General features: G+C 32.2%; 11 protein-coding genes, 1 long non-coding RNA gene and 1 pseudogene across 25 annotated transcripts; 8 read left to right on the forward strand and 5 right to left on the reverse strand.

Annotated features, from left to right (window-relative positions):
• Positions 1–10,485: 10,485 nt before the first annotated feature.
• Positions 10,486–11,578, reverse strand: LOC105774919 (uncharacterized). 3 transcript variants are annotated; one of them, XR_008190232.1, is made up of 4 exons: positions 11,327–11,578; positions 10,949–11,146; positions 10,771–10,833; positions 10,486–10,689 (listed from the first exon to the last, which is right to left on the reverse strand). XR_008190232.1 is itself a non-coding variant. In XM_012597487.2 (3 exons), exons 1-3 carry the CDS (start codon positions 11,120–11,122, stop codon positions 10,625–10,627), a joined length of 324 nt encoding a protein of 107 aa, XP_012452941.1. In that variant the 5' UTR covers positions 11,123–11,578; the 3' UTR covers positions 10,486–10,624. The 3 variants fall into 3 exon arrangements, 1 of the variants encoding a protein (XP_012452941.1); XR_008190231.1 differs by having other exon boundaries at positions 10,949–11,578; XM_012597487.2 differs by having other exon boundaries at positions 10,771–10,855; positions 10,949–11,578.
• Positions 11,579–28,863: 17,285 nt separating this feature from the next.
• On the forward strand, positions 28,864–33,680 carry LOC105777645 (glycosyltransferase BC10). Of its 5 annotated transcripts, none has more exons than XM_012601003.2 (2): positions 28,864–30,296; positions 32,036–33,680. In XM_012601003.2, exon 1 carries the CDS (start codon positions 29,198–29,200, stop codon positions 30,284–30,286), a length of 1,089 nt encoding a protein of 362 aa, XP_012456457.1. In that variant the 5' UTR covers positions 28,864–29,197; the 3' UTR covers positions 30,287–30,296; positions 32,036–33,680. The 5 variants fall into 5 exon arrangements, with proteins under 5 accessions (XP_012456457.1, XP_052478286.1, XP_052478285.1 ...); XM_052622326.1 differs by having other exon boundaries at positions 32,136–33,680; XM_052622325.1 differs by having other exon boundaries at positions 32,148–33,680.
• A 7,302-nt stretch (positions 33,681–40,982) lies between these two features.
• On the reverse strand, positions 40,983–43,517 carry LOC128034004 (putative disease resistance protein At3g14460; the record flags this gene model as incomplete). The annotated part of the gene is made up of 1 exon (XM_052622517.1): positions 40,983–43,517. A coding segment is annotated over one exon (2,364 nt), but the record flags the coding sequence as incomplete, so codon positions are not given.
• Positions 43,512–45,442, reverse strand: LOC105775042 (putative disease resistance RPP13-like protein 1). Its single transcript, XM_052621845.1, has one exon. The coding sequence runs from the start codon at positions 45,258–45,260 to the stop codon at positions 43,521–43,523; it is 1,740 nt and encodes a 579-aa protein (XP_052477805.1). The 5' UTR covers positions 45,261–45,442; the 3' UTR covers positions 43,512–43,520.
• A 1,298-nt stretch (positions 45,443–46,740) lies between these two features.
• On the forward strand, positions 46,741–53,374 carry LOC105776379 ((+)-neomenthol dehydrogenase-like; annotated as a pseudogene).
• A 3,935-nt stretch (positions 53,375–57,309) lies between these two features.
• LOC105775600 (uncharacterized) lies at positions 57,310–65,261 on the forward strand. The gene is made up of 10 exons (XM_052622518.1): positions 57,310–57,478; positions 61,580–61,826; positions 61,912–61,965; positions 62,217–62,393; positions 62,475–62,846; positions 63,466–63,524; positions 63,614–63,860; positions 63,944–64,012; positions 64,437–64,613; positions 64,683–65,261. Exons 1-10 carry the CDS (start codon positions 57,456–57,458, stop codon positions 65,058–65,060), a joined length of 1,803 nt encoding a protein of 600 aa, XP_052478478.1. The 5' UTR covers positions 57,310–57,455; the 3' UTR covers positions 65,061–65,261.
• A 111-nt stretch (positions 65,262–65,372) lies between these two features.
• LOC105776377 (bifunctional protein FolD 4, chloroplastic) lies at positions 65,373–81,783 on the reverse strand. 3 transcript variants are annotated; one of them, XM_012598994.2, is made up of 5 exons: positions 81,414–81,783; positions 66,853–67,178; positions 66,483–66,719; positions 66,224–66,391; positions 65,373–66,080 (listed from the first exon to the last, which is right to left on the reverse strand). In XM_012598994.2, the coding sequence occupies exons 1-5, from the start codon at positions 81,598–81,600 to the stop codon at positions 65,910–65,912; spliced, it is 1,089 nt and encodes a 362-aa protein (XP_012454448.1). In that variant the 5' UTR covers positions 81,601–81,783; the 3' UTR covers positions 65,373–65,909. The 3 variants fall into 3 exon arrangements, with proteins under 3 accessions (XP_012454448.1, XP_012454447.1, XP_012454446.1); XM_012598993.2 differs by lacking the exon at positions 81,414–81,783 and adding an exon at positions 67,380–67,729; XM_012598992.2 differs by lacking the exons at positions 65,373–66,080; positions 66,224–66,391; positions 66,483–66,719; positions 66,853–67,178 and adding exons at positions 79,729–80,110; positions 80,257–80,424; positions 80,517–80,753; positions 80,887–81,212 and having other exon boundaries at positions 81,414–81,777.
• On the forward strand, positions 74,863–77,199 carry LOC105775109 ((+)-neomenthol dehydrogenase-like). The gene is made up of 5 exons (XM_052622013.1): positions 74,863–74,947; positions 75,698–75,944; positions 76,030–76,083; positions 76,335–76,511; positions 76,593–77,199. Exons 1-5 carry the CDS (start codon positions 74,925–74,927, stop codon positions 76,965–76,967), a joined length of 876 nt encoding a protein of 291 aa, XP_052477973.1. The 5' UTR covers positions 74,863–74,924; the 3' UTR covers positions 76,968–77,199.
• Positions 77,521–79,317, forward strand: LOC128031985 ((+)-neomenthol dehydrogenase-like). The gene is given in 6 exon segments (XM_052622014.1): positions 77,521–77,555; positions 77,646–77,892; positions 77,976–78,044; positions 78,468–78,565; positions 78,567–78,638; positions 78,709–79,317. Coding segments are annotated over 6 exon segments (888 nt in total). The 5' UTR covers positions 77,521–77,535; the 3' UTR covers positions 79,091–79,317.
• A 6,273-nt stretch (positions 81,784–88,056) lies between the features above and the next one.
• LOC105776989 (uncharacterized) lies at positions 88,057–98,688 on the reverse strand. 3 transcript variants are annotated; one of them, XM_052621940.1, is made up of 19 exons: positions 98,508–98,688; positions 98,037–98,199; positions 97,794–97,940; positions 96,904–96,994; positions 96,676–96,794; positions 96,322–96,512; positions 95,994–96,204; positions 94,688–94,925; positions 94,162–94,595; positions 93,848–93,998; positions 93,176–93,378; positions 92,700–93,040; positions 92,290–92,386; positions 91,995–92,213; positions 90,564–90,803; positions 89,349–89,558; positions 88,793–89,062; positions 88,485–88,688; positions 88,057–88,390 (listed from the first exon to the last, which is right to left on the reverse strand). In XM_052621940.1, the coding sequence occupies exons 2-19, from the start codon at positions 98,169–98,171 to the stop codon at positions 88,226–88,228; spliced, it is 3,666 nt and encodes a 1,221-aa protein (XP_052477900.1). In that variant the 5' UTR covers positions 98,172–98,199; positions 98,508–98,688; the 3' UTR covers positions 88,057–88,225. The 3 variants fall into 3 exon arrangements, with proteins under 3 accessions (XP_052477900.1, XP_052477901.1, XP_052477899.1); XM_052621941.1 differs by having other exon boundaries at positions 93,176–93,375; positions 98,037–98,400; XM_052621939.1 differs by having other exon boundaries at positions 98,037–98,400.
• A 4,098-nt stretch (positions 98,689–102,786) lies between these two features.
• LOC128033790 (uncharacterized) lies at positions 102,787–104,667 on the forward strand. Of its 2 annotated transcripts, none has more exons than XR_008189833.1 (3): positions 102,787–103,014; positions 103,358–103,528; positions 104,144–104,667. It is a non-coding gene; the product is annotated as an uncharacterized LOC128033790 (long non-coding RNA). The 2 variants fall into 2 exon arrangements; XR_008189834.1 differs by having other exon boundaries at positions 102,787–102,969.
• A 6,698-nt stretch (positions 104,668–111,365) lies between these two features.
• Positions 111,366–119,395, forward strand: LOC105777248 (exocyst complex component EXO70A1). Its single transcript, XM_012600400.2, has 12 exons — positions 111,366–111,605; positions 111,711–111,806; positions 111,961–112,166; positions 112,885–113,142; positions 113,656–113,794; positions 113,876–114,088; positions 114,959–115,164; positions 115,762–115,962; positions 116,049–116,148; positions 117,486–117,592; positions 117,722–117,868; positions 119,016–119,395. Exons 1-12 carry the CDS (start codon positions 111,444–111,446, stop codon positions 119,131–119,133), a joined length of 1,953 nt encoding a protein of 650 aa, XP_012455854.1. The 5' UTR covers positions 111,366–111,443; the 3' UTR covers positions 119,134–119,395.
• A 5,743-nt stretch (positions 119,396–125,138) lies between these two features.
• On the forward strand, positions 125,139–134,104 carry LOC105777607 (cationic amino acid transporter 7, chloroplastic). 3 transcript variants are annotated; one of them, XR_008190048.1, is made up of 4 exons: positions 125,139–126,268; positions 126,358–126,583; positions 128,347–128,543; positions 131,321–134,104. XR_008190048.1 is itself a non-coding variant. In XM_052622631.1 (3 exons), the coding sequence occupies exons 1-3, from the start codon at positions 125,312–125,314 to the stop codon at positions 128,370–128,372; spliced, it is 1,209 nt and encodes a 402-aa protein (XP_052478591.1). In that variant the 5' UTR covers positions 125,139–125,311; the 3' UTR covers positions 128,373–128,635. The 3 variants fall into 3 exon arrangements, 2 of the variants coding, with proteins under 2 accessions (XP_052478591.1, XP_012456405.2); XM_052622631.1 differs by lacking the exon at positions 131,321–134,104 and having other exon boundaries at positions 128,347–128,635; XM_012600951.2 differs by lacking the exons at positions 128,347–128,543; positions 131,321–134,104 and adding an exon at positions 127,237–128,116.
• The last annotated feature ends 10,075 nt before the right edge of the window (positions 134,105–144,179 follow it).

The following is a 144,179-nucleotide window of genomic DNA, read 5'->3' on the forward strand; positions in this document are numbered from 1 at the left end:
AGATTCAGAAAAAAGTTCACTTAGTTCCAAAAGGATAAGATGGTAGAGTTTGCTGCAAAAATTGAGTTGAAAATCTAGAAAAGAGATGAAGACATTCAAGAGTTATACCATGAAGTCGAGGTTGATTTAAAAAAAAATCATTTTTAATATTTTTATAATTTTCATAAAAATATTTATTTTTATTAAAAATTATTTTTTGAGTATTTTTTAATGTTCTTTTGAATTTTTAAAATTATAACTTAAATTGATAAAATGTGTAAAGTTAAGGGCCAAATTGGTTGATTTTGTTCGAGTTAATTATGACCAAATTGATAGAATATTGTATAAACATTGGAGGGATAAATTTTTATTATGCCAATAAAAAGTCATAATAGCATTCCATTAATGATTTAATGGATGAGTGACCAAAATATCAAATATCAATAATATTAATAATTAAATCGAAAACTTTTGGAGTTGGGTGATCAAAGCAGAAAGATGCTAAAAGTCGGGTGATTATTGGTATAGTTTACCTTTTAAAAATTAAAATTTGTTTAATGAAAAGAAATTTTAAAAGTTATTAACATGGTTTTAATTATTTTAAATAACATGTTTTTTTTTAATATTAAAAAAATAAATCATAAGAAATAAAAAAAATTTGTCTTGCTTTTCTAGCATGCCTCTATCTACTATTTCTAGCAGGTTTTTGTTTTGTTTTTAGTGATTCTTTATTGGTGGTTTTGTTGACGCATTTGATTTTGGTTCAAAATTTTTCTTTTGTTTCTACATTCTGGTTGCTTTTGATTTTTTTTTATTTATGGAAAGAGAGTTGGCAGATCTATCGTTGGATGATGAGGAAGACAAAATATTGCAGGCACAGACGAATCTTGATTCTGTACCTGTGGAAATTTATCTTTTTATAGTTGGGTGTTTTCTAACAGCAAGTGTTATACATTTCTTGGCGATGAGAAGTACAATGGCAAATTTATGGCATCCGATAAAAGGGGTTAAATATCATATTTGGGGGAGAAAAGGTTTTTATTCAATTTTTTTCATAAGATGGATTTGGAGAGAGTAATAAAGGGATTTCCATGAGCTTTTAATAATAATTTTTCGATGATACATCGGTTGGAGAAGGATGAAGATACGCTAAAGCTGCCATTCATCTTTGCATATTTCTGGGTACAAATTCATTAAGCACTGCCAGGTTTTTATACTGATTTTAGCTCGCCAAATCTAGGGTTTTCTTGGGAATTTTTTAGAGTTCGACAGCGCCAATCTGGGAAACGGGTTGTGAACCTATTTGCGTATAAGGGTATAGCTCGATGTTAGGAGACCTGTGGAAAGGAAGAAGAAAGTTATGTTTTCGGCTGGGATTTGTTCCTATGTTAGTTTTAAATACGAACGCTTGACCCTATTTTGTTTTTTCTATGGACGATTTGGGCATAGTGATTTTTTCTCTCAGGCTAAAATGGCGCTAGGGTTTGATGTAGCTGAGATGGGTTGGGATCTTTCATTGTGAGTTCAATCTAGAAGAGCCCTCACAATGAGCAGCGTGTGGCTACGAGAAGATGAGGAAGGGGTAAAGAGGGGGAACAATTTTGTTGATCAGGGCTTGGGTAGGCACATTGATCCTATATTGGGAGTAAATCTAGAGGGGAATCTAAATCTCGTATCTAGTTTGGATGGAAGGTCATCAAAAATATATGAACAGAAGGATATAGAGCATGACTCGGAAAAAAGCGTGATTGAAAGGGGTGATGGGAAAAAAGGCTTAGAAGGGAAGGTGATAAATCTGTTGATGGGGAGGAACTGGAATATCTTCTTGTTAGGAGTAGTAGGGTGTTGGGAAGTAACCATATTACATTGACGACTACCAAGAGGCAAGCCGACCGGTCACAATAAAAATATTTTGTTGGAACATCTGCAGTTTGGGGAGGCCGCGGGCTGTCAGGAGACATTGACATATGCTAAAGGTGTATAATCCCCAAATTGTCTTTTTAATGGAGACTAAATTAAATTCTAGAAAGATGGAGAATGTTCACAGGAGGTGTGGTTTTTTGAACGGGATTGATGTTGTAGTTGATGGTTCTCGAGGGGGTTTGAATATACTTGGAAAGGAAATTTCAAGATCACTTTGAGAAGTTTATTGAAACACCATATTAATATAGAAGTTGAGGGAGAGGAGAGTAATAAGTGAAGATTTAAGAGTTTCTATGGGGCTCCAGATTCGCGATATAGGGATGACACATGGAACTTACTTAGGACTTTAGGTCAATCCCAACATCTCCCTTGGTTTGTGGGAGGTGGTTTTAATGAGATTTTGTATGCCTTTAAAAAGAAATGAGGGCTACCTAGAGAGGAATGACGAATGGAAGCTTTTAGAGAGGTTCTTAGTGATTATCAGTTGGTGGATGTAGGATATTTTAGACCATGGTTTACTTAGGAGGGGTAATCTCCCGGAAACAAATATTAGGGAGAGATTAGATAGGGGGAACAAATGAATGATGGATGGCTCTGTTTCCTAATGCAATGGTACGCCATCTCCCACGCTTTTCTAATCATTGTTCGCTTCTTATTCAATTAGAGCAAGTCGGATATAATTTTCGACCAAACTTTTTCGTTTTGAGGCATGGTGGGTGTTGGAGGAGACTTTTGAACAAGAGATTAGGAATTTATGGGAGGAGGGCGACGATTATATTCTTGTTAAGTTAGAGAGGGATTGGGCCGGCTGGGGAAATGGGCACTGAAAATTAGACAGAAAAAAGTAGGGATAAAAAAAGTTAACAAGAAAGCTTGGAGTTCTAATAGAAGGGGATAGAGATGATGATAACCTTGTGGAACTGATTGGTACTAAAGTTCAGTTAAATTTAGAGATTGATAAAGATGGATTTTCTTGGGAACAAAGGGCAAGGGTGAATTGGTTGAGGTTGGGGGATAAGAACACAACTTTTTTCCACAATTTTACCTCTCAAAGAAGGAGAGAAAATAGAATTGGTGGCTTATAAGAAGGGATGGACGATTAATGAGAGGGGAGACTGAGATGGAAGGCATTACTAGGAATTATTTTCAATCCCTTTTTGAGTCAAAGGGGATTGGTGATACGGGCCATAGTCTGTCTAGGGTAAGACAATGTATCTCTAATGAAGAAATGATTTGTTAACGAAGCAATACACAGCGAAAGAAGTCATGGAAGCATTGAATAGTATGCGTTCTACAAAGGCATCAGGGGCGGTGGCTTTCCGGCTCTCTTTTATCAAAGGTGTTGACATTTTGCTGGGAAAGATATTTCCTCTTATTGTCTGAAGGTACTAAATAAAGGAAAAATTTTAGTTCCTTTAAATGTTACAAATATTGTGTTGATTCCTAAAATTTCATGCCCAGTGAATTTAGCAAATTTTAGGCCTATTAGTTATGCACAGTTCTTTATAAAATGATTGCTAAGTGTTAGGAAATGTGTCCATATTGTAGTAAACATGTAACTATTTTTTATTTATTTAAACAATGAAGAAATAAATAAATTTAATTTCACATTTCACTATTATGTCTTTTGTATTTATATCTTTTATATTTTGCATGCATAGCAAAATTGTGACAAGCAAATTGATTGTCTAAGTTCAAACGAAAGATAAGTGGCATTGTAAGAATGTTTATATTGCGAGAAAGGCAACTTACTTCTGTAGATAATATAAATGAGTCTGTAATCACATAAAAGAATCAAAGTGAACATTTAATTCAAATACTGAGAAGGATTATTATGTCGTCTACAATTCTAATTGGGGAGATGACTAGTCTTGGCTATCGGAGCAGTTAACTCCACAAGTAGAGACATAGATGTATTCATTGGTAGAATGATACATTGGACTAGACCCAAGATGAATTAATTCTTATTCTGTTTGTGAATTAATTCACTTATGACGTTCATAGTGTGATTTGACATAAGTGGAGGCTTATGCTCTAAAGATGATCGAGCCCATAGCCGGTATGTTAGATACATGACTTGTGTATGACATGGCTTTACTAGCAATAGTGGAATTCACTGCTTAATTAAATAGTTAATGATATCCTCTCATTGGCATTGTGTAGATTGATAAATATGGAACGTGGCCATAGGTTGTTTGTTCTCAAACGAGTAATTTATCACAGTCATTTATTGACAGTGATCATAGTAATCATGAAGAAGACACAATGGTGACAATGAGATAAAATATGATTTTATTGAGTGAACGGATTTAACTTAAAGGAATCAAGGATATCATATGAGGGTAACACACACATGGTGAGGTCATTGGACAAAGTAGTTGGATGAATTGCTTTCGTAAAAAGTATATAATAAGGAGTTTTCAATCATAGTACTTCTCATGGACTGACTCCCTGATTAAGTAATTGCGAATTATCAGAACAATACTTTTAGACTTAATTGTAATCACTAGAGCCTAATTTTATATGTCCGATTGGTCCCTCTGCTAGCTTAACAAAAGCTCGACCAGACTGTAATTGAATCAGAAAAAAAATTCTACAACTTTAGGAACAATTTAATTGGGTCGATTTATTCGATGTGGAATTAAATTAGGTGGTCGTGAGAATTGTTCAACTAGAGAATTTGATTAAAAAATTTTCTTGAAAATTTAATTTGGAAAATCCAAGTGATTTTTGGAAAAATTTGTTTTAATCAAGTAAAATTAAATTAATCAAATCAATTAAAATTAATATAATATTTTTGGAAGTTAACTTTCAAGTCAGACAATTGGCCCAATGGGTAATTGAACTTGAAAATTGGACCTGAGACCGTAAATTGGGCCCAGGAGCCCAAAACTGATACCAAGATCCAAAAACTGGTCGAACCGAGCTTAGTATGTGAAACTGAGCCAACGGTCCAATCAATGGCTAGACTAGACCGATCAGGTAGTCATTGACCCAGACCGAACCGACAGTAGTCGAATCGGCTCGAGGTTCCATAAGGGTGTCGCACCTACATCACTGGATACGGCGGTGCCAGTGACTGCGATGACGGCGTCCCGGTGGCCGGCTACGATTGGTCATCAGCAGTTGAGCAGTGGAAGGGTTAAACTCATATTGAGACTCTACCAAAGAATTTGATTTTTAGATTAATTATTCCAAAAATAATATTATTTTAATAGTTTAATATTTAATTTAATTTAATGTTTATCTTGCAGATAAACATTATATTATTTTAATAAGATTTAAAATTAAATTTAATCTATTATTTATCTTGATAAATATTATATTAATTTAATATTAAAGTGATTAAGTTTAATCATAGTTGAACTCTCTAAATTCTCCCTAAATAAAAAGAGTCTTAGGTCATTATTTACATACACTTGAATTCAAGAGAAAGTTGTAAAGAGAAATTTTTTGAAGAGATTATTCCATAAAATTTCTAAAGATATTTTTCTGATTTACAACTTGACCCAAAAGTTTAGAGAATTTGTAAAATTACCAGTGGGGTAATTTTTGTGAATTTTTTTTTAATTTGAAGTAAGCCCACACTTGGTAGACGTGAGCTTGAGGATAGCAAAGAAAACTACTCAGTCGAAGCGCTCATCCTAGAATAATCGAAAAGGTACAATTTTGATTAAGTATTTATTACTTTAGATATCACAACCAATATCTTGTTTTGGGAAAGAAAATTAAACTCTATTTTCCCTAAATTTAATTGTCGCTTCATTTTTTAAACTCGTTTTTTCAACACTAAGATGGTAACCAATCGATTCCAAAAGGTGTTAGAGGATTGCATTGATAGGGCCAAGAGTGCTTTTGTGCCGGGTCATTTAATTTCTGATAATGTTTTATTGGCCTATGTGATATTACATATTTTTCGTCAAAAGAGGGTGGGGAAGAAGGGTCTTATGGCACTTAAACTCGACATGAGTAAAGCTTATAATCGAGTGGAATGAAATGTTTTGAAACAAATGATAGAACGTATAGGTTTTACTAGTAGATTGGTGGAAACCACTATGAGGTGTATCTCATCAGTCTCATACTCAGTGATTCTAAATAGGAAGGGAGAGGTTTGCACCGAGTAGGGGGCTTCGGCAAGGTGATCCTTTGAGTCCGTTTCTTTTTCTGATTTGTAGTGAAAGATTATCTACTCTTATGAGATTGACTTTTGATGAAAGACTAATTAAGGGTGCTAAGGCTAGTAGGAGGGGTCCACAAATAATGCACCCTTTATTTACGAATGATTGTGTTCTTTTTGGTAAAGCTACAAATAGAGGGGTTACTGCTATGAAACAGATTTTGAAGGAATATGAAGTTTACCCCAGTCAGTGCATTAATTATGAAAAATCCACTGTGTGTTTCAGTCCAAACGCTTCTGAAGGGGATCGGTTTCGGGTTTCATATTTGTTGGGGGTTCGTCAGTCTAATAATATAGAAAGGTACTTGGAGCTTCTAAATATGGTGGGCAGACTGAAGAGGATATTTTTCCAAGCTTTGAAGGACATGGTCAAACAAAGAATTGATAATTGGAGTACAAGGCTCTTGTCGCAAGGGGGTAAGGATGTATTTATCAAAGCAGTTTTACAAGCCATTCCAACATATACGATGTCTTATTTTTTGTTGCCTAAGTCATTATGTATTGAGTTGGAAAGAATAATAGCGCGATATTGGTGGCAGAAAGGTCATGGTAGAAAGGGTATTCATTGATGTTGTTGAGATAATGTGTTTAAGATTGCTGCCATTTAAATTTTTTCTGTTACTAATTTTGAATAATTCTCCTTGACTTTAGGAGATTAGTTTTTTTGATTTGTTTGGTATATTGTTACCATTTTTTAGCAGATTTTTAGAACCTCTTTTTTCTATTTTTAGTCTTGAATTTTCTGTATTTAAACTGTTGAGGTGCAAATCAATTAATATATTCCAGTCTTCAATTATTTTTCTACTTAAAAACTTCCCGTCTCTTCTTTTTGCTTCAAATCTCTCGATCAACCATCAAAGTTCGAGTTCTAAACACCAACAATTGGTATCAGAGCTATTTTCTTGAGGGATCTGTGAGGTTATTTGCGTGTTAAGATGGAAGGAAGATCCAATTTTTCAGTTGTTGCACCACCAGTCTTCGATGGAGACAATTACCAGATGTGGGCAATTCGCATGGAGACTTACTGGAGGCTTTGGATCTTTGGGAACCTGTAGAAGAGGATTATGAGGTTCCACCTCTTCTAGCAAATCCTACTGTGGCACAGATTAAAGCACAAAAAGAAAAGAAGATAAGGAAATCAAAGGCAAAAGCTTGCTTATTTGCAGCTGTGTCTCAAATGATTTTCACACGAATAATGTCTCTGAAATCAGCAAAGGAAATCTGGGATTACCTCAAGGCTGAATATGAAGGAGATGAGAGGATTCGTGGAATGAAAGTCCTGAATCTGATCAGAGATTTCGAGTTGCAGAAGATGAAAGAGTCTGAGTCAGTGAAAGAATATTCTGACAGACTTCTCAGCATTGCCAACAAGGTGAGATTGCTTGGTTTTGAGTTGAACGACTCTAGAATCGTGGAAAAGCTACTGGTCACTGTTCCAGAGAAGTTTGAAGCCACTATTACTACTCTGGAGAACACCAAGGACCTGTCAAAGATCTCTCTTGCAGAACTCTTGAATGCTTTACAAGCGCAAGAGCAAAGAAGATCCATGAGGCAAGAGGGAGTGATAGAAGGGGCTTTACCTGTCAAGCATCAAGACAACAACAGGTATAAAAAGAAGAAAAATTTTAAGAACCAATCGACGAGTGAAGAAAATTCATCAGACAATTATCAAAAGAGCAAAAGAGGAGGTGTCAAGAAATCCTACCCACCTTGTCACCATTGTGAGAAGAAAGGTCATCCACCATTCAAATATTGGAAAAGACCTAACACCAAATGCTCCAAATGCAATCAACTTGGACATGAAGCAGTGATTTGCAAGGTCAAAGGCCAGGTGCAAAAAGTAGATGCCTAGGTAGCTGATCAAGAAGAAGAAGATCAATTGTTCGTGGTTACTTGTTTCTCAGGCAGAGAATCAAGTGAGAGCTGATTGATTGATAGTGGGTGTACAAATCACATGACGTATGACAAGGAGCTCTTCGAGGAATTGAGAAACACTAAAGTCAAAGGAGTGAGGATTGGAAATGGTGAGTACTTGGAAGTCAAGGGAAAAGGCACAATAGCTATTACAAGCTATGAAGGTACAAAATTCATTTCAGATGTTTTATTTGTACCTAAAATTGATCAAAATCTCTTAAGTGTTGGCCAGTTGCTGGATAAAGGCTATAAAGTGCTATTTGAGAATAAGCAGTGCTTGATCAGAGATGCTAATGGCAGAGACTTGTTCAATGTCAAAATGAAGGGAAAAAGTTTTGTTCTTAATCCAATGGAAAAGGAGCAAATGGCTTTTAAATCCAGAGTTAGTGCTACTGAGACTTGGCACAAGAGACTTGGGCACTTTCACTATCAAGGATTACTTCAAATGCAGTCGAAGAAGCTAGTGGAAGGACTTACAGACATTGATGATGATCTACCTCATTGTCAAGCTTGTAAATTTGGGAAACAACATAGACAACCCTTTCCTAAACAAGCTTGGAGAGCCTCGAAGAAGTTACAGCTTGTTCATACTGATCTTTGTGGTCCTCAGAGAACGCCTTCGTTAAATGGTAACCTTTATTACATAGCCTTTATTGATGATCTAACAAGAATGTGTTGGATTTTTTTGCTGAAGCAAAAATCAGAAGTTGCTGGTGTGTTCTAGAAATTCAAAGCTAGAGTTGAGAATGAAAGTGGATGCATGATTCAGATTTTAAGATCTGATAATGGCAAGGAGTACACTTCAGAAACTTTTAATAGGTTTTGTGAAGAGGCTGGAATTGAGCATCAGCTGACGGCGCCATACACTCCACAACAAAATGGAGTTAGTGAAAGGAGGAACAGATTCATAATGGAGATGACTCGATGTATGCTTCATGAGAAAAGTCTTCCAAAAAGCTTTTGGGGAGAAGCTGCAAACACTGCTGTGTTCTTGCAAAATCGAATTTCAACAAAAGCTGTGAAGGATCAGACGCCATTTGAAGCTTGGAATGGTTACAAACCTTCTTTAAAGTTTCTTAGAGTGTTTGGCTGCCTATGTTTCACTTACATTCCACAGGTCAAGCGTGATAAGCTTGACAAAAAGGCAGAAGCTGGCATTTTTGTTGGGTATAGCACTGTATCTAAAGCTTACAGAGTCTTTCAACCACACACTGGACGTGTTATTGTGAGCAGAGATGTTTATTTTGTTGAAAATGAGCAATGGAATTGGGAAGACTCGATCAAGACGAACCAAAGGTCTAGTACACCAAATCGTTCTACAATTGGCAGCACGTTAGAAGAGCTTGAAGATGAAGGGCAAGATGTTTTGGCTGATGATACGCCTGTCAGAGGTACAAGGCTGCTCTCCGACATTTACCAAAGATGTAACATGGCTATTTGTAAGCCTGCAGGGTATCATGATGCAAAAAAAACAGTCAACATTGGATGGCTGCAATGAAGGAGGAGCTTGCGATGATCGAGAAAAACAAAACTTGGGAGTTGGTTGATCGACCTCCGGACAGAAATATAATTGGAGTTTGCAGCATCTAAACAAGGAGGAGTGTTGAGATAATGTGTTTAAGATTGCTGCCATTTAAATTTTTTCTGTTACTAATTTTGAATAATTCTCCTTGACTTTAGGAGATTAGTTTTTTGATTTGTTTGGTATATTGTTACCATTTTTTTAGCAGATTTTTAGAACCTCTTTTTTCTATTTTTAGTCTTGAATTTTCTGTATTTAAACTGTTGAGGTGCAAATCAATTAATATATTCCAGTCTTCAATTATTTTTCTACTTAAAAACTTCCCGTCTCTTCTTTTTGCTTCAAATCTCTCGATCAACCATCAAAGTTCGAGTTCTAAACACCAACAGATGTCAATGGGCAAAGTTGTGTGAGCTTAAAGAGAATGGAGGGTCGGGCTTCTGATGTTTATCTTCTTTTAATATCGCTTTGTTAGCTAAACAGGGTTAGCATCTTATTAGTAATCTGAATTCTTTATTGAGTCATGTTCTAAAAGCCAAATATTATCCGAGTTGTGATTTTTTGGAGGCAATGTTAAGGGGACTACCTTCTTTTACCTGGCTCAGTATATAGTCCACAAATAGTTTGCTTCGGGACGGCCTTGGTTGGTGAGTGGGAAGAGGAGATTGAATTTCAATCTAAGAAGATGCTTGGTTGGTTGGGGCTGAAAATTACAAAGTTTATGGGAATATTAGTGATAGTAGTTTAATTAAGATATATGATTTGATTGACCACTCTTGTAGGAATTGGAATATGGGTCTAATAAGGAGTACCCTTGAGGAGAGCATTGCTGATAAAATACTGAGAATTCCTTTGGGTTGGTTGGAACATGAGGATATAGTCGTGTGGAGAGGTGAACCTTCAGAAGCCTTCTCAATGAGGAGTGCTTATAAGCTTCTCCTTAATAGTAATTAGGATTCCCAATTTACAGTTCTTCAAAATGCCACAAAGGGCTTTTATAGGAAATTATGGAATTTAAGCTTAACTACAAAACATAAAATTACAACATGGAAAATTTCTTGGAATTTTTTGCCTACTCTAGTTAATCTTTACCACAGAAGAATCAAAGTTTAGTTAGCTTGCCCTAGATGTGGTAGGGGTCCAAAGACGATCGACCATGTGTTTCGGGACTGCCCTGTATCAAAGGAAATATGGAATAGGCTTAATATTTCATAGATTCTATCTCAATCCCAGTTTATATTAAGGAATGACTTACCTGGGTTTTTCAGAATGGTTCGAATGGCATGTGTAGGAAGACATGATGTGTGTTGTGGGTAACCTGAAATGAAAGAAACAAAGCCCTTCATGAGGGGTTTAAATTTCAGACGATGGGCAGCAGATGCCGTAGGCAAATACATTATGAAGCTGGATGGGTTAAGTAGTCATGTACTTACCAGGAAATATGCCATTTCAAAGTGGATTCCCCCCATAGATCCTTTTATACGAATAAATTTTAATGCTGCTTTTGATCCCAAAGAGTGTAGATCGGGATCGGGTGTAGTGATCAGAGATGACAGGGGGGATGTTATTATCTCAAAATCAACACTGCATGGGGGTAGTGTCCCCATTCGCCGTGGAAGCACTTGTGTGCTCTTAAGCGGCAAAATTGGGCAGGAGCATGGGAGTCAATATGGTTGAGATAGAAGGAGATTCGTTAACAGATATCAAAAAATGTATATCAGATGAAACAAGCAGATCCGAGATCGATAATGTAATTAGAGATATTCAACAAAACAAGAGTGGTTTCAAAGAAATCTGTTTTAAATATTTACCTAGATCAGCTAATCGATTGGCTTATACTATCGCATTTGAAAGTTTAAGAAGTGTAGAAGTGTAGCTAGTGGGTGCGTTGCCGAATTTCGTGGGGACTCATCGGGAAGGTGAACCAGATTGAACAAAAGCGTGATGTTCTTGAATCGGTGTAAAAGTACAAAAATGAAGATCATATGCATAAGGGGTCTGTGCTCAAGGAACTGATTCGTCTATGGAGAAAAAAAAGTGTTCTAGAAGCGAAGATGATTTGATAGGAGTTTAAATCAGGCTAGAATAATTTTTTTTCAAGGTTTCTATTTGTGTTTTCTATGCTACTTTTATTGTCGTTTGTTTTGCATGGCTTTGGGCCGTTTTTGGCTATTTTGGGCCTTTATGTTTTGTTTGTTTTATTTTTATTTTGTTAATAAAATTGTACATGAGGATCAGCTTAGTTTGATTTGGGCCAAACTTGAATTTAGTGTTTTAAATTTTAGATTGGTTACATTGGATTCTTTTTAGTATTTTAAATAATAAAGGGTAAACTATTAAAATAGCCAATTTTGTTTACTTTAGGTTATATTTTAGTCATTTATGTTTGAAATGTTACATTTGAGTCACTTACGTTAATGTGTTGTAACATTTTAGTCACTTAGCCATTAATTGTCGCTAATGGTGTAACGGTAAGTTGACGTGGCACGTTAAATTATCATTTCAAACAAAATTTTAGGCTAAATTATATAATTGGTCCCCATATTTTTTTATTTTGAGCAATTTAATTTTTTCTTTTATGTTCTTTTAACTTTTTTTTTCTTTATTTTCCATTCTCTTCTACTTCTCCTTTTGTTTTCCTCCCTTCTCCATCTCTTTTAACATAGTTTTTCTAGGTTCTCCATTTGTTAAAACTTTTTTATGTTTATGAAAAAATAAAAGGCAAAAGCTGAAACCAAAATCAAATTTGCTTTGCATAATCTCACCCCATAATTACTAATCGTAATTGTCCATCATCGCTTTAACAGACCAATTTGGATCTCTTAATGACCTACTCCACAAGCTCGCCTCACTCGAAGACCTCTTCAGCTGTGACTTATGACAGTCCACCCTCAACAAAGTTTCTCGAGATTAGGTTAGATCCAATTTTACTTTCAAAATTAGGTTATATTCAAATCGAGATTTGATTAAGAATGATTGATATTCGATTTTGAGTGAAATTCAATTTAGTAATCATGTGAAAGAAACAATGACTTGGTTTATTTGGTGGGCAAAGATTATATTTCTACACTGAAGAATATGAGAAAAGAGAAAATTAAAGGGGAAGAAGAAAAGGAAAATAAAGAAATAAAAAGAAAAAATTGAATTGTTCAAAAAAAAATAAAAGTATAGAGACTAGTTTTAACAAATGAAAAACTAGAAAAACTACGTTAAAAGAAATGGAGAAGGGATGAAAACAGAGGGAGAAGGAGAAGAGAATGAAAAAAAAGAGAAAAAAAGTGAGGAAAGTTCAAAGAACATAAAAGAAAAAATAAATTGCTCAAAACGGAAAAAATATAGAGATCAATTGTATAATTTAACCTAAAGTTTTCGTTTGAAATGATGATTTAATGTGCCACGTTAGCTTACCATTACACCGTTAACGACAATTAAAGCTTAGTGACTAAAATGTTACAACACGATAATATAAGTGACTAAAACGTAATATTTCAAATATAAGTGACTAAAATGTAACCTGAAAGAACAAAAATGACTATTTTAGTAGTTTGCCCATTAATATAATAATTTAAAATAAATTTATATTAAAATTAAAATATTTTTTATTTGTGAAATAAGTCATTTGGACAAACTTGGACAAACCGACTCAGAGTTCAAGCTTGGAATTTTTAAAATTGGGCTTTGAACACTTTTAATTTTGTCACATCCTCGTATATCTAGCTATTTTAAATAATAGTATCCTTAAAATACTTTAATTTTTAAAAATAAATTTTAGTCCTTAAGTTGAAATTTTATAATGATTGAGATATATGTGTATCTTTATTTTTCTCTAAATGCCAAGATCAGGCAAGGACTTTGGCTTCAAAATTGAAAATTTTATAATTTAGTCTCCTAAAAATGATAAAATATCAAGTCAATAAAATGTTACAATTATAGTTCAGATCCCTAATTTATATTTCAATTTTCCCTTAAATAATAAATTTATTGTTTAACCACCCTAGAAATTATAAAATTTGAAGTTATTATAATGATAAAATTACATTTTAATCCAATTATCATTTTATGCACTAGTTAAATTCAAATCGAGTTAAGTCGAATATACAATGATAGAATTGTATTTTAAATCCCTAATTTATAATTAAATTCTAATCCACAATAATAAATTTATTATTTAACCCCTCTAGAAAGGGTTTAGATTTCTTCCGGTTTTAAATCAAAGGATAAAAATTGTCTATATTTGAACCTAGTACCTTATGTTATCACAGAGTTTTCTCTATTAACTTTAGGGTAAACTACATCCAAAGTCACTAAACTATTAATAAGTTTATATTTTGGTCACACAACTTCAAATAGTTACAAAATGGTCACTAAACTAATCGAAAATTTTCATTTAAGTCATAGAGCTGTTAAAATCGTTCTTGTATGGCATTTTATGTTAGCACCACCTACACCAATCAAAAGCTCTCATTCTCGTTCTCTTCTACAGTCTAGTTTTTTTTTCATGAAACAACTTTGAATGTTATGAATATGCGAATCAAAATCCAAATAACTTTTCTTTTATCTCCAATGCCGACTATCAGATCGACTTAGACCTAAGGTATGTTCTTCTACTTGTCGATGGGTACTGACCTATTGTATCAATCGATGAATCACTGCTTGGAGCTCGCTATCTGGACTTCAAAAAGAAAAAAAACTTAATAGCCTAGTGACTTAAATAAAAACTTCTGAATTGTTCAGTGGCTTAAATGAAAACTTTTGAATAGTTCAGTGACCATTTTGTAACCTTTTGAAGTTGAGTGACTAAAACATAAACTTACTAATAGTTTAGTGATATTGGGTATAGTTTACCCTTAACTTTATTACTTTATACCACATTGTCAAGGGACTTTCTTGATGTCTAACCATATTGACCACTTTCATCCATTATGCTCTTATTGTTACGCGCAAATAATATTCCAACATGTTGTCCTTTACATTAAGGTAAACTAGATCGGTAGTCACCCAATTATTCAACTCATTCCTTTTTTGGTCACCAAATGTTAAATGGCTAACAGAAAGGTAGCTTTTAAAATTGACATAATAACAAATTTAGCCCTAAACATTTATACATTGTGCCAATTTTAGTATTGTGTTTTTAAGAATTTAGCCTTCAATATTTACACATTACATAATTTTTATCCTTTTTTACACGAAAACATTATTCAATATAGAACGTGTAAATTAGAAATAAAAACAAAAAATAAAATAAAATTTGATTATTATTAAACTAGATAATCCCCAAAGACATTGCTTTCCTTATACTTAAAATGGGTGAGAACTTGACATTTCTCAATGACAGTTGACTCATTTTTTGTTACCTTGAGCTAGTTGTCATTGATGAAGCAAATCCAAACCTAAAAAAGTAAAGTTGTTAGAATTAAAATGGTTAAAATATACCATAAGACCTTATGCTCTTCACAAATTTGAAATTTAGTCCATGTACTTTTATTTCTAGGAATTTAGTCCCTTTACTTTTCACATTTAAAAATTCAGGTCCAATTTTTAATACTACTAAAATTATTTTATTAAATTTAGGTTCATCACAACACCATTTTTTTTAGTTACATGGCTATCAAGTGAGTATTTTTTTAACAATGTTAACAATTGGACTTGAATTTTGATATCTGAAAAGTAAAGGGACTAAATTCTTGGAAATAAAAGTACAGGATCTAAGTTCCAAATCTGTGAAGAGTACATGAACTTATGTCACATGTTAACCAATTAAAATTGGGTTGAATTACAAAGTGGGTACTTCTTAATTTCGAGGAATTGAATTGGCTATTTTTCAAAATTTGGGTTGTTTTGTTTCTTCTTGTTGTTCTTCATTTCCATTGAGTCAAATGCAAGGACAATGTTGTAAAAGGACAAAGTGGCAACACTCTAATTGGTCTTATCTGCCTGTAAAAATTTTCTTTTGATGTCAGATCTAGTAATCAGTAATGCGAGTTCATCCATGTTTTTATTTGAACTCTCAAGTCCCCGAGACGTTCAACTTATCCATTCCCTGGACTCAACTAAGCTTATGGTGGCTCTGGTTCTAGAAGTTGATGATTTCAAAGGCACTTTCATATTCCTTTTAACAGTAGGTTAGTTGAACAAGTAACAAGGTTTTTTGTGTTCACAGAAGACGATAATAATGATGACAACAACAACAACAACAACAACAATAACAACAACAACAACAAGAGTTGCTCAGCTGAAACGAAATCAAACTGTTCAAGCGTGAATCTTATGAAATCTTTGAAGAGTGAATTAGTGAAAACCAAGTCATCTCAGCCATTAGTGTTCAATTCAATGATGGAGAATCGGAGTATCGAGAGAAAAGAATGAGAAAGGTGAAATTATGATCTTGGTTGTTTGAGTGTTTCTATGTTTTAGGCAAAAGGGTCACAAAGAAAGCAAAACTACAAGAAGGATCAAATTGCATAATATGTAAACATTAAGGGTTAGTTTTTCAGAATCAAGACTAAATTGACATAATTTATAATGTTGAGGGATAAAGTTGGTATTATACCACTTTTAAAAGCTACCATGTCATATTTCCATTAGCAATTTAACGACTAGTGAACAAAAAAAAAATCAAATAGTTGAAGAACTATTTTATAACTTTTTATAATTAAGCGATAAAAAAGAAATTTATTAATAGTTAAATAACTATTAATGTAAGTTACCCTTTAGCTTGTAGATGTGGTTGATAGAGAGTTAGGCCATTGTATAAGGATAAGTTTATGTTGAAAAGTGTGCACATATAAATCCACAACCAACCATGTAATTAACATCCTCCCCATGTTTTTCTTTCTTTCTTATTAAATTGTCCACCATGTCTACTGTATTTAATGGAGTTTGCCTAACTTGTATTATAGCTTCACCCACTTTGTTTAATTCCTTCAATCATATTGGTACTTAAATTTCAGTTTCAAAGTTTAATTTGATACTTGTATTTTATTTTCTAATTTAATGCTTGAGTTTTTTTGTCCTACTTAAACACCTGAATTTGATTTAATGTTCAATTTGGTAAATAGATTATCTTTTGTCTCAATGAAATGCTTATATTTTTACTAGAGCACGCGTTTCAAATATTAATTGGGTCACATGATACTATTGATCTAAATATCAAATTAAATATTGAAACCAAATCTAAGTACTGAAATTGAACATTAAAACTAAACTAAGGTATTGCTTGACAACAATATTTTATTTAATTATAACTTTTAAGTTATTTTAACTCTTAATTAAATGAAAATTTTTATTTTGACCCTTCCTACAAATAAACAATTTAATTTATAAAATTTTAAACATAAAATTTTAACTTTAAAGTGATTCACGTGGATATACTAATAGCCATTAAAGATAACTAAAAGTGGTTATGGGTCGGGTCGGATCGGTTTGGGCATGATATTAACATATTTATGTTTACCGAAGCTTGATTTGGCCCGAAATATGGGTTTAAAATTTTACCCAAACCCATTCATATTTGCAAAAAACTAACTCAAAGCCATCTTAGGTCTACCCATATTATTTTTAAAATTTTTTAAATACTTATATTATATTATATTATATTATTTTAATATTTAATATTTTTATATATTTTTTATTATTGAAAATTTTTATATAGTCATCTTAGCAATATTTTAATATTTACATTAGAATAGTATTATATATTTCGTATAGGTTTATTTTTTTAATGTGTTCTAAATTACATAATATATATAAAAATAACATAATATAAAGTATTATAAACGTAAAAATAAGTAGGGCTGGACTCGAGCCTTGAATGTTTAAACCTGAGTCTGACTTATATTTTAAATGGGCTTAATTTTTTTGCCCAAACTCATTTTTCGAACTTAATATTTTTACCAAAATCCTTCCAAATTTTAGATGGACCTTTGAGTCTCAACGTATATCTCGACCCATAAACAGGTCTAAAGATTTCTAATAACATAATTGTTGTTTTCATCGTTAGATGTTAAAAAGGGACAACTTTAATTTCTATGTTAAATAGCATTGACATTATCAAAATTTTATATGTTAAAATATAGTTGGAAATATTTATAAAAAGATAATCAGTAACTTGTATTAATGTAAATAATTATTTAAATAAATAATAAACAATAACTAACATCACTATATATTTTTTTAATTTCACAAAAAAATCAATTTCATCGTACGTACCATAGTATCCTTAGTTCGGTGCGATGAAATCCAAATGCATTTAACTTTATTACATTTAACCACATTGTCAACGGACTTCATGTCTAACCATATCCATCACTTTCATCCATCATGCTCTTATCGTTACAAGTGAATAATATTCTGACATGCTAGGATAAATAGTTAGGGTGGGTTTGGATGGGCGATTAGGTGCGGTGCGGTGCATTTAGTTTATTTTTTTGTCTCACGCTATAGTATCGCTACAGTATCTAATCTCAGCGCCACTGCTGTTTTTACACTAACCACAGGTAAATTGAAATAATAATAAATGTAACATTCAATATTTATATATTATATTAATTTTAGTCTTAATTTTTAAAAATTTAACCTACTTACGCATTACCTAAATTTTATCCTTTTACATAAAAATATTATTCAATACAGAACATGTAAATTAGAAATAAAACAAAGAAAATTCAAATTTTGTTTATTTTTAAATTATATATTCTCCAAAGATATTGCTTTCCTTATACTTCAAATAGTTGATAATTTGATATTTCTCAATGATAATTAACTCATTTTTTGTTAGCTTGAGCTAGTTACCATTGATGAAGCAAATCCAAACTTAAAAAGCTGAAGTTATTAGAATTAAAATGGTTAAAATATGCCATAAGTCTCTATACTCTTCATTTAATTTGAAATTTAGTCCATGTATTTTTATTTCCAAGAATTTAGTTTCTTTAATTTTCATATTTAAAATTCAAGTCCAATTGTTAATCTTGTTAGAATTATTTTATTAAATTTAGGTTCATTACAATATTTTTTAGTTATATGGCTACCAAGTGATTTTTTTTAGCAATATTACAATTGGACTTGAATTTTGAAATCTAAAACATAGAGGGACTAAATTCTTAGAAATAAAAGTACAAGGGCTAAATTCCAAATTTGTGAAGAGTACATGAACTTATAGCACATTTTAATTAATTAAAATTGGGTTGAATTGCAAAGTGGGTACTTCTTAATTTCAAGGAATTGAATTGGCTATTTTTCAAAATTTGGGTTGTTTTGTTTCTTCTAGTTGTTCTTCATTTCCATTGAGTCAAATGCAAAGGACAATGTTGCAAAAGGAAAAAAGTGGTAGTACTCTATTTGGTCCTATTTGCCTACACAAATTTTCTATTGATATCAGATCTAGCAATCGTAATGCGAGTTCATCCATGTTTTTATTTGAACTCTCGAGTCCCCAAGTTGTTCAACTTATCCACTCCCTGGATTCAATTAAGTTTATTGTGGCTCCGGTTCCGGAAGTTGATGACTTCAAAGGAACTTTCATCTTCCTTTTAACAACAGGTTGGTTGAACAAGTGACAAGGCTCTCTGTGTTCGCTGATGGTCACTAAACTAACTATAATTACGACAAAGGCAAGCGCACCTATTGAACAATAGTATAGCTATGGTGAGAAGGGAATATCGTATCCACGAGGAATAAAAGTACTAGTAATTACTGTTTTTCTATTATTTAGCGAATAAATTGAAGGAATTGTTTTAATCTAAATTTACTAATCTAAATTAACTAAGAACGCGACAGAGAGTGAATAGGGAAAAATAAACGAAGATAACCAATTAGATAGACAATACCCAAAAAAGAATCCACCTAGACTTCACTTATTAATCTTAATCTGAATTAAATGATTTATTCACTTGCACCTTGATCCGTAGAAATCCCTAAATTATGTTAATATCTCTTTCGAGAATAAGAATAATTGACTCTAGGTTGATTAATTGAAATATCTTTCTAATTAAAACTCCTATTGTCGCATTAACTCGATCTATGGATTCTCCTATTAGATTTGACTCTAATCTGCTAGATTTATGTCGTCCTATTTCTAAGATTGCATGCAACTCCACTCAATTATGTTAGATCTACTCTTAAACAGGGACTTTTGCTCCACTGAAATAAGCACATTAAACTTGAATCAATATCTCAGAAATATTAAAACAAGAAATAAGCATACATAATTGAGAATAAGAATCAAGTATTTATCATGTAATTCAGAAATCAAATAATAAGATCCACCATAGGTTTTATCTTCCCTAGGTATCTAGGGAATTTAGTTCATAATTTGGAATAAAACCATCTCAAAGTTAGGATAACAACAAGACATAAAGAAACCCAATAAAACTTCTAAGGAAATTGAATAGAGATCTTCAATCTTGAAGGAGATCCACTTCTGAGTTGAATCTGGTGGCTTTCTTCGAGTCTTTTCTTCTTTCTTCTCTGTGTGCCCCCTTAAGTCCTCTTCTATGTATTTATAAATTTTAGAAAGCTCAAAACCCTAAAAATTAGGTTTTTCCGCATAAAAGAGAAGCAGGGTGCGAAATCGACACGAGCTGGCACATGGGAGTGTGGCCAGCCCATGTGGCTCACACGAGCGTGTGCCCAGCCTGTGTGGAAATGCCTAGGCCATATGGATCCTAAAAATAACTTTTTTTGTCTGATTTTGGCCTGTTTTTTGCTCCTTTCACTTCTCTATGCTCGCATAAGTATAGAAACATTGATTTAAATGATTGGGAGCATCAAATTCACTAATTGACATGATAAATCATCTAAAAACGCATCATGAATGGGATTAAAAACATGTTACTTTTATGGCTTATCAAATATCCCCACACTTAAGTGTTTGCTTGTCCTCAAGCAAAATCCTCAACTCACAATTAAAAATTAATTTTTCTCAACTTATAATTGTCATCAATAATGTTTTGTCATAATTTACAAATAATCATACGTTGATAATTCAACTAAAAGAGCACTAAAGATTCAAACAATCCAAGTCGAACATTTTTAAAGCATAAAAACATAAGCATTTCCCCTTATTTAAGTAATTACCTTTTATTCAAAATTGACAAGAATCGATATCCTCACTAAAGATTCACTCAAATCACTCAAAGTGTTTAAGGTTCAAAAATAAGCACTCAATAGTCAAACATGAAAAGTCATTACAATAGGCTTGCATGAAAATCAAATCTCCACCACTATAAAATGAGATGATACACCAATCAAAAGGTCTTTAAGCAATTGTAATGTGGCTTAGGTTAAAGGTGTGGAGAAAAGCTGAAAAAGATGGTTAAAATCGAGATCGAATTGATAAATTACCAAACTAGAAAAGTAAACAAATGTTGAATTAAAAACAATTACATCAATAGAAAACTATTCAAGAAAAACATGAGCTTCTTCTCAAAATATGAATTTAACTGTTCAAGCTCAATTAACAAAGAATTAAATAATAATCAATAAATATGTATATATATTATATTTTTTTCAAATAATAAGAAATAATTCAGCAACTTAAACAAATGGCTTAATCAGGCAATTAACCAAATCAAATCTCGATAAAAATGGACAATGAAACGAGAAAAATTATCAATGAACAAAAAATGAGTTATGGTTTAACATTAATGGGTAAATTAATAAACGGTGTGTTAGGCTCAAAAGGGGTTCACTAAGGGTTACTTATGTAGGTAGGCTTTTTATGGGATAAATGGGTTAAAACCTAAGTGCCTTTATCATCTCAGTATATCAAATCAAAGGTGTGGTCTTGACATGTATCATCAAAGCAAGTTCTAGAGTAACAAATCAATAATAACACACTCATAACCAAAAATAAAAATGAGCAAGAAAAATGTATGCTCTAAAGGCTTAAAATCTCAGGAAAAAAATTATGGTTTTTGATGTCAATCTTGCAAATCTCAAACTTCAAGGTAATACCTCAATTCAGGGAAACAATCTAAAAATTTTAAATTCTAAAAATAGACTTATCATGCTTGATTCTCTCATGTCTTAAAGTTTAAAACAACCAATTTCAATACTAGGAACAATGAACAATAATAATAGACACAGTGAGCAAGTAATTCAAAATAATAAACTAAGAATGAAGCATAATAATATTGGCAATCAAAGACTAAACAGGAGCATAAAAAACAAAGAATGGATGAAATAAAATAAACAGAAGGGTAGTAAGAAGCCAAAGAAATAGATAATAAACAAGAAATAAATAAAAGAAAATAACTAATAATAAATAAATAGAGAAATAAATAAAGAAAGGAGGGCAAATGGTGGTAAGGGATGACTGGAGTAACGACGGTGGTGGTGGTGCAGTGCAGGGTAGGCTGTGGGCCGGCAAGCGATAGATGTGATCTTGGTGGTGTGCGTGGTGTGGTGTGGTGGGGGAAGAAAGTGTTGCGAGAAGAGAAAAAGAAGAGAAGTGAGAGAATGAATGGGAGGAAAGAAGGAAAGAAACGGGAGAGGAAAGGAGGGGAATGGTGGCTCGGTGGGGGCGTACGGCTGGTGGTCGTATGGTTACTCGAGGGGGTGGTTAGGAAGGGGCGGCGGCTAGGGATGTGGAGGTTTGGAGAAGAAGACAAAAGAGAAAAATAAGAGGCATTAGGGATCTAAAGGGGGACACGGTCGTGTAAGGCTCTCTGTGTTCGTAGAAGACAATTGTAACGCCCCAAAATTTTAATTTTGAGTATTGTGAATATGTGACACAAAATATCTGTCAGCTCTAGTGGTTATGTGTTCTAGGAGTATTTGGGAGGTCCCAAGTTCAAGCTTTCGCTTGGGCAAATTTTGGTATTTTGAATGAATTAGGCCTTACTCTTGTTCAGTAGGCTTTTATTTGATTGTTGGGTAAATTATATTAGAATGGGCTTGCTGGTCTGGTGATTAAATGGTGTGTTATTATGGTGGAGGTCTTGTGTTTGAATCCTTATGCAGACAAGGGTTTTTTTTTTTGCTCAGATTTCGGGATAAAATTGTGTAATAGGGAGATTTTGAGCAGTGGATGTGTAGTGGGAATTAGGGGAGAAGATTAAGGGATTTCGGGGGTTATCGAGATTTTTTTTCCCATAACCGAATTTTGATTCTCTTTTCAAAAAAAAAATTTCCGTCTATTCTTCTCCCTCTCCTCTTGTTGAAATTCTTTGAGTTTTTCCATCTTTCTCTTCTTTTTCTTTTTCTTGATTTTTCCCTAATCTATTTATTTTCCTTCGTTTTCGCACGTGGTTAGTGCTCGCTTAGTTTCAGTAAGTGTTTCTCTTCGTTTCTATCATGAATCTCTTAACGACTAAAGTGGTAATATTTTTTCTCTGCAATTTGGGTGTAAGGGGAGGCTCGGACTGGTGAATTCAGTGTTCTCGTCTTAACAATAGTTAAACGGAGGGTTATCGTTGGTGGTAAGTTGGGTTTCTATTCGTTCTTGGTTGTCAATTCACTTGTAACTCCATTAAATTGATGTTGGGTATCTTGATTATAGGCTTTGGAGTGCTCGGGGACTATTTTAACATCAAACAAAACCAGGTGTGTACCCGAAACGCAAAAAAAAAGGGATTCGACGAAAAGCTGAAATTGCTTGCTGTTTGGACAGCAGCAGTAGGATAACTGTGAAAAATCACCATAAATTGTGGAAATCGAATTAGAGGATTAAAAAATATGGAATTAAATATTATTGAGTCTAGTTTCTCATAAAAGAAACGGTGTAAGTAATGGAATTGTAAATCGTGAGGTATAATAAACTTTGTGAGACAAGGTCAGATTGAATTCGGGTTCCCCTGTTTTGACTTTGGGAAAATCATCAAAAATTGGAGAAAAATAATTAGGGGTTAAAATTTGCATGCTTAAATTATTAATGAGTCTATTTTTAATAGAAACAAATGGAAACATCATTCAAATTTTTCACTAAGAGATAATTAATTTTTAGCAAAGAAACGACGAAGCTATCAGACAGCAGAACAAGGGTAAGTTTGAAGATTTTACTGTACTTATTAGTTGAACCAAAAATTTTGAAAATTTTATGGTAGAAAGGTATTTGAGTCTAGTTTCAAAGATATCAAGCGGATCTTAATTCAGAATTCTGTAGCTCAAGATATAAATAATTTAGTAATAGTGACTCAAGTAGACAATTTTGAAGGAACATATAAGTAAATAATGAAAATATATATGAATAATTAACTAGCACGATTTACATTAAAAATGGATCACGTGGCCAAGGTCAATTTGGGCCGAGTGGGCCACATGGGCGTGTGAGCCCATTTTTTTGAAAAGTTCTATAAGGTTGCACGGGTCGCCCAAGTCGACTGTGGACCTACTATAGGGTCGGTAAGCTTTACTTAGACCCCTATATGTGTGATCTGTCTGTCTGATTTCTATACCGAGCATGACTTATGATATTTAAATGTATGTACTATTAATTGCATAATGGCATGACATATTTTGTATGTTGCATTGCATCAATGTGGGTTGATGATATTTGGAGGAAGTGTCTGAAAGGCTATTAAGCCTGTTATCTGGCAGCTCAGCTGCAACCTTCTGATTATGTGCCGCATTTCGGTACAGCATGGTGTGTAGGGATGAGTGGGTTGATTTAATCTCCACATAGTGTGTAGGGTTAGACGGAGATGATGTGTAGAGGCTGGTGGGTTGGATTCTGATTTACTGTATCTCCATTCTGTATCTGATATGGGACAAGGCCCTAATGTATTTCTGAGACTGTATCTGAATGGGCTAAGGCCCAAACTGATTTTGTAATGGGCATGGGCCCCAGATTGTATCTAACTGAATTTTGTTGATTATCTGTATGCATGTTTTCTGTGGGGATTACACACTGAGTTTGCGAAAACTCACCCTTTCTCTGTTTAATCTATACAGGTAATCCCCAAACTTGACGGGTAGGTGCAGTGGAGGACTCGACGGTGGCCACAAGTAAATTTTAGATTATTTTCCGTTAATGTCTAGAATTTATTACTTATTTGGGTTTTTGATGTATCTTCTGGATTATGGACTGGTTGGCTTTAAATTTGGGACTTTATACTATTTTTTATAGATTTTTTTTAAAACTGCAACTCCACAAAACACGGTTTTTTTCTAAAAACTAAGGTTTTTTGTAAATAAAAATGATTTTCCCTAAATTAATTGGTTTCTGCTAAGAGACAAGTTTTAAATAAAATCAACTAGTTTTTTTTCGATTTAAATAAAAGCTAACTTACTGTAACAGTTTTTAAACTCGACAATCTTGTCTTCAAATCCCTTTCCATGTGACATCGCCAAATTTGATCATAACGTCTAGGCCGGGTTTGGGGTGTTACAATAATAATAAAAATGACAATAATAATAAGAGCTGCTCAACTCAACCGAAATCGAACTGTTCAAGCATGAATCTTATGAAATCGTTGAAGAGTGAATCAGTGAAAACCAAGTCATCTCAACCATTAGTATTCAATCCAGTGATGGAAAATCGAAGTATTGAGAGAAAAGAGTGAGAAAAGGTGAAAAATATGATCTTGGTTGTTTGGGTGTTTCTATTTTTTAGGCAAAAGGGTCGCAGAAAGCAAAACTACAAAAATGATCAAATTACACAATATGTAAACATTAAGTGTTAGTTTTTTAGAATTAAGACTAAATTGACATAATTTATAGTGTTGAGGGTTAAAGTTGCTATTATAACACTTTTAAAAGCTGCCATGTTATATTTCCATTAGCTATTTAATGACTGGTGAACCAAAAAAATAGAGTTAAATAACCATTTTGTAACATTGTATATTTAAGTGACCAAAAAAGAAATTTACTAATAGTTGAATGGGTATTAATGTAATTTACCCTTTAACTTGTAGATGCAGTTGATAGAGTTAGACCGTTGTATAAAGATAAGCTTATGTTGAAAATTTGATACCTGAGTTTTCTTTTTGTCTCAATGAAGAGCCTATATTTTTTACTAGAGCACATGTTTCAAATATTAATTGGGTCTTGGGTCACATGACATTATTGGACTAGATATCAAATTAAATATTGAAACCAAACCCAAATACGAAATTGAACATTAAAACTAAACTAAGGTACTGAATGGTACATCAAAATGCTCGACAACAATATCAAGAGCAAGTAATATATTTGATTTCCTTGATTAAATGAAATTTTATTTAATTTTAGCTTTAAGTTATTTTAGCATTTAATTAAATGGAAATTTTTATTTTAACCCTTCCTATAAATTAACAATTTAATTTATGTAATTTTAACTTTAAACTTGTTGATATAAGATTTGGTGATGGACCTACATGTGATTAGAGGTGCTCATGGCTGGGTTGGGCCTAGGCATAATATTAATATACTTAATGTTTGTTCAAGCTCGATCCGACTCAAAATATGGGTCTAAAATTTTACCCAAATTCTAATGACTCAAAATACTAAGAGCCATTAGAGATATCTAATGACATAATTATCTTTTTTATCCTTAGATATTAATGGAACCAACGGTAGAGCCTAGTAGAGGCCCGAGGGGGCCATGGTCTCCCAAGGTTTAAATTTTTTTACAATTTAGCCCTTTGTAGATATACCATGACCCTCCCAAAAATATAAGTAGGCCCCTTAAGGTTTAAGATTTTTGCAATTTCCCCCTTTATAGATTGTCATGTTAGAATACTATTTTTAAAAAAAAATAGATTGTTTATATGTTTAATTCAATTGTTACGTTTGGAATACTGCTTCTTTTGAACCAATTGTTTATATATTTAAATCGATTGTTACGTAGCACATCTAATTTCAGCTTGTCCCCCTACAATTAACATCCTAGCTCCGCCACTGAAGGTAACAACTTTAATTTCTATGTTAAATACCATTGAGATTATCAAAATTTTATATGTTTATTAATGTAAATAATTATTTAAATAAATAATAAACAACAACTAATATCACTATATATAGTTTAAATTTCACAAAAAATCAAATTCACCGTCCGTATAAAAGAATCCTTAGTTGGGCGCGATGAAATCCAAATGCACTTTCTAAAGCATAGAGTTGTTGGAAAGGAATCCAGTGCTGGTTACAAATGAGGTTAGCCATCCATTTGCGAAAATTCCTGCACACATTTTTAAAATAATATTTATCTCTCAATAGTATTCACGTTTAACAAAATATTCTCCATTTATAAACTTGGGGTCAACAACAAGTGAGATTTAAATATTCAAGCAATTTCAGTCCAAATAACACAATTTGCCCCAAAGCTTAACAATCATAGTTCCCACTTGCTATTTTTAAAAAAAAAATTAATTTTCTTTTTCTTTTTTATGTAGTTATTATTTTAATTTCAGTTGTTATGTTTAATAATTTCATTACTTAAAAAAAGAATTATTCTCGTAATAGAGTAGAGATAAGATTGTTACCACGGGTTTGAGGAGAAATCATTTTATGAACCATTCACACCATATTATTTATGGTCCCTTTCCAATTATTCAATAACATTTCAACAAATTTTTTCATACCGTTGTTATATAATTTTGGTTATTTTTTACCATGAATCCCGAACCCCCAACCTTGAACTCTGAACTCTAAACCCAAACCTCAAACCTCAAACCTTACATCATGGTTTGGGTTTAGAGTTCAAGGTTCGATGTTCAAAATTTAGGGATCAAGATGCAAGGTTTTAAGTTTAGGGTTTAAGGTTTAAGATTTAAGATTTAGGGTTTGAGGTTTAATGTTCAATGTTCAATGTTTCAAGTTTAGGGTCTGGTGTTCGGGGTTCAGGTTAAAAAATTACTAAAATTATGTATCGATGACAAGGAAAAATTATTGAAATGTCATTAAATAATGGGAAAAAATTATGAATAATATGGTGAGAAGGGTCCATAAAATAATTTATCATATCCAAAGTAATGTATCATTATTGATTGGTATGCACAGTTTTATCTTAAAATTATAATGTATTTTAATTTTTAACGATTTTTAAACTAATATTTAATATTTGTTTATCTTAATATTTTGTACACCTACATTTAAAGTATATACATAATCATAACTAAATAAAACTTTAGAGATTGTAATTATATAATTAAATTACGTTTGTGTATATATATAATTGAAAAAGCTAAAAAGTTAAATATTATACTAAGACACTATATTGATTTTAATTATGCGGTGATTCAAATTATTATCGATATATGTTTGACATAAATTTAAACTATGTTACCTTTACTCTTAATATTGTATTAAAAATACTCAAATATAATGATGAAAATGATATAAAATGAGATGATTTTTTTGCTTACCCGACCCTAATTGAGTTTCATTTGTAAATACTCTAAACTTATAGTTTCGAATTTTATTTAATACATTAGCACCCATACCAAAATGATTTTTTTATCAACTTTGCCTCTACTCAATCTAATTTTTTATAAATCATGTAATTCTAGAATCATTTAAAAAAGAGGAAGAAGAAGGTGTACTAACAATGGGATGTTTGGCAAACATAGTTATGGATTTTTTTTCAACTGATTTGGACACAAATAGAAAATTGGGTAGTCAAACCCTCTAATTATAGTATTTGGTTAATGGAGATTTGCAAGAGTTTGTTAAGCTAAAACCTCCAAAACAAAATAACGCAGGAATGTGTAACTCTGTTCACAACTGATTGAGAATGAGATATGTGGAATGACATATCTAACTATGCTTGCTCTAAATTTTCTTGAATATTTATGTATTCTTAATTTATTTTCAATTTACTTGTGGAAAATGATTTGTTATGCAACTTGACAAATTTATTCAGAGTATGACATAATTATCACTAATTTACATACTAAGAACATTACATAATTATCACTAAGAGTATAGTTTACAATTATATCGATACACTATTAATATTCATCAATTTCCACAAGGTTAATATTTGCAAATTAAGGAACTTAAGAAATATGTTTTTTTAATTTTAAAATATTCACTAATTAATTTTCGTAATGGATGTTTTAATTTCTTGGTAATAGTATTTTATTTCAATAATTTCACCCATCAAGTATTATAAACAAATAAATACTTAATAATAGAAACGGCAATGCCTTTATTTATCATTTTACACATGTCAGCTTTCAATTATCACTAAATTTTATCAAAATTTTTAAATAAACAATTAAATAGAATCAGTTAATCAAATCAATTAATTAAATTAACTATCAGCGGATATATGTTACAAAATCTTTCAAAAATAAGAAATTAAAAAAATAAAAATAAAAATAAAAGGGGTACCGACAACCGTGGGTCATTGCTTTGAAGTTTAGAAAACAATGGTGATAGATAGATATGGCATATCCATCATATCGATATCCGCCCCAATTTCATCGTCGTCTTCATCCGTTCTTTAGAAAAATAAACACTAAAGTATTCATAGTTGATGAAAGCCCCTTAGCCGCTGACTGTGACACTGCCCCACCATCACCATCCCATCATTTTCACTTTTTTAATTATGCCCCTTAGCCTCTCTTTTTTTTAAATTCCTTCATCCTTTTCTTCTACCTCACTTCTTTTCATCTAAAGTTCACCAAGCTTGGTTTCCATCATTCACGTCATGAGCTTTAGTAACCAATCTTAGATCTTTGCTTTGCTTTCACTTGTTCTTCTTGTATATAAAAACCCATCACCTCATCACCTTACACTAGATTTGACTTGAAAATCCCAAAGCAATGGTTCCATCTTCATCGTCATTATCGTCTCCGATTGTTTACGCTTTGACCCTTTTCGTTTCTTTGTCCTTTCTTTTACTCTTTGCCCCTCAAATCCTTCCTCTCGGGAAACACCGGCAAGTTCCGATCTCTGCCCAGGATGAACTCGACGATCTCCATCTCTTCCGTGAAGCTATCACGGCGGCATCATCTCGTGGTGGCTCTTCCAAGGTTTCCCATCTGGGTACTATTAACCCCAAGCCCAAAATCGCTTTCCTTTTCCTCACAAACTCGGATCTCGTGTTCGCCCCTTTATGGGAACGTTTCTTTGAATCGAACGATGGTCTCTTCAATGTCTACATCCATGCCGATCCATCTACCAAGCTAAACCCCCTACAGTGGTCAATAAAAGCCAACTTCATCGCTTCCAGAAGAACAGCACGCGCCTCCCCGACGCTAATCTCCGCCGCCCGGAGACTCCTCGCCAACGCCATCATCGACGATCCGTTCAATTTGTACTTTGCACTGGTGTCCCAACACTGTATCCCTCTCCATTCCTTTAAATACGTTTACACTTCCCTCCTCGGCAACCCATCATCGGCAACCAAAGCCTTTTTGACTCCACGTTCGCACCAAAGCTACATCGAGATCTTATCCGATGCGCCGTATCTGCACAACCGGTACGTTGCTCGTGGCGACGGCATGATGGTACCCGAAATACCGTACGATGAATTCAGGGTCGGGTCCCAGTTCTTCGTGCTTGCCAAACGACATGCTTTGCTTGTGCTAAAAGAAAGGAAACTATGGAAAAAATTCAAGCTCCCTTGCTTAGATTTAGAATCTTGCTACCCTGAAGAACACTATTTCCCCACATTGTTATCAATGGAGGATCCTAAAGGAAGCAGCCATTACACATTGACGAGAGTGAATTGGACTGACAGTGTCGATGGTCATCCCCATACATACCATTCGCTGGAGATTTCGCCGGAGCTCATTCACACATTGAGGGAATCCAATTCGAGTTATTCATATTTTTTCGCTCGGAAATTCTCACCGGATTGCTTGAAACCATTGATGGGTATCGCCAAGGACGTCATTTTCAGAGATTGAACTGAATTTGGTAAGCTTCCTTAATCAATTTCAATACTTGCAAAAGATGGTTTTTCATTTGACTGAGTTAACTCGTTAGAGACTGAGTTGAATTTTGAGAGTCCAATTGATTTCCGTTTCTGGTCGTAGTGATATGGTTTGGTTGGTAAGTTAACAAGTCTCCACAATTTCAGGCTATAATTGCAAATGGGTGTTCATTAAAGTCAGTAAAATAACAGCTTACCATTTACTTTGATTCGGTTCGAATCGGATCAATTTCGAATATTAAGGATAATTTAAGGTTTTCTATTATTATAATTTTATCAGTCGAGTTATTAGTTTAATAAAATGAAATCTTGTAAATAGTTTTAGTGGTTCAGGCTTTATTTGTTGAAGTAACCTCAAAGTAGGTACAAGACAAAGACAATTTCAAAGGTGCAAATTTGTCTTGAACTCTGAATACAGAGTTTAATATATTTTTTTCAGGGGATGGAGGAGTGGATGGATAGTGTTTGTAATTAATTCTAATTTAAGCTATAATCTAAGTTTATCTTGGAATGATTGATGCCAACATTTTTGTGTATGGTTTAATAAAAAAGGTTGATGTTCACATGAATCAGTCAACAGCTAATGCAATTTGTTTGTTATTAAATAGATTGTGTTCCCTAAATCTGATTAAAAGAATAATATAAAAAAAAGGGGTACTGATGTCATGTGATTGGTTTCAGCAGGTGAGGTTGAAGAACATGGAAGGCTTTGGACTTTGAGAAACAAAGTTGGTGGTCTTTGTGTTCTTTTGTAAATAAATTGTTTTTTTATATATATAAAAAAATGGGTTTTTTGTTTTTGGTCTTAGGTTTAGTTTGAATAGATAATAGGTTTATTTTCAATAAAGTTAAAAATAGTGATGATAGTGAAATTAATTATTGTAATTGTGAGATAAAATATTTCACTATATTACAGCTATCGTCCATCTAAACAAAGTCTTAAATAGAATTTTATTGGAAAGATGGGAAGGTAAAGGGGGCCAAAGAGTGGAGTTAATGGAGGGAAGCAAAGAGTAAGGTTTAAGTAAACATTGCTTCTTGATTTTGTGGTGTGTGGGTGTAGTTATGAAGATCTCCCATTTGCCCTTTTCCTTTTCCATATAGGCAAAAGCCTCTTAAATTGTAATTATGTATGTATCTTATCCATGCTTGAGAGTTGAGAATGAAATTTCTCTTTCATTTTCTTTTCTTTTCCCTTTTCTTAAATAAAAAGTTATGAAAATTGAACACCCACTTATATAATAATAACTCTGAAATGTTTTGTTATATCAATAAATGATTAGAAGAAGTGGAAGTAAATTTTTTCTCCAATATTTAGAACAAGTTTAAAACTTGAATTCATTATTGATGGAGGAGTTTTACTTAAATACCACTTCGATCTAAAACGAATTAAGATATTGGTTATACCAAAAAGAAAATATTACATGGGTTTGGTCGGTTCTCTTGTTGGGGATTTTATGTATGATATTAATGGTATGAATGGTTGTCTAAACCAAATTAGGGCATTTCAAATTTTGCTTAAATATTTGTATTTTTATAAATGGTTAACTCAAATTTGTTTAAATCTCTTTATATATATAAATATTACTTTTATTTAATATTAAATAATTTTATATATAATCATTTCTTTTACTATTCTTATATATATTTTATTAAATATAAAAAGTTAACATTATTTTTTAAATATAAAAAAACTTAACATTATTTTATTTAAACACATTAGGAACTTAGCAGAATCTTGTACCCGATTCTAAACAAGGAACACATGTTGATAGAAGCTCTTATACATCAAGGTAATGATGTTCCTATTCCTGAATCACCAGTTATTGTTGAAGGTATTGCTGAAAAAGTTTTCTTTGAACAAATTCATGAGGGGAATCAAGAAGTTGAACCTGAGGTAGAGGGTACCTCAGTTGCAACTGGCCTTGCCGCTTGGAGAAGAACTAGGGCTGATGTTACTGAAGAAATAGAGTCTTCTTGTGCTTCAAAGAAGAATGTAGGAAAAAGGCAAGGAGCCACTATTTCTTGATGCTCCTAAAAAACAACATTGAAGAGGAAGTTGTCTGAATCAGAAGATGAGAAAGAAATCGACATTGAAGACTATGATCCAATTTTTGAAATTACTACTCAGATGCCGAGTGTTCACACTAAGAGGCCAAATGTACCTTCTTCTTCAAAGAAGAGTTCCTGAGATGCTTTAAAAGGCTGCCAGTGAAGCAAGGTTTGAGCTTATTCAACCAAAAAGGAAGTTTCTCAATCTTACATATGCCAAACGGATGAAGGTAATGACTAAAAAAGGGTTGGTTCCCTAGAGAAACCTTGAAGAAAAAGGCTTCTATGAGACAAACTACTTTTCTTTGTGAGGTACATAAAAACTTATATTAGGAATGTAGTTTAGTGTTCTATGCTAACCTGAAGAAATCTATTAAGGATTCATCTCACAAGCACCACATTAGGGTCTTTGTATGAGGTCACTTTTTCACCTTCAATCCTGGTATAATTAGTGACTTTCTCTATCATCAATGCATGGATGCTGTTCCATTGAAGGAACTGTACTATAATGAACTTACTGTATTGCTAACCAACAATGTAAGGACTGCATATCTTAAAGGACAAGATTTCAAGGCTTCTGAGCTTACTCCTACTTACACTGCTCTTCATGCCATTGCCACCAAAAATTGGCTTACAATTAGCCAACGAAATGTGGTCACTAAAATGATGGTCATGTTTTAGCATAAGATTGTCACATTCACCCCATTTGATTTTGGGTCAGATGATCTTTGATGAGATTACAAAGCATGCTAAAATGAAGAATGCAAGTCTTTCTCTACCTTTTTCCTTTTTTAATCTTCTAGATCCTTATGCAACAAAAGCCTTAGGTTATAACTAAGGCTGAAGATGAACCTATGCTATCCGAGTTGAAGTTTTCTTTCAAGTGGAAAATTGGACAAAAAATGCCACAGTAAATGCCGAGAAAGCTGTAAATGAGAATGAAGATGATGCTGAGTCTGCCACAGACCCAACTGCAATTGTCTCCACAATTGCCAAACCTTCCCAGGCTGCTCAGAACAGATTAATGCAACACCTGGATGAGGAGTTTGCCTGTCTGGATAAAAGCATCCAATGCCTAGAGAATCATTAGAGGGTGCTTCATCGCCAAATGACTAGAGCTCAACGCTATAAACTGGATCTCCTTGCCCAACAAAAATAATTACTTTGGTAGTTTTTGAATAAAAAAAATGGGGGAGAGGAGAGCAACAAGGGGAGTGAATTGATTTTTTTTCTACTGTTGATTGATATTATGATGTATGTTGGTGTTGCTTTTGATAATACAGAACCTGTGGAATTTGGAGGATGATTTTTCTTTATCTTGTTTTTTAATTATTAATGGTTTGATACTTATTTATAATCACAGTTAAATTGAATATCCTTGCTTGAATGACTACTAAAAGTTTTTGTTCAAAAATTACTAGAGAGGAAGATTATCAGTGATGAACTGACACTAACATAAAACTTGACCTGACCTGCACAGTTTGGACCTTTGTTTGATGGCTTGTTAGCATCCCCTTATTGAAGCAAACAACGGAACGATTGGATTGAAGATTTTTAATATAATCCAAGTTTCTTTGTATAAAACATCGGATCTCAAATGAGAGTTTGACATTTGAGACATTATAAGGATGATTATTGAAGAGTGGCTATTTTAGTGAAATATGTTATTGTAATTAATTGTAACATATTACTCTTATATAAGAATTGTTTTATTAAGAGCAAAATTTCAAGTAAACTAAATTGAGTAAATGAGATTATATCTAAGCTTTTGGATGAAAAATTTTAGAGTGAGAGTGATCATGTTTAGAGTATGGGGATGAGATTGGCATTTGGTAAGTGAATGAGGCTTAAATTATAACTTGTACTCGTTGATTAACTCTTTACGCAAAGCTTCATAGATGTAGGAGGTTTCTGAACTATATAAACAAACCTTTGGTATCCATATTTATTTTTCCTGTAAGAGTGACTTAGTCCGGTTGTAGCTTAACATATATCTAGACATAAATTTGATAGGACAAAATCAACAATCTAACCAAGTATTATCAACTGTTATTGATATGTCTTCTATAATTATTTGATAGGTGGAGTTTTTTTAACTCGATAAACAAGGTTAAAATATAATCATATTGTATTTGATTAATATTTAGAAAAATATAAATTGACGATTTCTTAATTCCGTTTGTGAAGTTAAAAGATTTGTCTTGTCAATATATCAAATAATAATATATTATAAACTTTATTGATACTTGAGAAGTGCATAAATTCCAATTTAATTGTGATAATTTTCCTTTTGAATTGTGCTATTTAAGTTCTTAATTCTTTTATATTGACTTCTATTTGATCTTAATGGAGTAGGAGAAAGAATCGGAGAAAAATAAGCTTAAAAATTAATTTTGATAAGTTTTACGATTTAAACTTTTAACTTGACACCACTTTAATATTTTGGCCTTGAGCTACAAAATTTCGATTTGAGCTCATAATATACTATTTCGTAGAGAATTGAAAGATCTAACTTGACTTATTTCAAGGCTTGAGGCAAAATCAAGAAAATGCCCAAACACGGCTTAGAAGTTCACAACACAAATCTACCAAAAACTTTAAAAATTGCTTTAATTTATTAAGGGCACTTTTATTTTTTCTTCATTATATGAATTTTGCCAGATAAATACATAGTTTTAGATTTAAAATTAGATATAGCTACATTTAGTATTTTTTTTACGTTTATTTTTCTCTGAGTTGTTAAATTCTTTTTAGTCAGAGAGATTTTGACGTTTTGTTTCTAAAAGCTTGTGAGATCTAATTTATTTTTAATATTTTTTATTATTCTGTATTTTCATTTCTTTTGATTTAATTACAAATATTTTGGTTTGTTGAATAATGGATCTGTATTTGATAACTTAGCATATTTGTCTTCTTAATTAGAATTGTTTAATTACTCTAATAGTTGTGTTGAATAGCATGATTGAGTATAAGCTACACATTTAATCAATGGTGTTAATATTGGTTATCGAGAAGGTAAGAAGAGATTGGTTGCTAGGCGTTTGTTAGTAACTATAACCAATTTATCATAAAATATTGAAATTTATCTTTACATTGATGATTAAACCCATGAATCAAAATTGGAATTTTGTCTTTAACTAGATTCTCATTATATTGATTTTATTAAATTTTATTTTCCGATCTTTACTTTACATAGTTTTAAACTAGTTTTGTATCCATGCGATGCACGAGTTGATTGTGTGTATTAATTAAAAAATATTATATTGAATTATTAAAAATTGTAAATTTTTTATAATATTTCATAAATATTATTATTGAAAAGTAAAAATAATATAGATATTAACTTTTATGATGATGATAGTTTAAATTATAAACAATATAAATTAAGATAAAAATTTTAATATTTAAAATAAACTTGAATAATTTGATATTACTCCCAATTATGATTTCAGTTGTACTCTTTAAAAAGAGTTAGAATATAATTTAAAATTAAAAGTGAAAAAAAACTGTGTAAATTAAATTATTAAACAAATATTATGTAATGAAAAATGTGTAGAAAAAATTAGGCTTCTTTAAAAGAAGAAGAAAACACAATTGATAAGTAAATTAATTAATTAATATGAATGATTTCAATAATATCTTTAATATCTTTCTCATTTATCTATTAAAGAAAAATATTTAATATATATTATATATGAAATTCAATTTTCAATAATTAAAAAAAGTGTACTAATGAAATAGTGAAATTTAAATTTTAGGAATTTGATGTATATATTTATATTTTTCAATAATGGATATTAAAATCATATATAATAACTTAATATTAAGAATAAATTAAAATTGGATTAAAGGTGAATGCATTTTTTTTTTGTGTGTGTAATCTATGATTAAATTCAAAATGAAGTTAAAAAAAATTTGGAGAGTCAAAATTAAGTTGTATATTTTTATGATAGTAAAATGTAATTTTATTATTTTAATAGCCTATTTTTTATATAAATTTTAAAGGATTAAATCAAATATTTATCATTTTAGGGGTCAATGTGCATTTTTGTCATTACTAGTTTAAAATTTTATAAATTATTGTAATACCCAATTTTAGCCCGGGCTCACACATGGAAACATAATTGTTGAGGATATGCAGTTTTAGATATGATATGCAATCTTAGATATGATATATGCAATCTTAGAAGATATGATTTTGTAATCTTAGAGATTTAATTTGTAGATACCCTTTAATCTTAGTCGTTGATGTAATTGATCTGTACCGTTGGATTTGGGGAGACTCAACTATAAATAGAAGCCTCTCACTTCATTGTAAGGGAGGAGGGAAAAAAAAAGCTATTATTTTTGCAACACAGAGAGTTCAAATAGAGGGAGATAAAAAATTTTTAATACAGAAGGTTATTTTTTTATTTGGTATTCTTCATTTGTAGTTTTGTTTTTTTTATTTTTATTTACTTATTCCGCTTAAAAATACGAAGAAAAGAAAGGAGGAAAGGGATTTTACCTTTTTTTCGGCAAAATCGTCGGATGGTTGCCATCTCCGTCGTGATCGGAGTGTTGGCATAGGCGAACGGCGGCACAAAATGGGTCAAGAAGAAACCCTAGTAGAGAGCATTTGTTTTTTTTTTTGCTTTTTTTATTTTTTTCCTTTCTACTGCGAATATTTTTTTTAAAGGGAGAAAATTGTTTTAAAACCTAAGGGCAAAACGACACCGTTCAGGTTTGGGGTGGGTCCACGCGTCGACCCGACCCGCAGGTTGGGTCCGCACGTTTTCACCCTAAATGGGTAATTTGCGCGATTGCCCCTCGGTGTGTTCACATTTTTCAAAAATGCTCAAATACATATATATTTTTAACACATATTTTAATCTATATATTTTTTTATATTTTTCTTTATTTTCATAAATGCATTATATTTATATAAATTTTATAATTCAAAATTTCACATGTAAATCTTGTGCTTGTTTTTTCTTCCTCATAACTTCAATAAATATATTTTGTACCATTTTTCTCTTTATATTTTTGTTTATTTCCTTCTTTTGTTTATCAATTTATGTTTTCATTTATATTTTAAAAGCATGTTCTTTTATTTCGCTCATTTATTTGATGCTTTGCATGTTATTGATTTATTTTTATTTATTTATTTATTTATTTATTTGTTTGTTTGTTTATATTATTTCTATGCCATTGTAATATTTATTATTGCATTGTATATTTAATGTAGCATCACATTATTTTTTTTACTCGATTTCAAACTTTTCAAAATTGAGATAATGCTTGTATTTAGGATTTTCAAGGAAATTGAGCCCTAACGTATTGGGTTCCGATTTTCTTCGTTAAATCTAACAATCGAGCATTTCTCTTTAATCAAAAAAATAAGAACTCATTATTGGGAATTCAACACGTTGTGTCCTAACGTATTGGATGTGACGTATTGATTTCTCAAAATGAAGATTTTTTCTAAAAAATAATAAAAGAAATATTCCGAGTTTGGGATTTTAGAGGAATTGTGCCCTAAAGTATTGGGCCGCGATTTCTTAAATCTTGAATAAATGGATATTCTTTTAAATTTTTATTACACGAGTATTCTGGCCTAATTCATTTTTGAAGAAATTAGAATGTCGTGCCCTAACGCATTGGGTGTGTCATTTTCTTTCTCTGAAATGATTAGGGTCTTAATACGTAACGTTTTTAAGTTTTTGCTAAGGATTATATTTTTTCAAATTTTCGACATTAAGACATTAATTAATTAACTAGATACCAATTTTTGGGCGTTATGAGGGTGCTAATCCTTCCTTATACGTAACCGACTCCCGGACCCATTTTTCTAAAATTCGTAGACCAAAGTCGTTTTTAGGTGACCCAATCACACCTTAATAAAAGATTGGTGGCAACTCCCAATTTTCATTTTTTAAAGTCGACAACCTAAAATTTTTTGTTTGAAAAAAATGGTTTCGACAGCTTGGCAACTCCACTGGGGACATTTTTTTTAAAAAAAAAAGGAGAGTCGAGCCACAAAGTTGATTAATTTTTGTCTTATGGTCGAGAAAAATATTTTTAAAAAAAACTCATGACATCCTTTCGCATTCATTATCTTATTACTTAAATATTGTTTGCATTATACATTTCATGAGTTGAACAATTTTACCCTTTTAAGAGGGAGTGAGAAGCTATGCCTTCGTGAGGTTTTCACCTCCGTGTAGGGTAGTGAATTGCTTCCGGGATATATCCGTACCTATGTCTTCGTGAGATTTTCATCTCCGTGCAGCCATAAGGAAATGTATTCCCCTGAACCAAACTCGATCCATATGAGCCTATAATGGGTGAGGATTGAGGAATCTGCTGGTTCGGGTACCTTTACTTTAGAACCAAACCGCATATAACGAGCCTTAGTTACAAATATTTTTAATATTTTTTTATTATTTTGTATTTTCATTTCTTTTGATTTAATTACAAATATTTTGGTTTGTTGAATAATGGATCTGTATTTGATAACTTAGCATATTTGTCTTCTTCATTAGAATTGTTTAATTACTCTAATAGTTGTGTTGAATAGCATGATTGAGTATAAGCTACACATTTAATCAATGGTGTTAATATTGGTTATCGAGAAGGTAGGAAGAGATTGGTTGCTAGGCGTTTGTTAGTAACTATAACCAATTTATCATAAAATATTGAAATTTATCTTTACATTGATGATTAAACCCATGAATCAAAATCAGAATTTTGTCTTTAACTAGATTCTCATTATATTGATTTTCTTAAATTTTATTTTATGATCTTTACTTTACATAGTTTTAAACTAGTTTTGTATCCGTATGATGCACGAGTTGATTGTGTGTATTAATTAAAAAATATTATATTGAATTATTAAAAACTGTAAATTTTTTATAATATGTCATAAATATTATTATTGAAAAAGTAAAAATAATATAGATATTAAATTTTTATGATGATGATAGTTTAAATTATAAACAATATAAATTAAGATAAAAATTTTAATATTTAAAATAAACTTGAATAATTTGATATTACTCCCAATTATGAGTTGTACTCTTTAAAAAGAGTTATAATATAATTTAAAAATTAAAAGTGAAAAAAAACTGTGTAAATTAAATTATTAAACAAATATTATGTAATGAAAAATGTATAGAAAAAATTAGGCTTCTTTAAAAGAAGAAGAAAACACAATTGATAAGTAAATTAATTAATTAATATGAATGATTTCAATAATATCTTTAATATCTTTCTCATTTATCTATTAAAGAAAAATATTTAATATATATTATATATGAAATTCAATTTTCAATAATTAAAAAAAGAGTGTACTAATGAAATAGTGAAATTTAAATTTTAGGAATTTGATGTATATATTTATATTTTTCAATAATGGATATTAAAATCATATACAATAACTTAATATTAAGAATAAATTAAAATTGGATTAAAGGTGAATGTATTTTTGTGTGTGTAATCTATGATTAAATTCAGCAATGAAGTTAAAAAAATTTTGGAGAGTCGAAATTAAGTTGTATATTTTATGATAGTAAAATGTAATTTTATTATTTTAATAGCTTATTTTTTTAATAAATTTTAAATGATTAAATCAAATATTTATCATTTTAGAGGGTAAAAGTGCATTTTATCATTACTAGTTTAAAATTTTATAAATTATAAAAGAACCAAAATAGAAATTTTCCATTTTAGGAGAGACTGGACCCCTGGTAGCCCTCTAACTCTGCCCCTACTAAATCAATTATAGCAAATATTATTGATATATTTGATCATTGTTATATGAATGGATATTCAATGTTGATATATTTTATAAGGAAATTAAATTAAAATAATATTCATTTTAAACTTTCATCAATAAAGACACATGACAAATAATCAGCTTGCCAAATGACAAATTCTTTGATGTGCCACATAAGAATTGTTTTCTTTTATTGTAACACCAAATTGTTGTAGTGTATATATATTAGATTTAGTTTTAATTTTAATTTCAAATCTCTTTGTTTTTATTTTACTTGTTTTATTAAATAAATAAAATTATCATCAGTTATTGTAGATTTCACTCTATTTATTATTATCTATAAAAATTATATTATTAAGAATTTAATTTTGTTGGTTTTGATGCTATATTATAATATATATATATATATATATAAACCACAAATTATTATCTATAAGAAAAGAAAATAGAGGGAGGGCCGATTGAGTCTTAACTCGATTGACATTTGTATTGTTGTCAGTATAGGAGGACATGAATTCGAATACATTGAAACGTATTATCCTCCTATTTAAGGGTTGGAGGGTCATAATACTTCCTCCTTTACATGCATTTTAACGTGAGATGCAATCATACATCTAAGTAATTTGTGATGCATGGAGTTCACTAACTAAATTATATTATGCAAAATACTTTTATATGATTTAGTCGCTACCAAAGAGGAACATTGACACAAAGTGCAAGTGTTCTAATTTGGGGCTGCAAAATTCCACTCTATAGCAGCTGTGATGGGCACCTTTTATTAGTCATAACTGATATGTTTCACTGCCTAAACTATATTATGAATAATGCTTTAATATACATGCTATATAACTACAAGCATCAATCACAAGAAACACATAGTTTTGCATCATTCTATTGGAAGGGCTGGTTTCTCATGTTTACATGTCTTAAGAACAAAAAATGATGGACCATAAGCTCTCAACTTTTACATGTTCAATCAACAATAGAAGAAACTAAAACATGTACTGAGTTTTAATACACATGGTATGATTCGTCATCTAATTTGAGCAAAAGGTACGTGGGATATTTTGGACCACTCGGGTCCTCTATCCCTTTTGCACCGTTCTTCTAGCAATGCACATCTCGAGCTCACTATGTGCAAAAGCGAAGCAAGCATGTCATTCCCCGGAAGAAATTTGAGGTTTGGGCAATTGTCGATGCTCAAGGACTCCAAAGAGGTGAGGTTACGAAAGCCATTGGAGGATAGGATTTCCAGCTTTGGGAAATTCACGATGTTGAGATGGGTGAGAGAGGAGGGTAGTGCCATTCCTATCTCATCTTCTGGAAACGATACTACATCTGGACACCCATTTGATATCCATAGGGAATTAAGAGAAGTGAGCCTATGCAATCCCCACTCAATCATCGGCTTACAGATATTGGATCCTTCAATATTAAGTGATTTGAGATTGGTAAGAATATTACCCCCTTCTGGGAAGGATATTGTTACATTTCGACAATATTTTATTACTAGTTCTTCTAGAGAGTTGAGGTTGTGTACGCCCTCAGGTAGACCTTGTAGTAGTTCACAATTTGCAAGGAGCAGCACTTTGAGGTTTGTGGGGAGCAAACCATTGTCTGGAAAGCAAATCAAATTTGAACAGCTCCATATGTTTACGCTCTGGAGATGCTTGAGCTGGTTCAATCCTTGCGGTAGATCCTTAATCATATGACAACTAATGATATCAATAGATTCCAGACAAGAGTTATCTTGAACTTCTCGAGCAATGGACTCTAGCTTTGAACACCATTTTAGTTTAAGTTGCTTAAGCGTGGAGGGCAGCGAATTCTTGTTTATTCTCTCCAGAGATTCACAACTGTAAATCTCTAACTCTTGAAGAACACATGCATTTCTGGAGTTGACATTCTGATCTTCATCCAACAACAAAAATTGCAAATTTTCGCAAAAATAAATACTTAGCACTTTCAAGTTCCAAGGCAAATTGCTCCTTTCAAGAGAAATCAATTTTGGGCAATCGTAAAGCTCTACCATCGTAAGTGATGCGAAGGAATGCAAGGTTGTTGACAGCTTTTCTAGCCTTTCAAACTTCTTTATCTTCATTTGCTCAATGTTGCAAGGGATCTTCAGCTGCATTAATTCTTCTACTTGCGGACATTTTCCAATACTCAAAACACCGACGGACATGGACTGAGTTAGCCATCCCCAATTGTTCTCTCGGAAAGAGCACAACTCCTCACAACAATCATCAATCTCAAGGGACTCCACTTTTATTGATCTTAACATCAAACATTCTGTTGCACAACTAAACTTGGAAATTCCTGAAAATGAGACTCTTTTTAATGAGCTATCTTCCGCAAAACCTTTGTACACTACCTTTTTGCATCTTTCAATTTTCAGCTCCGAAAGCTTTGGAAAGTTTTGAATTGGAATTATCAATTTCTCACAATCACTAACTGAAAGTTTCTCCAAAGAAGGAAGATGTTCCGGCATACTCCCCGACAACAAGGGACACTTTCGAATAAGGAGCTCACGAAGTCTAGGGAATTTCCTAGCTTCCTCGTCAACTTCGCTCAAGTTCCAATTCCCCCATATAGGCATGTCTTCAAACTGTAAAATCTCCAATGAAGAAAATGCATTCTTCGTGTTTGCCCCAAAGAACTCTACTCCCACATTAGTTACACTTTTCAATCCCTTAATATGTACCTCTTTCAACAATGGCAATTTCCCAATTGATGGCAATGATAATAAATTTGGACAATCTTCAAGGCATAAAGAGAGTAGATCATTGAAGGATGAATCTCCTACCCAGTTTGCCAACATTGCACCACAATAGAAGGTGATGCTAAGCTCCTTAAGGTTTTTGGAAGGTTGAAGCCCATCCAACACCTTTTTATCAACATCTTGTCTCTCGCTGTCAAAGTCCTTGCTCCACCTCAATTCTATCTTCTCGAGTCTTGACTTATCACATAATTTAGCCATCCAAGCATCTTGAGGCTCAAAGACATTCTGTAACCCTGAAATACTAAGTTTTCCCTTGAGATTTGACAAATCTTTTAACTCCCTTATTTGATATCCCTTATCTTCACCCAACACAAAATTGGATAGTGTTTGAAGATCAGCTAGCTTGCCAACATTACTTGGCATGCCTTCTAATTTATTTGAACCAGTGATATCAAGATGACATAGGTTGACTAAGTTTTCCATCTCCAAAGGTAGCTTCTCAAGGTTTATGCAATTCTTTAATAGAAGGGTTTCTAAATTATAGAGGTTACTTATTGACTCGGGCAAACTTTTAATACTTGTCTGAGAAAAATCTAAGTACCTTAAGTGTTTCAAATTTCCCACAAAATCTGGTAACTCTTCAATCTTATACCCTCTCAAAGAAAGCACCCTTAACCATCATAACTTCGGCAACAAACATTTGATAACATGATTGGTCACATAACCTCCTCTATCTTTTGACAACCTTAATGGCAAAAATGTTCGTAAATGTTGCGCTTCACAAATGCCCTCAAATTTTTTGATGCCATCAAAAAGATTTTGCATGTAAGATAAGTGGCGAGCGTGCTTCGAAACTTTCTGATTACCCTCCATCCTAAAGCATACTTCTCCAGCAATCGATTGAGCCAAGTCATTAATGAGATCATGCATAACATATCGAGAATTATCTCTGATGGACATTTGCAAAAGAGACCTTGACACTAGATCCCTGAAGTAATTTCGACCCAAATCGTCAATGCATTGTTTATCTTGTGCTTCTTGTAGTAATCCTTGTGCCCTCCATAGCAAGATTATTTCTTCCTCGCCGAACTCGTAGTCCTTGGGAAGAATGGAGCAATATGCAAAACATCGCTTCAAATGTGGAGGAAGATGATGGTAACTCAATTGTAGAGCTGGAATTATACCAGACTGATGTTCTGATAACTTCCATATATCACTTTGTAATATATCTTCCCATGCATCAAGGTCAACATTAGTGCGCAATAGGCCACCAAGAGTTTTAGCAGCCAAAGGCAAACCATTGCACTTTGTCACTATTTTCTCAGCAACTTCCTTTAGGCTTGGATGTCGCCCAAAATCCCTTGCTCCTAATGCATGTTGAGCAAATAAAGTCATACAGTCATCATCTGATAAAACCCCTAAAGAATGAGCATGGAAGGCACCCATTGTTGATGAAACACCATGGTTCCTTGTTGTCACAATGATTTTGCTTCCTCGAGTTCTTGTTAAAAAAGGAGATTGCAAGATGGTCCAGACATGATAATTTTCATTCCAGACATCATCTAAAACAATCAAGAACTTTTTCTCCGACAACACCTTCTTTAACTTTTCTTGAACTCTATTCAAATCATTATCATCGCATGGCTTGGAAGTGAGTGATTGCAAGATTTCTTTAGTTATTCTCATAACATCAAAATCATCAGAAACACAAACCCATGCTTTGAGGTTAAAATGATTTTGAATGGAAGCATCATTGTAAACAAGCTGGGCAAGGGTTGTCTTACCGATCCCGCCCATTCCAACGATGGGAATCACGAAATTTGCTTCATTGTCACTCTTCAAGAGCAAATCAAGCATTGTTTGTTTGTCTTTATCTCTACCATGAACATGACTTTCAATCTCCACAGAAGTAGGCTGCAATCTTTCTTCTAGTCTTTTGGGTCTCTTGCAATCAATAATTTTAAATTGCAACTGGTTTCTTTGAGGTTCCAAATCTTTCAATTTGGCGGTGATATCTTTTATCTTGGACATCATATCTCTATTAAACATAACAGCAGTGAATGAATCAGGAATGAGTTTGGGTCTCTTACTTGAGCAACCCCGACGTTCCATCATCAAGTTTCGCCTGCCAATTTCGGTTGCAAACTCGTCCAAAACGTCCTCCACATCATACGCCAAGTTTTGAAGGTTGGTCAACCAGTTTTTCACGGACTTCTCTTTCACCTGTCTCTCTTCAGCATCATCAAGCACTGCACGAATCTCCTTCAGCTCCATGTCCAACTTATGGATCGCCTCTTGAACCTCTTTTCCAGTAGCCAATTGCAGGAGCTCAGACGAGGCTAACTTGTCAAGGAGAAAGTCGAAGACCTTGGAGACTACAACTTCCCGTATGACGGACAGGGCCTCAAGCAATGACATGGTGGTTGTACTGAAAAACAAAGTAAAGGAATACACGAATCAATTGGTAATGACGACAGTTCTTCTATATTTTCTACCTTTGTCATATCCATGCGATAGCCTTCGCCCTACTCACACAATAAATTAATACTAATTGCGAAAACACAATCGGAGTTGATAAGGAACCCACAAAAGAACCTTTGGTAGAGGTGATGATGTTTACATTCTTTTAATATTTTATAAAGTTTAATTTATTAATAATTTATATGTTTTCCAATTTATAATATGTACATGTTTTCCTTGTTGTAATATTTTATCATGTTTTTAATTATTTTTAATACAGTTTCGTCTCTGTTTTACTCATTGATTTTGTGGATCTTTTATTTGAAACCAATTCCTAAAACTAATTGTAAATCTTGGTTGCATCTCCGCCCACGCTGAAGTTGGAAAAAAAGTTTTTTTATGTCGGAATTAAATTGTAATTTTTATAATAATAAAAATGTAATTTTATCATTTTAATAACTTATATTTTTATATATTTTTTTAAATATTAAATCAAAATTTTATCATTTTTAAGGATGCTAAAGTATAATTTTACCTTTACTAATTTAAAATTTTAAAAATTTTAAAGGACCTAAATGAAAATAACTTCATTTTATGGGGCCAGGGCCCCTGCCAACCTCCTTAACTACGCCCCTGGCAGAGCCAAAAAATCTTTTTTGGGGGGTCAGAATTAAATTGTATATTTTTACGATAGTAAAAATGCAATTTCATCATTATCTTTCAAAGATAGCTTGAGTTCGATGGTGCAAGTTTTTTTTTTAAAAAAAGAATGATATCAGTAATAAATTGTTAGAGGCAGAGAAGGGTAACATTGTTGGCAAAGGTCGAGGATTTGGTGGTAAAAATGATCTGAGTAAAAGTGGGAAAGTTCTTAATAAAGAACTTTGGCCGAGTCGATAAACTCAAGACCTCTGATAATTCTCAAATTTCACTCTCGGATTCCATGAATTTTATGGTTGAGCTTATTAATCTTCAAATTGATACTGTTAGTGATTTAGATGCTCCTAAAAGGAATGAGAAAGGTTTACAGGGATCCGCTCTTTCTGATTAATAAGGTTTTGAAAAAAATTTCCTTGTAGTTTCATATGGATTATCTATATTTTCATGGAATTGTCAAAGATGTGCCAATGTTAAATTTCTGCGTATTTTTCGCAAGTATAATTTAAAACATAAGCCAGATATTATCAGTCTTCTAGAAACAAGAGTTAGTGGCATAAAAGCTGATATTATTATTGCTAAATTAGGCTTTTGGTTTTCTCATCGTGTGGAAGCTGTTGGATTCACAGGAGGAATTTGGATAGGTTGGAAAGATTCAGTTTGGTTTGAGGTGGTTCATAACCATCCCAAATTTATTTTGGTCAAAGTCTTCGGCAACTCTCAACAATACTTTATCTTTATCACTTTTGTGTACGGCAACCCTAACAGATAGAAACGAAAAATGCTTAGGGAAGGTCTATATGCTACTATTCTTATTGGAGGGACTCTTTGGTTAGCTATTGGGGACTTTAATGCCATTTTATCTGACAGTGAAAAGAAAGATGGAAGGGTCAGAGAGGTAAGGTGATCACTATTTAGGGAATTTATGGATACTGCGGTTGTGTATGATTTGGTTTTCGAGACCCTTCCTTTACTTGGCATAAATGGGAGATTTTTGAAAGATTAGACATGGCTATTGGAAACATAGCTTGGCTTAACGAATTTCCTAGAACAATAATTACTCATCTTCCAAGGCTTAAATCTGATCACAGACCACTTCTTTCAATGAGACCAAAGCTTAGAATTCCCAATGAGCGTCCATCCTAACTAGATGGTTGGAGCATCCGAGGTTTTCAGATTTTGTTAAGGATCAATGGGGGTTTCATGGAAACTTGGCAAATTCACTTTTTAATCTTTTTGTAGGTCATTTAAACACTCATGAAGATAGTTGGTGAACAAAATCTTTAGTTTACAAAGAAAGTTGGAGGTTTCTAATTCTAGTTCACTCATTCATTCAGTGATGAAAATCCGTGAAGAGTTGGAACGGAGCTCAAACGCAGAAGATCAAGCTTGTGAGGGGTATTCGTTAGAGATGTCCACTTTCGCCTTACCTTTTTGTTCTATGTATGGAATGGTTGGGATATAGTTTTCATCAAGCCATAAAAGGTGGCCTTTGACGATCTATTAGATTATCGAAATTTGGCCCATCCCTTTCACATATTTTCTTTACAAACGATCTTGTTATTTTTGGTCATGCAGATGCTCAACAGACTCCGGTACTCAAAGACATTCTAGAAACGTTCTGTGGGTATTTTGGGCATTATATCAATGCTCGGAAGACTAAAGTTTATTTCTCCAAAGGAGTGACTGATGCCATGGGGCTATAGTTGAGTGAAACCCTTGGATTTCAGAGGGTTCACAATCTAGGTACATATCTGGGTGTTCCTCTCCTTCATGAAAGGATTTTGGAAAGTATTATGCGATTTTTTGTTGATAAGATTCGTAGAAAATTGAATAGATGGGACACTAAGAAGTTACTTATAGCTGGTATAGCTACCTTAGGGCAATTAGTTTTATTATCTGTTCCTAACTACTTCATGCAGTCCATGATGATTCCTAAATATTTGTGTGATGAGCTTGAACACGTTGTTAGATAGTTCATTTGGGGTTCATCTGAAGGTCATCAGAAGGTGTTGTTGGTTAACTCGCCAGAAATCTGTTTGTCAACCTTGATCTTGTGGAGGACTTGGTATTAGACATCTAAGAGACCGAAATACTTCGTTCATGATGAAGATAGGGCACAACTTAGTCTCCAAAAAGGATGTTTTATGTGTTCGAGTTCTTAGGTCCAAATATGGTATGAAAAAGGCTTTACCTGATAGGATTTGGCAAGGAAATTGTTCCACTCTTTGGAGAGTTGTCTCAAAGGTTTGACCCTTAATTCGAGAAAATTTGTGTTGGTCAGTTGGTAATGGCAACAACATAGATGTTGGAGAGATCCGTGGATTCCGGATGTGGGCCCTTTGATTGATCATATTTCGTACCATAGTAATATTAACTTAGATTACATGCTAAGTGAAGTGTTAAATGAGAAGAGCTCTTGGAATCTGAATCTTTTTCGTATATAGTTGCCAGAAGGAATTGTTAAGTGCATTGTGAGTATTCCCCCACCTCACCGATCTGCAGGCCCTGACAAGATTTTTTGGACTAAGAATTCAAATGGTATTTTCTTTTTAAAGAGAGCTTACTGGCATATTCAGGAAAGGAATTAGAGACCAAAGGATACACAGTGGAATCTTCCATGGAAATTTTAGGAATCCCAAAAAGTCAGATTCTTCTTATAGCTTGTTTTAAATCAGAAGCCGTTGACTAACGTGGAGCGTGTTAAGAGAGGGATAGGGTATGATAGCTCTTGTGGTATATGTGATTACCATTCTGAAGATATTTTGCATATTACTAGAGATTGTCCGACAGCTAAATAAATTTGGATGCTAGCTCTTCCAAATGGAATTAGTGGACGCTTCTTTGTTGGAAACCTTATCCAGTGGTTAAAGGCTAATTTGCAAAGTAATGCCTAATCAGTTGACAGTGAGGTAACTTGGTCATGTTTATTTGGCTTACTAACCTGGTGAATTTGGAAAAATCGAAATCTTTTTCTTTTATAGGGGGTTCATAGAATACAGGTGAGATAGTTAAAATTTCATATATATGGGCAAAAAAAATTTTCTTTTCACAAGGACAACGTATTTAGGCGGGAGGAACAAAATTCAGCACACTAGACACCAAATAGCTGGATCAGCCTTTGCACTGATGGGGCAGTTCAGTTTGCTTCTGAAAATGCTACAGCGGGGGGAGTCATAAGGAATGGAGACGGAGAGTAAATTATGGGGTACAACAGAAACTTAAGCAAGTGTTCACTTTTTTATGTTAAATTATGGGGTATACTTGATGGTTTAACCCTCATCCAAAACATGAGCTATGATAGTGTGAAAATTGAATTTGGTAGTACGGAGGCGGTCAAAGCCATTCAGGATTCATCTCCGACAAGTTCAAACTTTGCTCTCATTAGACGCATTCAGTACCTGTTGATGAACGTAAGATCTTGGGTCATTAATCATCTTCCTAGAGAATGTAACAAAACAATTTACTGCTTGGCCAAAACGGCTTTGGTAACAAACCAATGATTGAAGACTTTTGAAGAGATTCCAAGGGAGGTGCTAGCACTTTTTTCTACTGCCCTTTTGAGTGACAGTGTCATATAGAGAAGCATTTTGTAGTTAGTTTATTTATTTGCTTTACCTACAAAAAAAAGGTAAAAAAGCTCTTGAAATCTGATAAAAAAATCAATTAAGTCATTGAGCTTTCAAATTTTAGTAAAAATTTAAACACTTAAAAAAATATTTAAAACTTTTATGTTTGAGATGATCTTGGACAATCATTTATTTAGGTTCATTTTAGACTTAAAATTTTTAAATTATAAAATTTAAAAGATATTTTTAAAAGAATATTAAAATTTATAAATATATTGAGTAAAACTCAAAAGTTCAAAATAAAAATTATAAAAATCATTTAAAATTTAAGTCCATAATATGGACATTATGGTTGGCCAAATTCAATATGAATCTAGATAGCCATTTGTACAGATTTGTTTAGGATGATTTTTCTAAAATATATAAAATTTTAAGAAAATATTAAAATTATTGTTCTTTAAAAACTTAAGATGTGTATCAATGTTTTGATTGTACTGTACCTTTTAGGTTATATAAAAATAAAAAATGATTTAGAGAAAAATATATCTTTTTATTATTAAATTTAAAAAGTCTTAAATGTAAAAAAATAATCAAATAATTCGAAGAATGAATAATTTAAAATTTATTAAATTAATATAATTTTAATAAATTTCAAATTTTAATGAGCCAAAATTTGGAAAACTTTAAAAAAAAGCAAGAATAACATAAAAATTGAAGAAGCTTCAAAAGATCAAAAAAATGACTAAGGGTTGGGGAAAATTGGAAACTTCCAAATATGGAGATTGAATGTGTTGAGGAAGCTCATAAAAATCTAAAAGTTGAAGAAACTTTAAGAAATAAAAAATGAGGGTGTAATGTGTTGGTAAAGTTAAAGAAATCTAAAATTTGAAATGAGATATTTTGAGTTGAAACCAAAATGGAAAAAAAGTTAATAGTAAGAAATCTAAAAATAAAATGAGAAATATGAAATAAAAAATAATATGAGAAATTCTCAAAGGGAAATGAGAGAGGAAAATTAATTTTTAAGGATTTGAGCAATAAGTTTTTTTATCCATTCTCATATATCGTGCGAATTGTTGACATCGATTTATTTTTTGTTAAACTTGTAAAATGAAGTGAATTTAACTCACTAACAAGTGAATTAAGTTATGTGATGTGCGAACTACAAATATGGGTGAGTTAAGAGGTGTAAGAACTTGTGCTCCAATATGTTTTTTGATACTTAAGTCAATATTTTAACGGAGCGAAATGAAGTTAAAAGAGATGATAAGAGTAAAAATGTGTTTTTGTGTGTGGTATGAGAAAGAAATTGAAGCTTCACATTTATAATAGTTTTACGGGCTGTCAAGATCTAAATATTACTTTATGATTCGTTGATGCAATTTTTCCTATTCTTTAACGATGTTGGCAGTACATTTATCATTTGTTCTTGTTTTTATTGAAGAAAGATGAAATCATCATGTACCACTTGACACTGTTTATGTTTAAAAAAACAAACTATTATTTTTGGGGATTACATGGATCCAGGTCCATTTTATTTGGGTATTAGTTGTTTCCTCTTTAAACCAGTGGTTTGAAATGAATTTGCTTCTTTCAAGTATGCAGTTGTTACTGGGGCAAACAAGGGTGTTGGACTTGAAATATGTAAGCAATTGGCTCAAGATGGGATCATGGTGGTGTTAAGTGCTAGAGATGAGAAAAGAGGTCTTGAAGCTCTTGAAAGTCTAAAATACTCTGGACTCTCGGATTATCTAATTTTTCACTAGTTCGATGTAGCAGACCCTGAAAGCATTGCTTCTCTGACAGATTTTGTGAAGAAACAATTTGGGAAGCTGGATTTCTTGGTATCAATCATCCAACTTGCATGCCATAATTACCCGAACCCTAATTTTCTATGACAAGATTTTCTTAATACATTCATCTTTTGCAGCTTAACAATGCTGGGATATTAGGTGCAACCTTTTCGATTGCTCCGGTACTGAGGTTTGTTGGCTAAACTACCTTTATAAAAGAAAGCATGTGTCACGACCTAACCTATTGGGTTATGAATACTTAATTGTCTTATTATTTCTCTTTTAACTCAAAAGGAGATAGTAGTTAAGAACTCTGTGCTAGCATTAAAAGTTAATGATTCAAGTTTTGATTATAACACCCTTTTCTCAATTTCTAATGTACTAAAAAAAAAATTTATTATCTAAAGCACGTGATCTACTCCATTACTTTTTCATCTTTATGAAAAAATAAAGGAGTGTACTTCTCATATTCAAATCTAATGTATAGTGCACTATAGCTAGAGGTTCATCTGAGAGTGGTAAAACTTTGATAGATTTATAGGTACTCAAAGAAACAATAAAGACATATTCGGATGGGATTGTGTCATGATAGCATGTTACAAATGTAGGTAAACTCGCGTGATATATGGAGTAAAGTGGTTGATGGCAATTACGAGTTAGCCGAAGAATGCCTAAAAATAAACTACTATGGTGCTAAAAGAACTGCCGAAGCACTTATTCCATTGCTGCAACTATCCAACTTACCAAGGATCGTAAACGTTTCCTCCTCAATAGTCATGCTGAAGGTAGAATCCCTAGTTACTGTAAAATCCTAATTCAGATCATAAGCTTCAAAAATGGTTGATGGAAAAGTTTCTTTGTTACAGGTAAAGGTGAAAAGCTTAAAGGAGTGTTAACAGGTGTTACCACAGACGAGAAGCTGAATGACTTAATAACCGAGTATCTAAAAGATTTTAAGCAGGGCTTACATGGAAGTAAAGGATGGCCAACCTTAATCTCTGCCTATACTGTCTCAAAAGTAGCACTTAATGCCTACACTAGGATTTTGGCAAACAAGTGCCCAGATTCCTGCATAAATTGGTAGGGGTGTGCAAAATTTAGGTAAATTCGAAAAAATTCGTTTAACCGACCGAATTCAGTTAATCGATCGGTTAACCGAATTTTTTTGGTCAGGGGTTGGTTAATTATTTTTTGATTTTTTGGTTAACGGTTAATTTGGTTCGAAATCGGTCAGTTAACCGAATTTTTTCGATTTAACGAAAAAAATTAATAAATAAAATTATAATATATAAATAGGTCCATTATTCACCTAAACCCAATCTAAACCCAAGTATTCAACCCAACTCAATTACCCAACTCAACCCAATCATAAAAATTACAAATAATTTAAAAAATAAAAATAAAATTTTTATTCTTGTTAACTTATAATCTATTCATTTGTTTATATTATTTGATTTTTTTAAATGCGTATATTTCTATTATATGTTCAATTTTTGCATGTTTTTTTTTAGGTTTAATACAAATGGAAATCTTTTGGAGATAAGAAATAGATACAAATGCAGAATATTAAAACTTACATTTCAAATATATGTTAATTTCAAGAATTATGTAATGTTAGTAATTCAAAGACTTATGTAATGTTTTTAATTATGTAGTGATTCAATTCGGTTAATTCGAGTAATTCAGTTAATTCGGATAATTCGGTTAATTTTTAACCAAAAATAAAAACATATAATTTTCGGTTAATTCGGTTAACCGACCGAATTAACCGAAAAAATTTTAGTTCGGTTAATTTTTTTGAAAAAATTTCGGTTCGATTAACGGTTAAAAATTTTGAAAAATTGATTAATGTTATTTCGGGTCGGTTAACCGACTGAACACCCTTATCAATTCGGTTTGCCCAGGATACGCCAAAACTGATATAAACCTCAACACTGGTACAATAACTGCTAAAGATGGTGCTGTGAATCCTGGTAAGTTGGCACTATTGCCTAAAGGTGGCCCTTCTGGTCTCTTTTTTGTGAAGGGTGAGCCTGCAAGTCCGAAACCTTAATGATCGACACTAAGACGACAGTAAAATGAAAATGGACAACAAATCTGGTTGCGAAATGCAAATTTGTTCTGTAAATTCCCACTTTAAGTGTGGTTTAATTAGTTACTTGTTCAAGTTATATCTGAAATTTTCTGTTATAAGTTGCAATATATGGCAATTTTAGTTTTAGTTTATCCATCAAAATACCTAGTTTTACCACAAAGATGGTTGCTTTTGATGGGAGTTGATTTTTATGTACAAAAGAGAACTTTCTGCCTCGAAACTGACATTGTCGTCCACATATGACTGTTTCATGGGGGTGTTGGACATTTAAGAATAATAGTATCTTGTTATTGAAAATAACTTTTAATGTTACTGTAGTGACCAAAAAATTTGGCGATGGGCGTTAGTCGAACTAATTATTGCAAATTTAAAAATAGAATCTCGATTTTATTTGAAAAAAGAGTCGCCACCGATCTTTTTTCTAGGTGTGATTGAACACCTAATAAATTCTCTTTTTTAAAAGAAAATTTGTTTTTAAAATTTTCTAAAAAAAGAGTCGATTTTAGATCCACGTCAAAATCCAGAGAAAATTAGGGTTCGGGAGTTGGTTACGCGCGAGGAAGGTATTAGCACCCTCGCGACGCCCAAAATTGGTATCTCGTTAAACGCACATTGTCTTAATTTTCAAAAATACGAGTTCAATTTAATATTTAATCGTGATCCGATTGAAACTCGAGAAAAAAAATTGTTTTGAAAACACGAGAATTTTAAAACAATTTTTTTTGAAAACATGGAAAATTTTTAAAACACGAGAATTTTAGAAACACGAAAATTCTTAAAACACGAAATTTTTTGAAAACACGATAATTTTGAAACACGAGAAATTTTTTGAAAACACAATTTTTTTTTTGAAACACAAAAATGTTTGAAACACAAAAATTTTTGAAAACACGGAAATTTGTGAAACACGAGAATTTTTTTGAAAACACGAAAATTTTTTGAAAACACGGAAATTTTTGAAACACGAAGAATTTTTTTAAAAACACAAATTTTTGATGCACCGGAATTTTTGAAAGCACAAAGATTTTTTAACACGAAATTTAAAAAAAAAACAAAAAATTTGTGAAAACATGGAAAAAAACACGAAAATTTGTGAAAACATGGAAAAAATTTTAAACACGAATTTTTAAAAACATGAAAATTTTGAAAACATGGAAATTTTTGAAACAGGGGAATATTTTGAAAAAATGAATTTTTCGATTTTCTTTTTAAAGACGCATTGTATTTAACACGAACCAGTGATATTCACTCAACATAGCGATGAAATTATCGAATTAGTGTCAAACCGATTCAATTTAATATTTAATCGTGATCCTATTAAAACAGAAGAAATTTTTTTAAAAAAACACGACAATTTTTGAATATTTACAATTTTTAAAAGGGCGTATCGTGTTTAACATAAACCAGTGATATTCACCTAAAATAGTGACGAAATTAGCGATTTAATGTTAAATCGATTCGTTATCTTATTTATTGAAATTACTTAAAATAAAATAAAAATTAAATTAAATTAAAAATATAAATACAAAAATATAAAAATGCATAAAGTACCAACAATATTAAAACGAAATAGCATAAAAATACGGACATTAAATTAAAAGTGAAATAAACGAAATTATAAAAAAGATCCAAAACACGAGCTTGGTTAAACAGGTTACGCAAATTGAACCCTTTTTTTCTCTTTTTTCTTCTTTTTTTTTCTTTTTTCTTTTTCTTTTTTCTTTTTTTTCCTTCTATTTTTTTCCTCTCTTCTGGGCCGCCTGTTGGACTTGGGCTTACTTGGCCGCGCTGCAGGGCCTGAGGGGCTGCTGGAACAGGCCTGGCTTGCTGCTGCACTGCTGGGCCTGTGCTGGAATGGCCTGCTGCTTGGGCTTGGGTTGCTGGGCCTGGACAGGCCTGTTGCTGTTTTTTTTCTGCTGCTGTTTTCTTTTTTTCAGGGCCTGCTGTTTGGGCTTAGCCTGCTGCGGGTCGGGTCGGATCCGGGTCGGGTCGACCCGGCTGTTAAAAAAATTTCTTTCTTTTTGCTTTCTTTTTTCTTTTTTTCTTTCCCCTTTTTTTATTTCTTCTTCCTCTTCCTTCTTCTTCTTTTTTCTTCTTTTTTTCTTCTCCTTCGGCAGCAGCCCCTTGTGTTGCCGACGACGCTCCCCCCGCCTGCTGCGACGGCCGAAGGCGGCGTGCGGTGGAGCTCTCCTTTCTCCTTCTTTTCTTCTTTTTTCTTCTTTACTCTTTCTCTTTTTTTTCCTCTTTTGCTTGCTTGTTTTTTTTTTCTTTTTTGCCTCTTGGTTGTTTTGCTAGGTATCGGGACGGTGGTGTCGCGGTGGCGCTAGCACGACGGCGGCGGCGGGCCTTTTTTGCTGCTGATTTTTGCTTCTTTTTTTTGCTCAAAATTTGTTTTTTTTTTTCTTGGCTTTGCTTTTTTTTTGGGGTTCCTTGGCTGAAACTTTTGGGGGTTTAAACCCTTTTTATATTTTGGTTTTTCTTCTTTTTTGCAGGTAGCAGGTGGCTAGGGGAGAGGGATGCCATGCTTTAGGTCGGCTGCCGCAGTGCAGGTGCGCAACTTGCACTGTGGATGCCAGAAGGACCAAATTGCAAACACAGCAAAACTTTTGGGGTTAAAGTATAATTTTGAGAATATTTAAGGTCAAAATGTAATTTTAAAAAGTTAAGGGTTAAAATATAATTTTGGAAAAATTTAGGGGTTAAAAATATAATTTTGAAAAAAATTTTGACCCGGACAAAATTGATTACAATTATTTTAAAAGTTGAATTCCTAGTAGTAAATCTTTAATGGATATAAATAATAAAACTCATAAAGTAAATAATAAGCTTTTTCACCTAAATAATATAAAAAATAAAATTAATAACTAAAATATATGCCCATAACATTATTTACTAAAATGGTATGGTTTTATTGGTGCCTTTGTCAAATTGGTCGTACCAGATTGAAATGTAATGTTTTAAAGTATTCAGGGACTTGATATATAAATTTACCCTTTTGAGTGGCTATCGAAGAAAAAGTGAAAGGGTGCCGCCCGACAGTGTGGCGGCACCAAACCTTAAATGTGACTAATTGCCTTCTAAGTCCTCCTTATTTATTATTTTATTTTTATTCTTCTTCAACTCACTACAATGTGTTTAAACAAGCCCTCAACCTATTTTTGTAGTTAAATAAGCTCTTAACTTATGATTTTTACTCATAAAAGCCCTTTATTTTAATATTAAAGTAAATATATTTTGAATTTCAAGCTCTTATCTTAATTTTTATTGATGCAATAAAAATCATATACACTTTAACATCAACATAGAATCTAAAAGTAATCAAAAATTTCAAAAGAGTAACTAAGAATATCATGTATTTAAGCACTCTCAAGAAATTTTAAATTTTTTATTTAATAAACTATTCTCATCAAATTCACATGAATATAAAATGTGAATTAGGTTATTTTTTAAATAACTTTACTTTGGGTAAAATATATTTACTTTAATATTAAAATAAAGGATTTTTATGAATAAAAATCATAGGTTAAGAGCTTATTTAACCACAAAAATAGGTTGAGTGCTTGTTTAAACACAAAGTAGTGAGTTAAAGAGAAATAAAAGAAAATAATAAATAATGAGAGCTTAAAAGGTAATTAGCCACATTTAAAGTTTGATTCACTTTTTTCTAACAGCCACTCAAAATGATAAATTTTATACTGAATACTTTAAATCATTATATTTTAGTTCGGTTCCCCAATTTGACAAGCAGCACCAATAAAATCATATCATTTCAGTTATTAATTTTATTTTTTTATTATTAAAGTAAAAAAAAGTCTAAATAATACAAATTTACTTATCACAGACTTTTTGGACTTGACTAGTTAAAAGGCGGCTGGTGGTGGTGGTTAGGTGGGGATTTGGTTGATTTGAAATGTCTTGTTGACTGAGGAACCACAAACCAGGTTGAAGGGTAAGGAGCATTTTCTATATATGAATCTCTAAAACCCAGTGCTTTATCATAACATCATTTTCAAACTTCCGACTAGAGAGGGTCTTTTCAATGGCAGACGAAGTGACCAAGAGGTACTACTCTTTTCTTCACAGACCATGATATGTCTTTTCAATGTTTCTTCAAATTCCATGCTGTTGATGTCTTTCTTTTAGGCTTGGAAAATAGAGTGAGATAGGGTTTTGTAGTTGGTGAACTAGGCTCTGTGGCTATCTTTGCTGGAGGGGTGAGTTAAGACTGTTGGGATGCTTTCTTATGCTTAATTCGGGGGTTTTTTTATTAAAATGGGTTAAAAAAAATTTTATGTATTGAAATGGGTTGTCAGAAAATTTATTTATGAAAATGGGGTATTTTTTTATTGAAGTCTATTTCAGAGGAGCCAATGAATAAAAAATATTAATTTTTTTCTTTTTTAATGGCGCCTATTAGATAGGAGCCAATGAATATTTTATATTAAAAAAAATTTATAAAATATAATTAAATATTTTCCCAGGTCAGTCTATGACCCGTATAATACATAATATTGGAGCCTATCTCAGATGCGCCAATGGTGGTGCCTATCTGAGAGGCGCCAATGGTGGTGCCTATCTGATAGGCGCCAATGGTATTATTTTATGTAAAAATTTGTTTCAAAAAATTAATAAATACTGTTAAATAAATATTGTTAAATAAATACAAAATCAAATAAAAGTTACATTATATAAAAATTAAATGAGTTAACAACAACTATATGATTAAAAAAGCCACTTATAATTAAACTTTTAATAAAATGATTTTAATTTTTTATAAACTTTTATGTTAAACTCACCAAATACTAAACTAAACACAATAATTTATAACTTAATCCTAAATTACTAATAAATTAAATTTTAAATAATTACAAACACAAAATTTATAACATAATCCTAAATTACTAACAAATTAATTATAAAATAATTACAATATTCATACAAAAATATTACAATATTCATACAAACAATATTATAATATCCATACAAAATTACAATATTCATACAAACAATATTACAATATTCATACAAAATTACAATATTCATACAAAATACTAATCCAAAACTATAAATACAAAATTAATTATAAAATAATTACAATATTCATACAAAATTACAATATTCATACAAAATACTAATCAAAACTATAAATACAAAATTAATTATAAAATAATTACAATATTCATAAAAATTACAATATTCATACAAAAATTACACTATTCATACAAAATACTAATCCAAAACTATAAATACAAAATTAATTATAAAATAATTATAATATTCATACAAAATTATAATATTCATACAAAAAGTTACAATATACATACAAAATTACCCATTGGCGCCTCCCTATGAGGCATTTTTAATGGCACCTCCTTATGAGGCACTTTTGATGGTGCCTCCCTATGAGGCGCCACCCGACCCATTTTCCCCTTTGACCCGTTGATCGTATTTTGACCCGTATTTTTATTTAAATTTTTTTAAAAATAATATTTTATTCAAAAAAATTAATAGTTTTTTATTCATTGGCGCCTCTGAGATAGGCACCAATGAAAAAAGTAACCCATTTTCGTAAATAATTTTTCTGACACCCTATTTCAGTAAAAAAAAAAATTTAGCCTAGTTTAGTAAAAAACCCTTAATTCGGTATTTTAGTACAAAATAAGAGTAAAAATATATGTGGAAGATGTTAAAGCTTAGCATTTATAATCTATTTATGGGTTACTCGAATCTGAATTTTGTTATTTTATTGGCTAATTTAACTTTTCCTATTATCTTGCGATGTTAGTAATACATTTTTGGTCACCTAAATTAATTTTTTCAATTTAGTCACTCAACTTTTGAAATAAAATATTTTAGTCACTCTCTCGTTAGTTGTTATTAGATAAGTGACGGAAAACCGACATAAGACTTTTTTTATTGGTCTAATAACAAATTTAACTCTCCAATATTTACAAATTCTATTAATTTAATCTTAAATTTAAAAATTCTACAAATAGAATCAAATGCATAGTTGGATAGCTATTTTTGTAGTTTACCCAAATACGATTAAGTCCCTCGAAAAAAAAGCACACTCAATTAAACTCTCATATATTCAAATTGCTGTTCAACAAAATTTTTTGAAATAAATCAAAATTGAAAAATAGTTTAAAATGTTACAATAACAATGAATCTTTGAATCTAAAGAACCACTTATCTAAGTTGGTTCTAAATTTGAAATTTTTAAATCATATATATTTAAATTTTAAAAAGTTATAAATTTATAATAAAATAATAAAAATTTAAAAATAAAATTATAAAAAAATCATTTAAGAGTTTAAATCCAAAATGAATCTAGACATATGAATTGTCTAAATTCAATCTAAATCTAAACGGTAATATGTCCAAATTCGTTCAAGATAATTTTTTTGAATATTAAAATTTATTTTTCTTCGTGTAGAATTGACACCACAGAATAATGATCACTACATCATTGTCGCAGAATTGTTCTCCTTAATTGTGTAAAGTATTTTATTTGTTGAAGAAAATGAATTCATTACGTGGCACTTGACAATGTTTATGTTAAACAAATAAAGTATTATCTTTGGGGCTTACATATATCTAGGCCCATTTTATTTGAGTATTAACTGCCTCCTCTTTAAACTAATGGTTTGAACTAAATAAAATACGAGTGTGTTTTAAATAAAATGAATTGTAACTGGATTCAAAGTTGGGATATCTAAAATGAATTGGAGCACTTTATCTCCATCTGTTTAATCTGTTGTTCAAGACCATCACGTGAATTATCAAAATTGTCTTCCATTTCAGTAGGTGATGTCTTTTTCTCCAAATTAGTCCAAGTTGGCGTGTTTTCTATTGTACTGCTAGAAAACTATAGATAGTATTGTGACCATTCTTTTAGATTTGGTATGTTTGACTGGTAGTCTTCCAATGCTTTCTTCAACTGTTCGTGATAAGATGTCGGTGGTTCAATCTTTATATCCCATGGTGCTAATGTATCTTCTAGAGGCCATATATCTGCTGGAATAATTCTATTTACCTGGCCTCCAGAAGATACATTAGCACCATGGGATATAAAGATTGAACCACCGACACCTTATCAAAAATAGTTGAAGAAAGCATTGGAGACTACCATTCAAACATACCAGATCCAAAAGAATGGTCACAAGACTATCAATGGTTTTCAAGCAGTGCAATAGAAAACACGCCAGCTTGGACTAATTTGGAGAAAAAGACATCACCTATTGAAATGGAAGACAATTTTGACAATTCACGTGATGGTCTTGAACAACAGATTGAACAGATGGAGATAAAGTGCTACAGAGCTAAAGAAGAAAAAGCAAAGATGATAAAAGAACTAAACCTCGCTTCTGATATTAGCATAGACTATGAAAGTGATTAGATGTTTTACTATATTTGTTTGTTATATGAGTCATAAAAGTAGGCTTGTTTCTTATGTAAAAGTATAAGTAAAAAAAAGTAGGTTTGAAAGTCATAAAAGTATGAGTCAAAAAGGTTGTTTGTTTGTTATGAAACGGAGATTCCTCCTTATCATATTCGCCTGTAAAAATAGTCTTAGGGATAAATATGAGTCAAAAAGGTTGTTTGTTTGTTATGTAAAGGAGATTCCTCCTTTTCATATTCGTTTGTAAAAATAGTCTTAGGGATAAGTCAAAAAAAAAACCTCATTCTCCATGTTTTCCTATATAAGCCAAAACAGTTCTCAGTTGTAATCATCGAGGAATTTCTAAATAAAATACGAGTGTGTTTTAAAAACATGTTTTTCTTCTAAATATTTTATGTTCTCTTTCTGATCAACATAGCCCAATCTTTAAAAGAAAATCTCCCGTGAGTTTAATTGTATGATTTGTGCTTGCCATACAATGGATCCTGCACAACAGAAATTAAACTTAGACCAGGGGTACTAATTGATATTGGATTTAAGGAAGTATTCGGAATTAATGGTTTGACAACTAAAAGACAGTTCCTATTTTGTGGCCAAAGAGGAGAAAAGCCCTATTTTTGGCATAGCATACTTGTTAAATCCATTAATTTCAGATATCCCGGCCTTGAATCTGTTTTACATATTTTTTGAAGGATTACAACCAAGAAATGCTTCCAAAGATATCTGTTTTACATATTTCAAAAGAAATTTGATTATTTCAGGTATGCAGTTGTCACCGGGGCAAATAAGGGTATTGGACTTGAAATATGTAAGCAATTAGCTCAAAATGGGATCACGGTGGTATTAACTGCTAGAGATGAGAAAAGAGGTCTTGAAGCTCTTGAAAGTCTACAACACTCTGGTCTCTCAGATTATCTAATTTTTCACCAGCTCGATGTAACAGACCCTGAAAGCATTGCTTCTCTGGTAGATTTTGTGAAGAAACAATTTGGGAAGTTGGATATCTTGGTACCAATTATCCACCTTATATGCCATAATTAGCATAACAGATTTTCTATGACAAGATTTTCTTAAAACATTGATTTTTTTACAGGTTAACAATGCTGGGGTATTTGGTGCAACCTTTTTGGTTACTCCTAGTGCTGAGGTATTTTGGCTAAACTACCTTTATTACCGAATGCCTGTGTCACGAACTAACCTATTGGGTCATGAATACGATATTGTCTTAAAGTTTTACCATCTAACGCGTGTCTTCACATATTCGAATCAAACGTAAAGTGCACTATAGTAAAGGCACTGCTGAGGGTGGTAAAACTTTGATAGATTTATGGCTACTCAAACGAACAATAAAGATATAATCGGATGGGGTTGTGTCATGACAGCTTGTTACAAATGTAGGTAAATTTGAGTGATATACAGAGTAAAGTGACTGATGGCAATTACGACTTATCCGAAGAATGCCTAAAAATAAACTACTATGGCGCTAAAAGAACTGCCGAAGAACTTATTCCATTGCTGCAACTATCCGACTTACCAAGGATCGTAAATCTTTCCTCCTCTGTAGTCATGCTGAAGGTAGAATCCCAAGTTCCTGTAAAATCCCATTTCAGATCATAAGCTTCAAAAACGGTTGATGGAAAAGTTTCTTTGTTACAGGGTAAATGTGAGAAGCTTAAAGGAGTGTTAACAGGTGTTACAACAGAGGAGAAACTGAATGACTTAATAACCGAGTATCTAAAAGATTGTAAGGAGGGCTTACATGGAAGTAAAGGATGGCCAGACTTCATCTCTGCCTATACCGTCTCAAAAGTAGCACTTAATGCCTACACAAGGATTCTGGCAAACAAGTACCCGGATTTCTGCATCAACTCTGTTTGCCCTGGATATTGCAAAACTGATATAAACCTCAACACTGGTATCATAACTGCTGAAGAAGGTGCTGTGACTCCTGTTAAGTTGGCACTGTTGCCTAAAGGTGGCCCTTCTGGTCTCTTTTTTGTGAAGGGTGAGCCTGCAACTCCGGAACCTTGATGATCAACACCAGGACGACGGCAACAATGCAATCTCAACTTAGATGAAATGCAGCAATAAAATGAAAATGAACAACAAATCTTGTTGCGAAAAGCAAATTTGTTCTGTAAATTCTCACTTTATGTGGGTCAATTATACTAGTGTGTGGTTTAGTTCGTTATTTTTCACGTTATATCTGAAATTTTGTGTTATAAGTTGTAATATGGGAATGGACCAACTTTTGAACATAAACATATATATGGCAGTATTGGTTTTAGTTTCTCCATTAAAATACTTAGTTTTATCACAAAGATGGTTGCTTTTGATGGGACTTGATTTTTATGAACGAAAGAGAACTTTCTGTGGGTCCTTGCCCGCTGGTTGAAATTGAAAGAGAACTTTCTGTGGGTCCTTGCCCGCCGCTTGAAATTGACATTGCTGCCCACACAAGCCGGTTTCGTGGGGTGTGTTGAACCGCGATTTGGATATCTCTTTGGGGGATTATTATATACCACAAAAAAAAAAAGGGACATGAAGAGCAAAACTTGTGAAAAGATCAGATTTTTCAACCTTGTTTATTTTCTGTTATTGTAGACATTCAACTTTTACCCAAATCTGTAAAAGCTGATATCTCCAGCAGCAAAGAGAGTTTTTCTCTACTTTCTCCACAATATCAATGGCAGAAGTAACAAAGAGGTACTGCATTTTTTGTCTGTCTTCACACACCAGCTATATATGTTAAGTTTTCAACTCTCTGAACCAATTTTGTTCAACTTTCTTCTCAGATATGCAGTGGTTAGTGGTGCAAACAAGGGAATTGGATTGGAAATATGTAAGCAGATGGCTTCAAAAGGAACCATGGTTGTTTTAACAGCTAGAGATGAGAAGAGGGGTCTTGAAGCTGTTGATAAGCTGAAAGATCTTGGCCTGTCTGATAATGTAGTTTTTCATCAGCTTGATGTTGCAGACCCTGCTAGTGTTGCTTCTTTGGTGGATTTCGTCAAAACACAATTCGGAAAGCTTGATATCTTGGTATTTTTTCATCAAAACGCTACATTTCTTTTTTTAGTTTACTTCTTTCCAAGTTCATAATTTGACTGTTGTCACTTGTGCAGGTGAACAATGCAGGGATTGGTGGCGTCAAAGGTGATTTTGAAGCTCTTAGAGCTGCAGGCTTTGGTAAGGTAGTCTCCTATCAATCCACTTGGTTTCCATTAACCACAGTAGAGAATTGTCTCTTCAATCCGTGGTTAATGTTTGAGAGATTCGAAGAGATTGCAGATGATGGGATTTGAATCCCTGAATTCATTGAATGTCGCATTTTAACTATAGCATCATAAGTTAACTAAGTTAAGCCATGGATCTATGTTTTTAGATACTAGACTATAGCAGGTTAGCCTTTTGGAATTTGGATGGACCTAATAATCCCACACTTGGTTTAGTATCAACTCTTTATCCTAAACATATTTCTTGATTGCTTGGGGATTATAGCTACTAAATGGTAAGTATTTAGTGATAGAAAGTTTATCCAAAAGAACTATCCTGAATGCTCAAAGATGTTTTAGAACACCTCTTGTAAATGAGTAAGCCTCTTCCTCGTTGATGCAGCCTGGTGCACAACCAAACTGGGGTAGTCTGCTGACTCAATCACCAGAGTTATCCGAGCAATGCCTTCAAACAAACTACTACGGCGCCAAAAGAATGTGCGAATCACTTATTCAGCTTCTCCAGCTATCCAGTTCACCGAGAATTGTAAATGTTTCTTCTTCTATGGGGAAGTTAAAAGTAAGAAGATGAAAATAATCAATTGCTGGTATCATAGGTTTCAGCCTAAATTTTCTTCTTGTGTCTCAGAATGTATCGAACGAATGGGCAAAAGCAGTCCTGAGTGATGCTGGGAATCTTACAGAAGACAAGGTGGATGAGATATTGAGCCAGTATATGAAAGATTTCAAGGAGGGTTCATTGCAAGAGAAGGGTTGGCCTGCTTTTATGTCAGCCTACATACTGTCTAAAGCAGCCATGAATGCCTACACAAGGATCCTGGCTAAGAAATATCCCAATTTCATCATCAACTGTGTCTGCCCTGGCTTTGTGAAAACAGACATGAACTTCAATAGTGGGATCTTAAGTGTTGAAGAAGGTGCAGAGAGTCCTGTGAGATTAGCATTGTTGCCTAATAATGGCCCTTCTGGTCTCTTCTTTGCTAGGAAAGAAGAGTCAGAATTTTAATCAAAGCTTGCTTGATTCAAGTAAGTTAAGCTTGTGAAGATGTGTTTTGAGTGTTGTGTGGTTGGCGTGTAAAGTTACAGAAAACTCTAATAAAAGCATTTGGAAGAATAAGAGTTATGATATTTGTAAAACAATAATGTAATCGACATAGCTTGTAACCAGACATGCAATGATCTAATTGGCCAAAATATTTGTCAAGAATATTATTGTTCTTGTTGCAGTTTCAAGCTCTGAAGATACTGGAACAATGCTAAGTTGTAGCGTTTTATCCGAGTAATTTGTCAAAATGACGAAAATTTGTCAATTCAAAACTTGCAATTGAAAGCGCTATTGTATCACGATTCTTTGACTATAATCTAAGAGAAACAAGTCGGCTTTTGGCGATCATTGCATATACAAAAACAGGATTAAACCAAATTAGGATCAAATCCTCTTATAAAAACAAATAAATGCATACTAGTGGTTTCACAACTAACAAGACTAGACTTTTTGATTGTTGCCAAAATTAAGCTTTGTTACAATTGACGCGGTATTTATCCAAAGGAGCAATGTTTAGTTGGAAGCTTAGCACAGAAAAGCTAAGTCTATAACATTGCTACTTGAGAAAAAGCTTCATATGAACATTATGGCAGTCTCAGAACCTTGAATCTACACTCATTCAATGTATTTCGTTATGGCAAAACAGAACTGTCACTATGATAACATTTGTATAAAGCGTATTATTTGTAATGGATTAGCCGAGCAAGTTTGTTTAGTGAATTGAGCACTCAAATGCAGTCAAAGGGAGAGTCTAACCAGCAACATAGACAAGTTGCCACAAGTGCAACTTGAGCCAAATGGATAAAATTCTCAATTGAAGTTATATGCCCTCTTTGCTGAACTGACTGTGTTAGAGAGAAGCATTGCTATTGTCATAGGACCTACACCCCCTGGAACTGGAGTAATGGCTGCAGCAATCTTGCAGGCCTCGTCATAACAAACATCTCCAACTAACCGATATCCTCGAGGACTACTTGCATCCTTTCACATGGAACAACATATTACTTGTCAGTTAACCGAGGGGAGAAGGGATTCCAGAAAAAAAGTGAGCGACTCTAAAGTGTCACTAACCAAGTCAGAAGAGGGCACAAATAAGAAAGAAAAGAATGAAAAAGTCCACCAACCTCAACTGGATTTATTCCAACATCAATAATAACAGCACCTGGCTTTATCCAGCTACCTCTCACCATATTTGGCTGCCCCACAGCAGATATTATGATATCTGCCTGTCTTGTAATTTCCTCAGGATTCTTGGTTCTAGAATGGACAATAGTTACAGTAGCATCTTCCCTCTACCAATATCAAGACACTGTTAGGGGGTAAAAAGAAATAAGAAATTATGTGTCCAGAGATAATACAAATGAGTAGGAGAAGAGTCATTACTTGCAGTAACAGAGCTGCAGGCATTCCAACGATATTACTCCGACCAATGACAACAGCCCTCTTTCCTTTAATATCAACACCATATCTATGCAATAGTTCTATGCATCCTTTAGGGGTACATGGAACGAACATGGGTTCTCTACCTCGCATGGCAAGACGACCAATGTTCAATGGGTGGAAGCCATCCACATCTTTCTCAATCATAACAGCATTTAAAATGTTCTGCTCATTCATATGCTGGTGGAAATCCATGAAGCAGAATTAAGAGCCATGATTGCTTTCAAGCATGCAAACCCCATATACTACATATAGTATGATTGACATAAAGAGGATAAACATGCAGGTTTTCAAAATTAGATTAGAATCATACAGAAGGTAGAGGCAATTGAACAAGGATGCCATGAACCAAAGGCTCACCATTGAAGTCAGAGATATACTTGAGAACTTCTTGCTCAGAAGCATCATTAGGTAAATTTACTTCAAAGGACTTAATCCCTACAGATTCACAAGCTATTTTCTTGTTCCGCACATAAGTAGCAGAGTCCTTCCTATCCCCAACTAGAACAACGGCTAATCCAGGAACAACTCCAATTGCTTCCTTCAGCTTTGTTACTTCAGCACTTATTTCTTCTCTTATTTGCTTTGCCACTGATTTCCCATCGATCACCTTAGCGGATGGCTCAGCAGCCATTGAAGCTGTATAACAACAAACCAAAACCAGCCTTAATGATCCCATATTCCCATTTCCATATGAAAATTACTGTGATAAAATATTTAAGCCCTCGTAATGCAGTCTAAGCGTTTGACGAAATGCGACAATGACAGAAAATATCATAAAAGAAAAGTTATAACAATATATAATATAACAAACTGAAAACTTCCGAAAATTTCACATACCAGTAATGAAACGAGAAGAACATGGAGCGTGGAGAGAGAGGGCTCGAGGAAGGGCAGCGGTATGTGAGAAAACATGAAGTGGACCCACAAACCGGCGAAGGAAAACGAGACTATTGCTGAAGCGGGTAAAGGAGAGGCGATGGACGGAGGCAGCGGAAGAAGGATCAGATAATATCATGGACGCCATAGTGTTATGAGTCCAGAAACGACGGTGGAGTAAACTAAACGTTGCGTTGGTATTTTTAGGGCCGCACTTAAAATGCAGAGATAAAGACGGAAAAGGAAGCTGATTCTCAGGTTTTCACTTTGCAAGTGGCTTTGGCGGCGCTACTCTGCACTGCTCATTTATTTTTGTTTTATTTATTTGGTTTGAAAAATGTGAACTTTTTCATTACTATCAATTTGTTTTTATTTTGGGTTTAGGCCTAACCAGTTGGGGCTTTTGGTTTTGGGTATAAAATGGGCTATAGTATTTTGAGTTTTAGTTTAATATATATATTATATTTAACAAGTAGGTTAAGGTAGTTAATTTGATTTTAAATATTTTAGAAGTCAAAATCAAAATTGACCCAAAATCACCATCCAAACTTACATTGAAAATCTATACAAATTAAATCGCATCAGTTCGATCAGTTTAGATAATTTTGTTCGAGCTTACACTAATAAAATTAGAAAAAAAACGAAGTTCCTACTCACTTATACTTTTAAGTACTAGCAAGCATGGTAAGAAAACACAATGCAAATATAAGATTAAGAACATATTAAAAGTGTTATTAACTCAAATTCTAGCTTACAAATGAGGGAGGATGATTCCTTATTAGAAAAGACTCTTTTGATCCAATAAATATGATTAATATAACTGTATAATTAAAATAAAAATTTTCTATTTAGGCTTTTAAAATGAATTTTTTTATTTAAGCCCTTTAAAGTTTTTAAAATTTTAAATTAGTAAATTTAAGATTGCACTTTAGTTTTCTAAAAATAATAAAAATTGATTTAAACTTTTAAAATTATAAAGATGTAGACTACTTAAATAGTGAAATTATATTTTTACTATCTTAAAAATTAAATTTTAATTTTAACCCTCCTAAAAAGAATTTTTACCTTCACCCATGTTCAGAAGCATCTTGTTCTGAAATTGTTATACCTAAAAAAATGATGCTGTGCTTAATTAATGACTTAAAAGCATTTGGAGTCTGGAGTCCTTGTCTTTTGCCCTTAATTGAAAATCAATTTCAATTTCAATTTCTTTTCCTTAGCTAAGAAACAAGGTGACTTTAGAAGTGAAAGTTTTTTTTTTCATTTGAGGTTTTAGCTTTTTAAGTTTATCTTTTACTAAATAACTTGGTATTTAGGAATTATATTATATTTTTATTTTTTTAATTACTCTTTCAATTCTATAATTTTTTCTGATTTTTGGGTTTGGTTTTAACCGGTTGAGGCATTTGGGCTTGGGATTTAATTTGAGTTTTGGTGTAAAATGAGTTATAGGATATTGAGTTTGAGTTTAACATATATTATATTTAATAAATATGTTAAGTCAGTTAATTTAATTTCAAAATTTTGAAATTCAAAATCAAACCGACTAGAATTTACCATCCAAGCTTACATTGAAAATTTATACAAATAAAGTCCAATCGATTTGATCGGTTTAAACAATTTTATTTGAGTTTATACTAATAAAATTAGAGAAAATAAAGTTTACACTCACGTATGCTTTTAAGTCCTAACAGGCACAATAAGAAAACATAATGCAAATATAAGAAAATATTGAAAGTGTTATTAATTCAAAACAAGAAAAGACGCTTTTGATCGTCAAGATTCAATAAATATGATTAATATAAGTGTATAATAATAATGGAAAATTTTTATTTAGGTCAATTTAAAATTTTCATTTAAGCCCTTTAAAGTTTTTAAAATTTAAAATTAATAAATATAAAATTGTACTTTAACCCCTAAAATGATAAATTTTGATTTAATCCTTTAAAATTATAAAGATGTAGGCTATTCAAATGGTGGAACTACATTTTTACTATCGCGAAAATTAAAATTTAATTTCGGTCCTCCTAAAAAGTTGTTTACTCAAAAACATTTTTTTACTAAATAACTTGGCATTTAGGAATTATATTTTATTTTATTTTTGTAATTACTCTTTCATTTCTATAAAAAAATTCTTCTGATTTTGGGTTTTGGTTCTAGCCGGTTGGGGCATTTGGGCTTGAGATTTAATTTGAGTTTTGGTGTAAAATGAGTTATAGGATATTGAGTTTGAGTTTAACATATATTATATATAATAAGTATGTTAAGTTAGTTAATTCGATTTTAAAAATTTTTAAATTTAAAATCGAAACCGGCTAGAAATTACCATCCAAGCTTATATTGAAATTTTATACAAATAAAATTGCATCGATTCAATCGGTTTGGACAGTTTTACTCGAGTTTACACTAATAAAATTAGAGAAAATAAAGTTTACACTCACATATACTTTTAAGTCCTAACAAGCACGATAAGAAAACAGAATGCAAATGTAAGAAAATATTAAAAGTGTTATTAATTCAAATTAGGGGTGATGCCTTATTTATAGGAAAGACAATTTTGATCCAATAAACATGATTAATGTAAATGTACGGTCAAGATCAAGTCTTTTTATCCAATAAATATGATTCATATAAGTATGCAATGAAAATGGAAAATTTTCTATTTAAGTCTATTTAAAATTTTCATTTAAGTTTTTAAAGTTTTTAAAATTTAAATTTAATAAATATAAAATTATAGTTTGGCCCTAAAATGATAAAATTTAATTTAATTTTTTTAAATTATAAAGATATAAACTATTCAAATGATGAAATTACATTTTTATTATCATAAAAATTAAAATTTAATTATCATGACTTAAAACGCATTTGGAGTCCCGAGTCCTTGTATTTTGCCTTTAATTGAAATTCAATTTCAATTTTTTTTTCCTTAGCTAATTTCCATTGTTTTGTGCGCAAGGTGGTGGTGGAACGCACCACCATGCTGCCAAAATTCGTTTGCTTCATTTTAGTCAGTCTTTAATGCACATGGGTGGAGGACCAATCATTGTTAATGAAATACGAAATAGTGACTATTTTGTAATTATTTCAAAATTTAATGATTTAATTTTATTTTAATTTGTATCTTTTGATTCAAATGTTTTTAAGTATGTAGCCCAAAGGAGTAATAAGCTAGTAGACTCTTTTAAGCTTATAGGGTTTCGTAGATTTGAGGGCTTAAAATATACTCAATTCAACAACATGATATTGTGCTTAAGTATATTTTATTATAAGGTATTAAATACTGTTTTATAGTTTATGTTTGAAGTTTTCGACTCCTTTTTCTAACAATGTTACTTCTAAATATCAAATTTACATTCTCTCTTTGTGTAACTAATTTTGTCATTACACTTAATGTTTGTTGATTAATTATATTTTTATTTATTAGTGAAATGTTAATGGACCTTTTATTGAAAAGTATATATTATCTAATCAAATGCATATTTTATTTAATAACAAAATTAGCTAATTTCAAAAGTCACGTACTCAATTCATTTTCATTTCCATTTTAATATGATTGCAAATTTCCATTTTCATTTCCATTTCCATTTCTTGAAACATACATTCATTTCCAAATGATTCCATTTATCCATTTCGGAGAAAATCATAATCATTCTTGAATATCCGTTCTCCCAATATGATCTTATTTTATCCCATGGTAATCATTACATCTTCCTTCATGAAAAGTCAATCACTATCAAATTGTGATCAAGTCATCCATCACAAAGACGGATGACCCGTAGACACATTTACTTTTCATCAACCATGTAATGCCAACGAGAGGACATCATTTACCCATGTTTTGGGCTATGAATTCCACTGTCGTGAATACTACAGAATTCATACACCCAACACACCGGTTTTCGTTTCCTTATCTATTTGAACTCGGGCTTTTACTTACATTAAAGTGTACACGTCGTGCATACATAGTCCGTCTTCCGCTCAGGATTTAGGTATGTCACACTATGAATGTCATAAGTGAGTAAATCCATAAACGAATTTATGACCTATTTTTTAGTGGTGTTGGAAACAGTGGTTTCGAGACCACAAATTTGATGAACAAGTTCGTATAATTGGCATGTAACATATATGAGTCAATAATAATTTTTATATTAAATTTTGGTTTGATGAATTGAACTAATTGAATTAAAAGTTAGTATAAGTAATTCGATTCAAAAGTCAAATAGTTATTGAAAACGAGGTATTAAGACCCCATTTCTGTAATTTAGGGTCGTAAATAATAGACTTTTTCACTTAAATAATATAAAAAATAAAATTAATAACTAAAATATATGTGCATAAGATTATTTACTAAAATGGTATGGTTTTATTGGTGCCGCTTGTCAAATTGGCAGTACCGAATTGAAATGTAATAATTTAAAGTATTCAGGGACTTGATATGCAAATTTACCCTTTTGAGTGGCTGAGGAAGAAAAAGTGAAAGGGTGCCGCCCGACAGTGTGGTGGCACCAAACCTTAAATGTGGCTAATTACCTTCTAAGTCTTCCTTATTTATTATTTGATTTTTATTCCCCTTTAACTCACTACATTGTGTTTAAACAAGCCCTCAACCTATTTTTGTAGTTAAATAAACTCTTAACCTATGATTTTTACTCATAAAAGCTCTTTATTTTAATATTAAAATAAATATATTTTGAATTTCGAGCTCTTATCTTAATTTTTCGTTGATGCAATAAAAATTATATACACTTTAACATCAACATAAAATCTAAAAAAGTAATTAAAAATTTCAAAAGAGTAGCTAAGAATATCATGTATTTAAGCACTCTCAAGAAAATTTAATTTTTTATTTATTAAACTATTCTCATTAAATTCACATGAACACCAAATGCGAATTAGGTTATATTTTTCAAATAGCTTTACTTTGGATAAAATATATTTACTTTAATATTAAAATAAAGAGTTTTTATGAATAAAAATCATAGGTTAAGAGTTTATTTAAACACAATATAGTGTCGCCACACTGGCCGCACCCTTTCTTTTTTTTTAGCAGCCACTCAAAATGATAAATTTTAATGCTGAATACTTTAGATCATTATATTTCAGTTCGGTAACGCCAATTTAACAAGCGGCACCAATAAAACTATATCATTCTGGTAAAATAGGTTATTAATTTTATTTTTTGTATTATTTAAGTGAAAAAAAAAGTCCAAATAATACAAATTTACTCAATTATTACAGACTTTATGGACTTGATGGTTACAAGGCGGCAGGTGGTTAGGTAGGGATTTGGTTGATTTGAAATGTCTTGACTGAGGAATCACAAACCAATTTGAAGTGTAAGGAGCATTTTCTACTTTATTAATCATGGTATTTAAAGATTGGGCTATTTTACTTAAATAGTCTAAAAAATATTATATTTATAAAAATAACAGGTTTAAAAATAATCATCAAAATAATCTGAAATAAACAGTAAAATAGGATTGTGGCCTATCAATGGCCGAAACCAACTCTTATTTTGGACCCATAATTGTCTGATAATTGTGTCAGAGTTATAAAAAATAATTTTTTTCTGGCCTGTCAATGGTTGGAACCAGTGTATTTTTTTAAATTGTATAATACTGATATACAAAAAAGAAAAAAAAATTGGGTGCTGGCCTATTAATGGCCGACACCCCTGTACACGGGAAAAAAAATTTCGAGTTATAGTCTAACAATGGCCAGCACCAGAACACGAAAAAAGTAAAAAAAAAAATTTGGGTGGTGGCCTGCCAATGGCCGGCACCACCTTTTTTGGGGAATTTTTTTTTCACTTTTTTCGTGTTAATAGCAAATACCAGTATACGAAAAAAGTAAAAAAAATATTTTTTGGGCCGGTACTAGAGGTGCTCATGGGCCGGGCCCGTAAAAAATTTCGGCCCAACCCGAAATATGGGCCTAAAATTTTGCCCAGGCCCGGCCCGGGAAAAAATCATAAACCCGGGCCCGGCCTGACCCATTTTTTTAATAAAATACCAAAAATATATTTTAAAAATAAAAAAAAGTATTTTAAAAATATTTTATAATTAAAAAATTTTAAAAATATTTTAAAATTTAAAAAATGTATTTTAAAATTATTTTAAAATTAAAAAATTGTAAAAATATTTTAAAATTTTAAAAAGTATTTTAAAAATATTTTAAAATTAAAAAAATTTAAAAATAAATATATTTATTATATCGGCCCGGCCTGTTTTCTAAACGGGCCTCGTTTTTTTGCCCAAGCCCATATTTCGGGCCTATATTTTTACCCAAACCCTCCCATATTTCGGGCGGGCCGTCGGGCCGGGCCACCCGGCCCATGAGCACCTCTAGCTGGTACCACCTTTTTTTGGGGGAATTTTTTTTTACTTTTCTCGTATACTGATACCTGTTATTGACACGAAAAAAGTAAAAAAAAATTCTCACAAAAAAGGTGGTGCCAACCGTTGGCAGGCCACCACAATTTTTTTTTTACTTTTTTCGTATACTAATACCTGCTATTGACACGAAAAAAGTGAAAAAAAAAATTCCCCATAAAAGGTGGCAGGCCACCACCAATTTTTTTTTACTTTTTTCGTATATTGATACCAGCTATTGACACGAAAAAAGTAAAAAAAAAAATTCTCCCCCCAAAAAAGATGGTGCCGGCCATTGGCAAGCCACCACCAAATTTTTTTTTTACTTTTTTTATATACTAATACCTGCTATTGACACGAAAAAAAGTGAAAAAAAATTTCCCCAAAAAAGGTGGTGCCGACTAGAGGCGCTCATGGGCTGGGTCGGGTCGGGTTCGGGCTGGGCCCATAAAAAATTTTGGCCCATGTCCTAAGCTCAGGCCTGGCCCGGCCTAAAATTTTGTCCAGACTGGGCCCGGGAAAAAATTCATAAGCCCGAGCCTAGCCTGACCCGTTTTTTAAATAAACATCAAAAATATTTTTTTTAAAATAAAAAAGTATTTTAAAAATAAAAAATAAAAATATTTATTATATTCGGGTCCGGCCCATGAGCACCTCTAGTGCCGACCATTGGCAGGCTACCACCAATTTTTTTTTACTTTTTTCGTGTTCTGGTGCCAGCGATTAACAGACCAAAACTCAAAAAAAAATTTCCATGTATAGGGGTGCCGGCCATTGACAGGCCAGCACCATTTTTTTTATTTTTTGTATATCAGTATTATACAATTTTAAAAAAATAAACCGGTTCTGGCCATTAACATGCAAGAACCAAAAAAATTATTTTTTTAACTCTGACACAATTATCAGACAATCATGGATCCAAAATATGAGTTGGTTCTAGCTATTGACAAGTCACAACCCTATTTTGGTAATTATTTTGGTAATTATTTTCAAACCTGTGTTATTTTTATAAAAATAATATTTTTTTAGACTATTTAAATAAAATAGCCTAAAGATTGCCTATATATGAATCTCTAAAACCCTATGATTTATCATATCATCATTTTCAAACTTCGGACTAGAGAGGGTGTTTTCAATGGCAGACGAAGTGACCAAGAGGTACTAATTTTTTCTTCACAGACCATGATGTGTCTTTTCAATTTTTCTTCAAATTCCATGCTGTCGATGTCTTTCTTTTACGCTTAGTTGGTGATCACTAGGCTCTGTGGCTATCTTGCTGGATTTTGTGGTGTGTAACTATAAACTGCAAAATAGGGGTGAGTTAAGACGCGTCGTAGCTTATGTGTTAGGATGCTCTCTTATGCTTAATTCGGTATTTTAGTACAAAATAAGAGTAAAAATATATGTGGAAGGGGTCATATACTCATATTTGAGAAGATTAACGTTAAAATATATGTGTTGGGATACTCATATTTTTTTTGTTCTCTTTCTCTTTCTGTTCAACATAGGCCAATCTTTAAAAAAAAAAATCTCTTGTGAGTTTAATTGTATGCTTTGTGCTTGCCATACAATGGATCCTGCACAACAGAAATTAAACTTAGACTAGGGATACTAATTGATATTGAATTTAATGAAGTGTTCGAAATTAATGGTTTGACAACTAAAAGGCAGTTCCTGTTTTGTAGCCAAAGAGGAGAAAGGTCGTATTTTTGACATAGCATATTTGTTGTTAAATCCATTAATTTCAAATATCCCGGCCTTGAATCCAGTTACAATTCAAAGTACAAAAAAAAATTACCCAGACAGTCTGACAGTAATCTTTTATCAAATTTTTTGAAGGATTACAACCAAGAAATGCTTTCAAAGATAACTGTTTTACATATTTCAAAAGAAATTTGATTATTTCAGGTATGCAGTTGTCACCGGGGCAAATAAGGGTATTGGACTTGAAATATGTAAGCAATTAGCTCAAAATGGGATCACGGTGGTATTAACTGCTAGAGATGAGAAAAGAGGTCTTGAAGCTCTTGAAAGTCTACAACACTCTGGTCTCTCAGATTATCTAATTTTTCACCAGCTCGATGTAACAGACCCTGAAAGCATTGCTTCTCTGGCAGATTTTGTGAAGAAGCAATTTGGGAAGTTGGATATCTTGGTACCAATTATCCACCTTATATGCCATAATTAGCATAACAGATTTTCTATGACAAGATTTTCTTAAAACATTGATTTTTTTACAGGTTAACAATGCTGGGGTTTATAGTGCAACCTTTTTGTTTACTCCTGGTACTACGGTATGTTGGCTAAACTACCTTTATTACAGAATGCCTGTCTCACGAACTAACCTATTGGGTCATGAATACGATATTGTCTTAAAGTTTTACCATCTAACGCGTGTCTTCACATATTCGAGTCAAACGTAAAGTGCACTATAGTAAAGGCACTGCTGAGGGTGGTAAAACTTTGATATATTTATGGCTACTCAAACGAACAATAAAGACGTAATCGGATGGGTTTGTGTCATGACAGCTTGTTACAAATGTAGGTAAAGTTGAGTGATTTACCGAGTAAAGTGACTGAAGGCAATTACGAGTTATCCGAAGAATGCCTAAAAATAAACTATTATGGCGCCAAAAGAACTGCCGAAGCACTTATTTCATTGCTGCAACTATCCGACTTACCAAGGATCGTAAATGTTTCCTCCTCTGCAGTCATGCTGGAGGTAGAATCCCGAGTTCCTGTAAAATCCCATTTCAGATCATAAGCTTCAAAAACGGTTGATGGAAAAGTTTCTTTGTTACAGGGTAAATGTGAGAAGCTTAAAGGAGTGTTAACAGGTGTTACAACAGAGGAGAAACTGAATGACTTGATAACCGAGTATCTAAAAGATTTTAAGGAGGGCTTACATGGAAGTAAAGGATGGCCAGCCGTCGCCTCTGCCTATACTGTCTCAAAAGTAGCACTTAATGCCTACACAAGGATTCTGGCAAACAAGTACCCAGATTTCTGCATCAACTCTGTTTGCCCAGGATACGCCAAAACTGATATAAACCTCAACGCTGGTATCATAACTGCTGAAGAAGCTGCTGTGACTCCCGTTAAGTTGGCACTGTTGCCTAAAGGTGGCCCTTCTGGTCTCTTTTTTGTGAAGGGTGAGCCTGCAACTCCGGAACCTTGATGATCAACACCAGGACGACGGCAACAATGCAATCTCAACTTAGATGAAATGCAGCAATAAAATGAAAATAAATTCTCACTTTATGTGGATCAATTATACTAGTGTGTGGTTTAGTTCGTTATTTTTCACGTTATATATGAAATTTTGTGTTATAAGTTGTATTATGGGAATGGACCAACTTTTAAACCTAAACATATATATGGCAGTATTGGTTTTAGTTTCTCCATTAAAATACTTAGTTTTATCACAAAGATGGTTGCTTTTGACGGGAGTTGATTTTTATGAACGAAAGAGAACTTTCTGTGGGTCCTTGCCCGCTGCTTGAAACTTACATTGCTGCCCACACAAGCCGGTTTCGTGGGGTGTGTTGAACCGCTATTTGGATATCTTTTTGGGGGATTATTATATACCACAAAAAAAAAGGACATGAAGAGCAAAACTTTTGAAAAGATCAGATTTTGCAACCTTCTTTATTTTCTGTTGTTTACATTCAACTTTTACCCAAATCTGTAAAAGCTGATATCTCCAGCAGCAAAGAGAGTTTTCCTCTACTTTCTCCACAATATCAATGGCAGAAGTAACAAAGAGGTACTGCTTTTTCGGTCTTTCTTCACACACCAGCTATATATGTTTAAGTTTTCAACTCTCTGAACCAAATTTGTTCAACTTTCTTCTCAGATATGCAGTGGTTACTGGTGGAAACAAGGGAATTGGATTGGAAATATGTAAGCAGGTGGCTTCAAAAGGAACCATGGTTGTTTTAACAGCTAGAGATGAGAAGAGGGGTCTTGAAGCTGTTGAAAAGCTGAAAGATCTTGGCCTGTCTGGTAATGTAGTTTTTCATCAGCTTGATGTTGCAGACCCTGCTAGTGTTGCTTCTTTGGTGGATTTCGTCAAAACACAATTCGGAAAGGTTGATATCTTGGTATTTTTTCATCAAAACGCTACATTTCGTTTTTTAGTTTACTTCTTTCGAAGTTCATAATTTGACTGTTGTCACTTGTGCAGGTGAACAATGCAGGGATTGGTGGCGTCAAAGGTGATTTTGAAGCTCTTAGAGCTGCAGCCTTTGGTAAGGTAGTCTCCTATCAATCCACTTGGTTCCCATTAACCACAGTAGAGAATTGTCTCTTCAATCCGTAGTTAATGTTTGAGAGATTCGAAGAGATTGCAGATGGTGGGATTTGAATCCCTGAATTCATTGAGTGTCACATTTTAACTATAGCTGCATAAGTTAACTAAGTTAAGCCCTGGGTCTATGTTTTTCGATACTAGACTATAGCAGGTTAGCCTTTTGGAATTTGGATGGACCTAATAATCCCACACTTGGTTTAGTATCAACTCTTTATCCTAAACATATTTCTTGATTGCTTGGGGATTATAGCTACTAAGTGGTAAGTATTTAGTGATAGAAAGTTTATCCAAAAGAACTATCCTGAATGCTCAAAGATGTTTAGAACACCTCTTGTAAATGAGTAAGCTTCTTCCTCGTTGATGCAGCCTGGTGCACAACCAAACTGGGGTAGTCTACTGACTCAATCACCAGAGTTATCCGAGCAATGCCTTCAAACAAACTACTACGGCGCCAAAAGAGTGTGCGTCACTTATTCAGCTTCTCCAGCTATCCAGTTCACCGAGAATTGTAAATGTTTCTTCCTCTATTGGGAAGTTAAAAAGTAAGAAGATGAAAATAATCAATTGCTGGTATCATTGGTTTCATCCTAAATTTTCTTGTTGTGTCACAGAATGTATCGAACGAATGGGCAAAAGCAGTCCTGAGCGATGCTGGGAATCTTACAGAAGACAAGGTGGATGAGATATTGAGCCAGTATATGAAAGATTTCAAGGAGGGTTCATTGCAAGGGAAGGGTTGGCCTGCTTTTATGTCAGCCTACATACTGTCTAAAGCAGCCATGAATGCCTACACAAGGATCCTCGCTAAGAAATATATCAATTTCATCATCAACTGTGTCTGCCCTGGCTTTGTGAAAACAGACATAAACTTCAATAGTGGGATCATAAGTGTTGAAGAAGGTGCAGAGAGTCCTGTGAGATTAGCATTGTTGCCTAATAATGGCCCTTCTGGTCTCTTCTTTGTTAGGAAAGAAGAGTCAGAATTTTAATCAAAGCTTGCTTGATTCAAGTAAGTTAAGCTTGTGAAGATGTGTTTTGAGTGTTGTGTGGTTGGCGTGTAAAGTTACAGAAAACTCTAATAAAAGCATTTGGAAGAATAAGAGTTATGATATTTGTAAAATCATAATGTAATCGACATAGATTGTAACCAGACATGCAATGATCTAATTGGCCAAAATATTTGTCAACAATATTATTGTTCTTGTTGCAGTTTCAAGCTCTGAAGATACTGGAACAATGCTAAGTTGTAGCGTTTTATCCGAGTAATTTATCAAAATGATGAAAATTTGTCAATTCAAAACTTCCAATTGAAAGCGCTATTGTATCACGATTCTTTGACTATAATCTAAGAGAAACAAGTCGGCTTTTGGCGATCATTGCATATACAAAAACAGGATTAAACCAAATTAGGATCAAATCCTCTTATAAAAACAAATAAATGCATACTAGTGGTTTAACAACAAACAAGACTAGTCTTTTTGATTGTTGCCAAAACTAAGCTTTGTTACGATTGACCCGGTATTTATCCAAAGGAGCAATGTTTAGTTGGAGGGCTTAGCACAGAAAAGCTAAGTCTATAACTTTGCCACTCGAGAAAAAGCTTCATATAAACATTATGGCAGTCTCAGAACCTTGAATCTACACTCATTCAATGTATTTCGTTATGGCAAAACAGAACTGTCACCATGATAACATTTGTATAAAGCGTCTTATTTGTAAAGGATTAGACGAGCAAGTTTGTTTAGGGAATTGAGCACTCAAATGCAGTCAAGGGAGAGTCTAACCAGCAACATAGACAAGTTGCCACAAGTGCAACTTGAGTCAAATGGATAAAATTCTCAATTGAAGTTATATGCCCTCTTTGCTGAACTGACTGTGTTAGAGAGAAGCATTGCTATTGTCATAGGACCTACACCCCCTGGAACTGGAGTAACGGCTGCAGCAATCTTGCAGGCCTCGTCATAACAAACATCTCCAACTAACCGATATCCTCGAGGACTACTTGCATCCTTTCACATGGAACAACATATTACTTGTCAGTTAACTGAGGGGAGAAGGGATTTCAGAAAAAGTGAGCGACTCTAAAGTCTCACTAACCAAGTCAGATCAGAAGAGGACACAAATAAGAAAGAAAAGAATGAAAAAGTCCACCAACCTCAACTGGATTTATTCCAACATCAATAATAACAGCACCTGGCTTTATCCAGCTACCTCTCACCATATTTGGCTGCCCCACAGCAGATATTATGATATCTGCCTGTCTTGTAATTTCCTCAGGATTCTTGGTTCTAGAATGGACAATAGTTACAGTAGCATCTTCCCTCTACCAATATCAAGACACTGTTAGTGGGGTAAAAAGAAATATGAAATTATGTGTCCAGAGATAATACAAATGAGTAGCAGAAGAGTCATTACTTGCAGTAACAGAGCTGCAGGCATTCCAACGATATTACTCCGACCAATGACAACAGCCCTCTTTCCTTTAATATCAACACCATATCTATGCAATAGCTCTATGCATCCTTTAGGGGTACATGGAACGAACATGGGTTCTCTACCTCGCATGGCAAGACGACCAATGTTCAATGGGTGGAAGCCATCCACATCTTTCTCAATCGTAACAGCATTTAAAATGTTCTGCTCATTCATATGCTGGTGGAAATCCATGAAGCAGAATTAAGAGCCATGATTACTTTCAAGCATGCAAACCCCATATACTACATATAGTATGATTGACATAAAGAGGATAAACATGCAGGTTTTCAAAATTAGATTAGAATCATACAGAAGGTAGAGGCAATTGAACAAGGATGCCATGAACCGAAGGATCACCATTGAAGTCAGAGATATACTTGAGAACTTCTTGCTCAGAAGCCTCATTAGGTAAATTTACTTCAAAGGACTTAATCCCTACAGATTCACAAGCTTTTTTCTTGTTCCGCACATAAGTAGCAGAGTCCTTCCTATCCCCAACTAGAATAACGGCTAATCCAGGAACAACTCCAATTGCTTCCTTCAGTTTTGTTACTTCAGCACTTATTTCTTCTCTTATTTGCTTTGCCACTGATTTTCCATCGATCACCTTAGCGGATGGCTCAGCAGCCATTGAAGCTGTATAAAAACAAACCAAAACCAGCCTTAATGATCCCATATTCCCATTTCCATATGAAAATTACTGTGATAAAATATTTACGCCCTCGTAATGCAGTCTAAGCGTTTGACGAAATGCGACAGTGACGGAAAATAACATAAAAGAAAAATTATAACAATATATAATATAACAAACTGAAAACTTCCGTAAAATTCCCATACCAGTAATGAAACGAGAAGAACGTGGAGCGTGGAGAGAGAGGGCTCGAGGAAGGGTAGGGGTATGTGAGAAAACATGAAGTGGACCCACAAACCGGCGAAGGGAAACGAGACCATTGCTGAAACGGGTAAAGGAGAGGCGATGGACGGCGGCAGCGGAAGAAGGATCAGTGAATATTATGGACGCCATAGTGTTATGAGTCCAGAAACGACGGTGGAGTAAGCTAAACGTTGCGTTGGTATTTTTAGAGCTTCACTTAAAATGCAGAGATAAAGACGGTAAAGGAAGCTGATTCTCAGGTTTTCACTTTGCAAGTGGCTTTGGCGGCGCTACTCTGCTCTTCTCATTTTCTTTGTGTTTGTAAAATAACGATTTATTTTTGTTTTATTTATTTGATTTAAAAAATGTGAACTTTTACTATCAATTTTTTTTATTTATTTTGGGTTTAGGCCTATCCAGTTGGGGCATTTGAGTTTGGGATTTAATTTGGTGTTGGGTATAAAATGGGTTATAAGATATTGAGTTTGAGTTTAATATATATATTATATTTAATAAATATGTTAAGGTAGTTAATTTGATTTCAAATATTTTAAAAGTCAAAATCAAAATTGACCCGAAATCACCCTCCAAACCTACGTTGAAAATTTATACAAATTAAATTGCGTCAGTTCGATCGGTTTGGATAATTTTGCTTGAGCTTCCACTAATAAAATTAGAAAAAAATAAAGTTCCCACTCACATATACTTTTAAGTCCTAACATGCTTAATAAGAAAACACAATGCAAATATAAGAAAATATTAAAAGTGTTATTAACTCAAATTCTAGCTTACAAATGAGGGAGGATGATTCCTTGTTAGAAAAGGTTCTTTTGATCCAATAAATATGATTAATATAGGTGTATAGTTAAAATAAAAATTTCTATTTAGGCTCTTAAAATGAATTTTTTAATTTAAGTTCACTAAAGTTTCTAAAATTTTAAATTAGTAAATTTAAAGTTACACTTTAGTTTTCCTAAAATGATAAAAATCGATTTAAACTTTTAAAATTATAAAATATAGACTATTTAAATGGTAAAATTATATTTTACTATCATAAAAATTAAAATTTAATTTCAACCCTCCTAAAAAGAATTTCCACCTTCACCCCATGTTCAAAAGCATCTTGTTCTGAAATTGTTATACCTAACAAAATGATATTGTGCCTAATTAATGACTTAAAAGCATTTAGAGTCTCGAGTCCCTGTAATTTGCCTTTAATTAAAAATCAGTTTCAATTTTTTTTCCTTAGCTAAGCAACAAGGTAACGGGTAATTTACCAATAAAAGCCATTTTTTTTCAAAATTTACCGAAATGGGCCGATTTTTTTATTATTTACCGGAATGGGCCATTTTCCGCGAAATCGCGTCCACGTCAGCGCGATGTCAGGGTACGTGTCAGGACATCGCGTCCACGTCAGCGCAATTTGCTTACGTGAACACAAATCGCGCCTACGAGGACGCGATTTGCTGACATGGATGAACAGTTTATGTTTTTAAGCTTGGAAAACTTTGAAAGGCCATAACTTTTCGCTCGGTTGTCCGATTGAGACGATTTTTTTTTATTTCGAATAAATTTTCGAGATCTACGCGCTGACAAACAGCCGTAGGCAGTTTGCCGTAGTTTTTGTAGAAAAAGATCCTTTTTTGCCCCTAAATTTTGATTTTTTCGGTTTAAAATTGAATTTTGAAACATTCAAATCATTATTTTCCTTATTTGTTTGAAGTAAACACCGAATATTTTTTTACAGAATTGTCTTATATCATCCTGTCATAGGTATAAGTCAGCTCATTCCACTTTTGAGAAGTTCCCTAAAATTTTCCATTTTATTCAATTTAGTCCCTAAAACCTAAATAGTCATATTTTCAAATCTAAGCTTCGTTTTTCAATTCAAATTCAATTTCATCCTTCCATAACATTCAAATATTCTTAAATACAAAAATTTCATGCTAATTTTGAAATAATTACACTTTAGTCCCTATACTCGTAACTAACAAATTATACTTTACAAATTAGCCCCTATTCATCTCTAAGCAGTTTGTCAGCGTGTAGATCTCGAAAAGTTATTCAAAATAAAAAAAAATCGTCTCAATCAGACAACCGGGCCAAAAGTTATGGCCTTTCAAAGTTTTTCAAGCTAAAAACATAAAGCTGTTCATGTCACGTCGACAAATCGCGTCCTCTAGGGCGCGATTTCAATCACGTCGACAAGTCGCGCTGACGTGGACGCGATTCTGGCGCGTACGACGTCGTCGCCGACGTGGACGTGATTTCGCGGAAAATGGACCATTCCGGTAAATAATTAAATAGTTGGCCCATTTCGGTAAATTTTGAAAAAAAAGGGCTTTTATTGGTAAATTACCCCAAGGTAACGACTTCAAAAGTGCAAGTTTTTTTTTATTTGGGGTTTTAGCTTTTTAAGTTTATATTTGACTAAATAACTTGGTATTTAGGAATTATATTATATTTTGTTTTTTTAATTACTCTTTCATTTTTATAAATTTTTTTTCTTCTGATTTTGGGTTTTGGTTCTAGCCGGTTGGGGCATTTGGGCTTGGGATTTAATTTGAGTTTTGGTGTAAAATGAGTTATAGGATATTGAGTTTGAGTTTAGCATATATTATATTTAATAAGTATGTTAAGTCAGTTAACTCGATTTGAAAAATTTTGAAATTCAAAATCGAAACTGGCTAGAAATTACCATCCAAGCTTACATTGAAAATTTATACAAATAAAATCCAGTCGATTCCATCGGTTTAAACAATTTTACTCGAGTTTACACTAATAAAATTAGAGAAAATAAAGTTACACTCATGTATGCTTTTAAGTCCTAACAAGCACAATAAGAAAACATAATGCAAATATAAGAAAGTATTGAAAGTGTTATTAATTCAAAACAGAATGACGCTTTTGATCCAATAAATATGATTAATATAAATGTACAGTCAAGATCAAGTCTTTTTTATCCAATAAATATGATTAATATAAATGTACAGTCAAGATCAAGTCTTTTTTATCCAATAAATATGATTAATATAAGTGTATAATGATAATGGAAAATTTTCCATTTAGGTCCCTTTAAAATTTTCATTTAAGCCCTTCAAAGTTTTTAAAATTTAAATTTAATAAATATAAAATTGTACTTTGGCCCCTAAAATCATAAATTTTGATTTAATCCTTTAAAAATTATAAAGATATAGGCTATTCAAATGGTGGAACTACATTTTTACTATCGTGAAAATTAAAATTTAATTTCGCCCTCCTAAAAAATTTTTTACTCAAAAACATTTTTTAACTAAAAAACTTGGTATTTAGGAATTATATTTTATTTTTTAATTACTCTTTCATTTCTATAAAAAAAATCTGGTTTTAGATTTTGGTTCTAGCCGGTTGGGGCATTTGGGCTTAGGATTTAATTTGAGTTTTGGTGTAGAATGAGTTATAGGATATTGAGTTTGAGTTTAACATATATTATATATAATAAGTATGTTAAGTCAGTTAATTCGATTTTAAAAATTTTGAAATTCAAAATCTAAACCGGTTAGAAACTACCATCCAAGTTTATATTGAAATTTATACAAATAAAATTGCGTCGGTTCGATCGGTTTGGACAATTTTATTCGAGTTTACACTAATAAAATTAGAGAAAATAAAGTTTACACTCACATATACTTTTAAATCCTAACAAGCACGATAAGAAAACATAATGCAAATATAAGAAAAATATTAAAAGTGTTATTAATTCAAATTAGGGGTGATGCCTTATTTATAGGAAAAGACACTTTTGATCCAATGAATATGATTAATATAAACGTACGGTCAAGATCAAGTATTTTTATCCAATAAATATGATTAATATAAGTATGCAATGATAAGGAAAATTTTCTATTTAGGTCCATTTAAAATTTTCATTTAAGTCTTTTAAAGTTTTAAATTTTAAAATTAATAAATATCCTTAAAAATGATAAAATTTGATTTAATTCTTTAAAAATTATAAAGATATAAACTATTCAAATGATTAAATTACATTTTACTATCATAAAATTAAAATTTAACTTCAGCCCTCCTAAAATAATTTTCTTACCCAAACATTTTGTTAAAAGAAATGATATTGTGCCTAATTAACATGACTTAAAAGGCATTTGGAGTCCCGAGTCCCTATAATTTGCCTTTAATTGAAAATCAACTTCAATTTTTTTTTCCTTGGCTAATTTCCATTGTTTTGTGCGCAAGGTGGTGGTGTAATCTGTCTTTAATGCACATGGGTGGAGGCCCAATCATTGTTAATGAAATACGAAAAAGTGACTATTTTGTAATTATTTCAAAATTTAATAATTATGGTAATGGTTTAATTTTGTTGAATTGGCCCAAATTTTAATTTTTATCTTTTAAGTATGGAGTAATAAGCTAGTAGACTCTTTTAAGCTTATAGGGTTAAGTAGATTTGAGGGCTTAAAAAGATTTGATTTGGGCTACTCAATTCAACTACATGATATTGTGCTTAATTATATTTTATTTTAAGGTATTAATTATGTCTATTTTAGTTTTTCATACTGTTTTATAATTTATGTTTGAAGTTTCCGACTCCTCCTTCTAACAATGCTACTTCTAAATATTAAACTTGCATTCTCTCTTTGTGTAATGAATTTTGTCATTACACTTAATGTTTGTTGATTATTTATATTTTTATTTATTAGTGAATTCTCAATCGACCTTTTATTGAAAAGTATTTATTATCTAATCAAATACATATTTTATTTAATAACAAAATTAGCTCTTAATGGTTACCCATTTTATTAATTTAATTATGTTACACATTATACCAATTTACACTCATATTTTATCAATTGAAATTAATTTTAAAAGTCACGTACTCATTTCATTTTCATTTCCATTTTCATTTTTTGAAACCTACATTCATTTCCAAATGATTCTATTTATCCATTTCGGAGAAAACCATAATCATTTCTGAATGTTTCCCATTTCCCTTTTTCTATTCATTTCGTTCATTTCTATTCAACATGCAATTCATTTATGGTTTCAGCGAGCTAGTGGAGGGACCGATTAGACATGTAATTGAGGCTCAAGTGATTTATAATTAAGTTTCGACTTTTCGCCTATTAATTTTAAACTCATTTAGTGACGAAGACATTCCACTATAGTATCGTGACTGAGCTCTCCCCAACGACATACCATTACGAAAGCAAATACTCAGTGCTCGTCCAATGACCTTGTTATAACTATGTTACCCTCATAGGATATCTTTGATCTCTTTGGGATAATATCCACTCTCCCAATATGATCTTATTTTATCTCATGGTAATCGTTACATCTTCCTTCATGAAAAGCCAATCACTATCAAATAGTGATCAAGTCATCCATCACAAAAACGGATGACTCGTAGGCACATTTGCTTTTCATCAACCATGTAATGCCAATGAGAGGACATCATTTACCATGTTTTGGGCTATGAATTCCACTGTTGTGAATGATGCTACATACTGCAGAATTCATACACCTAACGCACCAGTTTTCGTTTCTTTATCTATTTGAACTTGGGTTTTTACTTACATCAAAGTGTACGAGTCGCGCATACATAGTCCACCTTCTACTCAGAATTTAGGTATACCACACTATAAATGTCATAAGTGAATAAATCCATAAACAGATTTAGAATCTATTCTGCTTGAGTTGTAACAGCCCGTTTTTTAGTGGTGTCGAAAATAGTAGTTTCAGGACCACAAATCTGATGAGTAAGTTCGTATAATTGGTATTTAAATTATATAAGTCAATAATAATTTTTATATTAAATTTTGATTTGATGAATTGAACTAATTGAATTAAAAGTTAGTATAAGTGGTTCAGTTCAAAAGTCAAGTGGTTATTGAAAACGAGGTATTAGGACCCCATTTCCATAATTTAGGGTCGTAAATATTTTCATTAAATATTTACAGAGTCGTATTATAGGTGAATTGAAGTTTGGTCCGGTAATTTTGACGCTTGATTGCTTAATTTAGGCAAAAGGACTAAATTGTAAAAGAGGTAAAAGTTAATTACTATAGATTAAAATTAGTAAAGGGACCAAGATAGAAATTAGACCATGGTAATTAGTAAAGGGACCAAAATGAATTAGATCAAGAATTTCGCTGCAAACTTAAATGTTTTGAAAGTGTAAGTAAGTAAAAATATCATCAAACAAATTGAATTTTTACTTAGCATGAGATAGCGTTATCTTTACAAGTCAAATGAATTATGGGTTTTCAAAGGCCGGATTTAGAGTGTTACATAAAATCATACAAATATACAAAATGATTTTAGTGCAAATATTCAAATAGAAAGCCCAAGGAAGAGTAACATCCAAATTTTTAAAATAAATTTTATTTAGATTTGAGTTTAATTATATAATGTTCATGTATTTTGGGTTGGTGTATATTTTATTATATTTTAGGGTTTGATGTTTAATAATTGAGTATTGTATATATTTGGGTCTAAGTCTTAGTATAACATATTTGAATTTTTGTTTAGCTTTCAAATCATTTCACCCATCAACTGGATCATTCATAAGATTATACACATCAAGGCACATGTAATTCAGACTACACCCGCAGCTTTGAAATGTTAATTAATCAATAAGAAATTGCAACTGTAAATTGGAAAGAGCTAAGACAATTCACTATGGGAATTTTAGAACAAAATTTGGGGTGCATAGCACATAACTTCACAAAAATTTATCACTTATAACTGTCAATTAAACGCATGCACAAGTGCATAATTACCATCAGGCTTCCACATGTCTGCGAATCTTTTTCTTTAGTTTGTCCTGCTCCCGGTATCTCTCTTGCCTTTCTTCTCTCCGACGCTTTCTCAACACCTGTTCATCCTTTGCTCTCTGTGCCTCTACTTCTTTCCGTTTTTGCTCCTCCTTGAGCTTCCGCTTCTTCATCTGCAAATTTAAAGTTATTTTTTCATTAAAAAGCTTCCACTAGCAAAACGCTTTAGCTCGTCAAGGGATGGAAATATAAATATCACACACGGACCTTGTCATTTCTAATCAACTGAAGGTGTTGAACAAGAGCGTGAACTTTCCGTTCATGAGGCTCCATGACAACAGCTCTTCTATCTTCAAGAAGTGGTCGTTTCCGGTGTGGTATATTCTTGGGCTTCGATTCAAACGGGAGATCAGCTTGTAACGCCTTAGGGATCACAAGGGTATTGAATTTCCTTGCCTTTCTCTCAATTGGCTGTAAACATGCACAATAAGAACAGTAAACGTAACAGAAATAGGGATATAGTAGGAACTCATATTAAAACAGAAATAGCATTCATAAATCCAAATAAAGACGACCTTGTAGAAGGAATCCTTGTTAACAGGAATAGAAAGATTGTGTTCTCTCCTCAATTCTGCGACAGTTTTCATTCCTAGCCAGGTCTTCTGACGAGGTTGCAACGAAGTAGTTAATGGATTATAGAACTGAGGAACTTCAACTTGAGTCCATGCACGCAAAAAGACAATGTCACTCATCAAAATTCGATCCTCAAAGGTGCACCTTGCAATTCCTTCCCTAGCTTGCCCTCCCTTCTTTTTGGGTTGATTACCAATCTCTTCCTTTGCTGCCTGAGGAATATAAAATGCCATTAGCTTTTAACTGCTATCTCTTTATGCAGGACATGGATTTATTTGGGTTGTGTTAAGATAGCAGATAATGCTTTAATTACGTCATACCAAAGCAAGATCCTAAGAAGGATTCTTAGGCATGGATATTCTCCACGTTTTACCACTCATCTTTAGAGCAGTCACTATCAGAGAAGACTGGTTCTCAAAAGTAAATGCCATTGGCAGAATCTAAGATAAATAGTCATACAAATCTCAAGATTCTCAAGTCTATATGAACAAAGCATACCTTTTTCACCTGCCCACGGATCCCACTCACAGTTCGAATTGCTGCACCCTCAAACCGAGCTACTTCAAGATCTGAAGTAAACATATCCTTGATGAGGGCTGTTTTCTTGAATATTTTACAGGGGTATCCAACTAGCTTGATTTTTTTCACTATCCGCGCTGCATGGTTGAACTCAAGTACGTATGCTGTTGCTATGATGCGAAATGCCGCCTGTTATGCCAAATAAAAACTGATTAGTGAGTAGTATAAGAAACAGAAAGGAACAATGGAGTGAAAAACAGAACAAAGCAATAAGGGTTTGGAGTCATTCAGGCAACTCCAAGGGGTCAAATTGAAACTCACTCCAAATATACACTGTAAATAGTAGATCTAATAACCCTCTGAAAATAACAAATTGGATAGTTTCGAACATTCAATTTTTTACCATCCATTTCCAACCCTAGATTAATAATTCACACAACTTTAATATCAGAAAGGTTGTTTCTTACAAAGACTAAACATGTACAATTCATTGACTATCAAACTACAGAAGTTCGACAGTACTAGAGGATTGCATTAGATTAGTTAATATCAGGAATGCAATAGCCAAGAATTTTATATACAGCTTCACCTGTGACTTTGGAACAGAAAGCAGCACGGTCAAGGTTGAGTTGCTGGCCTAGTGAAGCGATCAGTTTTGATCTTATAGATGACATTTTGAGGGATCTTGGGCTCCAATCCAAAGCAAGATATGGCAAGGATCATAACTAATAGGATTAAAAACTAGTTCAAGGCTTCAAAAGGGCTTTTCTTGGGCTTCATGCATAACTACAAAAAAGTTTTACCACTTAAACCTCTCATTGTATTAGAGGCCACATCTAATTTAGTAAAAGAAGAATATTTAATTCTCTGTATAACAATGATCCACCAGAACCAATAAATAACTGGGTGGTGATGTAGGCTTTAATTTCCGATGGTTTCAGGTCACCATTTTACCGGCACATCAACAATATTTAAATATTCACCAAACCCAGTTACATATTATATCTTTTTGCTTAAGTTTTAAAAGTACGAAGATTAAATTGGCTATGTTTTTAGGAGAGGGACTAAACTGCCAGACGGTACTGTGAAGACTTCCCAGATTCTTGACTATCTTATCACTCACCACCATCCTCACTTGTTCCATATTTTATAAGGATCATAACATGAAAAGTACATAAAATTGAGCAAAGTGACCTGATTGTTAGATAAATTCTGAACAGCAAGCACTCCAGTCTTGGGTGGAGCAAGAGGGCCCCAAAACATAGCAAGGCAATGCATATGTTCTGGAGTATACTTGAGCATGCGATGTCTTCCATTTTGGTCCTCAATGGCATAAACAGGCGTGGTCTGGTAACGCCTCCATCCAATTGAAACAATTATTGGATCTCTAGTCTTCAGCACTTTCTTGTGCCATCTGTGTCGTTTTAGCCTCGTCTGGAGGAAAAAGGAAACCTCTTAGATCATGTATGTTTTACAACAAGATAGAATACAAACACCATACGAATCACAATAGAGACACTATGCACCGGAATGTAGCATAGATTACCAAATTGTTATACTAAATATACCCTGTCTAAATCTCATCAAATTTTATTTCACAACCTTCCTATAGTTTAGATCTATATTTACTTGTTCAATAATGTTTTAGCTCTGAACTCTACTACCAAAACTATTACCAATTGTTAAGATCCAATTTAAAATCACTTGACAATAGGGTTAGAGACAGAACCAGAACATGGGGCCACTGTAAACTCAAGATAGAACCAGTAAGGGATAACACCACTTAAACGTTAGAACTCCAAATCACATTAAACCCAGTATCATTAAGTGAAAGAATTGAATATATTACATGGAAAATAAATAATTTTTACAAACAAGAGAGGTCTAATACAGTGCTAAACATTCAACCTAAAACTAATTAACAATAAGTGGAAAAGTTGTACTCCAAAATTCTAAATTTAACTGATGTGAGATAACACCAATGCTCTAGCTCTTATGAATTTCATTGTTTTATCACACGTGTATATGAACGGAAGCTAGGTTGGTTAATTACATATGCAACTCTCTAGTTTTTTGTATTTTTCACATAGAAAACAAATAGATTCCTGAACTTTTTTAAACAAGTAATAACATTTGAATCAAGAAGTAGCTTTTAACTGATTCAGTGTTCCACATTTTTCGATTTTGGAAACTTATTTATTCTGAATTCATATAATTTATGGTTCAGATATTTACTACAGATATAAGAGCCGTTCTTCAACAAGAAGCACTAATCCTTCGATAAGGCAAACAATCATGAAACAGCACTAGATACTATAATTTCTCCAAAAATCCATTGTAGTAAGTCAAACTCACAAAGTGAAGATATTTAAAATTCCTGAAGACAGTGGTTCAACTAAAATAGTGGAAGAAGCCACAAATTAACATGAGAGATGATATATAACATTTATCCTACATGACGCTAGAACTACAGATTAAGTAAAAATATCTTCCAATCCTTAAAGCGAAAAAGGGGGCACCCATGGGTAGATAAAAACTAGAAAACAGTGCAACATATAGACAGGAGAAAGACTATCATTCAGCAGTACAATAGCACAATATTAATAATCTTAAGTGTCTTCTAACCTGCATGTATCCAACATTTTCCTCACCGAGACCAATTCCTCCAACCAAAATGGGATGACAGGGATCAAAATACTCTATCATCTCAAAAGGAACATCGTGAACTTCTAGCCTTAGATACATTCCTGTTCGGAATCCCTCAATTTCCAATCGGGTAGTCTCATCAAGATCCTCGAGTTCTGCTATATTAATTTGTTTCTGGAGTTCAATCTCTTCTTTCAACTGGAAGAATGAGAAAGATTTAGAGCTTAAACCTAAAAGTTAGATTATAGATCCATCAATAGAAATGCATAGTTACCTTGTCATAATACCCACTGTCATTCGCTTGACTGTGGTGAAACTTTCCCCCATTTTGTACATCAGTTTCCTCTTCCGGTGATTCGGATCCATCATAAGTAATAAAAGTTAAGGTTGCAAAAGCAAGACAGTTTCCCATATATACATCTTACTTAACAGAAATCAAAACTGAACTTTCATTGAGAGAATAAGAATCATGCAGTCCGGAAAAAGGCACAAGTGCGAGCAACAATCTTGAGCATGGATGAGAAAATACAGACAGCAATAGCAGGAGTGCGTATCACATTCAAACCCCCACCCCCTGCCATTAATACAATTTACCAATATAAACAGGAAGAGATGGATCCAAGCAGGCAGAAAATAAGAATATAAATGGCTACATTCAAAGTAGTTTAACTAATAAAAGGATATTGAGCATCAAATTTTGCACGGAGAGCTAGCTTTTTTAACCTCCGCTCCTCAATTGCATCATCTTCCTTTTGGATTCCACCATTACTAGAATCATCTTTCTGATGACTCTGCTTCTCACCAGTTTCTAAATCTTCAAAGTCACCATCCATATCATCTTCTTCAGTTTTAGCTTCTAACATTTGATTTCTGAGGGCACCTTTAGACCAATCACCAGTGACAAAACGATCACGAATACTCTCATATACTTCTTCCTCTTTCCAGTTCTTAAGTTCTGAAAATTTAGTGGATTTTGAACAGTCCTCAGTGTTGATGTTCCCACCATCTAATCCTTCAATCGAATTCTACAGTAATACAAAATAATATTAGAGTTGATAAAATATAAACAAATAAAATTATCAACAAGATGGCACACTGAAGCATCCATACATGCAAACTTTTGAAATTATAAATCAGTCATGCCTACACGGAGGACACACCTTTGCCCTTTGCCCTTTGGGCTTAAAAAATTCATCTTCATCACTCTCTTCATTCTCACTGTCGTCCTTCACTTCATTAGCAGAAGTGTTTGATGTTGATGCAGATTTCCCATATACAAGCTGCATCAGGTTTATATTCTGTTTTTTAGAGGCCCTTTCCACAAGTGATGCTCTCCACTTTGATATGTTTCCCATGCCATCTTCTAGAAGGACAATGTTAAAATTGCAATTAAAAGCAAAACAAGAACTTGGAGAAAAATATCTAACATGATAATTAACCACTTCTGAAATTAAACCGCTAGAGACACTATCTAGAGACGTCCAATGCTGGGCCCTATCACTCTGACATTTGAAAAGCTAAGTGTGAGCCAGAAAAACAATTTATATTTTTTTAATCAAAATTCAACAATTCAGTTATTTACAACTAAAACAATTTCAGGCCCAGCAACGCTTGAAATATAAATTTAAGCTGAAGTCTGGCTTTAGCAGACTAAGATTATGAGCCCAGCACTGAGTGTATGTGCCTACCCTTGGACAGCTATGCTATTATGTAGCCAAAATTCATTATATTGCTTTATAAAGCATAATTTCTACAAGCATAGCCTATGGCATAACGTCTATTAGTGGAGAAGTATTACACATGTACAATAGAATATAATATATGAACAGTACCCTCAGACTTCAGATCCTCTTCATCACCATCGGAAAACTCTGAACCTGAACATGACTCGTTATCTTCATTGCTTCTGTCATTTTCACCTTCATCGTTGTCATCGTCGTCATCATCATCATCTTCATCACCTTCATTCTCTTCATCTGTACTCTGCAAGGAAGTTAGTGTAAGAAAAAGGGTTTTCCCAACAATACAACCTCAACAATGCATTGGATAGAAGGAAAGGATATGATTTCATGACTCTTCCACCTACCTGCTGTGGAACAAAACTATAGTTCTTCAAATACAAGCAAAAAGAATAATCACTAAATACCTTGAGATTACTATGATCAACACCGTCTCCAAAGATTGCTTTTCTCCTTTTCCTACCATTGTGAAACTCAAATTGTTCCTTAACTCGACCCAGCCGCTCTGACGCATCTGCATTTCCTTCTTCAAAATTCCTACCTTCACTTTTCAGCATTGCAACTTCTGGAACACCTTCATCTTGATCTGAAGACTCTGAACTATCCAGATCAAACTCACTTTCATCTTCTTCTCCATTAGACTGGTATTGCTTCAAAGGCTCTATATCACGAATTAGCTTTGGTGCTTCATCAGAATCCCTGTTGTGATCTTCAGCTTCCAATGAGCTATTAGGATTCTGACTAAAAAGGGAAATTTTACTCTTTTCCAACTTCTCATCAATTGGGTTCTTTATAGTCTGAAGTGATTTCACCAGGGCCTCACCAACATCTCGTTTATTTCCTATGACGACAAAAAGGAATGGTTGAGATATTATCTAAAGATACCTTCAACAATAGGGCAAAAATTATGAGAAAATGGAAGAGATTAAAAACCTTTATTTGTAGTTCCCCCCATTTCATCAACTTTAGAATACTGAACAAAGTGGTCATTAATGTTTATGTAGACGGCATCTTTGTCATACAAGAGATCCCCAAGTCCAGACATGGGGGCATAAAAAAGTTTTTCTTTGTCACGGAGTCCCTTCTTTTTTGCAGCTGATGGTAAAGGGCAAGGATCAGATAGGCCTGTAACGCCAGCCAAGCTAAAGTCTCCAACACCGGCAATATGGATCTGATCACAGATTGTATATGAAACTTAGGTGCAATAAAACTTAAGTCATTTCCCAGATTGGATAACAATAAAAAGAATTAATTGAAGAAGAAAAAGATCTGTTATCCATATTGAAAGTGAAATCCTAACAAGTAAAGATGATATTTATAACTTTGTTTCCATGTAGAAAGTCAAGTTCAATTTTATTGATAAAAACGCAAGTCGTGAACACTGGTACTAAATGGAACAAATAAATGAAAACAAGCATGTAACACCAGCCATACAGAATGCTTGCAAGAACCAAATCCATCCTAAGAGCTTTCACCCCGGTGTACTCAGAACTTTAGCACTATTTAAAGATTGCAAATATCAGATGCCAGTGTTTGGATAATTATTCACCTGAATTAGATTTCACCCTAAAATACAAATCAAATTCATAAATCAACATACCAGTTGTGGTGGATATATAATAAAGAAAATACTGAATTTCACCCCAATAAGTTGACATGACATGTAACTCACAGAATAGAACAAAGAAATAAGGAACAGAACAACAAATTAGCAAACACTAATTAACATGAGCATAGTAGAAGCACAAGGTCATATCATTAACTAAAGAAATGGGCTTGGAAAAAATTATCCAAAAGAAAATATATGGATTGACAGGTTATTATCAAGGTAGAGACATCCCTAGTGAACCAATCTTGGGACTAAACATGATTCACTCTTTTAAACATTAAGATCATCAACTACAGTGAGGATGCTTCCATCCATGGGAAACTTGACACTGATACGATATGAGGCTACCACAACCAAGTTAGCGAGGAGCCAAGGTTATTCTAGCAATATCACAAGCTAAGAAACCATATGATTCTTGTAAAAGAAAAAAGGTAAAGGCTGGAGCACGTGCAACCTCAAGTTCTAGGGCATAATGGCAATGGATGAGGCCATCTTTTATGGCAACTATATAGCCTTACTGAAAAAATATGGCAGAATCTTCACTGGTAAAATCTTTTAAATCTTTAAAAATACCCAACAGTTTAACATGCAGCATAGCAATGATTGTTAGAAAGGAATCAAAGGGCATACCTTAGTTCCCTTTTTCAAATTACAACCTCGCAGATAACCGTAAAGCGTAACATTCCTATCACATTTACTGTTCATTTGCATTCTCTCAGGGGGAGTAACATCTTCAAAACGGTCAACCAAGATATACGGATGAGAAGTCCTCCATGATAAAGGAGGGAACTTCATAACAGATATAAATCTTGCAAGATTGTGAACTTCTCGCTTGGGATACCTGTTAGATAAGAGGGAGAAGCAACAATAAATCTCACAATTTAACTTATTAAAGTACACTGCCACGGAATTTCACAGTTGAGCGTAGTCAAAATAGAATCTTAGGTGGGATGCTTACTTCCCGTGAATGAGACCAGATAAATAAAACAATTTAGCTCCATCATATATTTCTGTCCAGAAACGGTGTTTGAGACGCTGTTTTGTTTTCTTTAGTTTCTTTACGTCCTTAAACTTATCAAGGTGAGTAAGAACTCCCATCACCTTTGGAAAACCATGAACTTGCAATATGTTAAGGAATTCAAATGTTTCCTACAAAATACCAAAAAGCATCTAAAACATTAAAAACTCTCACTAAATGGAACTTGACATTCAAAGAGAAGATTTATAAAAATAATAATTTTCAAAGAAGCAGATTGCCATCTTCTAAAAGTAAAAGCTATGGAAAGCATAACAAAAATATTCAGTATCTCACCATTTCAAAGCCGTAACTTCCATCAATTAGAAGCAATGCTAGGTCAGCAAACTTTGCAGCATCAATCATACCATTGATATCATTTGGACACTCAACAAACTGCAAGCGCCGTTGCTTGCCTAACAAGTTCAATGAATCCCACATCAGACAACGGAGCCTCAACTCCACTACTTTTCTAAACAAGATAAGTACATATAAACAACTACTAAAATTTAGGGAGACATCAACCTGATACTATGGTTATTGGTCCTCGAACATCAGGTAAATTATGCTTTGTGTAATGCTTTACGAGAGTCTTGATTAAAAGAGACTTTCCAACCTGCAACGAGTAAAACGTTCAACAATAGTTAACCAATATAATCATGGAAAAAGACTTCTAGATGTTACCACATAGAGTTAATTGTACACACCCAGACAGACAGATAGACAAATTACTAAGTCGGTAAAAATCTGAAACTAAGCATCAAATGGCATTTGGAACAAACAATTTCCAAGGTTTTCTAGGCTGCAGTTCTATCTTCAAGATTTCTCTACTCGATAACGTCAAACATAAATAATTCCGAAGTCAGCACTTTAAAATCTACATTAGTCTGTTATTTCTTGCAAATTACATCAATATTGATACGAAATTCTTCCCTCCCCCTCTTTTCTCTATTCAAAGGTTTCTTCACCCTTTCTTTATAACACATATTACAAGGCAAACATATGCTATCCTTAACATCAAAGCTCCTCACAGAACTATGAAATAGTGAAATCTCAAATGAGGAAATTAGGACATCCTCAAATTAAAATTTCAATCCAATATTAGGCTAAACAGCACCGTTTCTCCTTCAGCAACAGCTCTCAATAAAGTATATATATTTCATTGGTCCAGGATGTTAGAAAAGGACTTTATATTTCCTTATAATTTTCTTTTACACTCAACGTAACAGGCAGATCTGATTCAAATGGAACCACCTCTTTTTTAACCTAGTTCTCATGGTGACAAACCAATTTAGACATCCTAAAAGGACAATTAAATTAAAAAACTCCTCTGTTCCAAACAAGATAATATCAATTACTTTGGTTCCAAAATATAACAAAAAAATAGAGAATAATCGTGGAATTAAGAAATTTACCTGAGGAGGCCCCTGCACCACGACCACAAATGGAGGCAGCTCGCCATAAGAGCGATCGATAACAGGAAGATGAAGCCTACGTTGTTCTTTTTCAACGGCACGCGATTGCAAACGCTTCGCTTTTGCATTGGAACGAAAAGCAAATGCCTAATATATACAACGAAAGATTAATTTAAAAGGCCGAAATTAGCTAAAGCCGAACAGCAAATTAATAGCAAGTAAAAAGGAGTAAAACAATGGAACCTTAGGATTTTGCTGCTTCTGGTCGGAGTTTTGATCCTTGTTTTTGGCTTTGGTTTTCTTTTTTGCAGAGGCACCCGAGTGGCGAGAGCGGTGAGCCTTGTGAGACTGCCCATCAGCGCCACTATCCATGGCCATGGCAGCTTCTTGGCGAATAGAAAGGGAACTGGCAGAAATATGTTTGTTACTACTAATTGTGGCTACCAATTGCAAAACAAGTAGAGACTCAAGTAAGACGGCACGGGAAAATCCCCTCGTAACAGTGTCGTACTGGTGCTCGACACGGACACGCCGCCGACACGGCCGGATACGTCCCGGACACACCTTGAAGAGTGTCAAAAAAGGACACTCCCGACTTTACTTTGGCCTGAATCAGAAACGGAAAAAAACCCATATACAAGAATAGAACTTTGGTAAACAGATAAAAAGAACTTTAACATTTAATCGTGATAATTTATGGGATTTTTAACATACCTGTCTTCTTTGGAGTCGATTTGCTTATATGAAGATGATGATGCTGGGGCTTTTTTTTTGCAGAGAATGAAATACAACCGTGGCAACCAGTTGCAGAACAAGTAAAGACTAAGTGGGACGGCACTAGCAAGGAGATAAAGTTCAAGAGGAGAGGGCAAGGTTACCTAAGGGGTATTGTGTTAGGAAGTTAGGTTTTAGTTAATATATTTATCTATTTGTATGTAGTTGGTACCTTTTTCTTTTAGGTTAAACTATAAAAATAGTCATTTTTGTTTGTCTCAAATTACATTTTAGTCATTTATGCTTGAAACGTTACGTTTTAGTCACTTATGTTATTGTTTTGTTACGAAGTGGTCACTCTACCGTTAAGCTCCGTTACCTCCCTAACAATGATCCTACGTGACAGTCCAAATAGGTTTTAATAAATTCAATTTAGACTACCACATAGGACATCCAAGTTAGCATTTAGAACTCATTTGGACTGCCACGTAAAACTATCATTAGGGAAGTAACGGAGTTTAACGATGAAGTGATCACTTCGTAACAAAATAATAACGTAAGTGACTAAAACATAACATTTCAAACATAAATGACTAAAATGTATATGAGACAAATAAAAGTGACTATTTTTAAATTTACCCTTTCTTTTACCTAGTTGATACTTGAAATTGTATTATCTCACTCAAATAGGTACTTTCATATTAACAGCATTAATTTATGCTAACATGACATTGTTAACTAATCAAATTGTGACACACGGCAACCTTTTAATATGATACATGTCATCCATAAATTAAAAATCATTAAAAGTATATAAGTTAAATAAAATATAATTTGTTTTTCACATCAATAATGAACTTGGACAAATTATTTGTCTAAATTCATTCTAGATGTATTTTTAGTAAGTTTATATTTTTTATTTTTATAAAATATTAGTTTTTATGTTATTATTTTGAAAAGTATGTAAAATATAAAATTATAAAATATATAAAAGTCTATAATATTTTGAAAAATATATAAATTTCAAATTAATAAAAATGAAATATATAAATATATTAAAGAACTAAAATTTTATAAGTTTATAAAAATATATAAATACATGAAAGAACTAAAAGACACGTCTAAAACTAGATAAATAGTTGTTCAGATGCATTTAAATATGGATAACCATATGCCTAAGTTTATTCTTGAAGCAAAAACTTTTTAATTTCAAAATAATAATAATTTGATATTTTATAAATAAAAAAACATGTAAACTTGCTAAAAATACATCTAGAATGAATTTGGAAAAATGGGTTTATTAATTTATATATTTTTAAATATTTTTATTTATTTATTTTATATTTGACATACGACATACTGAGAGGCTACCACGTGTCATCACTAGATCGACTATCAGTGTCACGTAAGCATAAACTAATGATATTAGTGTGGAAGTATCAACTTAGGTGATGAAATATAAGTTTAAGTACCAACTAGGTATAATAAACAAATTCAGGGGCAAAATATATATTACCTCTATAATTTTTAATTTTTGATGTTTATATAATTTTAATATTTTATTATTTTTATTTAGTTTGGGTTTTAATAAAGTTTAATTTGGGTTTTGGCTTAGGTTTAGTTGGTATTACTAACCTAATAGGTTTGGGTTTATATATAAATATATAATCATATTTAATATATGTAAAGACGATTAATTTGATTTAAATATTTTTGGATTTCAAAATCGAATTTGAATTGAAAACATCAAATTGATCAATTATCTGATCCAAACTTAAATCAAACAAAAAACCAGAATTAGTTCAATTTAATCGGTTTCCATTAATTTTTACAAATACTTAGGGTGAGTTTGGATGGGCGATTGGGTGCGGTGCGGTGCGTTTAGCTTACTCTTTGTCTCACGCTACAGTATCGCTACAGTATCTAATCTCACCGCCACCGCTATTTTTACACTAACCGCAAGTAAACACACCGCCCATCCAAACCCATCCTTAAATTCAACTTTTCAAACCAATCCAAAAAGGAAAAAAAATTCTAAAAAAAAAATAGAAATAATCCAAGTAGAACTACAAACTAAATTAACAAGCTTTTAATTTATCCAAGTTCTTACTCTTCTTTTCACCCTTAACAAAAATTCTGTACCTATTTAATAAATTCTCAATTTATGATTCAACTTCAGTTTCGAACGATTCGCTCCAAAATCATTTTTAACTCGTGTCTAAACCACTACATTGATCTAATTCAAACAACATCAAATCTTATAAATAAACTCAAAAACAAATGTGTTTAAGAATAAAATCAAAATGAAATTGACTCGAAATTAAACATAATTATTTTAATATATCATTTAAACATACAGTTTATAATCTATAGTTAAAAGAATTGAATTTTCAGATTAAATAAAAATTATCAATACATATCTTAAAAACCGACTACGAATAACTTAAATGTATCATTTAAGATGCTCATGGACAAATTGAGATTAGACAAGCCGATGTATACTAGTCCAAGCTTAACTCAATTTGAAATATGGGCCTCAAATGTTATCCGAATCCATTTAAGTTTGCCTATTATTTAATATGATTATTTTATTTAATAAATAATAATTATATATTTTTTATTATGGTTATATGTTTTTTCCTCTTTTATTAAGCTTTTAAATATATGCAACTTAATAGTTTTTTTTGTATTTATATTATAATATAGTATATGTAATTTAAATTTGATATAAGTTACACTATATATATAAAAATATATATTATAAATTTGAAAATGGTCGATATTATTCGGTTCGAATGTTAGAGTCCCAAACTTATTCTATATTTTAAATGATTCTCTCTTTTTACCCAACTCAAAATTTTAAATTTAATATTTTCATCTAAACTTTCTCAAATATTAGATATACCTTCAAATGTAGAGGTTAGACCAATCCTTAAATAAATTTATTCAAAATTAAAATAAAAAACAAAAAAATTTATAGTAACATTAAAACTTGAAAAAAAGAAGGTTTGTAAAATAAATAAATAAAAGACTAAAATAACATTAAAACTTTAAAAATGTCAAATTCATATATTAGTCCCTATACTTTACAAAAGTTATGATTTAGTCCATATACTTTAATTTGATCCATTTTAGTCATTGTACTTTTGAATTGGTCAATTTTAGTCCATGCACTGTTTGAATTCTAAAATTTTAGTCTTAACCCAAACAACATCAATTAAATTAGTTTGGTTAAATTCAATTACTAATCTTATTATTAGGAGATCATGGGACTAAGTTTGGGGGCTAGTAAAATTTTCAAAATTTTAGAAGTTTAAAAGATCTATTTTAAAAAATTTGGGGTCTAAATAATTTTTTTGTGAGATTAATGAGAATTTCCAAAAATTTTAACAGAGCTTGATTAAAATTTTCAAAAGTTTGAAGGGGCCTAATTAAATATTTCTAAAAACTTCAAGAGAGAAATGAAAATTTCCAAAAATTTTGACGGACTTAATTAAAATTTTCTAAAAATTTCAATGGAGAAATAAAAATTTCCCAATTTTATTTTTGGAGGAACCATACTGGTCTACCTCTAAGCCGTGTACTATGCATACAGTTGTAGATTAATCCATATTCTCCTATTGGATCATTCTAAATTCTTATATTTTTCGAATTTTGAACTTTTAGTATTGATGCAAATGACAGCTGCTGTAACACCTCTAACCCATATTTGTCGCCAAATTAGGGTTAGGAGGCATTACCATGCATAATTCCACTCAAAACAGACATAAATTAAAACTTGATAAAACTTAAACCATTATCATATTTAAAATATATGGACTCCCACTATTACAAAATACAACTTACAATTTATTAATCTAGTTTTTACATGCCATAATTAAAATTTAAAAACAAACATTTTAAATACCGAGACTACAAATAGGGTGATGATCTTGCTGACGATTCCCGAACTTGAAGCTTAATCTTTAATAACTATAAAACAAAAGACATAAACAAATAAAATAAGCTATTATATTACATAAATATCGAATAATTTTCTTACTCTATAAATAAACATTGAAACCTTCACATATGCTATTAAGTGATACACTGAATCAAATATACGTATACATCAAGATATAACCCAATAATTACTTATATATATGTTCTTTAACATCTAAAACCGAATATACAAATGTATATTTATATAGCAGAACACATCTTTATTTGTCAAATACACAATTGAGCTTATATATATTATTGTTTTTTTTTCTTTGTTCTCTTTTATCATATTGTTGATTGTTTTCTTGTCTTCTGCTTATAATAGCTAAGCGCTTCTTGTGGATTGTGAAGTGTGATATTTGTTTTTGGCTCTGATGATGGTTAAATAATTCTTTATTCACGCAAAAGAGGAGCCTAGCCAACTACAATAAAAGCATCTGCGAAACTGATAGTAATCACAATAGAGAAGTATTCTGGATAAGTAATCACTACACTCAAACCCCAGTTGCAAGCAAGCATCTTGTTGGTATCATTCCTTTCAACTGTGGAGTCTTAGTCAAACTGCCTCTATGATTTTATTAAGAATAACTGAAAAAGTATTAATCTTCTTGCCATGAAGCCTAGAATTCCTCTCCACCAATAACTGAAGAAGTGTGATATTTGTTATTCCTTGATCAGAATTGTTCTTAAGATTATATCTAGGCTTTTGTTTCTTTGCATTTGGTTGTAGAACTCATGTCAGACATGAGTCAGGACATGATACACACACACATAAGGACTGACATATGCTTGCCAAAAACTTTCGACAAGTTGTGTCAGTCGATGTAAGGTTAAGGGAACTCATATATTTCTATTTTTGCAATTTTCAGGTGGAGGTAAGATTAAGGGAAGGAAGGGCTGTCAACATTCACATGTTTTGTGCTCGCAAGCCAGGTCTCTTGCTCTCCACCATGAGAGCTCTAGACAACCTTGGATTGGACATACAACAAGCTGTAATCAGCTGTTTTAATGGGTTTGCACTGGATGTTTTCCGAGCTGAGGTGCCCTTCTTTTTTCTCTTCATCTACTTGGTTGATTTCCATTTAAAATCAATTTTAATTTGCACATCTATCCAACAGATTTCAACTAAAATCTGTCTAACAATTTTTAATGAATGCGATTTCTTTCAAAGTCTAGCCAACTCTAGTGCAAAAAATAAGGCCATATAGAAAGCTATTTCTTCTGTTTAACACTTAAAACTACAAATGAAATGAGCCTTTATTGAAGAAATTCAGTTATTTTCTGTGCATCTTTGCTACATAGAACTGCTGTTGAAAAGAGCAGTTCTGTAAAAGGCAAGTTCAAATAATGGTATAGACCATGAGTCAGAAACCCTGAAATTGATGACTCTCTTCCCATTGTCCTTTTGTATATGAATAGCAGACTGACTACTTGCACTAGTTTGCACATAGATTAAAGTAAGAATCCTTGTTTAGTGGGATATATCCTAGGCAATTTTTTCTTTCTGCTCATACCTCTAAAGTTCAACTATGATGCTAATGGTTAATAATTGTTGATATTTAGATCACTAAATTACTTGTGAGATGAATTTGTTAGGTATTTACTGCAAGTGATAAACAGAATTTATCGTGAGGTGTGTTTTCCTTAAAGGTTAGTTTCGGATCTGGTGATGCTGAACAAAGACAATATGAAAATTGGGAAATTGGAGCTATGCGAGTACCACAATTGTAGCTTTGTTAAACAAGCATTACAGTACCAGCTAATCTGGAAGTCTGCATATCATCTAAAAAATAGAAAAGTTGTAAGGTGTTTGGTTTGTTGGTGGATATTAATATTTGGATGAAGAATTCAGTAATTTTGATTTGGTGTTTGACAAATGACAGCAATGCAGGGAAGGCCAGGATGTATTGCCTGAGCAAATCAAAGCAGTACTTTTGGATTCAGCAGGGTTCCGTGGGATAATGTGAGGGTGAATGGTTGGCTTATTATGATGGTATTGGTATGAACAGAGGCAATAGTAAATGTTGATGTAAAGTAATTAGTTGCTTCTCATCCCAGTGGTGAAGCAAATTTTACAAGGTAGTGAGCTTTGTAGGTAGAGCAAGCAAGTAGGCAAACAATTGATTTCTTAGTTATTGTATCACTTGAGAATGAAGTTGATTTTGATGGAGGTTTTTATTTATTATTTTTATTTTCTTTTTCTTTTGGGTTAATATTCATACACCATACTCAAATCACACATGCATACACAGGGGAGTACGGATCTATTAATAAATTAAGGGTGTGTTTGTACAAAAAATTCCAGATCATCCAACTCAAATGATCGTTTTCTTTAGTTTACCTTCTGTTGCGTGATTGGAATGGGTCAGAAGATTTCTTTCTGACCATTAAAAATCAAAGTTCAAACTTTTTGATGTTGTAAAACTATATAACATATGGATTATGATGTAGACTTTCATTTTCATCTAACATTTTCTTAATATAAGTTAATTATGTTTATGCGAATATAATTCTCAAGTTATATTTTAATTTTAGTAAATTCATATAAGAACATTTTATTATTAAGAATTTTATGAAATTATATATCATTATTAAATTATATTTAATATTAATTATTTTAAATTGTATAAATTAATATAAGAAAATTATTATCAATAATTTTATGAAATTATATATTATTATTAAATTATATGTAATAATAATTATTTTAAATTATACAAATTCATATAAGATAATTTATTAGTTATAATTATTTTAAATTTTATTAAATCATATATTTTAATTAAAATATATTTAATATTAATCATTTCAAATTATCTTTTATAGTATCATATATTATGATTTGAGTAAATTCATATAAGAATATTAATTATTAAGAATTTTATTAAATTATATATTTTAATTATAATATATTTAATATATTTAATAATAATTATGTTTAAATATGATTAAATTATTTATTATTGATAATAATAATCTTATTAAAATTTAAATAACAATAACAATAATCATTTACCAAAATAAATTTATGCTAAGGGTATTCTAGTCATTTTAATTTTTTCCATTATGCTATTACACCTCTATTCCATTCAACCAAACATAAGATTACTATTACGCCTCTATTCCATTATATTCAACCAAACAGTTGATTTGCTATTACACCTCTATTTCATTACACCTCTAATCCAATACAGCGAACCAAACGTGCCCTAAATCTACAACTTTTTCAAAGTAAAAAACTAATAGCAAAAATTCACCTTAAAAAACACACAACCTAAAACAAAGCTCACCCAATATTTTGTAATGTTGAAACATATTGTTTACACGGTTTTGGATTTGTAGATATTCTTTAAAAAACAATTTAATATTTATAAAAATTACTTACAAATATCAATTAAACAATATTAAACAAATTATCATAAACAACTGTAGTTTAATATGCAATTGTATACATGAAAATTTGATTTGATCCAATTCTTGTAAATTATTAACACAAATATTTATATATTGCATACATAAATAATTATATTTATCCAATATAAAAATAAATTGATGTATTTGTTTCTTTAAATGTATATGATTAAATCAAAATTAAAATTTCAAGTAAATATTTGAATTGCAATTAGAGTTTCACGTGTATAATTGCACCGGATGAAGGTTCATGTATACAATTACACATTAAATCAAAGTTCACGTCTAATTTTGAGATTTATCCCCATTTTCCAAATACATTAGTATATTTCTGTTGATTTCCATTTAATAAAGGGTAAACTATCAAAATAGTTACTTTTGTTTGCCTTAGGTTACATTTTAGTCACTTATGTTTGAAATGTTATGTTTTATTCACTTACATTATCGTTTTGTTACGAAATATTCACTCTGTTGTTAAGATCTGTTACCTCCTAAATAGCAACTCGAAGTGATAGTTAAAATGGATTTTAAATGCCAATGTAGATGTCTAGCTGGGATGAGAAAAGTTAAATTTTTTTATGAAAATAAAATACAAAATTTTTCCTTAAAACCCAATTTTCTTCTGTTTAAAAAGAAGCAACAGTTGGGGGATTTTTTTTTTGTTACCATAAGAGAAGAGAAGTGAAGAGCAGAACGACCGAGAAGAAGAGGAAGAAGAAATTGACGTATCAACCTCTATACCTGCTTATTGTAGTTGCCCACAAATACAAATAAATAAAGATTAAGCATGTCTTTTTCGTCTGTCACATGTATAGAAAAAATATGAAAAGATGGACCACATTTTTGCAAAAAAAAAACCCCATAATATTTGAACCCAAAACCCAGGTAAAGAACAAAAAAAACTCATTACTTATTGTAATCTATGCTTGGACCCTCTATTTGATCGATCTTTTGTTCTTCCATTTTGAATAAAAAATCAAATTGAGTGCTTCATCAATTGATTAGATTTTTTTTGATTAAACAAAAATGACTACGAAAATGGATGGTTTTTTTTAGTCAAAATGAAAACGAGAACTACAATAAAAAGGAGACCAAGGGCTCTTTTTTTCGAGTTTAATGATTAATCTGATGCATTGGTTTTGATTATTTCGAGAAACTAAATTACTATATTCCTTTAATTAATTTAGAAAATTTAATTAATTATTTTACTTGGTTGGACATTCACGTTGGTATTTAAAACTCATTTTATCTGCCACGTCAGACTGCCGTTTGGGAGGTAACAGATTTTAACGGCAGAGTGACCATTTCGTAAGAAAACGATAACAAAAGTGACTAAAATATAACATTTCAAATATAAGTGACTAAAATGTAATTTAAAACAAATATTTTAATAATTTACCTTTAATAAAATGATATCATCATCTTAATAAAATTGTCTTCATCATCACTTAGGGTTGAAGAAATAATCAAAAGGTTTTATACAACTTTTCAGTATATATCAAAATCATTCTCATCAATAAGAGTTAGCTCCTCAACCACTCAATCTTACATAATATCAATATTCTCAAATTTAATGAGATTTATTTATTTTTTCCTCTTATTAAACAACAAAGAAAGTTTAAATAATAGTTCATGAAACTTAATTTGGAATTTATTAGTTCATTGCACAACCAATCCAATTAAATACGATGGAAGTTGACTCTTATGATTGGCGGCTTCTTTTTTATAAATACCCACAGTTTCATCCTTCCTCATCATCCAAAATTCTCTCAAACTTTTCAAATCTCAAACACTCCAAAAAATTTATAACTTCTTTACTTATTTTGCGGGGTAAAATGGTCAAACACATTGTCAAATATGTTTTCGATATGGTAAACTCTCCAAATCAATTCTTTTCATTTTTTTTAAATTTTTGTAAAAATATTTTTAAGAATTTTTAAAATTATTTTTTGTGATTTTTAATAAAGATCGAATTATTCAAATTTGACATAATTTAAATTCTTAGTGCTCGATGGTTGGATAGGAGAATGCTTGAGGGATGTCGATTTACATGTGCCAACAACGATGGTGAAGTTCAATATCATTTTAGAGTTGGTTGTTGCCTTGCTGGAAAGATGAAAATCGAAAATATTTACTTTCCATTCAACGACCATCATGCTCAAATATGTCACTTTAAAAATTAACCTTTTAATTGACAGGGAGGCGATGGTCATAGCTTGTGGCATTGATCTAGAGTACAAGTGCGACTGATTGTTGAGTGCTATGTTGTTAAAGGAGAAAGCAATGAAGGATTTAGATGGGTATTGAGTGAAGTGCATATGGTTGGATTGCTTTGTCTTGACAAAAGCATTTGGTATCATGAGAATCAACTAAAAATACTTCAACGCCAAAAGATTAAATCTCATCGGTATAAGCTGGACCTTCTTTATCAACAACAGTAAGGATGAGTTTGGATGGGCGATTGGGTGCGGTGCGGTGCGGTGCGTTTAGCTTACTTTTTGTCTCACGCTACAGTGTCTAATCTCACCACCACCGCTGTTTTTACACTAACCGCAGGTAAACGCACCGCCCATCCAAACTCACCCTAAATGTCTTTGACATTTTTGAATAAAAAAATGAGAGAATGAGCTCAAAGAGAGTTGCTTGCTAGTTCGATTAGTTGATTGTGGCTACCATTGCTTGTTGATACTAATGTTGATACTAATGAGCTGAAAGAGGGTTGCTTTTATTGTTTGTTCTTTCTTTTATTATTTATTATTATAACATACAGATGATTTTTTTCGAACATATATGTGACGGTGAATTGTCTTTCGTTTGTTACTTAATATTTCCCAAACTTTAAATGGTATTTCTAATACATTGTGTTTTAATTATTGATACTTTTTCTTGCATTAATAGTTGATTCCATGGTTCAAATTCATACTTGAGTGTGCAGATTAAGGGGAGTGTTAAGTTAATTTTTTGTACTTGATATGTTGCTAAGCTTTTGTTCAAAAATGTCAACTGGGAATTTGTTAGTGCAAGTTATAACTCTGTCAACCACAATACTAATTTCAAGTTATGAAAAAGATGACAAGACATTATAACTTACCTCATTTTATTAGTATATTTTGACCAAATTTGATTGGACAATTATTTTTTTTTATTTTCAAAGATTGTTAGCAACATATTTGTGAAGAATTTGAGTGGAAGAATGAAGACAAATAAGGATTAGATTCAGACTTTTAATGCAATTCAACTTATCTTAATTAGAATATCCGATCTTTAAAAGAGTTTAATTTTGAGAAAATTTCATGATATTTTACGAAATCTTTTTAAATGAATATTTTAGAGGAATTAGTGATTGTATTTGATTGTATCTCAACAAACCTTTTATCACTTATTATAATGTACGACTTGTTTAGGTTAGATACACAAATGAGAGAGCACATTACTTATTCAATTAAAAATTGTTTTTGAGTGCTACAATTGTAAGTAAAATGAAAATTCAAGAGGAAAAATGAATCATAAAGTGGTTTGATTACAATGTTTAAAAAAAAAAAAAAGAAAGTCTCTCCTTAAGATGTGGTGTATGAATCCTATAACAATGATGGAGGTTGAGTCTATCTACACTCTTAACAATGTCTATAGCTTGATCAAGAGGGGTGTAGAGTTAAAAAAGCATCTCTGATAACTTCGTCTATATGAGTGTGGCAATAAGGTTGCTTCCGAGAATTAGGGCTTATTTTTTAGAACGCTCGTTATAATCGGGAAAAAAAAATGACCATGATGTGATGACTTTATGAATCTCATTGCGATGCATTGGAAATCTGTGCACGTGACATAATACTTTGTTTCCTTAAAATAACTTCAGTTTATGACTTAGTTCACTATTGGTGCTAAAGCAAAGATTGTTGACTACTAAATATAGATTTAAGTCGTTGGCACCTGCCATATAAGTGGTGCCATTAAAATTTTGAACTATGGATAAATTTTAAAAAAAATTATGAATCAATTTTGATTTTTGTTAACTTTGTTTTTCTTTTTTTGAATTTTATGAAGTATACATGGACCATCATACGGGTTAGTCACATTGGTGCCATTAATTTTTAAATGGACTGATTACTTGCCCATCTAAAAAAAATAACTTCATTAAATTAGATTAAAATATTAAAATAGGTAAATATTAAGGGTTAAATTTATCATTAAATATTTTTAAAAAGACAATAAGCTTTCATAAGTTATAAAACTGTTAAGGGCTTCTATGTTCTAACTTCTACATGTTAGCTGATTGAACTTATTGTATCATTGGGACTGCTTGCAATAAAACCTATTTCCATTGATTATCACCACCAAGAGGGCACATGGCATCTGAAGAGTGCAACCTAGTCCGTGCTTCAATCCGTGTCCCTCAATTTCAATGACTAAATAATTCTATACTTCTATCAAGAATATTTAATAATAAATTTTAGAATTATAAAATTATTTTGTATATTATTAAAATTCGAGTATTGACTATAATCATGTTGTAATATTTGTATATTATTAATAATAAATTGTGTAATATTTTATGTTATTTTGAATACATTGAGATAAAAAATAAATATAATAATTTGAGTATTTTATTTTAATAAAAATATAATTTATTTTTAATATATATTTTAAAAAATCAACTTACTAAAAAATATTATTCTTTCCGTCTATTATTTGATTTAGTTGAAAATGAATTGGAAGAAAATAAAACATTTAAAACATGTATAATTTTGAATTAGTATACTCTCGAATCTCTATTAAGAGAGAAGTAACTATCTCCTAATTACCTCATTTAACATTTTGTTATTTTCACAAAAAGAAAGAATTTTGATATTAAATAAAATTTAGTATAATAAAGAAAAGCTTAAAATTTTATTTATTATACTTTATCAAACAAGTTGAACTTGTTTTATCTAAATTGAGACTTATTTTTGGTACTTAAAAAATTAAAATTAAATGTTCCAATCATTTCAATTAAAATTATAATCCAACCATTATTGTTGTTTGTAATTTTATAAAAATTGTTAACTTAGTATTTTTTTGTCAATCATATGCAACATCATATGATATAATCAACGTGCTAAGTTGACGTATTTTGACAAAAATTACTAATAATATTAATGATTGGATTGAGATTTTTAAATCAGAAAAGTAAGAGGACTTAATTTTTAGCCTTCTTGATACAGGGACTAAAATTAAAATTTGTCAAAGTACAGGGACTAACAACAGATTTTAACCTTTTATTTGTAACACCTTAACTCCAGCTCATTTTATTTATTCATTAATATTTTAGCCAATAACTAACTGGACCAATATCTGTGGACCGGTAAGTTTCCGGTTCAGGTTGAACAGACCCGGTCAGACCGAAATCAAAGCCAAAAGAGAAAGGGAAAGAAAGAAATCGGAAATTAGAATTGTCAACCCATTTTCCTCACCAAATTCAGCATAAATAAACTCATTGCTTTAACAGTAATTATTTGACAGAGACTAAGAGAAAAGAAAGCAAAAGAAAAGAAGAAAAAAGAAACGAAGATGGGAATAGCAGTTGCAGGGATGGATTTCCTAAGCGATAGAGCATCAATGATGAGGGAAGCTCTCCAGAAGAGCCAAACCATTACGGACAACGTCGTCTCCATCCTCGGCTCCTTCGACAGCCGCCTCTCCGCCCTCGAAACAGCCATGCGACCTACTCAGGTCTCTTTCTGCTTCCTCTAAAGATCTCACTTCCAAACAAAACCAGAGGACTCAATTGCCTTTTCCTTATGCTTTCTTTTCTGTTTTCTTTCTCGCGTTTTGCAGATTAGAACTCATGCTATAAGGAAAGCTCATGAGAATATAGACAAGTCTTTGAAGTCTGCGGAAGTTATTTTGGCACAATTTGATCTATCTCGTCAGGTTGGTGCTTCATTGCATTTTGTTTCACTGAAAAGAACAAAAAGTAGTTCTAGATCTGTTGGTTAGCTGTATGTTAGGTTTTGTATATTCAAACCTAATCCATGAATTATGGAAGTTTGAATGATTTACTGTTGATCGTTTGAAATTTTGGTAGGCGGAGGCTAAAATACTTAAGGGTCCCCATGAGGATCTAGAAGGTTATCTGGGAGCAATTGATCAGCTAAGAAGCAACATTCGCTTTTTTAGCAGCAACAAGAACTTTAAGAATAGCGAGGGGGTGATTAACCATTCTAACACTTTACTTGCTAAAGCTATTTCAAAGCTAGAGGATGAGTTTAAGCAGCGATTAAATTCTTATAGGTTTGTGTTCTTAACTTATCTGCTTCTGATCTCGTGTTTTTGTCTTCTGAGTTGTATGTTTAGCAAATTCTTGCCTTGTAAAGATCTAGGCTCCATGATGAGATAATGACTTCTTGGGGTGTATTGGAATTTTCTGTTGCCAGATCTTTTACCTACTATTAGTATATATCTTCCTGACAATAGCTTTTGGTTTTTAACTTATTAAGCAATTGCATGGATGTTTAGGGTTTGCTTTCTCAAATTTTCTCGCATTTGTTTTGTGTGAGTGTCGGCATGTATGTGTCTTGGGAGCATCATTTCAGTCTTAATTTTTCAGAATATACATAGAAAAAAATGCCATTGTCATATTTGTTAATATGATTGAAAATTAGGCTAACAGCTATGAGGTTGAGATCTAAATGGACTAATTGCTAAATCATAAATTGATAATGTTAATACTGCTAGCTATGTCATACTTTGGTCTGATTTTCCCCATACTTTAATCTAGTAATAAATCCAAGCATTAACTGGGAGATACCAGATTCCCTCTTTTCTAATTTAGTTTTAGTTTTTTTCAGGGAATTTAGCAATAACTTACTTTATGGGTGTTTTGTTATTATCTTCAGGATGGGATATTTCAATTTTTAAGGATCTAGTTGTTATAGTTTGCATAATCTTGCATTTTTCTTTATGTTTTATTCCATCCATTTATTTCTTTGGCATTTTAATTGAATTTCAGCAAACCTATTGAGCCTGATCGTCTGTTTGATGGCCTTCCAAATTCATTACGTCCGTCATCAGGATCACCTGGAAATCAAGGAGAACCTGGTGGGAGGGGTCCATCTCATAACCACTCTGAGCATCAAAATGTTGACTTGGAAACTGCTGTGTATACTCCTCCCACTCTTATACCTCCTCGAATTATACCATTGCTGCATGATCTAGCCAAGCAAATGGTCCGAGCTGGCCACAACCAGCAGTTACTCAAGATCTATAAGTAAGATTTTCATTTTTTTTATTTCAGTTATTTATGCGTATAATCTTATTACTCGTTTAATTGTTTAGACTTCAAGCCATATAATGTTTTTTGAACAATTAAATTATTATATGGTTTGGTATGATGCTACTGTCATTTCAATGATAATTGTTTGCTTGGAGTTTTAATTAAATAAAAGTGGTGAGCTAGAGGGTGGGGTGGTTGTGGTGGTGGAAGTCATGTTGGCAACATCAGAGAGCTAATATTGATAAAGTTTTAAAAAATGATTCCCTAGTCTTCTTTGAATCAATAACATCTTAAAGTGTATCTTGTTCTTCCATGTGGCATTAGGATAAAATCATTGGCTGCTTCTTGAAAAGTATTCCTCTTGAAGTTTAATGGCCTTCGACAAGACAAAGGCATCAGCTGCAATTAGAGGCACTATCACTAGAGTCGAGTGGCAACATAACCACTAGTTGATGAGGTCATTATTGTTTTGCTTGAACTGATCTTACATTTTTATTCATTTCTCAGAGAAACTCGTTCTTTGGTTCTGGAAGAAAGTCTCCGCAAATTGGGAGTTGAAAAACTTGGCAAAGATGATGTCCAGAAGATGCAATGGGAGGTTTTGGAGGCAAAGATCGGAAATTGGATTCACTTTATGCGTATTGCTGTAAGTAACATAGTGACATTTTGGAATATAGAGAAATTTCACTCAACATGTTCTTCCAAATGACTTCTTATATTGGAACAGGTCAAACTACTATTTGCCGGAGAACGAAAAGTTTGTGATGAAATGTTTGAAGGCTTCGATTCTCTTAGTGATCAATGTTTTGCTGAAGTTACTGCAAGTAGTGTTTCTGTTCTACTTAGTTTTGGTGAGGCGATTGCAAGAAGCAAGAGATCACCAGAAAAGTTATTTGTACTTTTAGACATGTACGAGATAATGAGAGAGCTTCACTCTGAGGTATGCTTACTATTACTAAACTCATGAGGTCATTGAGAGGGAATGGATAAAATAGAGGTGTCCATTTTATTTAGTTCCATTTAATTAGGCCGATCTGGAATTTTCAGTTTTTAGGATTTCCAACTTGGCTAAATTATTATTACATAGGTCAAATGCAACAATTTATGTTCTTTTATATTGTCTTGGCCAAACATGCGTCCTATAGTATTCCATTGAATAGAATAATTCTAAAATAAAAAAGACAAATGTTTCATTTTTGTTCTTTATTTCTCATTTATCCCTGTTAATACTTATTTTTCTTAGTAAAAATTATGACAACAAATGGTTTGCACTATAAGACTATGACTTTCTACTAGGTCTCTTATTCTTTGATCAACTTATCAAATTACGTGTATTTACCAATTATTGCAGTCTATGAAGACCATTACTTCCAAATAAAATTAATAAAGTGAAACTGATGTCCAGATTCATGTGAACCTACTTAATTTTGCATCTTTACTGATGTTAAAATTTGTCAACATCATGTACCAAACACATACTTTTAAAGTTGTACTTTTGTATTTTATTCTTTTGAAATTAGGTATTAAGGTTTTAAAGTATTTTGTTTCATAACTCTGTTATGATATCTTCATAATTTCATAGATCTCATGGATTGCACATTTAAGGTTTATAACAATATTAGTTAATCTCTTCAAAATCTATGACATATTCTATCAGATTTGATCTGGTCTTCCAGTTTGGTTGACAATCTAGTGGCCAAATGATAATCAGGTTTAACGTGTAGCCATCATTTCCCTGCTGTAAAGGTGGGGGCATACTCAAACCGTGCTAGGTACTTTTCATTAACTTAATAGATGGTTCCTTTTGCAGATCGAAACAATTTTCAAAGGTAAAGCATGCAATGAGATTAGAGAATCTGCATTGGGCTTAACAAAGCGTCTTGCCCAGACAGCTCAGGAGACCTTTGGTGATTTTGAAGAAGCAGTTGAAAAAGATGCGACAAAAACTGCTGTCCTGGATGGAACTGTCCATCCTTTAACCAGCTATGTGATCAATTATGTGAAGTTTTTATTTGAGTAAGTTCTACCTTCTGTAGTTAATAGTTTATTGCTCTATCTCTTTGGGTCATGGTAATGCATGCTTCCCATCCACATTATTGCTCTATCTCAAGGATCTTGCACCAATTTAGATAGTGCTTAAAAAATATACAATCAAAGAAATTCCAGACTGCTGGAGATAATCTACCATATTACGTCTGATATATGGAAAAAATAGCTTAATTTGATCATTCTTCATCGAAATCTTCGTCTATCTTTGTGGTTATTACTTGCTTGCTCTCATTCATGTGATACTAATTGCGTGTTTCTTTACATTGAAATAGTATGCATGACCTATGGTTTTTAAGACTAATTTATACTTGGTTTTTGTTTTAGCAAATGGAGGACTGGGCATATGTCAGTAGGATTAACCATCCTACTGTTTTCATAATCAAATCATGATATGATTATATGATATTTTGCATTGTCTTGATCTTGAAGCAAATTTACCTGTCCAAATTGAAGAAGCTCTTATTTTGGGATATTTATTTATGTATTTATATTTTCTGAATGATTCCACTGTCAACTTATATATTCAAGCCATTGAATTGACAATTACGTGTTAAATTCCTGCAGCTACCAATCAACACTGACACAACTTTTCCAGGAATTTGAAACTGGTGATGGTAAAGTATCTCAGTTGGCTTCTGTAACAATGAGAATTATGCAGGCTCTTCAAACAAATTTGGATGGAAAATCCAAGCAGTATAGAGATCCTGCTTTGACTCACTTATTTCTCATGAATAACATTCACTATATGGTGAGATCTGTGCGCAGGTCTGTCATAAATCTGAATTCTGTACTTTATAAGTTGCTTGTTCGTCTTACGTGTATTTATTGATAGTTTCTGATTTCTTGTTTAGGTCTGAAGCCAAAGACCTGTTAGGGGATGATTGGGTCCAAATACACAGGAGGATTGTGCAACAGCATGCAAATCAATATAAAAGGAATGCTTGGCAAAAGGTAGTTTTCTGATGATCTAATTGACATAATGCAAAACAGGACAAATTTGGCATTGTTCTTCTCATTGATGTTTCTTACCAAGTCATTCAAAAAATACTCATTTATCTAATAGATTTATGATAAGCTACTAGTTTTGTACTGCTGCGCGTGAAAGATATTTACAATTGCATCATTTTAACTGCTTTGGCTTGTCTCTGAACTGGTTCTTATGGAGCAAACGTCTGCATTCTGCATCCTTGTACAGGAGTGAAAGTACCACCTATTTTGCCATCGTTTGATACATCTTCTGCTGTCATCTTGTTGCCTTCTGCTCATGATGTCCTTGTGGGAAACATGGGTTCTTATTACTTGTCATGCATCTAATAGTTTAAAGTAGTTTTTTTTTTTCCTTTACATAGTTCTAATCTATATTTAAAAGGTTATATTGAGTTTTAATGTATGTTTCATGCATATCTAAAAGGAAATAGGTATTTGGCACAAGTGAAGGTGCATCTTTTATTTTAAAATATCTGATAGTTCTTGAGCTGTCTGGTGACTATCATAATTTTCAGAACTCCTAACTAAAATATCTGCACATATTTCATAGTAGTCCTTTAGCACAAGGAATGCTTATGAGGACTTTTTTAGTATCTTAGTGCTCAAATAATGAAATCAACCTTTGAATATAGACTAAATTAAACCATATATTATAAGTTATAACTAAATTAGAAAGTAAGGACCATAAATTCTCCATGTAGGAACTTGGAAAAAGCCCAGCTATATAGGCCCAAATTCAAGAAAATCAAAATCTGAATTGGTGTCTACAAAATTGTAGCAAGATTCATGTTGTAAATATAGGCTTGACAACCAGCCATTATCTCAAAGGGATTATTACAACCTTCTTATAGGCTTCAAGCTAGTAAAATATTTAACCTGTGCTGGTGCAAGTGTGACTAGTCTTTTTTTTTGTGTGTGTGTGTGTAACTATTAAATGTCTAGCACTGGTAACGTAGTGCATACAGCAACATGTAATGTCGAACCATTTACTGCCATGCTAAAAGCCTAAAACACTGGAAATTTTTTAAGCTTAAAGATGGAATATTAATTATTAAGTACAAATTGTAAGAATTAAGCTTCTTTGTAGTCAATAGTTAGCCAACTCCATTCATTACCATGGGTCTTTGACAAAAATTTTTTGGTAGTAGCTCCAATGAGATGATTTTCTCCATTCATGACATGCCTATTGCCTTGTATACATTTGTAAATAGCTTGCCAGTTGTACGATACTTTCAGATTAGTAATTTCCTGATATTTAACTCATTAATCAACTTTTTGTAAATGGCTTTTTTCTACTGTAGATCCTGCAGTGCCTATCTATACAAGGATTAACCTCATCTGGAGGTGGTAGTTCAGTAGGTGATGGAGGCAATAGCAGTGGAGTTTCCAGAGCATTGATTAAAGACAGGTCAATTTTGACTGGCTTGTTGGCCCTGTTTGGCTTTTCATTTAATTCCTCAAAAATTTTGTATCTGAATCCATCTTCTTTATTTTTCCTATACCTCTGACCTTGATGTGTAAGTTATTTGTGGATCAGGTTCAAGATATTCAATATGCAATTTGAGGAGCTTCATCAAAGACAATCTCAATGGACAGTGCCTGACACAGAATTGAGGGAGTCCCTGAGGCTTGCAGTTGCTGAAGTTTTGTTGCCAGCCTATAGATCATTCCTAAAACGCTTTGGGTACATTTTACTTATTCATAAACCTATTATTTTAAGTAAGACTAAAATATTAAAAAACCTCTGAACTTTCTTATTTTAGGTTCCTTTGTTTTTCCTGTCCCAAATCAGCTCTAATTCTTTGATTTTCACCAAAATAAGAAGCTGGCTTTTGTTACCGTCTGCCGAATAGATTTTTTTGCTCACATGGAAGTTTGACCTTACATGATGACGTGGCCCAGATTTGCAAATTTCCCCTCTTCATTTTTTATTGTCTCCAGATCCTTTTTTGCCCATGCCTCAACCCTTATTTCTTCTGACCATTGTCTGGTCAGATAAGCTGATCACACCAGATTTAGGGTCAATAAGGCCGAAAACAGCCTCAAAACAGGTCAAAACGAACTGAAATAGGCTGGATCTAGCTGGAAATCCAGTTTCTTTTAGGTCATTCCGAGCAATTCAAGGCCATACTTGTCCTTACAATCTCGGATTTAGGGTATTGCATTCGCTGTTTGCTCCAGTCAAATACTGGTTGGACGAATCTGGGTTAAGGATTAAGAGTGAGAATCAGGAGGAAAGAGAGAAAGGAAGAAAGAACAAGGAGGGAAAAAAGAAGAAGAAAAGAGATATTTTTTGTCCTTTTCCATCAAATAAATTATTTAATTTTCAATTTTTGGTTCATGTCATTAGGCCATTTCAAAAATAAAATATTTTTTGTTTGTAAATGCCGGTTTTTCCACATCATCTAACATATCATCAAAGACAGAAAAATCCTGCAGGGATTTACTGTAACAAAAATTTTAACTTTCCGGTTGCAATAAGGCTTATTTTGGTAAAAATCAAAGGAAATTGAGTGCAATTGGATAGTGTTGAAAGCTTTTATAGCATTTTAGCATATTATTGGGAGTCTTGTTCTTGCAAATGGAGTCATGTTCCAGTAGCTGTAGAATTGTGTCAATTTTTTATATTTCTGTTTCCATACGTGTTGGTAATGGATTTCCTCGCATTTCAAATTGCATTGAAATGAAGGTAATTTTACCATGCTTGCATAAGTTTTATACTTGATACTAAAAGCAATTGAAAGTAACAGAATGTTTTTACTTTGGTTTCTCGAAATCCGTGCGGTGATCTATTTGAACTTTTGTTCTTATTTCTCCTTGTTTTACTGCAGACCTCTTGTTGAGAATGGGAAGAACCCTCAGAAGTATGTCAAGTATACAGCGGAGGACCTTGAACGAATGTTGGGAGAATTCTTTGAAGGCAAGAATATAAATGAACCAAAACGATAGTTTAGATCCTGCCGTTTTTGAGAAGTCGCTGAGATGATTGTTTTTTCTGGTATGTAGTCCAATATCGTATATCCTTTGCTTGAATGTCTGGTGGTTCTGCTTTCGAAAATATTTGTTAATCATTGGATTGCTAAAAAAATTGGAAGTTGTTGTGAGAAAAGTAAATCAAAAAAGGAAAATGAGGACGCTAAGGTGAGAATAAGAGATTCAATATTTGTTTGTAAAGAATGGGTCTTGTCTATAATGGATTCAATTTCCCTCAGTCATGCAATTATTTTTCTTTTTGAGGGTTTTGGGTTATGTACGGTTCAAGCTCGAGCTTACGGCATTTAAGAAAGAAATATAGATATTGGGCATGGATTAGAAAACAGACACTGATTGGATGTTATTAAATCAGTCATATTCATTTCAAATTAATTTGTTAAAAATGGTTGTATATAATATTTTTATAATATTAAAAGTATTGTTTAAAAAAAAACATTCCCCAATTAGAGGACATAGATAATGTAGGCAGGTAAACTATGGTGGTGGTCTGTATCATTTTGGTACCAGTTGTACACGTCGGCACTCACAATTTTGATTTTAAATTCATTTCAAATAACTTGAGTTTTATTTCTCCAGTTCCTATTAATATTGGCTTGTGTTGATGTGTATTAGTTTGTCTAGTTGGTACACCTTGTTTTTAAACGTTTTCTTGTCTTAAATCATTTTTATTTCTTATACTTGCATTAGAAAATAAAATATAATTTTTAAAGCAAGTTATTTAACTTACTTAATGATTTTAAAATTATTAAAATAAAGATAAATTATAAATATGTATATAAAGAATTATTGTAACATACTAATAAATTTGAAAATAAATTTATCAAAAAGCCCATTCATCCATTTATAAAATAAGTTGTATTATTATAAGGGTGTTTTAACTTTTAAATTTTATAAATTAATAAAATTTACACATGATGACTAATGAGATTAAATTAACTTGATTGTTGCAACTAATTTGATTTTTTAATTTATTTTAAAAATATAATTGTTATATAAATTTTTCATCCATATTACAATTGTGCCTTTTTTTTATATAACAATACATACTTAACATTCGTAATTACTCCTTTTAATAATATAATCTTCAATATTGGAACATGTGTTCCGTAAATCTAGTATTATTTATATCTACCGACAATGTGAGAAGAAAAGAAATGTAGGACTTGTAAGGCAAGTAAGGGTAAGTGAGGTGTGGTTGAGTGTGCTCTTACTTACCCCTATTTGTCTCATTACCTATCTTATTCAATCCAAGACCAGGAAAAAAGGATAAGGAAAGAAAGATGCACTCCAAGAACTGGTTCTGATCTTTCTTTCTTTTTTGTCTCACTCACTGCTCAATCAAATCCAATGGATCCCCATAACTCTCCATACCATACCCTCTAACATCAATCAATTTCTCCACCTTCCACCCTTATCCCCCTCCTCTCTCTCCTTTCCAAACTACAAAAACTCCCAACTTCTTCATTTTCCTTATAAAAAGCAATATGATTTTGGTAAATAAATTACTATAGAAGCACAAAGGATAATATCATTTATTACTAACTTCCATCTACTCCATCTTTTACCAAATTAAATCTAAAAATGGTGATTTTAAAAAAAATTACAAATATAAATACAATGTATATATATAAATATATATCCCAATAATTATAAAATTGAATCAACAACGTAGATTTACAAAAAAAAAAAACCCTTAATTCTTAGCATACTAAAGGACCCACATGTATTTATACAATTTTTTTACTGTAGGTTTATGTTTAATGCAATCAACTACATGATAAACACAACAAAAACATTAGGGCACGATGTTTTATTTTGAAACAGAAAGCATCACACCCAATGCATTAGGGTACGATGTTTTATTTCTTCAAGATGAGTTTGTCTAAAAGGTTTGTGTGATAAAATTTAAAAGAATATTCAATTGTTTAAGATTTATGACGAAACCGCAGCCCAATACGTTATGGCACAATTTCTCAACGTCCCAAACATTGAATATTTCTTTTATTAATATGTATATTTTTTAAATCTTTGTTTCAAGAAACCAATACGTTGCATCCAATGCGTTAGGACACAACCTATTTGATTCCCATTTCCCAATAACAAGCTTTTTCATTTTATTTTTGATCAAAGAGCAATTCTCGATTATTAGATTTAACGAAAAAAATTGGAACCCAATACGTTAGGGCTCAATATTCTTGAAAATTCTAAATACGAGTATTATCTCTATTTTGAAAATTTTCCATTTTTAAATTCGAGTAAAAAGATGACGTAATATTATATTGAAAGTATGTATAAATGTCACAATAACAAATACAACAATGGCATAGAAATAATATAAACAAATAAATAAACGAAATTAATATACAAAAAACAATAATCCATGATATGCAAAGTATCAAATAAATGAACAAAATATAAATGAAAACATAAATCAATAAACAAATGAAGGAAATAAAAATAAAAAAATACAAAATATATACATTGAAATTATGAAGAATAAAAGACAAACATATGATTTACATATAAAATTTTGGATTAAAATTTATACAAACAAAATACATAATAAATAAAGAAAAATATATAAATATATACATATAAATTATAAAATATGCATTAAAAATATAAGTATGTATTTAAGCATTTTCAAAAATAAAAAACATAGATATATATGTATATATATAAATATAAAAACTATTCATTAGAAAAATATATAAATATATACATGTACACATATATAAAAATAATAATTATCTACATATATATAGATTATAAAAAGATAATTACATATATATAAAAATAATAATTACATATATTGAAATTAATTAATTTAGGAAAAAATATATAAAAAATTATGAAAAATAATATAAGAAAACATACGTATATACATATTTATCAAAGTAAAAAAATAAAAGTGTATATATATGCATATAAAAGTTAGGAAATAAAAATGTATATGTATATAAAATGTAAATGTATATATATGTATATAAAAGTTATGCAAATAGAATAATAAAATATATATATAATATGTGTATGTGTTTATAAAAGTTTTTTAAACAAATGTATGTATATATATTATTGTAAAAAAATATGCGTATGTATATATATAGTAATAATAATAATAATAACAATAATAATAACTTAATAACAAGAAAATCAAATTTAGTAAAAATAAATAATAATAATAATAAAAGACTAAATCGAGCTTTGACATAAATTCTGGGCTTAAATCCACAAATAAATGAAGTCGAAAGGACTCTATTGGACACGCCCAAGAAAATAAAAACGCAAGAGAAAGAGAAATTTGAGGGAATACTCTTAAGAATTATTATTACTCCCAACTTCAGTCCCCCCTACAATGAAGGGAGAGGCTTGAGCCTCCCCAAATCCAACAGTATAGATCAATTACATCAACGGCTAAGATTAAAGGGTATCTACAAATTAAATCTCTAAGATTACAAAATCATATCTTCTAAGATTGCATAACATATCTAACATTGCATATATCATATCTAACATTGCATATCATATCTAAGATTGCACATCCTTGAAGATTATGTTTTCATAAGCTTGTAGATGGACCTTCTACCTTTTCAAGTAATGGACCATTCCGATCGGGCCAAATAATTTTGTACTGGACTTAGACTTTATTTTATTATTGTGAGCCCGGGCTAAAATTGGGTATTACAAATATTTATTACTTTATTAAAATAAAATTTTCGATAATTTAACAACTAAATTAAAACCCAAATATACATGACACATCAAAATCAATATCTTTATATATAGTATAGATATAAAATCATACTCAATCCCATAAATATATATTTTTTGAACACTAATCTTATTATAGGTTCTTATTATTGTTCATTTTTAATATAATGTTTAGAACTGTTCATAGCCTTTTCCCAACCTTTAAATAACAAGATAATTTGCTTTAGCGCATTTGAACCCACGTTCTTTTATACTGATAACAATGCCAATATCAATTGAATTAAGACTCAATTACCAAATATAATTTTTTTTTTAAATCAACTAAATATAATTTTTTTCCCTTTTAAAGTAAAAGGAAGGAAAGGAGAAAAAAAGGCAGTATTTTGTTTGAAAAGCATAAAAAAACAAATCAAAAGGTGGAAGGTAGGACACGCGCTAAGAGATGAGGTGTGGGATGCAAACACCTGGTGTTTTAGGTCAAATCTTAAAGTAATCGCAGAAGTGAAACGCTCGCCAGAAATGCCCTTTATGTCTAGTAACCGATAAGTTTCTACATCACATCATTTATCATATCATATTTTTTTTTATATATTTTCATTTATTTTATTGTATGAAAATAATTTTTTTCGATATTTTAAATAAAATTTTCCAAATAATGATTTATAAATTAGGATAAAAACCATTGCTCGGTTAGGCGAGATTAAACTATTCCAGAGTAATCATCGTGTAGAGTTGAAGAACTTCATTCAACGGTTGTATATAAATATACCTACTTAGAGGCCTTGAGGATGCCATTAATGTTAAATTATCGAATACTTAATTACCTTATTTAAATACATGTGTAATCTGAACCATTTAGTATGGGTAGATATATGTTTTTTATTTCTTTCATTAGATTATGATATATTTGCAATATAGGTAAAAGTTATATAAAATTTAATGAAACTTTGGTTGAAATGATAATTTTGAAGGTTTGAGAATTTTAGTGTATAAAGTTCGAGTTTTATTGTGTGGGTTTTTTAGATAAGTTTTGAGTTTAAATTATTTTATAAGTTTTATATAAAAAATATAACTCATAATAATAATTGTTATTTTAAAAAATTGAAATTTAATTTTTACAATTAAATTAATCAAAAGCAATTAAATTTAATAGGTGAAATAAAAAATGTAAAAAAGCTTTTTCAGAACTAATGATAGTTTTTTTAAGTAATTGTTTTATAGCAATTTTTTTAAAATGAATTAAAATTAAATAGTTTTATTGACCATTTATCTTTTGAAATTTGCACTTAATAACCACTTTAATCTTTTGCTTTTTCAGGTGTTTGAAAATCTAATAATAATGATATAAAATAGCTGACTCAAGACTTAACCCACTCTTTGAAATCAGTTTAAAATAGCTAATTCCATCAAGCATCCCCAGTTTGTCACACACGCTTCAATTTAGTCCTTCAATTTTAAAATATTCTAATTAAATATTTAAAGTATTAGTTCTACATTCATCAAGTGTTTTCATTTGTCCACCCAATAATTTAGGTATTAAATATCAATCCGGTTTAATTTGAGATATTTTTAAAATATATAAATCAATTTGTAAATATGTATTTGCCTATCATGTATAGACAGTTTGGACCTAACATGTTAAAAAAAAATAAGACAGTATTAAAATCAAGAGCACTATTTCGCTTTTTTAAACACATCATATCTAAGTTGTTCATGTGCTTGCAATTTGACCTACATGTTTTAAATATACTCTACATCAGCTTTGAGATAGTACGATGGATTTGATTAATATAATATTGATACTTTTAGGATTCAGTTAGAACATTTCATAGTTTGAGGATGCCTAATGCAATTAATCATATAAATGTTAATTTTAGTTAAAAGTATCGTAGAGGTCCCTATACTAGAAGTCAAATTGCATTTTGGCCCATATACTAAAGATTAGGTAAATTAGTCTCTGTACATTAGATCAAAGAGAAATTTGGTCATTTTATTAAAAAATTCATCTATTCTTACCATTAAAAACTGGTCATTGTATGTTAGTTATTATTCAAAGGGATGGAAATTTTAAAAGAAATAAGTAGTTTGCTTTTTAATCTAAGTAAACAGAATAATTTGTTTATTTTTTTAACATAGGGATAAAATATAATCCGATTCTTAATACAGAGACTTCCGGTGTGCTAATTTTAATATAATAAATAAGTACAAAATATTTAATATTAGTGAGGAATTAGCTAATGTATTGATGCGTGTCGCGGCATCTGCTACTCAAAATCCTTTCTTTTTCGTGTATCCAAAACCAGATGAAAACGGAAAGATACTCAAAAGGTGGCTTCTCTTTCCCTTCAATCTCCATTATAAATTCATCAATGGAGCCATAACTCTCCATACCCCCCTTCCATCTTCTTCTCTATTTCTAATGGGAACCCACTCTTCCTCTTCCTCTTTCTCTGCCCTCCAATCTTACCTACAAGCCTTGGCCCAAACCCCACGTCGCTTGGCTAGCCGTGCCCCCTCTGTTTCTTCCTCATACGAAGAACTGAGTCGGGTCAAGGCCCGTTCCGGCTCCGACATGCAACGGACCCTCCGTTGGTTTGATTTGGTTGGGCTGGGAATCGGAGGTATGGTCGGAGCCGGTGTGTTTGTCACCACTGGCAGAGCTAGCCGACTCTACGCTGGCCCTGCCATCGTTGTCTCTTACGCCATTGCTGGCCTCTGCGCCCTCCTCTCCGCCTTCTGCTACACAGAATTCGCCGTCCATATTCCCGTCGCCGGCGGTGCTTTCAGCTACCTCCGAATCACCTTTGGGGAGTTCGCCGCGTTCTTGACGGGAGCCAACCTAATAACCGAATATGTCATGTCAAACGCCGCCGTTTCCAGGGGGTTGACCTCCTATATGGGCGCCGCAATGGGTGTCTCCACCACGAAATGGAGGTTCATACTTCCATTACTCCCAAATGGGTTCAATGAAATCGACCTCGTAGCTCCGGCCATCGTACTAATCCTCACACTCATCATCTGTTACAGCACGAGAGAAAGCTCAGTCGTCAATATGATACTCACCACGTTACACATACTCTTCATAGCTTTCGTAATATTAATGGGGCTTTGGAAAGGAGATTGGAACAATTTCACACACCCAGGGAATCCCCAGCATCCGTCCGGTTTCTTCCCCTACGGTGCCTCCGGTGTCTTCAATGGGGCAGCCATGGTATACTTGAGTTACATAGGATACGACGCCGTATCAACCATGGCCGAGGAAGTTCGTGATCCCGTTAAAGATATCCCTATCGGGGTTTCAGGCTCCGTCATCATCGTCACCATTCTTTACTGCCTCATGGCCGCTTCCATGTCCATGTTACTCCCTTACGACATGGTAATAATAACAACAATAATAATTAAAATAAATGCTAATAATAACTGCTCGTTTAAATTTGTTTGATGGGGGTTGAATTGTGGAGGCAGATCGATGTGGAGGCGCCGTTTTCGGCGGCGTTCAGTGGGAGATCGGAATGGGTGGCGAGGGTAATAGGGGTGGGGGCCAGCTTCGGGATATTGACGTCGCTGTTAGTGGCGATGCTGGGACAGGCTCGGTACATGTGCGTCATCGGACGGTCCAACGTGGTCCCGGCCTGGTTCGCTAGGGTCCACCCCAAAACATCGACCCCTGTGAACGCCTCCGCCTTTCTTGGTACGGCTTTTCTCTTATTATATATTTATTTCGAATTCCAATTATTTTAAATTGGCAGTTGGGAAGTGGGGGCCCCACTTGAACCGTTTCGGTTCAGGGTGATGTCATGTGATTCTTCATTTTATATATTTGTCCACTAGTACCCCAAGTGTCCCACCCTATTCTTGGATCTTATCCTTTTTAAACTACTCTACCCCACCTCCCTTCCTATTCTTAAACCTGTACCGAAATAGTAATTTTCATGTCCATCGATAACATTATCGGAGTTGAGGGGGAGGGGGGGGGGCGGGGGGAACGAAAAAAAGTGAAATTGGGTGGCCAAGGGGAGACATGTGGCAGGCAAAACCATGACATGCATTATTGACTGATAAGATCACCACCGCCTTTCCCTGCATATCTGTTTTGAAAGCAATTGTGGAGAATCCTGCCCTTCTTTTATCATTGGTCCATCCATTTTAATTCTGGAAGATAATGCTCCTGCTATTTGACCCATCTTTGAAAGTGACCATTCTTCCCCAAAAAAAAAAAAAAAAAATCCCCCAAGTGATAAGGTTACTGACCTGCCCACTGTATCTAAGCACTTCATAGCCACTAGTATTTCATTATCTCAAAAAGTAGGTCACTCTGTTACTAATCCCTTTTTCCATCTCCAGGAATTTTCACAGCTGCAATTGCCCTTTTCACTGATCTAAACATCCTCCTCAACCTTGTCTCCATCGGCACTCTCTTTGTGTTCTACATGGTATCCAATGCTGTCATCTACAGGCGATATGTTATGGTTGGGACAACAAAGCCATGGCCTACCTTATCCTTCCTATGCTTATTCTCCCTCACATCCACCATTTTCACCCTCGTGTGGCATTTTACACCACCAGGCAAGCCTAAACCCTTCTTGCTTGGTGCTTGTGTTGTGATTGCCATTTCCATATTACAAGTTTTCCATTGTATGGTACCACAAGCAAGGAAGCCTGCATTTTGGGGTGTCCCTTTCATGCCTTGGCTACCATCCATATCCATCTTCTTGAATGTTTTCTTGTTGGGGTCTCTAGACGGACCGTCATACGTCCGGTTCGGGTTCTTTTCGGCTTTGGCGGTGCTGGTATATGTCTTGTACAGTGTTCATGCTAGTTTTGATGCTGAAATAGAAGGGTGTTTGGGTCAAAAGAATGTTGAAATCGTAGAAGAATCAAAACAAAGTGGAGAAGAAGAGGACCCTAGTCAAAAAGTTTAAAAACAAACAACTTTGTTTTGGGGTCAATATAGTTCTTTATTCTAATGGAGGAATTTAGAGAGAATAGAATAGGATTAGATTGCAATTTTGCAAAAAACGGCAACTTGTATGTTGTATAGTGTCCTTCTGTTTGAACAAAGTAGATTAGATTCTGATCCTTCTGCAGTTGCACATTGTGAATTGTAATGTCATCTTCATTACCGTAACAACCAAGCACTGATACTGATTTCACTTGCTACACTTCCATCTACTTCTCATGATTTGACTTTTTCAAGAAATAAAATATATTATCTTTAAATGCACTACACAAGTATCTTATTTGGGATAAGATTTGAGTTGAGGTTAAAATATATTTTAGATTTTAAAATTCAAGTTTACATTAAAATTCTTCAGATTATTCATAATAATTTTTCAATTCGGATAATACACTTCAAACTTCAGCGTATTTAAACTCATGCTTTTTTAATATTAATCGGTATCAAATTCAATTAACTTGTTGAATTTTAAACTCCTTATAAAATTATTTTTTTAGTTACATGGCAGATTCTTTTGAGATGAAGATTGAAAACGATACACAATATGAGGTAAAGATGCGAGTAATGGTGGGGAAATTTTAGTCCAAAACCAAAGGTCATAATGTGAAATATGTTTACCATGTTGGTTCTGAAGTGGACTTATGCCTTTTTTTCCATCTCAAGGTCAGAATATTTTATCAAGGATAAACTCGAGGTAACTGGATTTCCTAGGCTTCTTTTTATTTATTTATTATGGTCTCAATATAACCATTCTAGTGCAATGCACAAACTGTCCCCAGAGTAAAATTTTTAGATTTTGTTGCATTTAGCATTTCTCTCTGTGTGTTTTTTGATTTGATTATGAACATGAGAGTAAGAAATAGTAAGCAATCTAGTGTCATGTTAGTGTTCTCTTACGTACTTATGGTATTAATGGGCTAGGGTAGATCAGACTCAGGCTAGGTTAGACTTAAGCGTGGTATTAACTAACTTTAGTGACCTTTGTTATCACACCAACATTTGATTTCTCGAATTTCAGTAGTTTATGAAAAATAAATATCTTCAGTGAGTATTTGAGAATTTCGTTGCTGGCATTCTTGATAATAATATTGAGCAACACGACACCTCCTCAATATTCTCTTCTACTCTTCTTAATGCCACATATCATAAAAGATTTGTCTCCACCAAACTAAGGCATAGTCGATGAGATCCGTCACAACAAGCTGAAGTTTCTTCTCTTCGGCGTAATTGTAGAAATCAAACACCGAATCAACCGTACTCTCCCATTCAATGTAGGCATTAGGGTCGTTCTTACCTTGGAATGGAGGAATCTTTAATTTTATGGAGCTAAACCGTCTCTTCTTGTGGCTACATTTGGACCATTATCATAGTTTATCTTGTGATCAAGTCTCTTTCTCCTTTGAGTAACGTCACAATCATTTTGATTAGGATGAGAAATTTGAGTTTCTCCTTGTTGACTTTGGTTCAAGGATCCCAATATTCGGTGCATTAATTCAATCATCTGAGCCATCTATTTATTCATATTTGCATGAAGTCTATCTTTTTGGGCTAGTTGCTCTTCGTGAAGTTTGAGCCTCTCATTCATATCTTGTCAATACTTATTCTTTATTTGAAATGAAAAAACACTCACAATAAAGAAAAAAAAGTGAACATAAAACAAATTCTCACTATTAGCTCTCAAAAGGAAAAAAATTTGACTAATCCTAAGCACTCAACAATGGAGCAAGACTTGGTAACTTGTTAAGTTCTTATAGTACTTAATCAAACTTCAATTATTTAGAATTAATGGAGAAGAGTTCTACTAACAAAGGTTTCATAAGCTCTAAGATGTCAAGAAAAGCTCGAAGCAATGAAATAAGTTGTATGGAGGAAGTAACACACAACTTTTCTTTAAACCTCTTAACACAAGAAGGAGATCAAAGTGTTAGTTAATGTATAAGAATCAATAGAAGTAGACAAAGAATCCTAACTCCAAGGATCAAGAAATAAGGCAAAATGGTTAAAATCCTAGAAAACAACTACCCAACTTCGAACGATTAGTTTTAGTGTTTTAGGTAGTCAAAGTTATGAAAAACTAGGACAAAGTTAATGAATATATGAATATATAATTTGAAAAGTTTCAGCTCAAAATTCACTTCGATAAATAAAATAAAAATTATTTTATTCTTTTTTGCACTTTTTATTTTTTTATTTTTTCTGATTTTTTTATTTTTCTTTTGCTCGATACATGTAATAAACATGTATAATAAAATTTAAAAGAGTTGAAAAAATAAAACAAATTTTAAAAATGAAATAAATGAGGTAAAAAGCAAATCTTGACCATTTTTGGTTTAAGGTTCGCAAGGAGGCTTTAAACCTTTTTCTTAGATAAGAGGTGTCAAGTCAAAGATGAGGTTGAACACCAGAATATGGGCTCTGATACCAAATGATGCGGAAGCCCGAGATTAAATTTTAAGAGACTGAACAATTAGCTCAAAATTTATGTCTGTTTCTTGCAACCTAAGTAACTTCTTACAAGAGTAGCTTCTAACCCAAAGTTCTTGAATTCAAATATGAAATTTCCCAACAAGAATTAGATGAAAAATCAATGGAAAATAAATAGTTAAAGAACTAAAGAAAAGAAAAAAAATGTGATAGATGGATTGATGAAAAGAAAAAAAAAGAAGATAAATGGTGTTGATAACAAATAGTTGGATAGGTAGCCCAACCTCCTTTGATGAACTTGTACCGATAAAGAACTATATTGGCCTTTAATAAACCCTATCAATTATGCAAATTGAAGTATGATGAACCTTCTCCACAATCTTCAAAAAATGAAGCAACAGTTCTATCAAGAAATAAACAAGAAACTAATATTGTAAGAAAATCTCTCTTGGAGTATTTCTTTAATAAAAAAAGAAAGTACATACTATGGTGCTTGACCACGCTTAGTTATTTATAAGCATGTCTAAGTCCTATTTGAACCCTAAGTAATTACTAAACCTCCTAATGTCATGGGCCGCAGTTCAAAGGCCGTGACCATCGCACCAAATGCATCCAATGGGGGTTTATTGTTTAGATGGGGATCATTTGACCCGCAAAATTTGGCCCGATTCAAGAAGTTGTTGGAGAAGTCTGGTAGATTGAAGCTTGGTTGACCCGATAATAAAGATATGACAACTTAGACTAATTTGGTAACTAATCTTAGAAGATTGAGGGAATCATATCTTGTAAAGATTAGATTAGATTTGATATGACATATCTTGTAAATCCCTAATATTAAGGGATATGGTTAATTTCGTCCGTCAATATAAATGTACCTTGATCGTCGATTTTGGGGTACTCAACTATAAATAGAGACCCTCTCCCTCATTTGTACTCACTTCACTTATTGTTTCATTATTCTCTATGAATAAGAGAATATTGAGAGTATTTACACAAACACTTTGTGTGCATTCTTTTTACTATTTTTTGTGGCTTCTTTTGGCATAGGTTTGCTTCCGCTATACAAATTGGTGCATTGTAGTTCTTAAGGAATCCTCACTTGAGTAAAGGCTGACTTAGGCGAGTTTGGACGAACGGATCACCTAAGATCGCATGGATCGCGAGATGAAAGATCTAGCCTCGTGACAAATGGTGTCTGAGCTATTAGTTCGAAGACACCATTGGGATGTCGAAAGAAAAGTTCTAATAAAGGTGGGTAAAAAAGTCTTTGAGGGAGATCCTGTCAGCTGTTAAGGAACGCATGGGTAAACTTGAGGAGCCCATGGAGGACGCAAAAAAGTCAGACAATACGCTTAGGGAAAGCATTAAGGACTTGAGGGAGTAGTCCAGGGACTTTGTGATCATGTGTCTTACTTCCTAGAGCGATAGCGCGTAAGAGTTGCTAGATTCCCAAAGGAAGAAACTGACGGAAAGGAACGATGCTCTCAAAGCCATGGTGAAGGCTTTAAAGTAGGAAACAATGGTCACGATGATGGATTTGAGCACAAGAATAGATGAGCTCAAGGGAGCAGCCATAGAAAAAGTAGTGGCAAGTACAGCACTGAGTAACGAAGATGTCCCGAAATCAAAAGAATTTGTGGGCACAAAGTCTGCATGTGTTGTGGATAATTTCTTGTGGAGGATGAAAACTAATTTCGTGCCAAAGGCATCACGGATGATGCGGTTAAGGTAAACATTGCTTCAATGTTTCTTACTGATATTGCGCTTTTATGGTGGCGAGGTAGGACTACAGATAAAAGGTAATGTGAGATTGGGACGTGGCAAGGGTAAAAAGTGAGTTGAAGGGATAATTTTACCCAAAATTTACTGAGAAAGAAGGTCAGGTAAAGTTGTAAAAGATAACGCAACGAGGCACAGTGGGGGAGAGTATGTTTGAGAGTCCAAAGAACTCATGCTCTAAGTTTCAGATGTGACCGGGAAAGAAGCATTGCTTGCTTTTCAGAATAAATTGAAGCTGTGGGTCAGACAGGAGGTGGAACAAAGAGGTGTCCAAAAGCTGTCGGAAGTTATGACGGTAGTAGAGTCCCCGGTCAAGCTTGGTCTAGGGAAAGACAAGCTTGGGTCTTTCAAGCTCGAGGAAAGGGGTGTCTATGAAAAGGATCACAATGAAGATGTTTTTGATGGCAATGGCAACGACGACAATAGTGGTAATGGGAAACCATGAGTTAGGAAGAAAAAATCCAAGAGGAAAACGGACAAGTTGAAATGCTTTCTTTGTGATGGTCTACACATGTTGAAGAAATGTCTAAAGAAATTCGTGCTTAAAGAGAAGTCGGTAGGTAAGGCCTTGGTACTTAGTTCGAGCGCAAAAGGTGTCGAAGCCAAAGAGGCCAAAAGTGAGAAGAAGCCAGTGGAGTGCTTCTTGTGTCATGGTTCGCATAAGTTGCGAAAGTGTCCAAGGAAGTCTTTCATCAAAGAAAACGTTAGAGCAGACAAGGAGCCTAAGAAGTTTGATTTGAGTAAGGGAAAAGTCAAAGCCAAGAGGGCAAAGAGGAGCAAAAATAAGCAAGTGGAGTGCTTCTTGTGTCATGGTCTGCATAAGTTGCGGAAGTGTTCAAGGAAGTCTATCATCGAAGGAAACGATAGAGCAGACAAGGAGCCTAAGAAGTTTGGTTCGAGCAAGGGAAAAGTCGAAGCCAATAGGGCAAAGAAGAGCAAAAAATGAGTAAAGTGCTTCTTGTGCCTGGTCTATATGAGTTGCAAAATTGTCTAAAGCAAGCCATAGTCAAAGGAAAGACAACATCTGAGCTTGGTGAGTCATCGGAGGGGCTTCCACCCAAGGAAGAGGTGAGTTTGTCATCAGACTTAAAGGAAAAGGTTACTACGAAGTTCGGACCAATGAAGCTCAAATTAAGTAAAACATCGGAGTTGGCCGAGTCATCGACAAGGCTTCTACTTATGGGAGAGGTGGGTGGTGCATCGAACTTCAAGGGAAAAGAAGTGATGCAAGTGGGACAGTTGACTTGAGTAAATTCAAAGGTACATTTCAAACACTTTAATAGTGTATTGCATTCTAACTTGTTGACTTGGCAAGAACGTAGGGGCCCTTTCGAAGTTCTTGAGCAAAGAGACCGAGCGACTGTGGGCAAAGCGAAGCCAAGTGTTGTGAATCAAGAGGATTCTGTTCGAGTTAAGTTAGAATGTGAGCAAGAGAGTGACATAACTTCTTGTTATCGAGATGTACAAACGAGTAGGATGGTTCGAGTTAAGAAGTGACGTAAGTTGATGCAAAAGTCTCGAAGGAAGAGAAAAGCCAAGGCATCGAGACGAGATCGAGACGAATCAAGTTAGTGCTATTCAGAAGTCGCAATGAGGGCGTTGCGAGAATGGGTGGGGGAGAATGTTACAGGCTGCAGTTCAAAGCCTATGACCATCACACCAAATGCATCCAATGGAGGTCTATTGTTTATATGGAGATCATTTAGCTCGTAAGAACTGGCTCGATTCAAGAAGCTGTTGGAGAAGTTTGTCAGATTGAAGCTTGGTTGGCCCGATAATAAATATATGACAACTTAGGCTAATTTGGTAACTAATCTTAGAATATTGAGGGAATCATATCTTGTAAAGATTAGATTAGATTTGATATGACATATCTTGTAAATCCTTAAAATCAAAGAATATGGTTAATTTCGTCCGTCGATGTAAACGTATCTTGACCGTCGATTTTGGGGGCTCAATTATAAATAGAGAGCCTCCTATCATTTGTACTCACTCCACTCATTGTTTCATTATTCTTTATGAATGAGAGCATATTGAGAGCATTTACTCATACACTTTGTGTGCGTTCTTTATGCTGTTCTTTGTGGCTTCTTTTGGCATAAGTTTGCTTCTGCTATACAAATTGGTGCCTTGGAGGAGTTCTTAAGGAATCCTTACTTGAGTAAAGGCTGACTTAGGCGAGTTTTGACAAATAGATCGCCTAAGGCCGCACAGATCGCGAGATGAAAGATCTATCCCCGTGACACTAAGACTTAGTCAACTATCTTACAAAGTAAGTAACATAAACCTCTTTAGACCTAGTCAAAATTCTGATTAATCTAAAATATTTAAAAAAATTGTAATAAATAATTCTATAAAATATAAGACTTAATAAATGCATTACTAGGCTTATTTATAATCAAATTTAAGTTTTAGTCTAAACTTGTCATTCCCTTGTTAATTGCGTCCAAAAATTATGTTTGCATTGTCTTCACTATTCACTAAAACGACCATATCTTGAGTTTCCAAAGTTGAAATGAGGTGATTTAAAGTGCGTTTCAAAACTAATAAAGAGTGCTCTCATCAACATGAAGACAACTTGACCTAAAAATGCCAGGATTCCATCCAAAAAATGTGTCACAAGACTTGAAAATTGACAGCTTCAGTGAATTGAATTTAATAATTTTCACCCCATCCATCCATGTATCACTAGGATTTCTTTAAGCTTTTCATCCCTCATATTTTAGATTCTCCTGAAGCAGAAGCCAAATATCGTTGAAAAGAACAGGTCTATAAAGCTTAGTTAATTGAGTTGAAGTATTCCTCTATGTAGAAAAAGGGAAAGCATGTTGCTGTAGATACTCTAGTTGATATTAATGAAGATGAAAAGCCTACACTAGTTATTATTATCCTAGTTGCAACTAGTTCAACATCTATTAGTGTTTCGAATGTTGCACAACCTTGACTTATTGAACATTTGGATGAAGAAGTTACATGTCTCGAAAAGAATATGTAGTATCATGAACTCCAATTGAAGCTTTTTCAAAGTTAAAAGACTTAGGCTCTCTATTACAAGATGGATTTTCTTGCTCAAGGACTTTAATTCCTTTGCATTTTTTGAGCAAAAAAAGGGGGGAGAGTGAGTTCCTAAGGAGTAGAATATTGTTGTTATTTTTGAAATTCTTTTGATTTCATCCTGATGATAATATTTTGGGTGTGTACTTGATGGGTTGTCCTTGCCATGCTTTAGCTATAATATTTAATTAGTATGTTGTTTTGTTTGTTAATACTTTTTTTTATCTCCATGTTAATTCTTGGTTGGATTAAGGAGAGTATCGAGATGATATTGGTTGAATTACATTATTTGATGTGTTGCTATATATCTTTTTCTCAAAAATGTCAAAAAGGAAGATTGTTAGTTTCAATTATAAGGGTAAGATGCAACATTAGTTGCAACTCAATGAATATCTGGTAGACTATTGTTACTTACCATATTTGCAATGTTGTTGAGGCCGAAATGACCAGTCAATTGGATAAAAAAACCGACTAGTACACAAGTTCGGAACAAGGTAAGAATTGGCATGAGCCATGGGTAAACTGCGAATCTCCAATTGGATGAACCAATAAAAAACCAGTTCAACCGGATTTTATATTTTTGGGCCAAATCTAACCTAAATTGAAAAAAAAACTTTTTTCCAGCCCAAAAGCTTTAAAAACCGATCCAAAACCTTATTTTGATCCTAATCCCAACTAATAAAACAAATAAAAAATTTCAAAAAATTAAAAACAAAAGTATCGCAAGTGCTATCACCATTGAGTACCCTAAATATGTTGGCTCTTTCTTTGCTTTGTCTTTGTGCCGTCTCACCTTTGCTGCTCTGTTGTTGTGGTTGCCTACCTTTTACTATTGCAAACACTTCAATGCTTTGTAAGGATAAACAAATCATATCTAGATAAAGATATATAGAAGGCTTTGAGGTGAGTTTTTTGTTTGGGAAATAATGAAATATGTGATTTTTTTTTTCAAATGCTTTGTATTTGAAAGGATATTTTTCTGCCATAATTACCTAAATGTGTCAATTTAATGACTTAGTCTTTTAGTGGTTTTACTCTTAGTGTGCCCTACAACTTTAATGAATGTGGTTTTGGTGCTTTGAATGAAGTCTGGCTTTTATGGTTAATTAATAGAGTTGCTGTGTGATTATTTTTATGTGACTAATGGTGATAGGTGATTTGATGCGTTTCATCACTGGTTTGATTAAAAAATATTGTATATTTGGTTAGTAGCTTTTGGCTAAAATTGTTGGAGCTTTGTAATGCGTATCTTTGAGGACTTTTATCAACTCATCATTGAAGATAAATCATGTACGAATTAAATTAACTAAGAATCTTTTGAAGATTCACTTATATGAGAGATTTTATTTTTAAAGAAATTGATATCGAGAACATCTTTTCCAATATAATATTTATTAAAATATTTTTGAAGACTAATTTTGAGGAATTAGATATTCACAATAATTATACATTAACAAACCAAGTTATATTTATTTAAGGATTTGTTTTAGGTTTAAGGCGCAAGAGTGAGAGCATTTAACTTGTTTGCCGAGGAACTTATTTTTAGTGCATATTTGTGTAAATGAATTGTTTTTGTTCGTAAGTTCACAACGAAGTTTTCAAGGGGGAAAATTTAGTAGTAGAATGGTTTAGAATGGTGTATGAGAGTTAAGTTGTAACTTAGTGGGATAATGATCTAGACTGTAGTGATCTATAAGTAATAATTGAGTAATTTTACGAACTTTTTTTTAAATGAAGAAATTGAGAAAGAGAGAGATAAAATATGATTTTACATTAGACTCTATTTTTTTATAAACTAATTAATCTGAACTTTGGTACAAGTTAGAAGCCTCAATTTACAATTTGATCTTTATGCATCTATACTATCCATAAAGCCTTTTATTAAGTTAGTGTCGCTTATCAACCAATTTCAACTAAATTTGCAAAGCAAGTTATATGATTATGTAGATTTTTGACCTTTTATATTTTTATAAATTAATAAAAATTATTTATAATGAGATTTGAACTAAAAAGACACTGTACATATACAACTTTTTCTTTTACCATTTGATCTAAAGTAAATTTTAATTTTATATGAAACTTTAATAAGTATATTTGTTATATAAATTTATTTTTAATATATAAAGGGTAAATTATAAAATGGTCACTAAATTTTGGTAACTTTTTTTTGCTACTGAATTATGAAAAGTTATATTTTGTCATTAACATTATCACTCGTTGGTTAAAAACTATTACACCCCAAATGGAAAAATGATTTGACGCGATATTTGAAGGGTTAATATCTAATTTCTATATCTAAAATATTTAGTTTAGTATTTTCACAACATTTTTTAACCACAATTCTCAAAAATATATTTTAAAAAAAATCATAAATTTATTTATTTGGAACAATGAAAAAAATATTTTTTAAAATTTATAATTATGTAAAAATTTTAAATTTCACCATTTCCTTCTTCTTCCCCTTCCTTCCATCACTAATAACCACACTCATCATAATCAACATCATGCGGTCGGCGTAGGGTTTCTGCAACGGTGGCCATGACAACGGAGGGGAGGATATTCAATTCTGAGCATTAGAAATGTGGCAATTTCTTTTAGCCATTCAGCTCCGTACCTCTGATTTTCTCGGTTAAAGAACCTAAATAATGCTTGTTTCTCTCTTTAATCTGCAATTCAAATATGTATTTTTAGTTTTATTTTTCTGGGAAATATATCGAATCCCTATTTCTAATTAAAAATAATGCGGGCAATTGTTATATGCTGAATCGAAGTTGAATATTATTATGATTATGTATTCTTCAATTTATTACGGTTTATTCATGGATAAAGATTTTATTTTGAAGGGAAAAAAGAACTTCTTTTGGTGGCTTAACATAGGGTTTATTCATGATGACGATGATGTTGAGTGTGGTGAGGGGATGAAGGAAAAGGGAAAGAAAGGGGAAGAGAGAGTCATGGAGAAAAGGGGGAGGAATTCTGAGAAGAAGGAATTAGTGAATGTTAAATTTTTTTACATACATATAAATTTAAAAAATATTTTTAAAAAATAAATAAATAATTTCTTGAAATTTTAAATATATTTTTTTAGAATTATTGTTAAAAAATGTTGTAAAAGGACCAAATTGAATATTTTAACTATAGTTCAAGGTCAAATTAGATAATAACCCTTCAATTATCGTGTCATGCCACTTTTATTTCAAGGGTTTAACAACTTTTAATGGGCAAGTGACTAAAACATTGTAAGTCAAAAATGTAATTTTTCATAGTTCAATGGCAAAAAAGAAATTTTATCAAAATTTAGTGACCATTTTGCATTTTACCCATATATAATTTTTTTTATATATTTGTATATCATATACTAGAAATTCTATCACATGTGGAAACTATATATTTAGAACACAAATTTGTGTTTAAAAATAACAACAATAAGAAATGAAATGTGTGGTTTGAAACTAATTAATAATCATATGAAATATGTACAATATTAAAATAAAAAGATGGTTTTAAATTGTAAGTAAAACGATATTTAAATACATGAATACATCGATTAAGAGGACTAAATGAATACAACTATTTATCATGGTATTGTCATCAATTTTAAGTTGGCGTCGAGTTAATTTGTAACACCATATCAATCAACAATTTTATTAATACTAGAAACTCCATCATACGAGTATGCATGTAGAAACCATGTAGTTAAAGCACAAATTTGTGTTTAATAATAACATACAATAAATAATGAAATGTATGATTTGGAACTAATTAATAATAACATGAAAATGTACGATATTAAAATAAAAATAGATTAAATTGTAAATGAAAGTATTTTTAAACACATAAATACATTAGATTAAAATTATTAAATGAATAAAATTATTTGTCATGGTATTGTCAAGTTGGTGTCGAGTTAATTTGTGGTGCCATCTCTATGAATAACATTATTAATATATACAATTGATGGATGTAATAAAATGTGTATAATAAAATTACAATGTATAAAAATATTAAAATAAAACTTTAATTGAGTGGTAAATTTAAGGATTTGTTGGCCCAATTGGCATGGGTTCAAATTACATTATATGTATTTTTTTATTAGTTTTTTTAAATAAAGAATAAATTATTCTCAAATAATATAATTTATTTTAAATGCGAAGGGACATTAAAACAAATTTTCTAAGTTGGGACACGGTTGATGGGTGACATCAACTCAGCAAAGGACTTTATAAATATTATAGATATAAAAATAGTTGATTGAGTTGGTGTCATGAGTAAACTTGACGTCAGTTCAGTCATAAAATTACTAAAATACCCTTGTTTTAAAAGGTAATTAATATTGTTATAATGATATTTTTGTTTTTCATACTTTATAAATCTTCAAATAAAACAATTGAACAACATTATTTGGGGATCAAACACAAGACCGACAAATTTGTATGGAAATCTTTTACCACACCACCAATAATAATGTGATGAAATGCTTTTATAAATATATTTTTAATATAAAATATTTTATTCACCCAAATCAAGGGTGTGATAAAACTTAGTATTAATAATGTTGTTGATTGAGTTGGTGTCACAAAATTTTATTATATGTTATTTTAAACATGCCTCGTGTTCGAATGTGTGATTTCTACATGCATACACGTGTGATAAAATTTTAGTATTAATAATATTGTTGATTGAGTTGGTGTCACAAATTTTATTGCATATTCTTTTTAAACATATCTCTATGTTCTAAATATATGGTTTTCATATGCATACCCAATAAAATTTGAATTTTTTAATTGAGATGGTAAATTTAGTTATGAAAACCTCATTAAGTTTATATAAAAATGGAAATAAAATAAATTTAAAAAGTATGTAATTTAAAATTTTAAATAAAAGGTAAATTTTAACAAATTGAAAATAATACCTTGTAATTCGTAAACAGAACAATTAACAAAATTTCACCATTAGTTTTGAAATTAAAATTTAATAACTCATTAATTAAAAATACATTATTATAATAATATCTGTAATTAAAACAACAACAACAACTATAATCTAAGTCCAATTACCACTTGTGAAATAACTTTAATTCATTTGATGATATTAAATTAAATTTATAACTATTATATTTTTATGACCCTATAATCACCCTATATTACTATTACTAATAAAATATTATTAATTGGGTTCACCAAAAATCATCTTTAATTACTATTTGAGTTTTAGCTCGATTGACATAGATACTGTTGTCACTGTAAGAGGACACGAGTTCGAGTGCGCTGAAATGTATTATTCTCCTATTTATGAGTTGAGGAGGGATTGTGGGTAGTTCTAAACAAACCTATCTTAATTGTAAGAATAAAATTTTGTCGAGACCTGGCAAAGAGTTACTTTTAAAAATTATTGCTGTTTTCCTTTTTCCATTTAATACTCGTGATGAGTTACAAAAAATGATGAACTTCTTCTGGTGGGGTATGAGTTTCTGTAATTTGCAAGTCGTATCTACATCAACTGAGGCGTTCTCTAAGGGAGACAAAATTTTTGAGTGGGGCAATACTTTCCGCTGAGGGTTCGAGACCCAACTCCCCTCAACAATATATAATTTTTTTTATTTTTTACAACACCTTATAATACACTTGTTAAACCCTCAACTCACTTATAAAGTCTAAAATACCCCCTAAGTGGTGTATGAAATAATTTTCCACTAATTATATACATGATTGAGGGTAACTATTTAAATTTTGTCTGACATTTCTTTAAATATTTTATTTTTCATATTATCTCAAGAAAATATTGTAGAAAGCAACAATTTATAAACAATTTATTATAAATTTTAAGAGTTCAAAAATAATTTAGGTTTTAAACATATTTGAAAGCATAGAAATTTTTCTAAAATAAATATAAAAATGATATGTAAATAGGAACTTATTTATCACTTCCTAGAGAATAAATTTAACTATTTTAAATTTATTCTATTTTATTTAAGATTACATTATCATTTATCGACAATATAATTATATTCAGTATTTACTTTTAAGTAATATAACAAACAAATTTTTAACTTAAAATTCTGCACTTAAAAATCTTATATATATTTTAGACGTTACTGAAAATATAAAAATTTTAATTTAAAGTAATCTTTAAAATCCAAACATGGAAAAACAACCCTTAATGCTTTTTCACATATATAATGTTGTGAACAAAAATAGTATAAAGTGATATATGTTATAAGATGAAATAGCAAGTAAATTTATCAATCATAAAATTCACAGAAACAATGAAACAAAATAATTTCATCAAATGAAAAGGCTTTACACTGCACAAACAATTTGATAAAGAAAATAAAATTAGACAACAGTGTTGATAGAAATAATTTTTTAAAATTAAATAAACTCAACTTATAATTTTTCCTTTAAAAAATTGAGAAAATTTAAAAAGCTACCCAAAATTTATTGTTGTCTCTTTTCTTTGGATAATATAATATTGCTTCTAAATTTATGTTATTTTATTCAAGAGTGTAATAAATGTAAAGCATAAAACTAATTTAATGACATGAAAAAAAGGTTGATGGGAGAACATGGATTTTATGATCATCAAACCAATATCTCCTTAATATTTCCACAGTATTTTGAGCTAAATTTTGGGACTGCATTAATTTTCAGACTAGGATTAGGAATGGTAGGCAACTGTTTTGGTGGTTGTTTAATATACTTAGGGTGAGTTTAGATGGGCGGTGAGGTGTAATGCTGTACGTTTAGTTTCTTTTTTGTTTCACGTTACAATATTGTCACAGTATCTAAACTTACCGTCACCGCTATTTTTACATTGATTGTAGGTAAACACACCACTCATCCAAATCCACCATTAGTTTGTATTGTTGTCGTTGTATCAAAGAAAGATATAAGTTCGAGTGTATTTAAATACATAATATCTTTTAATTTAGGGGTTTGAAAGAGTCATTAATAATTTAGAAACTACATAAAAAGATTAAATGCTCAAACTAAGACTCAACTTTTAAGGATTGCTCATAAAAGGGTTAAATCTTTACAAAATGCTGAATCAATGACTTTTTATAGTTTATAGTAAAACTTAGGTGAATGCTAATATGTTTAAAATAGAACACAACTGAATGAGCTATTATTTGAAAAATAAAAACATAATTTGAAACTATGCCATTTGAAATGACATTATTTGAGTACGTTCGAAAATGTTTGACCCATTTTTTGATTGTTTTGAAAGGTTTTGACATTCATCTCAACACTTCGTAAATGCCTGATTTAGAGGTGTTTATGGGTCAAGCCGGACTTAAGCATGATATTAACACATTTTATACTTGCCCAAGCTTAACCCGAACCGAAATATGGGCTTAAAATTTGTCCAAGCGCATCCATATTTGTAAATGGCTAACTCAAGTTATTTTAAGCCCACCCATATTTTTAATTTTTTTTAAAATATTTTTTTTATAATTTATATATTTTTATTTATTCAAATTATATAAATTCATCTTAACATTTTTTTATATTTACAATATATTAGTATTATATATATTATTATAGATTTAATTTTTATGTGTTATAAATTACATAATATAAAAAACATTACAAATATAAAAAAGAAATTGTCAAGCCATAATTTTTTTTAACCAACCCATTTTTCATGCCTAATGTTTTTGTTTAAATCTCCTCAAATTTCGTATGTACCTCTAAACATTTGTCATTGGTGACTATATCTAATTTGCCCTCCAATAATAATAGTTCCTCTAGTTCTGTTTTTACATATCATCTAAACACAAAAATTTGAGCCTAAGTTGATTGAGTCTTACTCGATTGGTATGGGCATTGTTACCAATACAAAGGACGTGGGTTCAAGTGCACTAAAGTGTATTATCATCTTATTTATGAGTTGGGGAGGGGTTATAGGCAGTTCTAAGCATTGTGTCACAAAGAATAGATATGATCAAAATTCATAGTGAGATTGTTCAAAAAAACATTTGAACCTAAAATTATTGAATTAAAAAAAAAACTCAAAATCAACGTGATCATTCCCAATCGGAATCAAATGGTTTCGATTCAAAATCCATAAAAGAACTAAATAAAATTAGAATATAAATTACAAAACTTTCTCTTAAATACAAATTTTTATTTTTGTAACAAATGACGATATTTATAATAAAAGCACCTAATTAGGATAATGTTTATAGTCTATTCATGTCGATCCGAATTCATAATGATTTGATTATGAAAAAAAATTGAGCTCATAACGATTTGAACTCGAGAAAAAAAATTCAATCATGAGAAAGCTTGAGTCTGAAATGATCCGAGTCTGTAACAATCCAAGCCCAAGATAAATTTGAGATAAAACCTGAAAAAACTTGAATTTATAACTAAACAAACATGCATAATTAAAATAGTTATATGATACGTTTAATATAAAAAATAGATGAATAAAAGATACTTATTTAATTTACGAAATATATTTATAAATATTATATAATTATATTAAAAGCTTATTAACAATAAAAGTAATTAATAATAAATATTTCTATTAAATTATAATTTAAAATAAATTTTAAATATATAATAAAACTAAGAGAATTATAGTAAGAATAAGAGAGAAAGAGTAGACACAAAAGCAAAAGGATAATTCTACTTTTTATTGGATTCAACAAGCTTGTACAAACCCTCTATTTATAGGGTCTCAATCACTATATGTTACAAATACATAATAAAGATAATTAAGGTACCCTATCAATTCTTTAGGGGTTACAAGAGTTACAAAAGAATGAATTTGGAGGTTTTGGGAGTTATATGGACTTCCATTTATCAATAGATTTATAACACTCCCCCTTGGATGTCCATTAACAAAAATGTGCCTCGTTAAAAATGTCTATTAACACATAAAAACCTAATGAAGGAAAAAGAATACACAATCTCCTATTACAAGTTGCCTCGTTAAAAACCTTTACCAGGAAAATTCAAAGGGACAAAACTTGGTTAAAGGAAAATAGTACAATATGTTATGGACTCTCCCTAAAGGTAATATCACATTACATCTTTAAGGTGACGCTTTCAATCTTGTATTACAT

This window comes from Gossypium raimondii, chromosome 10 (genome assembly GCF_025698545.1).
Source record: "Gossypium raimondii isolate GPD5lz chromosome 10, ASM2569854v1, whole genome shotgun sequence".
NCBI classification, from domain to species: Eukaryota; Viridiplantae; Streptophyta; class Magnoliopsida; order Malvales; family Malvaceae; genus Gossypium; species Gossypium raimondii.

Coding starts and splice junctions, on each gene's coding strand:
- LOC105777248 (XM_012600400.2), top strand. CDS start 111,444: ATGGGAATAGCAGTTGCAGGGATGGATTTCCTAAGCGATAGAGCATCA. Junction 115,165..115,761: donor TATGTGAAGTTTTTATTTGA/GTAAGTTCTACC, acceptor AAATTCCTGCAG/CTACCAATCAACACTGACAC. Junction 115,963..116,048: donor ATGGTGAGATCTGTGCGCAG/GTCTGTCATAAA, acceptor TTTCTTGTTTAG/GTCTGAAGCCAAAGACCTGT.
- LOC105776989 (XM_052621940.1), bottom strand. CDS start 98,171: ATGGCCATGGATAGTGGCGCTGATGGGCAGTCTCACAAGGCTCACCGC. Junction 97,941..98,036: donor AGAAGCAGCAAAATCCTAAG/GTTCCATTGTTT, acceptor TGTATATATTAG/GCATTTGCTTTTCGTTCCAA. Junction 96,513..96,675: donor GAAGTTACGGCTTTGAAATG/GTGAGATACTGA, acceptor GGTATTTTGTAG/GAAACATTTGAATTCCTTAA.
- LOC105777645 (XM_012601003.2), top strand. CDS start 29,198: ATGGTTCCATCTTCATCGTCATTATCGTCTCCGATTGTTTACGCTTTG.
- LOC105777607 (XM_012600951.2), top strand. CDS start 125,312: ATGGGAACCCACTCTTCCTCTTCCTCTTTCTCTGCCCTCCAATCTTAC. Junction 126,269..126,357: donor TGTTACTCCCTTACGACATG/GTAATAATAACA, acceptor TTGTGGAGGCAG/ATCGATGTGGAGGCGCCGTT. Junction 126,584..127,236: donor GAACGCCTCCGCCTTTCTTG/GTACGGCTTTTC, acceptor TTCCATCTCCAG/GAATTTTCACAGCTGCAATT.
- LOC105775600 (XM_052622518.1), top strand. CDS start 57,456: ATGGCAGACGAAGTGACCAAGAG. Junction 57,479..61,579: donor GCAGACGAAGTGACCAAGAG/GTACTACTCTTT, acceptor TGATTATTTCAG/GTATGCAGTTGTCACCGGGG. Junction 61,966..62,216: donor TGGTTACTCCTAGTGCTGAG/GTATTTTGGCTA, acceptor TTACAAATGTAG/GTAAATTTGAGTGATATACA.
- LOC105776377 (XM_012598994.2), bottom strand. CDS start 81,600: ATGGCGTCCATAATATTCACTGATCCTTCTTCCGCTGCCGCCGTCCAT. Junction 67,179..81,413: donor TTCTTCTCGTTTCATTACTG/GTATGGGAATTT, acceptor GTTGTTATACAG/CTTCAATGGCTGCTGAGCCA. Junction 66,081..66,223: donor TTGGAATAAATCCAGTTGAG/GTTGGTGGACTT, acceptor TCCATGTGAAAG/GATGCAAGTAGTCCTCGAGG.
- LOC105775109 (XM_052622013.1), top strand. CDS start 74,925: ATGGCAGACGAAGTGACCAAGAG. Junction 74,948..75,697: donor GCAGACGAAGTGACCAAGAG/GTACTAATTTTT, acceptor TGATTATTTCAG/GTATGCAGTTGTCACCGGGG. Junction 76,084..76,334: donor TGTTTACTCCTGGTACTACG/GTATGTTGGCTA, acceptor TTACAAATGTAG/GTAAAGTTGAGTGATTTACC.
- LOC105774919 (XM_012597487.2), bottom strand. CDS start 11,122: ATGGGGACACTACCCCCATGCAGTGTTGATTTTGAGATAATAACATCC. Junction 10,856..10,948: donor TTGAAATGGCATATTTCCTG/GTAAGTACATGA, acceptor CCCCTCATGAAG/GGCTTTGTTTCTTTCATTTC. Junction 10,690..10,770: donor AACCATTCTGAAAAACCCAG/GTAAGTCATTCC, acceptor CCTTTGATACAG/GGCAGTCCCGAAACACATGG.
- LOC105775042 (XM_052621845.1), bottom strand. CDS start 45,260: ATGTCATTGCTTGAGGCCCTGTCCGTCATACGGGAAGTTGTAGTCTCC.